Source organism: Hemiscyllium ocellatum, chromosome 15, assembly GCF_020745735.1.
Source record: "Hemiscyllium ocellatum isolate sHemOce1 chromosome 15, sHemOce1.pat.X.cur, whole genome shotgun sequence".
NCBI classification, from domain to species: Eukaryota; Metazoa; Chordata; class Chondrichthyes; order Orectolobiformes; family Hemiscylliidae; genus Hemiscyllium; species Hemiscyllium ocellatum.
In genome coordinates this window covers 55,585,036-55,702,058 of record NC_083415.1, presented here as the reverse complement: position 1 = coordinate 55,702,058, position 117,023 = coordinate 55,585,036, and the positions used below count along the sequence as shown (strand labels likewise).

General features: G+C 43.4%; 1 protein-coding gene across 1 annotated transcript; it reads right to left on the bottom strand.

Moving 5' to 3' along the window:
- Nucleotides 1-28,657: 28,657 nt before the first annotated feature.
- Nucleotides 28,658-98,284, bottom strand: LOC132822989 (glutathione hydrolase 7). Its single transcript, XM_060836495.1, has 15 exons — nt 97,890-98,284; nt 72,497-72,723; nt 71,368-71,519; nt 70,261-70,378; nt 62,838-62,905; nt 57,937-58,010; nt 56,021-56,214; nt 47,661-47,748; nt 46,715-46,842; nt 41,775-41,863; nt 40,579-40,731; nt 37,797-37,914; nt 35,148-35,285; nt 34,001-34,100; nt 28,658-29,974 (listed from the first exon to the last, which is right to left on the bottom strand). The coding sequence occupies exons 1-15, from the start codon at nt 98,059-98,061 to the stop codon at nt 29,811-29,813; spliced, it is 1,983 nt and encodes a 660-aa protein (XP_060692478.1). The 5' UTR covers nt 98,062-98,284; the 3' UTR covers nt 28,658-29,810.
- Nucleotides 98,285-117,023: the final 18,739 nt, after the last annotated feature.

Below are 117,023 nucleotides of genomic sequence, written 5' to 3'. Positions count from 1 at the left end.
ACAGCTCAGCTCAACACTTACCTCTCAGCCCACCTGGGTGCCCCCCACAGTCCTGATGAAGGGCTTATGCCTGAAACGTTGATTCTCCTGCTCATCGGATGCTGCCTGACCTGCTGTGCTTTTCCAGCATCACATTCTCGACTCTGATCTCCAGCATCTGCAGTCCTCACTTTCTCCTGGCACCTTTTATGCAGCTGGGTTGTTAGTAGAATGAGGAATGTAACCTTATTTTTTTAACACTTCTTTTACACTTCTTTGTGTTTATTCACAAAACATGAGCTCCAGAAAAACAGAGAATAAATTTGTGATCTTTCAACCTTATGTACTTTGTTGGCTCAAACGGTCTGTCATTACAGAAGTATCCATATCACCATCCTCTGTAATAGCAATGCCAATTAAGTGGATTTGATTTGCCCCTGCCATCTGCTCTCCTTCCTAATTACCATTGAATGGACTTAAAATCATGAGGTGCATGGATAGGGTAAATAGACAAGCTCGGGTGCTGCCTGAACTGCTGTGCTCTTCCAGCACCACTAATCCAGTAAATAGACAAGGTCTTTTCCCCGGGATAGGTGAGTCCCAAATTAGAGGGTACATGTTTGAGGTGAGAGAGGAAAGATTTAAAAGGGATCTAAGAGGCAACCTTTTCACACAGAGGGTGGTATGTGTGTGGAATGAGCTGCCAGAGGATGTGGTAGAGGCTAGTACAATTTACAACATTTAAAAGGCACCTAGATGGGAATATGAATAGGAAGGGCTTAGAGGGTTATGGGTCAGATGCTGGCAAGTGGGACCAGATTTATTTAGGATATCTAGTCAGTTGGACCCAAGGGTCTGTTAGTATGCTGGGGGTGACTATTCTAGATGGTTGAGGCCAGCAGGTCAAAGCCTCCATGTACTTAGATGACATCGCCGTTTTCTGATCAGATCCACTGTCAGTGCACAGACTCGTGAGCATCTGCGATCAGTTCCAACTGGCCTCAGGTAAATTGAAGCAAGAACGAGACCATATTCTTTGGGAATTGGGTTGACTCATCCTTCATTGCCTTTACCCTCAGGACAGATTACCTGAAGGTGCTGGGAAAATGATTCGAAAGGGCTGGGACCTGCACAAAATCTTGGGAGGAGTGCATTGTCAAAGTGAATCAGAAACTGGTCCCCTTTGGGAGCACCACACTCTCTCCATTGCAGGTAAAAAGCTGGTCATCAGGTGTGATGTGCTTTCTCTGTTGTTGTACGTAGCACAAGTTCTTCTCCAAAACTGTGCTCTTTCAGTCACCTTAGTCGTCTTCCGTTTCATTTGGAAGCCTAAGATGGACCAAATCTGTAGGGATTCCATGACAAAACTCTGGAAAAGTGGGGCAAGAATGTACCCAATGTCGCCCTCCTGACAGCCACCTTTGTGTGTGGCTGCATCGAGCTGTGCATAGACCCTCGATAAATAAACACCAAGTGTCACTATGTACTGAGGTTCTCCAATCCCTGATGTTGCAAAAGATGGGACTGGGCTGGCTGCCATGGAATGCTCCAAGTAGTTAGACCATTCTATATCACCTGTCCTTTGTAAAGAAATTTGCAAAGAGAAACACCTTTGACCACAAGTCCAACAGGAAGTGGTCAGCATATAGTGTCAAAGAATAAAGAAAATTTACAGCCCAGGAACAAGCCCTTCGGCCCTCCAAGCCTGAGCTGATCCAAATCTACTGTGTAAACCCGTCGCCCAATTCCTAAGCATCTGTATCCCTCTGCTCCCCACCTACTCATGCATCTGTGCAGACGCGTCTTAAATGAATTTACCGTGCTTGCCTCTACTACCTCTGCTGACAACGCGTTCCAGGCACCTATCACCCTCTGTGTAAAGTACTTGCCGCGTGTATCCTCCTCAAACTTTTCACCTCTCACCTTGAGAGCGTGACCTCTCGTTATTGAATCCTTCACCCTGGGAAAAAGCTTACTTCTATTTACCCTATCTATACCCTTCATGATTTTGTAGACCTCAATCAAGTCCTCCCTCAATCTCCTTTTTTCTAACGAAAGCAATCCTAACTTACTCAACCACTCTTCATAGCTAGCACATCCCATGCCAGGCAACATCCTCATAAACCTTCTCTGCACTCTCTCCAAAGCATCCACATCCTTTGGGTAACGTGGCGACCAGAACTGTACATACTATTCTAAATGCGGTTGATTCAAAGTCTTGTCTAATTTTAACATGACCTGCCAGCTCTTATACTGAATACCCTATCCAATGATGGCAAGCATACCATATGACTTCTTGACCACTCTATCCACCTGTGCAGAAACCTTCAGGGTACAATGGACCTGCACTCCCAGACCTCTCTGTTCATCAACTTTACCAAGACGCTAGCATTTACTGTATAATTCACTCATGAATTAGACCTCCCAAAATGCATCACCTCACATTTGCCTAGATTGAACTCCATCTGCCACTTCTCCAGTCTATCTATATCCTCCTGTATTCTTGGACAATCCCCTAAGCTTCCTGCTACTCCACCAATTTTGGTGTCATCTGCAAACTTGCTGATCATACCAATAGTGCCCTCTTCCAGATCATTTACGTATATCACCAACAACAGTAGCCCCAGCATTGACCCCTGTGGAACACCACTGGTCATCTTTCTCCATTTCGAGAAACTCCATTCAATTACCACTCTCTGTCTCCTGTAGCTCAACCAGTTCTTTATCCATCTAACTAGAACACCCTGCACACGATTTGACTTCACTTTCTCCATTAGTTCACCATGGGGAACCTTATCAAATGCCTTACTAAAGTCAATGTATATGACATCTACAGCCCTTCCTTCATCTATCAACTTGGTCACTTCCTCAAAGAACTCTATTAAATTAGTAAGGCATGATCTCCCCTACACAAAACCATGTTGCCTATCACTGGTAAGCTCATTCTTTTCTAAATATAAATAGATTTTATCCCTCAGTACCTTCTCCAGCAACTTTGCCACCACTGACGTCAGGCTCACTGGTCCGTAGTTACCTGGAATATCCCTACTGCCCTTGCATAGGGGGACAACGGGTGCAACTCTCCAGTCCTCCAGCCCCTCCCCTGTATTTAAGGATGTTACTAATATATCTGTCAGGGCCCCAGCTATTTCCTCTCTCGCCTCTCTCAGCAACCTGGGATAGATCCCATCCGGTCCTGAGGATTTGTCCGCCTTAATAACCTCTAACCTACCCAACACATCTTCCCTACTTATGTCAATGTGATCCAGAGTAATCAAACTTCTATCTCTAATCTCAACATTCATCATGTCCCACTCCTCAGTGAACACTGATGCAAAGTAATCATTCAGAATCTCACCCATTCTCTCAGGTTCGACACACAGCCTTCCTTCCTTATCCTTTAGTGGACCAATCCTTTCTCTCGTTACCCACTTGCTTCTTAAATAAAAATTAGGGATTCTCCTTAATTCTGCTCACTAAAGCTATTTCATGATCCCTTTTAGACTGCTTGATTCCTCGTTTAAGACTGGTCCTACTCTCCTGATATTCCTCCAGGAGCCCGTTCTGTTCTTAGCTGCCTAGACCGTATGTACGCTTCCCTTTTCCTCATGGCTAGCCGTATAATTTCTCCTGTCACCCACCATTCACGAATCATGCCTTTCCTATCCTTTGCTTTTAAAGGAACATGCCGATCCTGCATTATCTTTAACCTGTCTTTGAAAGCCTCCCACATATCAAATGTGGACTTCCATTCAAATAGATGTTTCCAATCGACATTTCCCAGCTAATTTTGATATAATTGGCCTTTTCCCAGTCTAATACTCTTCCCTTACAGAATCATGGTCCCTGTTCCCAAAGAGATCCCCCACTGTAATTCTACCACCTGGTCTGGCTCATTCCCCAACACCAGGTCCAATATGGTCCCTTCCCTCATTAGACTGTTAACATACTGTTCTAGAAAACTCTCCTGGATGCTTCTTACAAATGCTGACACTAAGTATATCCCAGTCAATGTTGGGAAAATTAAAATCTCCCATCACCACCACCCTGTTGCCTCTACATCTTTCCATAATCAGTTTACCTATTTGTTCTTCTACCTTACGCTCACTGTTGGGAGGTCTGTAATACAGCCCCAACAATGTAACTGCACCCTTCTTATTTCTCAGCTCCACCCATGATGCCTCACTACTCAAGCTCTCCACAGTGTCCTCCTTTAGCACAGCCGTGATATCATCCCTGACTAGAAATGCAACTCCTACCCCACCCCGCCTTTTTTTTAACTTCCCTCCTTGTCCTGTCTGAAGCATCTGTATCCTGGAACATTTAGTTGCCAACCATGCCCTACCTTCAACCAAGTCTCTGTGATCACAATAATGTCATACGCCCAGGCAGCAATCCAAGCCCTAAGTTCATCTGCCTTACCCACTATACTCCTTGCATTAAAGTATATGCACTTCAGGCCACCAGTTCTTTTGCGTTCATCTGCTCTCTGCCTACTCTACCACTTAATAATGCTAATTTCATGATTCTTACAGTCTCCAGTTTCCATCTCGCTGTCTACTTGTCTTTGCTTCTAGTTCCCAGTCTCCTGCCACATTTGTTTAAAACCACCCCAACAGTAATAGCAAAATCCCCGCAAGGACGTTAGTTCTAGTCTGATTCAGGTGTATACTGTCCAATTTGTCATAATCCCACCTTCCCCAAATCTGAACCCCTCCCTCCTACACAATGCCTCAAGCCACATGTTCATCCTGCCTATTCTCTCATTTCTACGCTGGCTAGCACGTGGCACTGGTAGCATCCCGAGATCACCAACTTTGAGGTCCTCTTCTTTAACTTCTCTCCTAGCTCCCTGCAGTCTGCTTTCAGGACCTCATCTTGTTTTTTATTTATATTTTTGCTGCCTATATGCACCAAGACAACTGGCTGTTCGCCCACCCCTTTTAGAATGCTCTGCTGCCAATTAGTGACATCCCTGACCTGAGCACCTGGGAGGCAACATACCATCCGAAAATTTCGTTTTCGGCCACAGAACCACCTATTTACTCCCTTTACATTAGAATCCTCTATGACTATGGCCCTATAAGTCTTTTTCCCGCCCTTCTGAACAGCAGTACCTGCCACAGTGCCATGATCTTGGCGACTACTGCCCTCCCCTGGTGAGCCATCTCCCCCAATAGTGTCCAAAACGGTATACCTGTTTTGGAGGGAGATGACAGCAGGGGATACCTGCACCGCCTTCCTAATCTTTCTCTGTCCTTTGGTCACCCATTCACTGTCTCCCTCAGCAATTCTAACCTGTGGTGTGACCAGTTCACTAAACGTGCTATCCACGACCTCCTCAGCATCGCGGATGCTCCACAGTGAGTCCATCCGCGGCTCCAGAGCCGTCATGCGGTCAAACAAGAGTTGCAGCTGGACACATTTCTTGCAAGTGTAAGTGTCAGGAATGTCAGCCATGTCCCTGAACTCCCACATCAAACAAGAGGCACATTCCACGGGTGTGAGGTCCCCTGCCATTGTAAACAATGCACTTAAATATATGAAAGAAAAGAAAGAGAAAAAAAAATCTTACCTTACAGAGTCTTTTTCTTCTGGTTAGAGGAGGAAGGAATGGGAGGGAGATACTACATGCGTAGTATCTCAGATTTAACCACTGCCCAAATATATACAAAGTCCTTACCTTCTTGGCACCCTCCTGGTCTCCGGGTCACCTCCGCTCTGTCTCTGGCTGCTCCTGGACAGGAAAAACAGGTGTCCTCGAGAACCTGAGGGAAAATGTGAGGGTGGATCCTGCGTGTGGTTCCCTGAGCAGACTGTCAAAGTCATTTGGCAGAATGCCCCATGACCAGAACTTTCCAACAAACACCAAGACACCACTTGGCTGGTGGTGAGAAGGGCACTATCTGTGAGATCCTTCATGTTCGCGTGGTCAATTTGCGCTACTGCATGATGCCCTCGAAATGGATGTAGGAGATGGTTGAGACTGTCACACATCTCTGAAATGTGCCATTGCAAAGGAAGTCTAGAGACAGATGCAGTGGGCTTTTGACGAGGTTCGCCCTGAGCAGCTCCATGACATGGGACTCTGTGCTGTACGGTCCGTTCCCCAGAACGTATACTGCAACAAACATTGACCGTGCCCGAAGGACCATTAACTCGTGAAAGACATTCTTTGGTCTACCTGAAACCTGGTGGTCTTCCAGACCAAGGAGTTAACCCCAACTGAGTGTTCTAGACTGGCACATTCCAAGGTCCAGGACGATGTGCTGAGGGATGCATTAAAGCTTGGAGCAGCTGTCACCAAGGCGCAGTGGGGAAAGACCACTGTCTAAGGTTTTTCTGCTGAAGTTAAATGGGGGTCTGTTCAGTTATTGGACCCTCCTAGCACCTCATGTATACATACAATACTAATATTTATGTGTAAGAGAGGTCTTTGATATTTTTGGCATAGTCGAAGTTCAATGTTTTATTTGTTTGCTTGATGTGCAACTGTGCACAACTGAACTGTTTTTGTGCCAATGTATATATACAAAGATTTTTATGAATAAATTATATTCTTGAAATTAAAAAGTGCACAATTTTAATCATAAGCTCTTAAGAACACAAAAAAATCACTCATTTATCACTTCAAGCAGTTAAACAACTTAAATGTTGACAACTCTGTCCCGTGGTATCCAAGTCATGCAGCCTGTTCGGCAGAACTCAACACATCATGTGAATTTCTTCATTGCTCCATTTTACCCTGGGTTAAAGAATCAGATCAAAACATAATCATGTTATTCATCACACGTCATAACAAATTTCATGACTGAGGCAGATTCAGAATCCCATTGCAACCCCACAAGCTTTGACCATTGTCTTAGATGTCCTTTGGGAATAAGGCTTGGAATAAGAAAAGTTAGAAGTAGAAATTAAATTCCCCCTTGTTCATATTGAAGTGTTTTCATTTTTTAAAGCAAATATTAACAATGTTGACCTTGGAAATAAGGCAGAGCAAGTGATTGAAGTGTAAGCCGGGGAACACTTTGGGACTAGTGATCATAATTCTAATGGTTTTAGAATAGTTACGAAAAAGGATAAGTCTTCCATTAACGTTAAAGTGCTTCATTGGATTAATGCAAGTTTTAACGGTACTAATCAAGAACTTTCAAAAATTAATTAGAGTAGACTGATCATAGATATAGGGATGATTGACAAGTGAGAGACTTTCAAAAGTGTGATAACAGAAGTTCAGTGACATTATGTTACTGTTCCTGTTAGAGTGAAGGGTAAGGCTGGTAAGAGGAGGGAGTAATGAATGAATGAAGATATTGGGGTTCTAGTCAAGAATGAGAAAGAATCCCATATTCGATATAAACAACTGGGAGCAACTAAATCTCTTGAAGAGTGTAGGGGCATTGTTAAGAAGCAAATCAGGAGAGCAACAAGGGAATATGGCAAATAAGATTAAGAATAATTCTACACGGATTTTACAAATACATTAGAGCCAAAGAGCAACTATAGAGAGAATAGGGTCCCTTTAAGATCAACAAGGTTGTCCATGTGTTGAACCTCAGGAGATTGGAGAGATATTAAATGAATATTTCATGGCACCTTTTACTGTGGAGAAAGAAATGGAGGTTAGAGAATTTGGGGAAATAAACATTGATGTTTTGAAAACAGTTCACATTGCAGAAGAGGAAGTTCTGGAGGACTTAGGAAAAATAAAGATGGATAAATCCTCAGGATATTGTGGGAAGTTAAGGAAGAAATTGCGGGACCCCTAGCAGAAATATTTGTATAAACAGAGCTGGAAGGTGACTAGTGTTGTGCTTTTATTTAAGAAAGGCTGTAAGAAGAAGCCTGGGAACCACAGGCCTGATAGCCTGACATTAGTGGTAGGTAAGTTTTAGAGGTGATTCCGAAAAGAAGAATTTATATACACTTGGAGAGTCGGCATGGTTTTGTAGACTAATTTAAAGTAAATTAAAGTTAGATCACATGGAATTCAGGGTGAGCTTGCCATTGGATACAAAATTGGCTTTATGGTAGGAGACAGAGGAGGGTGGTGGCAGGTTGTTTTTTTGGACTGAAGGTCCACAGAACATTGATGTTCCACAGAGATTGGTACTGGGTCCACTTTTGTTTGTCAAAACAATTTGGATAAGAATATAGGTGGCGTGGTTAGTGGGTTTGTGGATAACACCAAAATTGGTGGTACAGTGAACAATGAAGAAGGTTTTCTACTATTACAAAGAGATATTGATCAATTAGGTCATTATGCTAAGGAGTGGCAAATGGAGTTTAATTTGGAAAAATGTGAGGTAAATTTAATGTAGATAAATGGTGATAGGTCGGAGCAGAGGGTGCAGCGGATAGGTGGGCAAGGAGATGAACAGGTAGGGTATCACCATCACCCCCCACCCACCTTCATCTACCTATCGCATTCCCAACTACCTTTTCCCCAGCCCCACTCTCCTCCCGTTTATCTCTCAGCCCCTTGGGCCTCCCCCACATTCCTGATGAAGAGGTAATGCTCAAAACGTTGTCTCTCTTGCTCCTCGGATGCTGCCTAACCGGCTGTGCTTTTCCAGCACCACACTTTTTGACTCTGACCTCCAGCATCTGCAGTCCTCACTTTCTCCTAGGATATTGGTGAGGCCTCTTCTGAAGAATTATGTTCTAGTCACGCTGTTATAGGGAGGATATTAAATTGGAGAGAGTTCAGAAAAGATTCACCAGGATGCTGCTAGGAGTGGAGGTTTTGAGCTATAAAGATAGTCTGGCAAGGTTGGGAGTTGTTTCACTGGGCCGTAGGAAGTTGAGTGGCAACCTTTTTGAGGTTTATAAAATCATGAGGGGCAAGGGTGAGGTGAATAGCAATAATCTTTTCCCTACTCCAAAACTAAGGGGCATATTTTTAGGGTGCAGTTACATTTTAAAGACATTTGGATAAATACATGAATAGAAAAGGTTTGGAAGGATATGAACCAAACGCAGGCAGGTGGAATAGTTTAGTTTGGGAACCTGGTTGGTGTGGACTAGTTGGATGAAAGGACCTGTTTCCTTGCTGTATGACTGAGTCTAAAATCAGTCAACATGGAAGTGGGAATGAAATTAATGTCTCTTCCAAAGAAGGTTAGGAAAGAAAAAAACAGAAAACTGAATTTCTCAAAAAAAGAATAGAGGTACAGTGAGTAAGTTTGCAGCTGACACCAAAATTGGAGGTATAGTGGACAGCAAAGAAAGTTACCTTAGATTACAACGGGATCTTGATCAGAGGGGCCAATGGGTTGAGGAGTGGCAGATGGAGTTTAATTTAGATAAATGTGAAGTGCTGCATTTTGGGAAAGGAAATCTTGGCAGGACTTATACACTTCATGGTAAGATCCTAGGGAGTGTTGATGAACAAAGAGACCTTGGAGTGCAGGTTCATAGCTCCTTGTAAATAGAGCCGAAGGTAGATAGGATAGTGAAGAAGGCATTTGGTATGCTTTCCTTTATTGGTCAGAGTATTGAGTACAGGAGTTGGGAGGTCATGTTGTGGCTATACAGGACATTGGTTAGGCCACTGTTGGAATATTGCATGCAATTCTGATCTCCTTCCTATCAGAAGGATGTTGTGAAACTTGAAAGGGTTCAGAAAAGGTTTAAAAGGATGTTGCCGGAGTTGGAGGATTTGAGCTATAGGAAGAGGTTGAATAGGCTGGGGCTGTTTTACCTGGAGCATCGGAGGCTGAGGGGTGATCTTATGGAGGTTTATAAACTCATGAGGTGCATGAATAGGGTAAATAGACAGAGTATTTTCCTTGGGTGTGGGAGCCCAAAACTAAAGGGCATAGGTTTAGAGTGAGAGGGGAGAGGTATAAAAGAGACCTAAGGGGCAACTTTTTCACGCAGAAGATGGTACGTGTTTGAATTGAATTGAATTTATTGTCGCGTGTACCAAGACGCAGTGAAAAGCTGTGCAGATCACAGAGTTAAGTAGCATAGATAAGTAAATAATAGGTAAACAGCAGCAAAATCAAAACACAGGTACAGGCGAATGTTAAGAGTTTGTGAGTCTATTCAGTATTCGAACAACAGTAGGGTAGAAACTGTTTTGAAACTGGCTGGTGTGTATGTTCAGACTTCTGTACTTTCTCCCCGATGGTAGAGGTTGTAAAAAAACATTGCCAGGGTGGGATGGATCTTTGAGAATGCTGGCAGCCTTTCCTTGACAGCGGGCCTTGTAGATGGATTCTATAAATGGGAGGCTGGCCTTTGTGATTGTCTGGGCTGAGTTCACCACTCTCTGTAGCCGTCTCCGATCTTGAATGGTACAGTTGCCATACCATGTAGTGATACATCCAGACAAAATGCTCTCGATGGCGCACCTATAAAAGTTGGCAAGGGTATTCGCCATCATGCGAAATTTCTTCAGCTGCCTGAGGAAGAAGAGACGTTGCTGGGCCTTTGTAACCAGTGCATCAACATGAAGAGTCGAAGAAAGCTTGTTTTGGGTGACCACTCCCAGGACCTTGGCACTCTCCACTCGTTGCACCTCTGAGCTGTTAATGTGTAGAGGGCATGAGTAACATTCTGCTGAAAGTCAATAATGAGTTCCTTGGTTTTGCTGGCATTGAAAGCTAGGTTGTTCTCAGTGCAGCATTTTTCCAGGTCTTCCACCTCCCGTCTGTAGTCTGTTTTGTCGCCATCTGAAATTCAACCAACTATGATGCTGTCATCAGCAAACTTGTAAATGGCATTAGCCTGGTATTTATGAAAGGGATGTATCATCATCTGCTATCTTACACTGCCTCTTTTTAGAACCCGTAATGTAATTCATAGTCATTGCCATAGTCACCGGGTGTCTGTCTGGGTCTCTAGGTATTGGTCTTTGGCTGTCTTAATGGCTCTGCAAAGATCATACTTAGATTTCTGATATTTAAGTGGGTTGCCTGATCAGAAGGCCTCATGTCTGGGATTTAGCATGTTCTGTATGTCCTGATTCATCCAGGGTTTCCTGTAGGGGAACACCCGGATTGACTTCTTCAGTATGCAGTCCACACACTTGCTGATAAGGTCTGTGACGGTGGAAGCGTACTCGTCCAAGGTACCTGTGGGCTGTTTGAACATGGCCCAATCTGCTGGTTCCAGACAGCACTGGAGTTGATCCACTGCCTCCTCTGACTAGCAGTACACCTGTATCTGCGAGGGGGTCTCCTGCTTGAGCCTTTGTCTGTAAGCTGGGAGAAGAAACACGGCATTGTGGTTGGAGTTTCCGAAATGAGGGCTGGGGATGGAGCAGTAGGCATCTTTCACAGTGATGTAACAGTGGTCTAAAATGTTCGGGCCCCTGGTGCGGCAGGTACTTAGGCAACATCTTCCTTCGATTGGTTTGATTGAAGTCATCAGTTACAATAAACATGCCCTCGGGTTGTTCCATCTCCGGGGTGTTCGTGGTGGAGTACAGCACATCCAGAGCTTCCTCAACCTTTGCTTGTGGTGGTATGTACACAGCAGTTAGTATAGCAGTGGGAAATTCCTGTGGTAGATGGAAGGAGCGGCATTTGATGGTGAGGAATTCAAGGTTTGTGGAGCACTGGCTGCCTAGAATTGCAATGTCCATGTACCACATGTTGTTGATGAAAAAGCAAATCCCTCCATCCTTTGTCTTACCCGAGGACGCTGTATGGTCCATATGATGGATAGAAACACCATCAGCCTGAAGTGCATAGTGGGGAATGGATGGGTTGAGCCAGGTTTCTGTGAAGCAGTGTGTGCAGCAGTCCCACAGTTCACGCTGGAAGCTGAGCCATGATCTGAGTTCGTCCATTTTGTTCTCCAGAGATTATACATTTGCTCGGAGTAAGCTAGGAAGGAGGTGTCTTGAAACTGTGTAGTCTCAGTCTTATTAGCAGGCCAGCACGCTTACCCTGCATCCTTCCAGGTTTCTTACATTTGCGTGGTCCGGTAGTCTGGTGAAGTGGATTGTGACTGCTTCCAGTTAGGTGATCTTTCCTACAACCCTGTGGAGCAGGTAGGCTGCAGTTTACTGTATTCTTGCAGAGGGTCTGCTTAGCAGGTAATTTACTGTGTAGTATTTTACCAGAGGGAGTTTGCTTAGGACCCAGTGGAGAAGTTCCTGATTTCAGTTGCTGCCAATTTGCTGCTCCAGGTCTAGCAATGCTTTGTGCAGAAGTGTTTGGGCTGATCTCCAGGTAAGGAATGTATGGAATGAGCTGCCAGAGGTAATGGTGGAGGCTTGTACAATTGCAACATTTAAAAGGCACCTGATTGGGTATAGAATAGGAAGGGTTTGGAGGGATATGGGCCGGGTGCTGGCAAGTGGGACCATATTAGGGTGGCATAATTGGATGGCATGGACAAGTTGGACCAAAGGGACTGTTTTGGTACTGTAGATCTTTATGACTCTATGAGTCTATACAGTACGTAACTGGTCTTTAATGGCAGCATGCTATTTGATTTTGCTGCTATAGAGGGAGCATTACCCTTATAAAACAATTGGTCCCCAAGTTTATTTTCAAACATTTACTGCTAGCCACAAATATTCTTTTACAAACCGCTTTTGTTTAAACTGTATCAGCATGGTTGGGAAGCAGACAGACTTTCTCTGGAATAGAAACACTCTTGTCCCAAAGCAGTTCCATCCTAAGTGCCTGCAATGAACACAAGCTTCTATTTATATTGTACCTCTTTCATTGTTTTCAGACTCAATGAAATACTTTTGCAGAGTAATCACTGATGTTGGAAACAAGGTCCACAAACTTACCAGTTACTCTTTTTCTGGAACCAGCAAGACTTAACTTTATGCTGGACCAAGTCCATATTGATTCAATTCGCCCATTGTTCTTAACAAGAACAAGAGAAAATTAAGGTCACTGCAACCCCGTTGACCTAAACAAGGGAGCAGAATTGTGCAAGTAGAAGCATAATAAACAGTCTGGAAAAATCACAAGGATATTAGGTTGGTGAAGTATCATGTCAAAAGGAGAATAACAGGTTTTGTTTCCCTTTAACGACAAAAGATTTGAGTTACACAATCATCAGAAAAGACCTTAATTTGTGTACCCAATTTCCATTTCATAGCCGTAAGAAGGCTGCACAAATACTCACGCATCACATTCAATTCAACGTACATGAATTATTCAGCAATCCAATAGCAGAAATACACTCCCATTGGGTGTGCCGGTATTTAAGCATATTGTAAAACATCGGCAATCAATTACACAAGTGTTGAATGCAGAAGATTTTCATTAAGGTGGGTGGAGCTCTTTACCAAGATAAAGTTATTTTCTTTAGGAAAACAAATCAGCTTACCTGCTTATGAGTAATATCAAGGCATTTAGCTTTTCACCTTCACCAGGTATTTGCTGCCCGTATCTTAACATGCACCAAGACTCTCACATTTCAACTCACTACACACTGATTTGATTTAGTTCCTTGGTACTCTAATGGCCTGAGTTTACAGTTTGAAGCTTTATTTTGAAATTTCTCCATGGCTTCTATCCTCTGCATCTCATAATTCCTTCCAGCTCCACTCCCCTCCAAAGTCCCAGTACCTATTCAGATATGGATGTTATGCATCTTTGATTTTTATCACTCTGCCAGTGGTAGTCGTGGCTTTAAATGCCAAAGCCAAGATTTCTAGAATTTCAACCTAAACTTCACAAGCTCCATTCCACTCTGGATAGTTGGACTGAAGAGTCTGTTTCCATGCTGTTCAGCTTTATGATTCAATGACTCTAGTTGAATACCATTTGCTAGATTATTCCTGAGCATGCAAAGAATGCAAATCCCCTATGGAACAGAGTGTACTTAGAGGTATAGAGATATACATCATGAAAACATACCCTTCGGTCCAACGTGTCTATGTCGATCAGATATTCTTAACAATCTAGTCCCATTTGCCAGCATTTGACCCATGTCCCTCTAAACTCTTCCTATTCATATACCCATTCAGATGCCTCTTAAATAGTGTAATTATACCAGCCTCCAAACAATCAGAACTCTTAGAGGCAGATGTTCTTTCCTTTTTGCGTCAGTTTTGATTGTAAATTTTCCTCATAAGTGTGAGACAAAATGCTTCAGCAAAATAGAAGCAAAATCAAATTACAGCAGATGCCATCAATCTAAAATAAGAACAGGAAGTACTGGAGAACCTCAGCAGGTGTGGCAGCATCTTTGAAGAGAGAAACTGTTAGATTTTGAGTCCAATAACTTCTTCATAACCTTGATAAAGTCTGTCTTTTTTCAGTAATACTGCACAATCAAAGTAACTATTTATTCATTCTACAAATGGCTCCCTCACTACATGCACCACCAGCCAGCATTTGTTACCCCTCTTTAATTGCACATGGGAAGGTGATGATGAGTTGCTTTCTGCTGTAATATAGGTACAGTCAGTGCTGTTTGGAAAAGTGTTCCAGGTGTTTGGCCTAGCCCATGGTGATTTATGATAAAGTACCTGGTGGTTTGTTCATTGTGCGTTTACTTTTGTGCTTCCTCCATGTATTTTTATTCCTGTAACTTCAGCCTTCACTCTTGTTTTTCTGTTATCATGTTGCACTTTCCTTTGTGTTTAATGACAAAAGCCTCCCTAATCTCATTGACTAGGACCTCATCTACATCATAAAGTACATTTCTCTCCTTTCAAATTAATTTCCTCACCTCTAAAGATCTAAGAACAAGGCTATCATGACTGGAAGAAAAAGTACCAGTTTCCAGTCTGTTCTCATCATGGAGTAACAGATTTAGTCACAGTTTGAATAAGGAGATTTCTCACTGGTCAAATTAATAATCAACATAAGTTGCCTTTTATATCAGGGACACCCTAAATTTAATTTCCATGATAAAGCTGAGGAAATGCATATTCTCCTTGACAAACATGAAATATAAAGTTTTTTAGGGCCCTGGAAGCTAACGCAGAAAGTTTAGCAGACACAGCTTTCTATTCCAACCACTATCCAAACTGAGGAGGGTTACGTTCAAACACACACACACAATGAGAAACGTGGACCTCATCATCATTCAGAACACAGCTCAAAGCTAAGGCTCCATTCATTCAGAACGGGGAGTGGTCAGAGCTGGAAGTAGGACAATCCACTGAGAATTTTTATTCACTCATGGGACGTGGGCAACACTGGCTTAGCCAGCATGTATTGACCATCCCATTCATATTTGAGAAGGTGGTAGAATGTAAATATGTTTCTAAGTCAGGATGGTCAGCATCTTGTAAGGGAACTTGCATGTTGTTGTGTTCTTACGTACTTGTTGTCTTTGTCCTTCTAGATGGTAGTGATCATGGCTTGGAAGATGCTGACTTAGAGGCTTTGTTGAATTCCTACAGTTCATCTTGTGGACAAACAACCCTGCTGTGACTGAGATCAGTTTGCGATTTTTGAGAAGATTTGTAGCTTAGGTTGCGGTTCTGGATGTAAGTTTGCTCGCTGAGCTGGAAGGTTTGTTTTCAAACGTTTTGTCACCATGCTAGATAACATCATCAGTGAGCCTCTGGTGAAGCACTGGTGTTTTGTTTCACTTCCTATGTATGTGTCTTGGTCACTTAAGGTGGGTGATATCATTTCCTGTTCTTTCCATGTATTACTTGCCATGTATCAGCTCAAAATCTGGCTATTGTCGAGCTCTTGCTGCATTTAGGCATGGACTGCTTCAGTATCTGAGGAATCACGAATGATACTGAACATCAGCATCAGCAAACATCCCCACCTCTTACCTTATGATGGAGGGAAGATTATTGATAAACGTCTCCAATTCCTGAGATGGCAGGACTGACATAAGAGAGACTGGAGTGGTTAGGACTACATTCATGGGAGTTTAGAAGAACAACGGAGCATATAAAATTCTAACAGGACTGGACAGGGTAAATGGAGGACGTTCCCAATGAACAGGGATTCTGGAACTGGGTTCAATGCCTGAGGATACAGAGTAGGACATTCAGGACTGAGAATAGAAATTTCTTCACATAGAGAACGGTGAGCTTGTGGAATTTTCTCCCATAGAAAGTGGTTGAGGCCAAAGCATTGAATGTTTTCAAGAAGGAGTTAGACACAGTTCTTAGAGTGTTGTTGCAAGATGGCAGCAGAGTAAGACACTCCAGCTGGAACTTGTCCACTCTGCTTGCTTCTCTTTTCATTTCTCCTCTTTTTCTTCCTCCTAGCGTGTTTTCTTCTTCTTCTTCACCTTCTTCTTTTCCTCCCTTTGACTCCCCGCCTTCCACAGCAGCCTCCCAGCATTGACATGGCAACCTCCCGGCATTGGCATGGCAATCTCTCGACCTGGTGCAGCATCCTCCTGGTGTGGTGTGTCACTGGCACGGTGTGGAGCCATGACCCAGTGCGGACTGAACTGTAATGCTAGGCATTTTTATTTCTGCAACAAATCTTGTAACAAAAGATGCTGTGCTTAGGTACTTTTGTATTTAAATTGATGTTGTGTTACGACAAGTGGTTAAACACCACCACCCCCCCCCCCCCCAGCCCCCACCACCACTAATTTAAACTAGCAGCACAGAAAAGACATTTAACTTGTGCTGGAACTTGTTAAAACTCGAGAGTCCAAGAACTATCCCAAAAGTCACTACTTACAGTAAAAAAATTTAAGAACTTTTACAACTCCTTTCTCTAACCTTTTCTTTCTCTTCTACGATACTGGTCCAATAAAACTTCCGATTAAGATTTACCAAAAAATTCAAATTTCAAAACCAACTAGCTGTCGAATCTTCTCTTTGTATCTTCCTCTGTAGATTTGCTCTCTATGTTGGTGCCGATGTTTCTCCTCTGTGCAAACCCCTTCTCTAGACAGGTACCTCCCAGAGAGTTCTCACTAGCAGCCTACATTTGTTGGTCTTTTGGCAGTTCTCCTCCAACTGTTAAATTTTTGTTCAGTTTTATACCCCAAAGCATCGGACCATTTCATTGGTGTTAATATCGTCAAAATACTAAATTCAAACTTGATTAGAATTTTGTATTTTGGGGAATAATTTAAATTGATTGGCTGAATTTGATTTTTTTGTTGTCTCCAGGCAACCCAGCTGCTCTAGCTGTTCGACCAAAGGTCACATTGTTACCTTGTTCAGAACAGTTGGTGCTGTGTCAGGTAATTTTGCTGGCTTTTAAGATTGGAGCGACTGGGCTTGTATACACTTGAGTTTGGGAGGATAATGAAGGGTTTATGCCTGAAATGTCGATTCTCCTGCTTCTTGTATGCTGCCTGATCGGCTGTGCTTTTCCAGCACCACACTCTCAACTCTGATCTCCAGCATCTGCAGTCCTCACTTTCTCCATGTTCATGTGACATACCCAATACCTTTTTTTTCCTATCTGGCATCTTTAGTAGATAGTTCAACTGGTTCAACTTTTTCTCAATTTGATAGGGACCACTAAACCTGGCTTTGAAGGGATCTCTTATCACTGGTAACAGTACTAACACGTCATTCCCTAGGGAAAAGTCCGAGTCTCAGAGCTTTTATCTGTCACCTGCTTCATTCTATGATATGCTCTCCTTAGCTGCTGTTTAGCTAACTCACCTACTCTATTTAATCTCTCTATCACCTCTGATACATAATCTAAGTGTGAAATCTCAGACTTTGGTCCCCTTAATTTTTCTTTAATTAATTTCAAAGGGCCTCTCACTTCATGCCAAAATATTAGCTCAAAGGGAGTGAACTGAGTAGATTCATTAGGGGCATCTCTAATGGCAAACAATACGAATGGGATACCTTTATCCCAATCGTTCGGGTAATCCTGACAGTATGCTCTCAACATGGTCTTCAAGGTCTGATGTCACCTTTCTAAAGCTCCCTGGGATTCAGAATGATGCGCACTGGATTTAAAGTGCTGTATAACCTCTTAAAACAGCCTAGCAGTAAAATTTGACCCTTGGTCCGACTGAATCTCTCTGGGTAGTTCATTCTGTGTGAAGAGAGCTACTAACTCCTCTACTACACTTTTTGCCTTGATACTCCGAAATGGAATTGCCTCTGGAAATCTGATAGACACCTCCGTTAAGGTTAACAAGTACTGGTTCCCACTGTTGGTTCTCGGGTGGGAACCTATACAATCAATTATAACCTGCATGAGAGATTCCTCAAATGTGGGAATTGGCAACAAAGGTGCTGGTTATATCACCTCCTGTGGCTTACCTACCATTTGGTATGTATGACACATACAGCAGTGGTTAACCACATCCTTGTGCATTCCTGGCCAATAAAACTGTGTTTGTACCTTAGCCTGAGTATTTCGTACCCTTAGGTGACCTCCTACAGGTATTTCATGTGTTCCCTGTAACTCCTCCTGTCTGTATGCTACCAGCAACACAATCTGGTGCACTTCAGCCCACTTCTCCTCTGCACTAACTTGCTGTGGTCTACACCTTAGGATTCTATCTCAGATAATAACCATCTGGAATATTCTCTGCCTCCTTTTTGGAGTATGCATCTATATATGTATCTTGCATCGTCTTGTCTTGCTGTCCCTTAGCCTTTCAGGAGTAAACACTTCTGTGTGACCCTCTGTCCGTTCAGGTTTTTTCCTGCACCATTACATCAAACAGGGTGTCCACTCCTTCATCTCTCTCTTTAGTTTTCGCTTCGTGCAGTGATTTATGATAATGGGATCTAGTCACTACATAGTCTGTGAAAATACCAGGATATTTCTGTTTTAACTCCTCAGTTTTTTGGTCTTCCTTGGGCTTCTCCACAACAAAGGGTGTCACTCCCATCTTGGATCCTACCAAATCAATCCCAAGACCAAACTGAATTCCTAGAACTGACACTCTGTCAATCACTCCCACTGTTACTTCCCCAATCTTGAGTTGGCACTCTAACCTGATCTTACAGAGGGGAATGCTAAATTTCTGTCCATCTATCCCACAAATTACCACACTCTCGGTAACGGATCAGAAAGAGTGCATATTCGCTCATCCCTTACTAACAGCAACTGGCGAGATCCTGTATCTCTCAAAATTATAACTTTTTGTCCTTCTGTTCTTTCTGAGTAAACTTTACCTACAGAGGCAAATTCTTTGTAGAGATCAGGTACTAACTCCTTACCCAATGCCTGTCTAGACTGTGTACTCCCCTGCAGCTCCTCGGCTCTTCTTAGGGTCTCTTTTAATACCTTCACTAATGCCACAGGCTTAGCTTCTTTTACCACACCTTTCCCACAGTGCCTTTCTTTAATGACCAGCACTGTGACTTTATGTGTCCCACTTTCTGACAGTGAAATTACCTTTACCCAGTGCCCTTCTGAAACCACTGGTACTGTAATTTTCTGTGTCCCACTCTATGACAGTGAAAACACCTGAGGCCTTTCACTTCCTTTCTACCCCCCTTGGGCATCTTTTTTAACGTGTGGTAAACTCTTGCCAGTGTTCTTTACTCTTTGTTTTGCAGTGTAGGATCTCCCCTTCTCCCAACTTCTATTCCTCACAAGACGAAATTCTGGCCAGAAGCTGATCTAATACACCAACATGTATTCATCTGCTAATTCAGCTTCCCTTCTCACTTACTAAACTTTTTGTTCCTCCACATGAATACTTACCATCTCTGGAAGTAAATTTTTAAACTCCTCCACCAGAATAATCTCTCATAGAACCTCAAAGGTATTATCCATTTTAAAGCATGCACCCATCTATCAAAATGCCTATGTTTAATTCTTTCAAACTCAACATTAGTCTGAACCGGTTCCATCTTTGTTTCTGAACTGCTGACTATATGCTTCTAGTACCAATTCATAAGCACTCAAAATAGCCTGTTTCACCTCTTCATAATCTCGAGTAAATTGGTCAAAGAATATTGTCTGCTGTGTAGAAAGCTAGAATCCCAATACAAAAATCCCTCTGATAAAGATCTAAATTGTTTAAATGCAAAACAATAAAGGTATGTAAAAAGCTTTTCTAGAAACTGAAAGTCTTTATTTTAGTACAGAGGTTGTATGTTCTCTATTTTGTATGCATTGCTTGCTTGCAGTTGTTCCCTTGGTTTGTAACACGTAGTAAAGTATAACTTGTAATGTGAGCCTGAAAGAATCTTGGCATTTATCATGAAGCATTGTGGAGCGTGACACCTAGGTATCAAGGCCTCTGCTTAAAAAAAAGTAGTGAAATATTGGCACCTCTTGTTTTTAATTGGCACCTCTTGTTCTTCTATTTAAGAAGTTATGTCTTGGTGGTGATGTTTATGGAAATTGTGCATCTTTAGCCCAATTGCTGTACAAAAACCCAAATGTCAAACCTCGTGTAACTTTGAAACAAAATAGCTTCCTGGTATTGGTCAACTGTCTACTCCAAGTGACTGCAATACTTATATCTACTGTACAGAAATAAAAAATTCTAAATAGCCCCGTGAATTTAAAAAAAACACTCTCAGCTACCTTCACCCCAGCCCCACCCTCCCTCCCATTTATCTCTCCACCCCTGAGGCTCCCAGCCTCATTCCCGATGAAGGGCTTTTGCCCGAAACTTTGATTTTCCTGCTCCTCAGATTCTACCTGACCTGCTGTGCTTTTCCAGCACCACACTCTTGACTCTAATCTCCAATATCTGCAGTACTCACTTTCACCCATCGTGTCTTGACACCTCATCTGACAGCGTGGCAAATACCTCACTAGCTCTACCTATCAGTTTAGTCTGAACTAGCAATACCCATAAATCCTTGGACTATTCCATCTGCCTAGCCAACTTTTCAAATGAAATAAAGAAGGCTTCAACATCTTTCTCATCTAAATGTGGCAGAGTTTTGTCAGATTTGTATATATCACTACCTTCTCTTTTAATCTTCATCCTGTTAGCTTGACTTTGCTGACTAAGTCGCAACTTCTCAAGTTCAAATTTTCTTTTTGCTCAGCTAAGAACCTTCTCTTTTTTCTCTCTCTCCTCTCTCTTTCCCTCTCCCTTTCATCTCTCTCTCTCTCTCTTTCCTCTCTCTCTCTGTGTTTATCTTCTAACTCCATTTTCCTCAATTGTAATTTAAGCTTTTCTACCTCTACTGCATTTGTCTGTTTTGCTGACACACCTAAGTGTTTGGGTAACTCCCTTACAATTTCAGCTTTACTTTTATCCTTGGTTAAACCCAAATCAAACTTGTTTGCTAATTCTAAAAGTGTGGCCTTTTTTCTTTCCTTCTAAACTTTCTTGGCAAAGTTGAGAATCATCTTCAAATCCCAGAACCTCTTTCACAAATTTAAGAGTAATTTCTCTCACTTTTAATTTAATCAACAAGTCACTGAAATTAAACAAATTATCTCACCTACGTTTTATTTAAAGATCTAGGACACTAACCTGCAAGTGTTTAAATCTGCTGGGCTTTTTCATACCCCCAAATCTATTCAAGTCTATCTAAATCAGTTCAAGCCTCGGATGAAAGCCATCAAACTGTGAAGACACAGTGTAAACCCCACTGTCTCCCCCCACCCCGGCTAATTTAAACCAGCAGCACCAAAAAGGGATCTAACCCGTGCTGTAATTTGTTAAAATTCGAGAGGAAAAGAACTATCCCAAAAGTCACAATTTAAAGTACAAAAAATTTTTAAAACTTTATTCTTTATGTGTGGCATAGGATATTAACTATTTACAACACCTTTCTCTAACTTTTCTTTTACTTTCCCTTCTGCAATACTGGTCCAATAAAACCCCCAATTAAAATTTACAAAAAAATTCAAATTTCAAAACCAGCTAGCTGTCGAATCTTCTCTCTGTATCATCCTCTGTAGATTTGCTCTCCAGGTCGGTGTCAATGTTTTTTTCTCTGTGCAAACTCCTTCTCTACACAGGTACCTCTCACAGAGTTCTCACTAGCAGCCTACATTTGTTAGTCTTTTGGCAGTTCTCCTCCAACTGTTCAATTTTTGTTCAGTTTTGTACCCCAAACCATCGGATCGTTTCATTGGTGATAATATTGTCAAAATACTAAATTCAAACTTGATGGAATTTTGTATTTTGGGGCATAATTTAAATGGATTGGCCGAATTTGATTTTATTTTTTGTCTCCAGGCAACCCAGTTACTCTAGCTGTTCGACCAAGTGTTACATTGTTACCTTGTTCAGAACACTTGGGTGCTGTGTCAGGTAGTTCTCCTGGCTTTTAACTCTCGTAAAGGTACAGTACCCTTTACACTTCCATAACGGCTGTAATTAGCAACATATAAACTTTTCACTATACTCATTGAACTGATGTGACAATAAAGGCTATTCTATTCTATTATAGAATTAAAGGGTCAAAGGTGAATGGTTGCTTTTTGGACTGGAAGCCTGCAACCAGCAGTGTGCCACAAGGATTGGTGCTGAGTCCACTGCTTTTTGTCATTTATATAAATGATTTGGATATCAATATAGGAGGTATGGTTCATAACTTTGAAGATGACACCAAAATAGGTGGTGTAGTGGACAGTGAAGATTGCCTCAGAGTACAAAAGGTTCCACTTGATCAGTGGACCAATGGGCCGAGGGTGACAGCGTTTAATTTAGATAAATGCGAGGTAAGACAAATCAGGGCTGGACTTATATACTTAATGGTTTGACCCTGGGGAGTGTTGCCAAACAAAAGAGACCTTTGGGGGGGGGGGGGGGGGGGGAATGCATATTTCCTTGAAAGTGGAGTGCCAGGTAGACAGAGTAGTGAAGAAGGCATTTGGCATGTTTGCCTTTATTGGTCAGAACATTGAGTATAGGAGTTGGGAGCTGTATAGGATATTGGTGAGGCCACCTTTAGAATACTGCGTTCAATTCTGGTCACCTTTCTATAGGATGTTGTTAAACGTGAGAGAGTGCAGAAAATATTTACAAGGATGTTGCCAGAACTGTAGGATTTGGGTTATAGGGACAGGCTGAATAAGCAGGGACTTTTTCCCTGGAATATCGGAGGCTGAGGGGTGACCTTATAATTATTATATTTATAATTACATTAGATTTATAAAATGATGAGGGGTATAGATAGGGTAAATAGACAAGGTCTTTTTCCTAAGGTGAGGGAGCCCAAAACTAGAAGACATAGGATTAAGAAGTGAAAATGTGTTGCTGGATAAGCGCAGCAGGTCAGGCAGCATCCAAGGAACAGGAGATTTGACGTTTCGGGCATAAGCCCTTCTTCAGGAATGAGGAAAGTGTGTCCAGCAGGCTAAGATAAAAGGTAGGGAGGAGGGACTTGGGGGAGGGGTGATGGAGATGCGATAGGTGGAAGGAGGTTTAAGGTAAGATTAAGGTAAGAGGAGAAAGATCTTAAAAGTACCTGAGGGATAATGTTTTCACGCAGAAGGTGGTGCATGAATGGAATGAGTTACCAGAGGAAGTGGTGGAGGCTGGTACAATTACAACACTTAAAAGGCACATGGATGGTACATGAATGGGAAGAGTTTAGAGGGATATGGGCCAAACGCTGGCAAATGGGACCAAGTCAGATTGGGATGTCTGGTCGGTGCAGACAAGTTGGACCGAAGGGTCTGTTTCCGTGCTGTATGACTCTATGTTATGGGGAGAAAGCAGGAACAAGTTACAACGAACTCATTGGATGATCAGTCAGGATCATATTGAATGGCACAGCATGCTGACTAGCCTTGTCGACTTTTCCATGAAGCTGCTGAAGATGGCTGGGCCACTTGTCAGCCCAAACCTGAACACTATGGATGTCTAATCTCAAGGGATAGAGCAATTAAAGCAACAGTTCAGGCTGCATGGAGAAGTGCTCAGGTTTTAAAATGAGACCTAACCTCGAGGTCTTTAGCCTACTATCTGTGATATTTCGCTCTCTTAAAGGTGCTGTTTAAAACCAATATTTTATTGTTTGACCCACCTCAAAATAAAAGCATTTTAATTTTATTGGCATGATAAATCTGCTGAACCCCAATTTCCTCACATGATAAATGAAAATTATTTTATACAATTTCTCCCTCCATCACAGCATTCAGTTCACACATATAAAAAATAGGAACTTTCAAGGCTTAAGTGTGAATTATCAGCAGGGTAAGGATTTTATTTGAGGTGAAAGTTGGCAATTCAATAAATAACATTCTGTTTATAGAATTCTTGGCATTGATTTGGACAGAGGACACTTGACTCAAATCACATCATTAAACAACATTGCATCCTCATTCAGTATTATAGTCTCAAGAACACCTCATAAAAAATTGTTATCCGTACCAAAATATTCATTCATTTTCACACACTGCTCATTGCATTAGTTTCTTTTTTTCAGTCCTTCCATTTATCACCACACTTTTCAAGTTTGTGCAATACAAAGGGTCCAAGGCAAGTGCAACTGCTAAAGAATAAGTAAAACATGTCTTGCAGTAATCAGCCGCAAGTAACTTTACTGGAACAGCAATTACTGCAGTATCTTATGTTAAAATGGCAAGAATGGACATATTGTAGTGTTACACTTGAACTGATCATTCCCTTTGGAAATGCAGTAAGAATAGTAACTGGCCTATGTTACTAAACTATAGAACAGGAGCAGGAGACATTCAGCCCCTTAAGCCTGTTCCAACCTTCAATAAGATCATGGCTGATCTGTTGGTGTTTCAAATTGTATATTTCCATCTATCTCTGATATTCTTTGAATCTCTTGCCCAAGAAGAATCTCTGCCTTACCCCACCTCCAATGCCTTCTCAGGCAGATCCAAAGTTGCATATTCTTTTGAAAGAGAAAAAAAATCTTCTTTTTATCCTAAAAAGGTGATGCTTATTTTAAAATAGCGTTCCCCCTGCCCACAGTTGTGAACTAACCCAGAAAACTAAACATCTTTTCCACACCCTCCTATTGGAGACTATTCAGAATCTCATACACTGCAATCATTTTGCCTTTAATTAATTTAGATCTAGGATCTGACTTCTCATTGACAAATTTTGTTTGATGAAAATAAATGGCATATTTTTGGATGTCGAGTCTTTGGTCATTATTTTGAAATTTAATTTTGTATTATTTTTCCTGAAATGTCTCCTACTCTAGTTCTTCTGCTTTTTTTCTCTCAACCTATTCTCGATGTATCTTTAACAGCTCAGAGGACATATTAGAACAAATAACAAAGAAAATTTACAGCCCAGGAACAGGCCCTTCAGTCCTCCAAGCCTGAGCCGATCCAAATGTACTGTCTAAACCTGTCGGTCAATTCCTAAGCATCTGTATCCCTCTGCTCCACACCTACACATGCCTCTGTCCAGACGCATCTTAAGTGAATCTACCATGCATGCCCCTACCACCTCTGCTGGCAACGCGTTCCAAACGCCCACCACCCTCTGTGTCAAATACTTGCCACGTGTATCCCCCTTAAACTTTCCACCTCTCACCTTGAAAGCTTGACCTCTTGTTATTGAATCCTTCATCCTGGGAAAAAGCTTGTCTCTATCCACCCTGTCTATACCCTTCACGATTTTGTAAACCTCAATCAAGTCCCCCTCAATCTCCTTGTGAAAATAAACCTAACCTACTCAACCTTTCTTCATAACTAGCACCTTCCATACTAGGCAACGTCCTCGTAAACCTTCTCTGCACCCACTCCAAAGCATCCACATCCTTTTGGTAATGTGACACCCAGAACTGTGCACAATATTCTAAATGCGGCCGAACCAATGTCTTGTACAATTTTAACATGACTTGCCAGCTCTTTTACTCAATACCCCATCCAATGAAGGCAAGCATACTATATGCCTATATTAGTTTAGTTTCCATGTTTTAGTTTCCATGTCATATTTTAAAAATTGCAAGAAGTATTTGCCCTATTAAATGCAGCATTTATCATTAAGCTCAACCTTTACTGTCTGCCATTAATTAAATGGCATCAACATTCAATGCTAATGGGAGCAATTAGAGATAAGGAATGAAGTCTCAAATCTGTTCTGGCCACATCAAGGCTCTGACTCTGGGATACTCCTTGACTTACACTCGTCACCCAACAGTGAGACAACTAAACATAGTATTCAACGTGTATACGAATAGACGACTAACTGTCACTGAAGTTCAATCACATCCCATGTCATTAGAACATTCATTAAACTCTATCTCTCAGTGCTTATTGTCTTTGTAATACACAATATGTTTTAAAATTCTGAAAGATTTATGTAGGGTATAGGAGAAAAAAAAGTTCTGTTGGATGAGTAATCAATGACAATGGGCATCAATTTAAATTATCGTTAAGAAATTATGAGGGCAGAAGAAGTTGAGGCAGATTAGATTAGATCTTTGAAGCAAAAACTGCGTCACGCTATAAGCAGTCAAAATTTCGGGACTTTCAGGAGGAAGAAGCAGAGGGGTTAGTTTTTAATTGTTTTAGCAAAAAGCAAGCACAGACACAATGGACCAAATTCCCTCTTTTCAATGAAGCAAATCAATATTGTTCACTATTTTTAGTCAGTCCTGCAATACTACTGGAAACTACTGGTGGTGCCTTCAAAAAATAAAAACTCAGTCTATAGTGTTGTTATTTATACTTAATTTGAAACAAAAAAACCTCCTGTGCAATTTCTGCCTCTTAGATGGAAGGGTGGGGTGGAACATAAATAGTGATTTTTTTTTCAACCCAAACAGCCTGTTTCTGTGGCTGTAGATTCATGTAAGGAAATACACTATACATTGTATATGCAGTGACATGGGTCACAAATGTCCCTGGCTCAGGCCTTGACATTGAACAGGGAAACATTTTGACAGTCTATGATTCCCACTTAAGTGCAATCAAATAAAACAGAGCCAAGGTTCCAACTCTGCACCACTATGCTTCCTTCTGAAAGATTTCTATTTTTGGGCACAGTGGTCACAAAAATGGCCTTGGCTATCTTTGTTCAACAGTGACACGTTTCCTGTTCTCACTGTCTTCTGGGGAAGATCAGAGGTGGGGTTGAGGAAATGGGGTACAGGGAGAAAAGAGAGAATGAAAGAAACTGTCTGAAACCAGAAACCAAGTATTTCTGACATCACAGAATCACTTATGTTATCTGCATTCTACACCCTTAAAATGTCACGTTTAATAAAAAGTGACTCAGGATAATAAAGCAAAGTTCTGGCACTTATATGCCCTTGTGAAATTGATCTTCAAATAATAACAACAATGAAGTGTAATAAACTGGGAGTTAAACCAAGAACTTGCATTTCTAAAGCACCATTCTTGACCTCACCATGCCCCCAAAATGCCTCACAATCAATGGATTACTTTGGAAGCTGAATTACCATTGTAACAGAAAACACAACTGCACAAATTTATACAGAGCAAGCTCTTGTAAACAGCAATGTGAGAAATAGTTAGATCACCTGCATTTACACTGATGTTGATTGATATAGGCTCCCAGGCACACAGGAAAATTTCCCTATTCTTTTGCCAATAATGTTGTGGCATACTAGGTCCCACCCGATGGGACAGATCAGGTTTAATCCTCTGATCCTGAAAGAGGAGCTCAGAAATCAGACGACACCAGGTGAAGTGACAAAGGAGTAGCACTTAGATTTCAAATAAACCTGTTGGACTATAACCTGGTGTCATCTGACTTTGTCCATCCCAGTCCAACAACAGCACCTCCACAGCATCCTGAAAGACAACACACTTCCTCAGTAATGATCCTCACTTAGTGTAAGTTATGAGTTTATGGAAAAGAACACTTCACAGGGGAATTGTCATTTTGGAACAGTTTTAAACATGCCTAAACAACATTAACAGATTTATAGTAGTAGCAGATTAAAACTCAGCTCACGTAGTGAAAATAACCACATATTTTGACCACTTGAAAATAAAAACAGTGGACAGATATGAACTTAATTGGTAGAATCTACTTTCACAATATTCAACTTCAGTGTTCAAAGAGCTTTATACAAATAAATGAAATAATTTTAAAACAAATAAATAAATAAATACCAGCCAGCACAATAATATTTGGCATCTTTCACAGCTGAATTGTTAATATCACAATTGCATCATGGATAGAAAAGGATAGCCCATTAATATGCATCATTAATAATAATTTTGAGTACTGGAGCATACAATTACTGTCTTGTGGCTGATTTTGAGATTCCGCTGGACTAGGAGACGAATGTTATAAATGAAGTCAGATGTGGCTTTTCATTTTCTAGCGATAGCATGAAGAAAATAAGATATATATTTCCAAAAGTGAAACAAAACTTAGAATGAAATCACTGCAATGATTCTTTAAAAAAATACTGAAGACTTTGCTAAAGAAACCTTTTGAAACATATAGTGTCGTTGTTACTTGGGAGAGGGCACAAAAATGTCTAATGTATATTCCATGATGCAATTATGTTTTAGCAGCACTAACCTCTGCAAGTTAACTTTATCAATGAGTGCACATCAGTCAACATTGATACACAACACTGTGAACAAAGTTCCCTTTCTGCCCCCCTTTATTTCAAAAACAGAACACTTAATTTTCTTTTGGTTGTGACTGGGATTCAAAAATCTAATTATGAATTTTCTAGGTAATCAACTGGATAAACACAATTTACAATTCTCAAGGTATTAGCCCCCAAAACATTTGGAAGTAACCAATAGAGGAGAGGAGACTATTGGAAATTAAAACAGAAAATGCTAGAGTAACCTGGCAGGTCAGGCAGTATCTGTGGAGACAGAGCCAGATTTAACATGTCAAAGGGTCTTTAGTTTCAAGACATTAACTCTGTTTCTCTCTCCACAGATGCTGCCAGACTTGCTGAGTTTCTCCATCCGCATTATTTTTCTTTGAGAAGAGGAAGCTATCAGACTTCTAGTATTTTCAAAATCTAATTGTTTTGGGAAATTGGGCTGCTCTGGCCCCTCAATACAGATGAGAATTTAAAAAAAAGATGGTTTGTGGGTGTCACTGACAAAGTCAGCATTTATTACATATCCTTTGTTACCTTTGAGAAGGTAGTGGTGAGCTACCTTCTATCTGTGGTATTCCCACATTGCTGGGAAGGAGAGAGTTATTGTAGTTTTGCTACAATTGAGTAACCCGTGAATTACAAAGGGCAGTTCAGAGTGAACCTCCTTCCTATTGGTAAAGCCAGTCTAGGTAAAAGTGGCTGATTTCCTTCCCTAAACAACGTTAATTTGAGTTTGATTTATTGTTGTCACATGTACCAAGATACAGTGAAAAGTGTTGTTTTGTGTGCTATACCGACAGATTGTACATACAAAGAGCATTAGGATAGTAGAACACAATGCAGAATACAGTGTTACAGCTGCAGAAAAGGTGCAGAGAGATCAGAATTAACATTTGAGAAGTCCGTTCAACATTAGTGTACCAGACAGTCAAGTATTGCCATGTTTTCTTTAATAGTAGTAATTTTATTTAATTGCCCGAATTCAAATTCCCAGCTTCCTATGATGGGATTTGAACTCAGACCTCTGGATCCCTCATCCAGTAGCATCACCATTATGCTTTGTCTAGGATATTGTAGCAAAGTGAGTAGAAGTCTGCATCTTGGAAATAGATGTGACAAAAATATTTATGGTCTTGCAATGGCATAAATTTCTATTATTAGGCAAATCTTTCTAACTTTACGACTGGAAATAAAGAGAAGCAGGAGGGAGGGTCACAGATTAAATTTGCAGCATGCTTTGGTTCCAAGATAAAATGTGCATTGTAAATCATCTTATCTGCTGTCAGTCACAAGAACCTGGACAAACAGTGGAAGTCAGGCCACCTTCAGTTAAAAACATCAATGAGAACCAGACTTGGGGAGGAGTCCACTCTAAGCTCCCCCCCAAAATGCAGCTTCTCTTCCCACCGGGTCCTGACTGTTACATTCTGTGTTTAACCTTCAACTTGCACTCTGCAACTTCACGGTGAACAAAAAGTTAAAAGGGGTAGAAAAAAAAGGAGAAAAAGAAACCATCACTGGCGAAAAATTCTGGCTACAAAATGATAGCTGCAGCTGCGTCACTGCTTCTTGGGTCTTTGGCCCCTGTGATGAAGTCATTTATCCTCCTGGCTACATGGACCAAGGAGTGAATCTCTTCTCTCATCACTGTGTGGCCTCGCTCTGCAAGGAACTCCACTTCCTCCTCTGGAAACTCATCTACAAAGGAATAACGACATTGTCATTACTCGGGATTGTTCTCCTCAGAACAGAGAAGGTTGATAGAGGTGTTCAAAATCATGCAGTATTTTGACACAGTAAATCAGAATAAATGGTCTTTGGTGACAGTAGAACAGACAACTGGGGGAATAAAAACAGCAGGTGCTGCAGAAACCCAAGAGGTCTGGTAGCTTTCAGTTTCAAGTTTGTTCATTCCAAAGAAGAATCATACTGGACTTGAATATGCGAACTCTGTTTTTCTCTCTCCCACTTTCTCCAGACCTACTGTGTTTCTCCAGCACTTGCCGTTTTCATTTCAGATTTCCAGCACCTGCAGTATTTTGCTTCTATATAGTAGCCCGAGCAGACAGATTGAAGACAATTGGCTGAGATTAGCAGAAGGTTAAAGAGCAAGTTGTGATAATCTACAATAAGGCGGCACGGTGGCACAGTGGTTAGCACTGCTGCCTCACAGCAACAGAGGCCTGGGTTCAATTCCCGACTCAGGCGACTGACTGTGTGGAGTTTGCACATACTCCCCGTGTCTGCGTGGGTTTCCTCCGGGTGCTCCGGTTTCCTCCCACACTCCAAAGATGTGCGGGTTAGGTGAATTGGCCATGCTAAATTGCCCGTAGTGTTAGGTAAGGGGTAAATGTAGGGGTATGGGTGGGTTGCGCTTCGGCGGGTCGGTGTGGACTTGTTGGGCCGAAGGGCCTGTTTCCACACTGTAAGTAATCTAATTAAAAAAAAGGGTGGAGATTCCCTCTAAGTCACACACCATCCTGATTTAGAACAATCTGACATTCTTTCACTGTCTCGAAGTCAAAATCCTAGAGCCCCTCCTTCCTAACAGCATTATAGATGTCCCTACTGCTGCAGTTCAAGAAGGAAGCTCACCAACACCTTCTCAAGGACAATTAAGGATGTGCAATAAATGCAGATAGCCTTTTGCACATTCCACAAACAAATTAAAGAAAAAATTCATTGGGAGAGAAAATGGTGGTGGGACTACTCGGAGAATCCTTTCATGGAGTTGGCACTGGCTCAAAGAGGTAAACAATCTTCTGTGCAGGTGGTTCTCCTGTAATGCCGTAGTTGCATTCCAGCAAAACCTCACTTAATAGAAAATCGCTTAAGAGAAATAATGGAGCCTTTTGGAAAAGTGGGGTTGGGGCAGACCAGCAATAAATATCACTCAAACACTCAAAAATCATCCAAAGATCTAACGCAAAATATAGCATAGCCTGAATGAAGGCTGAAATCATACTTACAAAGGAACAAATGTAAATTTAACACAGTACATTTAAAATTGTAAGAAAGCTGCTCTCTGCACAGTACCTCTCACAGAAAGCTGCTTTATCAGCAACTGACAGCGGCACATGTCCAGATTGGCACAGAGACTGGTACAGATGTTGCACACACACGGAATGGCATGGAGACTTCAACACAGACATCGGCGCATGTGCAAATCTAAGTGCACGAATTGCACTATTGTGAACGGAGGTAAGCGTTCTCCAAGATACCATTCCCTAATTCGTCGGTGATGTTACAGCCAAATCACGTTGCCAAAACTTGCATTATCTCAGAACTACCTGTACTGTAAGATTCTATTTGGCTGAGGGGTGACCTTAAAGAGGTTTATAAAATCATGAAGGGCATGGACAGGATGTATAGGCAAGGTCTTTTCCCTGCAGTGGGGGAATCCAGAACTAGAGGGGATAGGTTTAGGATGAGAGGGGAAAAATTTAAAAGGGACCTAAGGGGCAATATTTTCACGCAGAAGGTGGTGCGTGTATGGAATGAGCTGCTAGAGGAAGTGGGGGAGGTTGGTACAATTACAACATTTAAAAGGCATCTGGATGGGTACATGAATAAAAAGGGTTTACAGGGATAAAGGTCAAATGCTGGCAGATGGGATGTGATTAGGTTAGGATACTGTTCGTCATGAACGGGTTGGGCCAAAGGGTCTGTTTCCATGGTGTACACCTCCATGACTCTATGACTCTAAGTCCATCAAAAACATTTAAGATATTACTTGATACATTCCTCACTTGCCCCAGCTGAATCAATGTAATCCCTTTTAAGAAACAGAGCCATCATGACCAGAAATGGCAGCCACAGTTTTTACTCATAGTCAGGGGACGGAGATTTAGGGTAAAAGGTAGAGGGGATTCTTTTCTTTCCACCAAGAGCTTAACAGAGATTTGGAACACACCGTCTGAATGGAGGGTACAGCCAGAAATCCTTATCACTACTTGGATATGATCTTGACGTGCCATAATTTGCAAGGTTACTTAACAAGATCCAGAAAGTGAGATTAGGCTGGATGACTCCTTGTCAGCCGGGCACCAATGTGATGGGCTAAATGGTCACTTTCTGTGCTGTACATTTCTATTTGCCACATTTTGTCACAAATGTTGGACTTTTGAACCATACATTTGGCTGAAGTAACAATGGCAAATCTGGATAAACAGCTCAGCTCAGATACATGCCCATGTGGTTGGGTTGCCTTGGGGAGAGAAAGTCAAAACAGTTTTACCATCTTCATGGCATCTCACGGAAAAGAAAGGTAGGTGCTGCTTCAGGCAAAGATGCTAACACTGTGGGAAAGCAGGGGCAACGGATTTTCTGGTAATGACCAAGCTAGTGGTCATTTCTTTACTCAGCGGGTTGAGTTCATGGAATGCCCTGCCAGTAGCAGTGGTGAACTCTCCCTCTTTATGGTCATTTAAGCGGGCATTGGATAAGCATATGGAGGTTATTGGGCTAGTGTAGGTTAGGTAGACTTTGGTCAGCGCAACATCGAGGGCCGAAGGGCCTGTACTGCGCTGTATTGTTCTATGTTCTATGTTCTATTAGTGAAAGTGATGTTTCTGCACCAAAGAAAGGGAACAGTACAAATTGGGGTTCTTGAACATTTTAAGAAATGGAGGGTTAATGAGGTGTGCCTTGCTAATCGTAATCGTATCTGGGAAAGTTCTGGTGGATGTAAAAGATCCAAAGCATGGGTTTGAAGAATGGCATGGAAATAACTCCACTGAAAGCCGGTATCCTGTCACCAAGTCGCCCTTTGTTTACACGTGCACAGTACATGACACTGACCCAACTAGCTGAGACCCAGCTCCTAGAGTGAACAGAACATCTGACACTACTATTTATCAGCCAGAACTCCCTGATGGAACCAGATTAACACCCCCAACCAGGGAACTCATATTCTATGAGAACCATTTGGCTGACCTCATTTCAGTCGCCACAAATATGGAGTCAGCTATTACGAGGGGGCATAGCTTTAAATTAAGGGGAGGTAGGTATAGGACAAATGTTAGGGGTAGATTCTTTACTCAGCGAGTCATGAGTTCATGGAACACCCTGCCAGTAACAGTGGTGGACTCTCCCTCTTTATGGGCATTTAAACGGGCATAAGATAGGCATATGGAGGATAGTGGGCTAGTATAGGTTAGGTGGGCTTGGGTCGGCGCAACATCGAGGGCCAAAGGGCCTGTACTGCGCTGTATTTTTCTATGTTCTATGTTCTATTAAACATCCCTCCCACTTAGAAGGAAAAAGGGCATAGATACTTAAGAACACCATCACCTGCAGGTTTTTCACCAAAACCCCCGTGCTGACTTGGAACAATATTATGGTTCCCTCACTGTCACTGGGTCAAAATCTTAGAGCTCCCTCCCTAATAGCACTGTGATCTACCTGGACTGCAGCGGTTCAAAATGGTATCACCTTCTCAAGGGCAATTAGGAGTGGGCAATAAGTGCAGGCCTAGCCCAAGTGTTCTGATCAATACTCACATCTCAACTAAATTCAGTATCGAGTCATTGTCATATTGCTGTTTGAGGGACCTCATTGTGTAAATTGGTTGCTAAATTTTCAAACTTACAGCAGTGACTAAGCTTCCAAAGTCCTTGGCAGGTTGTGAAGTGTTTTGGAATGCTTTGAGGTCAGGCAAGGCAAGTCTAACTGGAAGAAATTCATTTATATATTTAGAAACAGTAAAGGGTTTGATTTACTTACTCTCAACCAGTAAAACATTTGGCTGAAGCTGCGGATAGAAACGGCCAAGAGCAAGGCTTTCATTCAGATGTTTGCGAAAGGAGAAAATGTTCAGCAAGACCTGCTCAGACACAAGAAACAAATGATGATGTGTAAGAGGAAGGCTGCAAATAGTGGATTATATTAGTTACATTCCTAAGTCTCCCCTACTGTTTTTAATTCACTGTTCACACAATTATATCCCATTTCACTGAAAGTGAATTGCTGACATTTACTTAGTCCATCTGAATACTGAAACACAAGAACAGGAAAACGTTATTCAGCCCCTCAAGCTGGTCCCACCATTCTTATAGATCATGGGCAACCTGTATGTCAACTCTCAGCTTCACACATGCAGAGAGATTTTTGAGACCTCAGTTTTGAAAGCTCTGATTCCCCTGACATCTATTGCCTGAATTACAGATTTCTCCTGTGCCTTTGTGTGAATAGATGCTTCTTGACATCCCTCCTATATGGAGAAGGTGAGGACTGCAGATGCTGAAGATCAGAGTTGAAAAGTGTGGCACTGGAAAACCACAGTAGGTCAGGCAGCATCTGAGGAGCAGGAGGGTCAACTTTTCGGGCATAAGCCCTTCATCATCCATTCCTGATGAAGGGTTTATGTCCAAAATGTTGATTCCACATGTTCCTCCTTGTTGACAGATCAAGCAAACTCAAGATCATCCAGATTAAATTATAATTGTTATCATTCTTTGTTACACAGAGGAGGTGAGCTATCTTTATTTTTCTATTTTTTTCCTAAGAATTTGTATTTAAGTATATCTTGATCGTGACTGAGGTCTTCAGTAAGATGGTGCTGTAAGTGGCAACTTGTAAACTTTTCACTGTACTCATGTGAGTACATATGACAATAAAGCTAATTCATTCAATGGGATCTGAATCCATGTCCCATTAACCTGAACCTCTGTATTACTAGTTGAGTGACATTACCACTGCACCATGGTCTCCCTCAATGATAGAATTGTGTTCTCTTGATTTCCCACTCGTAGTAAACATTTCTCTCCATTTAGCCTTAAGCAATTTTTAATGCCTTGAGCATCTAATATGAACACCCTTCAATCTTCTGTTGTCCCAATGAGCCAAATAAGAAATAATACCCCTCACTCACCTCAGTGAGGCTGCTCAGAGTGTTTGTCCCACCAGACGCTCCAAGGGAGAGGTATGTCCCACACATCCCTCGTAATGGCCGTACAATTGTGGGTAACAAAAAAGACACAGGCCTTTTGCCAGCTTGAATACTGTTCCTCTGAAACAAAAATAGATGTTTATAAGCATAGGATGAGGAAAGGCTTCTATAGACTAAACACTTCTCTGTTCCTGCACAGATTCAATCCAATCCATTTACAGTTCTGAGGAAAGCTTTTTGGAAAATTCCTCCTCTCCTTATTGACAGCTGAAGCAAACTTCAAACTGTCCATGTTGAACAATAAATATCACACTTCTCTGAGAAGGTGAGCTATCTTCTTGGCAATAACCGAGTGGCTTGCTAGGTTGCTTTTCTTTTGTTCATTTACATGATGTCAGTACCACTGACTGGGCCAGCAATTATTGCCCATCTCGATTTGCCCACGAGAAGGTGGTGCCTTCTTGAACTGCTGCTGTCCATGTGGTGTAGGTGGACTCCTGATGCTGTTAAGGAAGGAGTTCCCAGTGACAGTGAAGAGATGCTGACATCATTCCAAGTCAGGATGGTGTTTTGTTTGGAGGAGCAGGTGATGATGTTCCTGTGTCTGTGCTGCTCTCGTCCTTCAAAGTGATAAAGGTCACAGGTACGGAAAGTACTGTCCAAGAAAACTTGGCAAATTGTGGGAGTTTAAGGATCAATTACAAAGGCAAGCAGTAGGCATGATCTATTTGGATTTCCAGAAGGCCTTTGATAAAGTGCAGCACATGAGGCTGCTAAGTAATGTAAGGGCCTATGGTGTTAGGTCCAAGGTACTGGCATGGATAAAAGATTGGCTGACTGGCAGAAGGCAGAGAGTAGGGATAAAGGAGTCTTTTTCAGGATGCCAGTCAGTGACTAGTGAAGTTCTTCAGGGGTCAGTGTTGGGGACACAACTACTCACATTATACCTAACTGAGGTGAGTGAGGGGTATTATTTCTTATTTGGCTCATTCGGACAACAGAAGATTGAAGGGTGTTCATATTAGATGCTCAAGGCATTAAAAATTGCTTAAGGCTAAATGGAGAGAAACTGTTTACTATGAGTGGGAAATCAAGAGAACACAATTCTGTCATTGAGGGAGACCATGGTGCAGTGGTAATGTCACTCAAGAGAAAGGAACTGAGGGCATTGTGTCACCTGCAAACTTAGCAACAAAGAGATGTGGAGGGACAGATAGTGTTGAGGCAGTGTGGAGAGACTGCAGAAGGACTTGGACAGGCTAAGAGAATAGCTGCAAAAATCTGGAGCACAAAGGGACTTAGGAGTCCGAGTTCAGGATTCTCTTAAAGTTAACATGAAAGTTCATTTGGCTGTTGGAAGGCAATTGCAATGTTAGCATTCATTTCCAGAGGGATAGAATACAAGAGCCTGTTTGTACAATGAAAGGTGCATAAGGCTCTGGTCAGACTGCATTTGAAATATTGAGAGTAGGTTTGGGCCCCATATCTAAGGAAGGAAGGAAGGAAGGATGAGCTGGCCTTGGAGGGGGCTCTAGAGGAGGCTTACAAAAATGATCCTGGGAATGAATAGTTTATCATGGGAGGAGCGGTTGAGGACTTCGGGTCTGTATTTGATGGGGTTTAGAAGGATGGGGTGGGGGGGCGGGGGGCTGGGAATCTGATTGAAACTTACCAAATACGGAGAGGTCTGGATAGAGTGGAGGTGGAGAAGATGTTTCCACTAGTCAGAGAGACAAGGACTCAGGGCACAATCTCAGAGTGAAGGGATGGCCCTTTAGAACTGAGATGAGAAAGAATTTCTTCAGTCAGAGGGTGGTGAATCTTTGGAACTCATTGTTGCAGAAGACTGTGGAGGCCAAGTCATTGAATGTATTTATGACAGAGATAGATAGGTTCTTGATTGGAAAGGGATTCAAGGGGAGAAGGCAAGAGAATAGGGTTGAGAAACACATCAGCCATGATCGAATTGAGCAGAGTCAATGGGCCGAATGAGCTAATTCTGTTCCTATACCTTATGGTCTAATGATCACTGCACTATTGTACTCTAATGTGATTTCAGATCATGGAGAAAATAAACCAGTCAGGAGGAATGGTGAGGGATTGATCTAATAGCATAGTGATTCGAATGGTGGCAGTGTGTTACAGCTATCTCCAGGAGTTCAAGTTGTAGTGGAATGTACACATGTGTGTGCATGTTGGACTCTGGAACTCTGGGCAGTTAATGGTAGATGCTGGAAATCTGAACAGGACATTGGTGGAAACACTCAGTATCTGTGTTTAGACAGAGACAGAGAGAATACAGAGTTAACATTTCAAAACAATGCTTTTTCATCAGAAGTAGCAAGTTAAGAGACGCACTAAGCTTTGAGCAAGGAGTGGATGGGACAAGGGCAGAACGTGAGAGGGTGAAACCCAACAGAATGATAAAAGAGTTGGTCATCCTGTAGGTGATGAGCAAGAACAGAAATAAAGAAAGATGTGCCCAGAGTAGATGAGCTCATGATGGCAAGAAAATAAACTAAAACAAGCTAAGATATAGAAACAAACAGTGCACAAGTTATAGAACCAAGATATCTCGTGGCAATTTTTAAGTGAAGATGGGGAGTTACTTTAGTGAAGAGATTTCCTTACAAGGTTCGCTGTGGAATTGTCTTGTGCTTTGTTCGACCAGGAGAAGTCCAACATCTGGCTGTTCAGAAGAACCCCAGAGGCCGTCATGATTCCACTGCCAAATGGACGGTTCAAGGAGCTGTAGAATAGGTAAAGAAACATTTGTTTTATGTTGATACTCGTGCAGGCCAGGCTTAGTTCCAGTTCAGGCGATGTGTTTCGGGATCCTCACTGAAATATCCTTTGCTTTGCTTATTAATCAACAATAACTTTTAGCTGAACAATGTGAGACTTCTGGAATTGTAACTTTCCCACGTCTGAAAGCACTTGAAAAGCAATTAATGCCGTTGAACAGCAGTAAACAACTGCAAAAAAGCGGCAGAAGAAGATCTCAAAAACAGCAACCAGATTTAAAATTTAGAATAGCTACAGTGTGGAAATAGACCATTTGGCCTAACAAATCCACACTGACCCTCTGAAGAGTAACCCACCCAGACCCATTCCCCTACCCTTTTACTCTACATTTACCCCTGACTAATGTACCTAACCTACACATCCCTGAACACTATGGGCAATTTAGCATGGCCAATTCACCTAACCTGCACATCTTTGTGAGGAAACCAGAGCACCTGGAGAAAACCCACACAGACAGAGGGGGAGAACGAGCAAGCTCCACGCAGACAGTCACATGAGGCTGGAATCGAACCTGGGTCCCTGGTACTGCGAGGCAGCAGTGCTAACCGCTGAGCCACCATGCTACCCCATGGAGGATCATTAATGAGGCCCAATGATTGAAAGAGCCCAAGACTCAAATTTTCTCCGTCAGACGGTATTATAATCTGTGGCCACACTCCTGCACTACAGCGTTAAGGGCTGTCAGTATGAACTTATAAAGTATCACTGAGAAGTAGATAACATTCTGTTGAGCAAAATAGCATTGGGAGGCCATGTGACCTTTGCCTTCCTGCCAACATACATGCAACGCAAGGATCCCGAGTTAATTTCTATGTCTGGACGAAAGATCATAGAGTGGGGGGGGCGTGGTTGATGGTTTTCGGTAGTCACCCCTCCTGCTTTATATCAAGATCACAATTATATGCAGATGTAGAGAAACCCCACTCCAGTTCCCTGACTGACAGCATGTCCATGGCTGGATAGGCCACCACATTCCCACCTGGAGCTGAAATAATAGCAGACAGGCTGGCCAGTCACAGACCGTCAATTAATCATTAACTGTCTACTTTAGTGGTTCAGTTTTGGGGAGGAGGGGCATAGAGCTTGCACATTCCTGTTTGGAATTTCATGGAAGGAGGTGGAAAAGTTCTCCTATGCCACTGTCCAGCCGATTAAGTTCCCTGCCTGCTGCCAAGCCCGCTTTCTCCAGAAGGTTCCGCTCTAGTTGTCAATGACGATATTTCTTCTCAGATAAAGGCAGGAAAAGTATGCTGCTTAAGAGACACTAAGTAGACCATTTCAGTGATTACAAGCCAGTATAGCTTCATGAAGAAGGAGATATTAAATGCAACAAGAGAATACCTACAATCCTAATACTTTACCAATATTCCTTCTCTAACTGCAAATGTGAGTGTGTGTGTGTGTGCAATCACACGAGTGTAAGAGTGGTTATAATCATGTATGTACTCAGTGTCGAATAATAGACATTTTATCTTTCTCTTAAAGTGCATGAGAAATCCTGTCACTTGGCTGCTGCTGACAGTTATAGAATTCCACGGTTACAATGTTTTTGTCTTTAATGAAGTATGTGTTACCAACACCAAGATGGCCGAAAGAAATGGCCACCATCGAATCTTTTTGAAACCAATGCGTACCCAGTGCTGGGATTCAGCACAAACTCTGCACATGTGCATGAGGCACACAAGCAACCCTCGCTCTACTCAGTATTCTTCTCCACTAAGGCTCCAAATCTCCAGCTCCACATCCCTTCCCCCCAACCCCATTTACAGCTGCACTCCCCACTCTGTCTGGCAGTCTCATCACTGCACCTGCATGGGCAACGAGTGTGGGAAAAAATAAGCCATCTTTGATTGTGAAGCCATCTCTATCGTCCCTGTAACTAGTGCTGCACCTCAAGATATTGTGATATTGGTGTGACATGATGGCTCAGTGGCTAGTGTTGCTTCCTCACAGCACCAGGGACCTCAGTTCAATTCCACCCATGTAGAGGTTGTACACTCTCCGTGTTTGCATGGGTTTCTTCTGGGTGCTTCAGTTTCCTCCCACAGTCCAAAGATGTGCAGGTTACGGTGGATTGGCTATACTAAATTGCCCGTACTGCCCAAGGGATGTGTAGGCTACATGGGTTAGTCATGGTAAATGTGGGGTTACGGGATGGGTAGGTCTGGATGGGGTGTCCTTTGGAAGGCTGGTGCAGAATCAATGGGCCGAATAACCTCTTCCTGCACTGTTGGGATTATGCGATAGCAAAGTGAGTAATAAAACTGAATGCATTCCTCTAATCTCCTTTAAGAAATGAAGTCTGCCAATCTTACCTGGTCTGGTCTATATTTGACCCCAGACCTACAGCAATTAGGAATGGGCTACAATTGCTGGCCCAGTCAGTAATATCTTCTGACCATGAGCGAAAATTTTTAAAATGATAACAAGTACAATCAACAATGCTGAAGTTAAAAACGATTCCTTCTAATGACTCGCTAATGGGAAAGACCTCACTCGCAAAGTAGACTACTGCGAATAAATCAGTCACTTAAAAAGGAAGAGCTCAACTTGATCAGATTCCCAAAGGTCCAACAGTGCTTGAATGCAATGAATTATTCATTTTTACCTCACAACAGAAACAATGAAGTCATCAGGTCCAAAGACGTGCACTTGGCTTGCCGAAGGACCAGTCTCCAAGGAGTAGAAGGGCAGGTAGTGAGCAGGAGGGAATGCCGCACTGTCATTAATCAACTGATGCAGAGTTTTAGCTTCTGATTTGCTGGACAGAAGAAAAGAGAAAAGGAAGAGGTTTTCAGCAGGATGGATATGACGGCGAAATGAAATGCACTAAATTTCCTCAAAGGTAATTCTGACCCAGAAATTCTGCTGTAGCTTTAGCAGAAACGGCATGTCAGTTATTCCGCTGTTCTGCAGCTTCTGCATCTCTTCCTACTGAATTTTCATGAAAATCAGGAGAACCCCTCACTGAAGCACAACCCCAAAATGATATTACTGAAAGGATTTTGCACATGGCCCCCGTTTAAAGAATACGAGGCCATTGTCAAATCTCATCATAACACATCACAAATGTTGTGCCAATGTATTATAAAGACACCCTATGCCTTTACAATAATATATACTGTATTCCTGACTGAGATATGTTGCGGCAGCTTTGCCATCTTGCATTCATCAGAACAAATACAAGAAAGCCAAATTTTCAACGGTGACACCAATTTATACTACAGGAGAAAGGATGCTGATTGGTTGCAAACCAATTCTGACTGACCGAGGCATTACTGTGGAGAAAAAATACGAGGAACAAACTTTATAAACTCGCAGGTAATTCAAAAAATGCGCAATTTCTTTTATTTGCAGAAAATCAGACCTTGCATATGAATTCACTTCCTCTTGCAAGTGGAAATGATCCATGTTACAATCTCAATTGGTTATCTTTACAGAGTTATAAGTGTACCTTTGGCGCACTTAGGATTGTTTGGCAAGTGTTGCTCAAATGCAGAATCATATCTAACAGCTGAAATTTGTTTTGAATTTGACAAGTCCAGGCTGTCTGAACTCAGTCTGCATTCTATCAACTACAAACAACTCAAGGAACATGCAATTGGATTTCACTGTTGGGACATTTCGCCAATATACAGAGTGCACTGAAAATCAACCCTTCAGCCAGGTTTCTGAATTTGATACCACATTACTAAGCCACAGTTCTAAATAATAAGATGATTTTGCAAAAAGTAATGGCTGGATGTCTTGAATTGGTTGAAAGTTTTTCTTTGAATAAAGAATAATGAAAATTAAATCTCTTACCTGAGCATCTGCTCGATCAGTTGAGTAACAGTGGAATTAAAGAAAGGGTCACTAAGGCTGCTCGCCAAGGCTAAAGCAATTTTCAGTGACTGAAGATAAAAAGAATAAGGAATTAGCAGGGCACGTGGGGACGGCAAACTATACCTTTATTTTAAGAGGGCGGAGCTCAATGGATCATCAGGAAGCTGGAAGACAAAACACAAATCTGCAGCTCCTCCAACTCCTACCACTTCACCATTACTAACAGCTATCTCTGACACACACCTTCTGGAATATTCTCTTCAAATTTCTCTGCTTTGTCATCTCCTCCATGTTCCATCGGCTTCTTCGCTTCAACAAAGCTCTCAGCACTTCCCAAATCTTTAACTTCCTCCTGAACTGCAGTCCACTTTTTATCTTCTGACCGTTAGAGGATTCAGCAACATTGGCCAGAATTTTCCTAAATATCACCCCTCACTCCCTCCCCAAAGGACCCAGATTAGCCCAGTCTCCTAGCTTGAGGGATACTTTGCAGAGAGGTAAGAGATCTGCTCAGAATCTTACAGGAATGAGGACAAAGACTGCCTGAGGCTCCATATGGAGGAAAGGGTGCATTGATGTGTACATTGCCCTCTCCTCGGCTTGGAAACAGAGGACTGTTAATGTCTCTGAGGAATACTGGATCTATCTCCTCTCTTTGTGGACCATTTGTCCGCTTGTAGGTGACTTCACCCCCTTCAGGTCATCATGATTTGGAGACGCCGGTGTTGGACTGGGGTGTACAAAGTTAAAAATCACACAACGCCAGGTTATAGTCCAACAGGTTTATTTGGAAGCACGAGCTCTTGGAGCGCTGCTCCTTCATCGGACAACCACCTGATAAAGGAGCAGTGCTCTGAAAGCTAGTGCTTCTAAATAAATCTGTTGGACTATAAGCTGGCGTTGTGTGATTTTTAACCTTCAGGTATTGCCTGTGCCAGATTTTCTAATGGCAAGCTGGTTGTTACTCCAGTGTCAATGGGAGTTGTACATGGGAGCACTGTACATGGGAGACCTTGAAGTACAGGTTCATAGCTCCTTGAAAGTGGAGTCGCAGGTAGATGCGATAGTGAAGAAGGCGTTTGGTATGCTTTCCTTTATTTGTCAGAGTATTGAGTACAGGAGTTGAGAGGTCATTTTGCAGCTGTACAGGACATTGGTTAGGCCACTGTTGGAATACTGCGTGCAATTCTGGTCTCCTTCCTATCAGAAGGATGTTGTGAAACTTGAAAAGGTTCAGAAAAGATTTGCAAGGACGCTGATAAGGTTGGAGGATTTGAGCTACAGGGAGAGGTTGAATAGGCTGGGGTTGTTTTCCCTGGAGCATTGGAGGCTGAGGGGTGACCTTATAGAGGTTTATAAAATCATGAGGGGCATGGATAAGATAAATAGGTCTTTTCCCTGGGGTGGGGGAACTCCTGAACTAGAGGGCATAGGTTTAGGCTGAGAAGAGAAAGATATAAAAGAGACCTTTTTCACACAGAGAGTGGTATGTGTGTGGAATGAGCTGCCAGAGAAAGTGATGGAGGCTGGTACAACTGCAACATTTAAAAGGCGTCTGGATGGCTGTATGAACTGGAAGGGTTTAGGGGGATTTTGGCTGAGTGCTGGCAGGTGGGACTAGATTAGGTTGGGATACCTGGTCAGCATGGATGAGTTGGACCAAAGAGTCTGTTTCTGTGCTGTACATCTCTATGACTCGATAACATGAAGTAAAATAGTTACTGAGTAAATGGTGGGCGATTAGTTACATAGTTTAACCTTTAAGTAACAGGCCCCACACTTACTCCAACTCCACCTCTCCGAGACTCCTTACAGTCCCCAAATGCTGACTGGGCACCTGGCCCAGGGATCTAACACCCTACAGACCCAACACCCATACCCCCAAACCCAGAACCCAAACCCCATACCCCCCCCCCTCAACCTGGGACCCAAATGCCAATAGTGTCCCACCCCCCACCTTGATCTGTTACTCTATACCACCCCCAACCTGGGACCCAACACCCCATATCACCCCACCACCCCCAATAGTACCTGTCACCCCTCACCTCCCCAACCCATAGCCCAACTTGGAACCCAACTCAGGATCCAACACACCTCACCACCCAATCTGTAAACAACACCCCAAAATCCCCTGACCCCAGAAACTAACACTCCATACCCTCAATCTAGCAACCATCAGAGACTCCTCCTCTAAGAACTGCTCACCAAACTCCCTGCCAAAGCTCAATCTCACTTCAACATCCCTCTGACAGATCCCCTCCCACTGCAGTCTGATCAGATCCCCTCTCAGGACCCCACCAGACTGGGCACCCAAACTCCCACCTCCTCAGCCTCATCCCCAGGTGTGATCACTCTGGCTATGCTGTCAGAACAGGCCCGACCACCTGGTGCTTGACTCCGACTAACCCTCCTGAAATCCCCGGATCTGAACTCATTCCCCCCCCCACCCCCACCCAACTCCAGCTCTGACTGGACCAACCTGACCCCTCGAGCCCCAATACCCTCATCCAGCCAGACCACACCCTATCTTACTGTCAAACCGACCCAACTTGACCAGAGCCCCCTGGGCCTGACAGAACATGATTGGACACTCACCTTTCCACACAGGACCCCACTCACCCATACCCACCTCTACTGGACATAAATTCCCTCAGAGCCAACACCCATCTTCCCCACCCTACCCCATGCTGGACCCACATTCTCTCACCCATCATGACTTCCCTAAACAATGCATCACTTACCTGTCTGGCTTTCCACCTTGCTACCTTACCTCCTTCCCACAGCAACCTATTAACCTGACACCCTACCCAGTTGGCACCCTAACCCCTCCTCATTTGGCATCCAACACAGCTGACACACTACACCCAGGTGTAAGTGAGGACTGCAGATGCTGGAGATCAGAGTCAAGATTAGAGTGGTGCTGGAAAAGCACAGCAGGTCAGGCAGCATCCGAGGAGCAGGAAATTCAACCTTTCGGGCAGGAACCCTTCGTCAAGAATGTGGTCGTAAACAAAGATTTTCACTGTACTTAGGTGCACGTGACAATAAATCAATCAATGAATCAATTGTGAACACTACACCCCCCCCCAAGCTGATGATGCCATGCCCAGCCGGCATACCACATTCCTGGTATCTGACCTAACTTTCACTGTCACCATCTCGTACCCTCCTCCCAGCGCCCTCAGCTCACATGCACCTTCCCTATTTCCCTCTGACAGTAGCTGTCACAGTGGCCATTGAGATTTTTACATTTCAGAATGCAGCAATTGACTGCTGTGAAAAGGGGAAGTGTGTTGTCTCCCTCTGACAGTCCTGCACTACAATAGAATTATCAGAATGGAAGCACGGTTTGATTGATTCATTGACTGATTTATCGTCACGTGCACCTAAGTTCAGTGAAAATTTTTGCTTATGAGAAGTACAGGCAGATCATAGAAAGGACGTACAGATCATAGAGTGTAAAAAAAATGTAGACAGAGGCATATAGGTAATGTCACACAGGGTGTGTGCTATGCAAGATTAGCGTTATTTGAAGCTTCCAAGGGAGACTGAAATAACTGTACCTCGTCGCCAAGTCACCCTTTATTTACTTGCGCATGGTACACTGTCTATGGCCAGCCAGCTCAGAGTCAGTTCCCTGCACTAAGGAGATTCTAAATCCCCTGTTTAAGTTTTTTTAAAATTAAATTCAATGGCTGGATTCAAACCCAGGTCCCATTATTCTGGGTTTCTGGATTAATAAGCAAGCGATAATTACACTAGGCCAACACCTCCCCATTCCCTGTTTATGGTGGTCAGCCAGGGTGTCCTGATTGGTCTAGGTTAACAACCTCAATCAAGGACCTTGTAGTCAACAAGATCCACCTGGTTCCAATCACTACAGAGACCTTAGCGGAATTTCCTCACAGAAATGCAGAGCTCCCTGCTTTTATTTTAAAAAAGGCCAGGAATGGCCATCTGTGTGTAAAACCTGACCTTTAGTATCTCTGAGCCTAGGCAATTGCACAGCAGTATAAAATAAGCAATTGTCTACATCAAGCCGTTTGACAATTAAAGACAGATAGGTACAGAATCTCTCTGGTGGCCCTCATGCATTCTCTTGTGTGGCCTCTTTACAGCCCCTAAATGAGGGTGATAGTGAATTTAATCATTGGTTGATGAAAATACATTGGAAACTTGGTGATTAAACCTTCACATCATGACTGACTTGAAATCAGTACAGGTGATGGCCTCGTGGTATTATCACTTGACTGATAATCCAGTGACCCAGATAATGTACTGGGGGCCTGGGTTCAAATCCTGCCATTACAGATGGTGGAATTAAGAGTCTACTTATGACTATGATTCTATTGCCAATTGTTGGAAAGCCCACCTGGTTCACTAATGCCCTGGAAGGATGTACAAAGTTAAAAATCACACAACACCAGGTTATAGTCCAACAGGTTCGCGTCGCTCCAAAAGCTATTGTGCTTCCAATTAAACCTGTTGGACTGTAACCTGGTATTGAGTGATTTTTAACTTTGTACACCCTCAGTCCAACACCGGCATCTCCAAATCATGACTGCCCTTGAAGGAAACAGCTATGTTTATTTGGTATGGCCTACATGTGACTCCAGACTCACAGGTTGACTCTTAGACTGCTGCCTGGGCAATAAATGTTGGCCTTGCCAGTGACTCTCATGAATGAATTTTTTTTTTTAAAAATCAATAGAATAAAAGTTTTTTTCCTTGACGTAATCAGCAAACATTTTTAAACGTCCTTTTTAACATTAAATCCTAAGTTTCATTATAATATAATGATAAATCATTTTTGACAGATTAACAGGTCTTCTCTTGCTATGTTAGCATTTCTATAAAACTGTTTAAGAACTCTCAAAGATGATGAACAGCAATCCTCCACTGAACTCTACAGCTCCTACCTCAGTGAGTAAGTGATAGGTTAGATTCCTGGTCGAGTGCGCTGTTATGTTAAACCCTTCCAAAATGTTGAGAGCTGCAATAAGTGCAGGTCCTGCATGTGGGGCTGGAGCAGTGAGCACAAAGTGACCTGTAAAACAGCAGATTGTAAACTGTAGCTTTACAAAAAAAAAGCATGCTGCTTTGATGTAGCACCCTTCATGACCAGCAGACAGATCAAAGTGCTTCAAAGCCAATGAACTATTTTTAAGTGTAGCTACTGTCATAATGTAAACTATAATACATTGCAATAATCAGAAAACACTTGTCAAACAGTTTTTTTAAACAAACTTGAAAGGGGATGATGGTGGCTTAGTGATATTGTTGCTGTATTATTAACTCAGACAGGTAATATTCTGGGAACAAGGATTCAAATTCTGCTGTTCTGATGATAGAATTTGAATTTAATAAAAATCTGGAATTAAGAGTCTAATGATGCCCATGAAACCATTGTTAACTGTCAGGAAAAAAAAACATTTGGTTCACTAATGTTCTTCAAGAAAGAAAATCTGCCATCCTTACTTGGTCTGGCCTACCTGTGACTCCAGACCCACAGCAATATGGCTGACTCTTAATGCCCTCTGGGCAATTAGGGATAGACAATAAATGCTGGCCTAGCTAGTGATGCCCACATTCCCTGAATGAATCAGAAAAGTTATTTTCCTTTCCCATTGGTACTTCTTGCCAATTACCCTAATGAGCTCAAGGTGAAAAGCTTTGACAAAATAGGTTTTCTTATTTTCTTCCAGCAACATCAGAGATGTTGGTGCCAACAGTTAATCCAAGCTAACACTACAGTGCCTTAAGAAATCTGATCCTGCACTTCAAATACAGCGACATGAAATTTCTGAACTTTACTTTCAGATTTAATTTGTCCCTCCCAATTTATTCACAGAGATCCAATCAGACCTTGGTACGATCCTTCAACAGGCTTCTCAACAATCACGCTGTAATTAGCAAAATCCTCCACAGAGAGTACTCCACCTTTACTCTGAACCTGGAGGGAAAGAAAAGGAAATTGAGTCAGTGTTAAGCGCTCCAACATATCCAACTCACTATTATGGACACCCATTCTGTCTATTGTACGTGAACCCTGAAGAAGAAAATTCAGAACTACAGTAAAAAAAAACTGGCATCCAAGTTCATTGGGTAGTAGGCATGGAAAAAGGAATGCTTGCCTTTTAAAGTTAAAAGTAAGAAAGTTTTACTGAAACTATACAAGGCATTGTATAGTCCATAGCTGGAATACAGTGAAGAGTTTGTATCTAGTACTATACTAGTAATAGCAGTCTGGAGAAGGTTCATTAGGCTGTTCCCAGGTATGGACAGATTATCTTATAAGGAGAAGTTGGATAGGTTATAAAATCATAGAGATGTACAGCATGAAAACAGACTCTTTGGTCCAACTCATCCATGCCAACCAGATATCTAAATTAATCTCGTCCCATTTGGCCTATATCCCTTTAAACCCGTCCTATTCATTATTCCATCCAGATGGCTTTTAAATGCTGTAATTGTACCAGCCTCCACCACCTCTTCTTGCAATTCGTTTCATACACTCATCACTCTCTGCATGAAAATGTTGCCCCTTAGGTCCCTTTTAAATCTTGCCCCTCTTCACCTTAAACCTTTGCCCTCTAGTTTGGACTTCCTTAACCTGGTGAAAAGACTTTGGCTATTCACCCTATCCTCATGAATTATGTAAACTTCTATAAAGTCACCTTGGGCCTGTGCTTGTTGGAATATAGAAAAAATGAGAGGAGACCTTATTAAAAAATATAAGGTTCTTAGGGGACTTGGTAGGGTAGATGCAGATAGGTTGTTTCCCTTTGTCCCCTTCTAGAACAAAAGCGCATATTCTCAGAATAAAGGGTCACTCATTTAAGACAGAGATGAGGAAGAATTTCTTCTCTCAGGGGGTAATGAATTTGTAGAATTCTTCACCACACAGGGCTGTTGAGACTGGGTTATGAAGTATATTCAAGGCTATGACAGACAGATTTTTGACCAGTAAAGGAATCAAGGAATATGGGGAAAAGGCAGGATCGAGGAATTGAGGATTTTAAGATCTGACATGATCCCATTGAAAGCAGAGCAGACTCAGTCAGCTGGATGGCCTACTTCTCATCAAATGCAGAGCAGATTCAATGGGCTGAATGGCCAACTTCTGTTCCTATGTGGTAGGGTCTGATGTACTTTATTGAAAAGCGTAATGTTAGCTGCAGAAGTAACACTTTGAAATCAGATGGTCACAGTATTTATCCAATAGCTAGACACAATAGTAACTGATCAATAGTGAATCATTGAGTCTATTATGTTGTTGGTTCTACCCATTGAGTTAGTCCATTAGAACCTATTCCATAGGATCCTACTTCAGTAATATCTCATCAAACCACTTGCCACAGATGGATCTGACCATGACATTGTCAGAAAGAGTGACCGCCACACAGTCCTAGTGCAGCTGAAGTCCTGACTCCATATTGAGGATATCTTCCAACTTGTTCTGTGAACTATCACCATGCTAAATGGGATGAACTTTCAACAAATCTAGTAATTAAAGACAGGGTATACATGCCATCTGCAGCAGTAGAATTGTATTCCAACACAACATGCAACCTCATGACCTGGGTTATCTCCCACTTTAGCATTACCATCAAGCCAGCAGATCAACCCCTGGTTCAATGAATAGCACCAGACATAACAATAATGTGTCAACATGATGAAGTTACAAATCAGGATTAGCTGGGTGCCAAATAGCAAAAGCAGCAAGTGATAGGCACGGCTAGAGAATTCCACAACCAACGGATAATAGCTAAGCTTTCCAATCCTGCTATACCCAATCATGAATGGTGGTGGCCAATCAAACAACTCACTGAAGGAGACAGCGGCTCCATAAATCTCCATCTTCAATGATAGGGGAGCCCATCAGATCAGTACAAAAGGTAAGGATGAAGCATTTGCGATGATATTTAACTATCATTGCCAAGAGGATGATCCATCTCATATCTCCAGAGGTCCCTCATCATCACAGATGTTAGTCTTCAGCTGATTTGATTCACTCCATGTGATAACAAGAAACATTGTGGAGGTACAGGATACAGGATACTGACTTGCAAAATTTGTGGGCCCTGTCAACATCTGGCAACAGTACTTAAGGCCTGTGGTCCACAACTTGCTACACTCCTAGTCAAGTTATTCCAGTTCAGTTACAACATGGGCATTTACCTGACAATGTGGAAAACTGTCCAGGTACATCCTGTGCACAAAATCCATTTTCAGTAGTTTCATCAATTCATCAATTGGATGAACTGAGGATTATTCGAGAAGCTGAAAGGGTGATAGATAGAAGCTACAGGGACATAGTTACACCAGAGAACAGAGGTAGCTGGGTAACAGTTAGAGGTGTGAAGGAGAGGAAGCAGGCAATGCAGGGATCCCCTGTGGTCCTTCCCCTCAACAATATGTATACCACTTTGGATACTGTTGGGGGGGGGGGGGGGTGGCCTAGCAGGGGTAAGCTGCAGTGACCGGGTCTCTGGCACGAGGTCCGGCTCCGAAGCCCAGAAGAGAAAGGGGGAGAGGAGGAGAGCGCTATTTATAGGAGACTCTATAGTTAGAGGGACAGACAGGCGGTTCTGTGGACATGGGCGAGACTTTCGGATGGTTTGTTGCCTCCCGGGTACCATGGTTCGAGACGTCTCAGACAGTGTCTTCAGAATCCTTAAGGGGGAGGGTGTGCAGCCAGAAGTCGTGGTGCACATTGGCACCAACAACATAGGTAGGAAGAGGGGTGGGGAGGTCATTCAGGAGCTCAGGGAGTTAGGCTGGAAGCTAAAAGCTAGGACAGATAGAGTCGTCATCTCTGGGTTGTTGCCGGTGCCACGTGACAGTGAGGCAAGGAATAGGGAGAGGGGGCAGTTGAACACGTGGCTGCAAGGATAGTGTAGGAGGGAGGGCTTTAGGTATTTGGACAATTGGACTGCATTCTGGGGAAGGGGGACCTGTACAAGCAGGACGGGTTGCACCTGAACCAGAAGGGCACCAGTATCCTGGGGAGAGGTAGGTTTGCTAGCACTCTTCGGGGGGTTTTAAACTAATTTGGCAGGGGGATGGGATCCGGATTTGTAGTCCAGCAAGTAGGTTAGCTGTTTTTAAGGATGTCCAAGAATGTAAGGAGGCTGTGGAGAAGGTAGCACTGACATGGAATACTTGCGGACACAGAGATGGACTCAAGTGTGTATACTTCAACGCAAGGAGGATCAGAAATAAGGTGGGTGAACTTAAGGAGTGGACCGGTACTTGGGACTACGATGTTGTGGCCATCACGGAAACGTGGATAGAAGAGGGACAGGAATGGTTGTTGGAGGTTCCTGGTTACAGATGTTTCAGTAAGATTGGGGGGGGTGGGGTAAAAAAGGAGAGGGGGTGGCATTGCTAATTAGAAATAGTATAACGGCTGCAGAAAGGCAGTTCGAGGGGGATCTGCCTTTGGAGGTAGTATGGGCTGAAGCCAGAAATAGGAAAGGAGCAGTCACCTTGTTGGGTGTTTACTATAGGCCCCCAATAGCAGCAGAGATGTGGAGAAACAGATTGGGAAACAGATTTTGGAAAGGTGCAGAAGCCACAGGGTAGTAGTCATGGGCGATTTCAACTTCCCAAATATTGATTGGAAGCTCTTTAGATCAAGTAGATTGGACGGGGCTGTGTTTGTGTAGTGTGTCCAGGAAGCTTTTCTAACTCAGTATATGTGGAACAGTCCATCTTCCGCAACTACACTGGCACCACCCCCACCTTTTCCTCCGCTACATCGATGACTGCATCGGCGCTGCCTCGTGCTCCCACGAGGAGGTTGAACAGTTCATCAACTTTACTAACACCTTCCATCCCGACCTCAAATTCACCTGTACTGTTTCAGACTCCTCCCTCCCCTTCCTAGACCTTTCCATCTCTATCTCGGGCGACCGACTCAACACAGGCATCTACTATAAACCGACTGACTCCCACAGCTACCTGGACTACACCTCCTCCCACCCTGCCCCCTGCAAAAACTCCATTCCATATTCCTAATTCCTTCGTCTCCGCCGCATCTGCTCCCAGGAGGACCAGTTCCAACACCACACAGCCCAGATGGCCTCCTTCTTCAAGGACCGCAGATTCCCCCCAGACGTGATTGACGATGCCCTCCACCGCATCTCCTCCACTTCCCGCTCCTCCGCCCTTGAGCCCCGCTCCTCCAACTGCCACCAAGACAGAACCCCACTGGTTCTCACCTACCACCCCACCAACCTCCGCATACAACGTATCATCCGCTGTCATTTCCGCCACCTCCAAACGGACCCCACCACCAAGGATATATTTCCCTCCCCTCCCCTATCAGCGTTCCGCAAGGACCACTCCCTTTGTGACTCCCTCGTCAGATCCACACCCCCCCACCAACCCAACCTCCACCCCCGGCACCTTCCCCTGCAACCGCAGAAAATGTAAAACTTGCGCCCACACCTCCACACTCACTTCCCTCCAAGGCCCCAAGGGATCCTTCCATATCCGCCACAAGTTCACCTGTACCTCCACACACATCATCTATTGCATCCGCTGCACCCGATGTGGCCTCCTCTATATTGGGGAGACAGGCCGCTTACTTGCGGAACGCTTCAGAGAACACCTCTGGGCCGCCCAGACCAACCAACCCAACCACCCCGTGGCTCAACACTTTAACTCTCCCTCCCACTCCACCGAGGACATGCAGGTCCTTGGACTCCTCCATCGCCAGAACATAACAACACGACGGCTGGAGGAGGAGCACCTCATCTTCCGCCTGGGAACCCTCCAACCACAAGGTATGAATTCAGATTTCTCCAGTTTCCTCATTTCCCCTCTCCCCACCTTGTCTCAGTCGGTTCCCTCAACTCAGCACCGCCCTCCTAACCTGCAATCTCCTTACTGACCTCTCCGCCCCCACCCCACTCCGGCCTATCACCCTCACCTTGACCTCCTTCCACCTATCACATCTCCATCGCCCCTCCCCCAAGTCCCTCCTCCCTACCTTTTATCTTAGCCTGCTTGGCTACTCTCTCTCATTCCTGATGAAGGGCTTATGCTCGAAACGTCGAATTCCCTGTTCCTGAGATGCTGCCTAACCTGCTGTGCTTTAACCAGCAACACATTTTCAGCTCTGATCTCCAGCATCTGCAGACCTCATTTTTTAACTCAGTATGTAGATTGTCCAACCAGAGGGGAGGCCATATTGGATTTGGTGCTTGGTAACAAACCAGGACAAGTGATGGGCTTGTTAGTAGGTGAGCATTTTGGTGATGGTGACCACAATTCTGTGACTTTCACCTTGGTTATGGAGAGAGATAGGTGCGTGCAACAGGGTAGGTTTACAATTGGGGGAAGGGTAAATACAATGCTGCAAGACAGGATCTGAGGAGCATAAATTGGGAGCACAGGCTGTCAGGGAAGGATGTCGTTGAAATGTGGAACTTTTTCAAGGAACAGATATGACGTGTCCTTGATATGTATGTATGTATGTATGTACCTGTCAGGCAGGAAAGAGATGGTCGTGTGAGGGAACCTTGGTTGATGAGGGAGGTTGAATGTCTTCTAAGGAGGAAGGAGGAGGCTTACATAGGTTGAGAAAACAAGGTTCAGACAGAGCGTTGGAGGGATACAGGATAGCCAGGAGGGAGCTGAAGAAAGGGATTAGGAGAGCTAAGAGAGGCCATGAAAAATCTTTAGCGGGTAGGATCAAGGATAACCCCAAGGCCTTTTATGCGTATGTAAGAAACATGAGAATGACGAGAACGAGGGTAGGTCCAATCAAGGACAGTAGTGGGAGACTGTGTATTGAGTCAGAAGAGATAGGAGAGGTCTTGAATGAGTACTTTTCTTCAGTATTTACAAATGAGAGGGACTGTATTGTTGAAGAGGTGAGTATGAAATGGACTGGTAAGCTAGAGGAGATACTTGTTAGGAAGGAAGATGTGTTGGGCATTTTGAAAAACTTGAGGATAGACAAGTCCCCCGGGCCTGACGGGATATATCCTAGGATTATGTGGGAAGCAAGAGAGGAAATTGCAGAACTGTTAGCAATGATCTTTTCGTCTTCACTGTCAACGGGGGTGGTGCCAGGGGACTGGAGAGTGGCGAATGTTGTGCCCCTGTTCAAAAAAAGGGAATAGGGATAACCCCGGGGATTACAGGCCAGTTAGTCTTACTTCGGTGGTAGGCAAAGTAATGGAAAGGGTACTGAGGGATAGGATTTATGAGTATCTGGAAAGACACTGCTTGATTAGGGACCGCCAGCACGGATTTGTGAGGGGTAGGTCTTGCCTTACAAATCTTATTGAATTCTTTGAGGAGGTGACCAAGCATGTGGATGAGGGTAGAGCAATGGATGTAGTGTACATGGATTTTAGTAAGGCATTTGATAAGGTTTCCCATGGTAGGTTTATGCAGAAAGTTAGGAGGCATGGATAGTGGGAAGTTTGGCCAGTTGGATAGAGAACTGGCTAACCAGTCGAAGTCAGAGAGTGGTGGTAGATGGTAAATATTCAGCCTGGAGCCCAGTTACAAGTGGAGTTCCGCAGGGATCAGTTCTGGGTCCTCTGCTGTTTGTAATTTTTATTAATGATTTGGAAGAGGGAGTTGAAGAGTGGGTCAGTAAATTTGCAGATGATACGAAGATTGATGGAGTTGTGGATAGCGAGGAAGGCTGTTGTCAGCTGCAAAGGGACTTAGATATGATGCAGAACTGGCTGAGGAGTGGCAGATGGAGTTCAACCCTGTCAAGTGTGAGGTCCATTTTGGAAGGACAAATAAGAATGTGGAATACAGGGTTAACTGTAGGGTTCTTAGTAAGGTGAAGGAGCAGAGGGATCTTGGGGTCTATGTTCATAGATCTTTGAAAGTTGTCACTCAGGTGGATAGAGCTTGTAAGAAGGCCTATGGTGTATTAGTGTTCATTAGCAGAGGGATTGAATTCAAGAGTCGTGAGATGATGTTGCAGCTGTATAGGACCTTGGTAAGGCCACAGTTGGAGTACTGTGTGCAGTTCTGGTCGCCTCATTTTAGGAAAGATGTGGAAGCTTCGGAGAGGGTGCAGAGGAGATTTACCAGGATGTTATCTGGAATGGAAAATAGGTCGTACAAGGATAGGTTGAGATTGCTAGGCCTTTTCTCATTGGAACAGGAAAGGATGTAACTTGATAGAGGTTTATAAGATGATCAGGGGAATAGATAGAGTAGACAGTCAGAGACTTTTTCCCTGGGTACAACAGAGTGTTACAAGGGGACATAATTTAAGGTGAAGGGTGGAAGGTATAGGGGGGATGTCAGGGGTAGGTTCTTTACCCAGAGAGTGGTGGGGAAATGGAATGCACTGCCTGTGGGAGTGGCAGAGTCAGAATCATTGGTGACCTTTAAGTGGCAATTGGATAGGTACATGGATAGGTGCTTAAGCTAGGACAAATGTTCGGCACATCGTGGAATCAATGAATTCCCACTATCAACATCCTGGGGGTCATCACTGTCCAGAAACTGAACTCAACAGGCCATGTAAATAATTTAGCTATAAGAGCAGGTCAGAGGCTTGGAATCCTGCACTAAGTGACTCACCTCCTGATTCCCTAAAACCTGTCCACTATCATAAGACACAGGTCAGGAGTTTGATGGAATACTCCTTGTTTGCCTGGATGAGTGTTTTTTCAACAAGAAACTTGCCACTTGCCTGGCACATCCATCAACATCCACTCTCTCCATCACCAACACTCAGTACTAGCATTGTGTACCATCTACACGATGCAGTGCAGAAATTCATCAAGCCTCCTTAGATAGCACCTTCAAAATCCAAGACCGCTTCCAACTAGAAGGACAAGGACAGCAGATACATGGGAACACCACCACCTAGAAATTCCTCTCTAAGCCGCTCACCATCCCGACTTGGAAATATACTGCTATTACTTCAGTGTCACTGGGTCATAAACATTAAACACCCTCCTTAATGACACTGTAGGTCTACCTACACTAAATGAACTGTGGTTATTCAAGAAGGCAGCTCATCTCCACCTTTTCTCAGGACGGGCAATAAGTGCTGGCCCAACCTGCGTTTTCCACAGCCCAGAATTGAAAATCAAACATAAATCTGCCATGAAGGCTGACTTACCAATTATTTTACCGAGATTAAACAAAACCAACTTTTAATTTCTACTGTAGCCAATCAAGAGATCCTCGTACTTAGCATTATTGTACTGAAAAGCTTAACTTTTTACCTCAGAAGCCATCTCTTCAGTGACATTTCCACTGTAAAATGCTGAAACACCCCCAAGTCCAACCGCACTGAAAATGGCTGCCAGGTCCAAACGTTTCATGAAAGCTCCTGGATGTAATGGTTGTCCCTGTGGCAGGAATGTTTCACGGAAAGTATCTGACATATTTGAGTCCTTAACCTGATCGATCGCTTTAGCTGGAATAGTTTCAGTCAAAAGAAAAGGTTACGCAATTACATCAGATCACCAAAGGAACTTGATTCACTTCATAACATTCTCAGAGAAGAGAAATTTCACCAGCTAGAGAGATGCGCTTCGCTATTTTAATACCTTACGATGAAATACCTAGTAAACACTAAAATCAAATTGTGATAGCTATCGTGTCATGACCGTACATTTCTATTTGTGCCATCAACTCATCTATCTTGTTACAAATGCTGAATGCATTAAGATAAAAGAGCTTTAAATTTAGACTACTGCCATTATCACTCATTCTAGTTCTAATTTTTGCGGTATTTTGCATATTTTCTATCCCTTCCTGTCACATGTCGACGATCATTTGCCTCATCACTATCTTGCACTTCTGCTCGTTTTGCTGTTTGATTTTTAAATTCTCCTTCAATTGAACCCTTCTCCACTCATGAATATAATGCCCTATCTATGCCCCTGCTCATATGATTCACCAGGACGGAGGTCCCAGCATGGTTCAAATGAAGCTCATCCCAAGCCCTTTCTTTCCTCAGAGCTATGCCATTGCTTCATAAATTGAAACCCATTTATCCCACATCAATCTCTGAGTCACACATTTATATCTAATCTTATTTATCCTAATTTACCTATTTTTATGCGGCTCAGGTAATAATCCTGAGATTAATACCTTTGTGGTTCTACATTTTAAATTTAGACCTGAGCTGCTCATAATTCCTCAGGGGAATCTTTATCCTAATCCCACCTATATCATTGGAATCTACATGGACCACAACAACTGGATCTTCACTCTTCTACTCAAATCTGAGTCAAAGTTCCTCAACACTTGAACAGATGTGGTCACCATGGATTGCACTGGTCTCCAGCATCTCCCACATACTGCAGCTGCTACACATTGCCTGTCCAGCTATGCCTTTTCCATTTAATTTATAATATTTAACATCCAAACTAATTGATGTTAATTTTCTTAAATGCACTCTCCAGTTGCAATAATGTCTTCTAATTTAAAACACTTGGTTAATCAAAAGAGACACCACAGCAATACACTCCAATCACCTATTTTTCTGCCGTGTTGCACTTTGGGCCTGATAGGTAGGAACAGGTTGAAGAGGTTCCCTATCAGTGGTTTTTATCTTCCACCACCCTTCTCACATAGCCTGCTCTTCTATTTAAGAAACTGCTGTCCCCACTCTTTCTCATGCTCTTTATAAAACTGCTGTTCCCCATCCCTCCTAATTTTTATGAAGTTGCTGTTTTCTTCTCTCTCTCACACACACTCTCTGTGAATCTGCTGTCCTACTCTCTCACACTTGTGACATGCTGTGGGAATGAGTGAGTCAGACTAAAAAAGAAGCTCCAGAAAATCAAAAACTCGCCAAATACTAAAAAATACACTTCAAGAAGTCTCCAGACAAGCCCTCAGGAGAAAGAAAAATCTCTAATTTGAGCCCTGATTGGAAATATGCTCAAAACACTTACGTGCTTTTCTGGAGTAATTACATATTGGAAATTCTCTGCCTTCTGCAAACTTTCACAAATGTTGTCACCTTGTATCTATATCTGCTATATCACCTGTAGTGTACAGAGGTAGCTTGGATAGCCAAGATATATTCAAACAATCAAACTCTCTTTCCAATTTGTCTTTTAGGGAGTAGTCACAAACCCCTTGTCCACTGAATTTCATATCTTAGGAAAAGTATTATTGCACCTACCAAGTTCTTGAGTCACATTGAAACCATCTTGTGCAACTTTTGCTGCTGCGGCCATTAACTCAGACCAGGAGATTCTGGAGAAATCAGAAAATAACAAGAAATTCTCATGACACTTTTAAACAGGGTGTGCATGTCCTCATGCTACAAAACTTGTACATTGGTCAATTTTTATTACGGCATATTGTTAAATGAGCATTCCCTATTCAGCTTTCATATGTAAACTATCACAAAATAGCTGCACTCTGCGGAATGAGTTCCTTAAGATTGCCTACTAAATGCATCACTGCCTTTTGTAAATGGAAAGCTTTTGCTGACTAATTATTTTGTTCACCAAGGGTTTAAGGAATATAGAATTAGGTCATAGAACAGCCTTAATCTAATTAAATGATTAACAGGCTCAAGAGGTGAAATGGCCTCCTACTGTTCCTATGATTGTGAATAATGACATGAGCAATTTGATAGCACCAAAAATAACTGCAGATTTTGTTAGGGGATATATCTTAATATTCAAGCATTCAGTTCACCATAATGTTCAGAAATTGCACAAAATTTTGAAAATTAAAATGGAGTTTTAGCTGAAGCAGTTTAATCTGTGACTGCTAATTTAGCATTCGAGTGTTTAGTGTGCGCACACTCATTTTTCTAGTTTGTTTTATTTCCAATGTTCCAAACTTTACACAGTCATGAGGTTGGGTGAGGGGATTGTGCTGGAAGACATTCTTTAGAACATAGAAAGATACAGCGCAGTACAGGCCCTTCGGCCCTCGATGTTGCGCCGACCGAATCCTACCTAACCTACACTAGCCCAATAACTTCCAAATGCCTATCCAATGCCCGCTTAAATGACCATAAAGAAGGAGAGTTCACCACTGCTACTGGCAGGGCATTCCATGAACTCACAACCCGCTGTGTAAAGAATCTACCCCTAACATCTGTCCTATACCTACCACCCCTTAATTTAAAGCTGTGTCCCCTAGTAACACCTGACTCCATTAGCGGTAAAAGGTTCTCAGTGTCGACCCTATCTAAACCCTTAATCATCTTATACACCTCTATCAAATCTCCCCTAAACCTTCTCTTCTCAAATGAGAACAGCCCCAGGTGCCTCAGCCTTTCCTCATAAGATTTTCCTACCATTCCAGGCAACATCCTGGTAAACCTCCTCTGCACTTGTTCCAATGCCTCCACATCCTTCCTATAGTATGGCGACCAAAACTGCACACAATACTCCAGATGAGGCCGCACCAGAGTCTTATACAACTGCAACATGACCTCAGGACTCCGGAACTCAATTCCTCTACCAATAAAGCCCAGTACACCATATGCCTTCCTCACAGCACTATTTACCTGGGTGGCAACTTTCAGAGATCTGTGTACATGGACACCAAGATCCCTCTGCTCATCCACACTACCAAGTAGCCTACCATTAGCCCAGTAATCCATCTTCTTGTTACTCCTACCAAAGTGAATGACTTCACACTTAGCTACATTGAATTCCATTTGCCACATTTCTGCCCAGCTCTGCAACTTATCTATATCCCGCTGTAACCTACCACTTCCTTCCTCACTATCCACAACTCCACCGACTTTTGTGTCATCCGCAAACTTGCTTACCCAGCTTTCAAGCCCTTCCTCTAGATCATTTATAAAGATAACAAAAAGCAATGGTCCCAAAACAGATCCTTGTGGTACACCGCTAGTAACTGCACTCCAAGATGAACATAGTCCATCAACTACTACCCTCTGTCTCCTTCCAGCCAGCCAATTCCTAATCCAAACCTCTAATGTATCCTCAATGCCATACCTCCGTAGTTTTAGCATTAGCCTACCATGGGGAACCTTATCGAACGCCTTACTAAAATCCATATACACAACATCTACTGCTTTACCCTCGTCCACTTCCTTAGTCACCTTCTCAAAGAACTCAATAAGGTTTGTGAGGCACGACCTGCCCTTCACAAAACCATGCTGGCTATCCTTGATCACGTTATTCCTATCCAGATGTTCATAAATCTTATCCCTTACCATTCTCTCTAAGACTTTGCCCACCACTGAAGTCAGACTCACTGGCCTATAGTTACTAGGGCTATCCCTACTCCCTTTCTTGAACAAGGGGACCACATTCGCTATCCTCCAGTCCTCTGGTACTATTCCCGTTGACAATGACGACATAAAAATCCAGGCCAATCGCTCTGCTATCTCCTCCCTAGCTTCCCATAGGATCCTAGGGTAAATGCCATCAGGCCCAGGAGACTTATCTATTTTCATCCTTTCCAATATTCCCAGAACCTCTTCCCTGCATATTTCCAGGCCATCCATTCTAATCATTTGTGACTCCATATTCACATCAGCAACAGTGTCCTGTTCCTGAGTGAATACTGATGAAAAGTATTGATTTAGTGTCTCTCCAATCTCCTGCGCCTCCACACATAACTTCCCACTACTATCCTTGACTGGACCGATACCTACCCTAGTCATCCTTTTATTCCTGACATACCTATAGAAAGCCTTTGGGTTTTCCCTAATCCTACCAGCTAAAGACTTTTCATGTCCCCTTCTCGCTTCTCTTAGCTCTCTCTTTAGATCCTTCCTGGCTACCTTATAACTCTCTATCGCCCCAACTGAACCTTCACGCCTCATTTTTACATATGCTGCCTTCTTCCCTTTCACAAGGGATTCCAATTCCTTACTAAACCACGGCTGCCTCACAAGGCCCTTTACACCATGCCTGACTGGTACATACTTATCGAGGACACGTAGTAGCTGCTCCTTGAACAATCCCCACATCTCATTAGTGTTCTTCTCTTGAAGCATGTTTTTCCAATCCACACATCCTAAGTCATGCCTCACTGCATCATAATTTCCCTGCCTCCAGCTATAACTCTTGCCCTGCGGCGCACACTTATCCCTCTCCATCACTAAAGTAAAAGTCACCGAGTTGTGGTCACTGTCCCCGAAGTGCTCACCTACCTCCAAGTCTAACACCTGGCCTGGTTTATTACCTAGAACCAAATCCAGTATAGCCTCACCTCTTGTTGGCCTGTCTACATATTGTGTCAGGAAACCCTCCTGCACACATTGGACAAACACCGACCCATCTAATGAACTTGAGCAATAGCTCTCCCAGTCAATATCTGGGAAGTTAAAGTCCCCCATAACAACCACCCTGCTACCTTCACTCTTTTCCTGAATCATCCTCGCAATATTATCCTCTACTTCTCTAGGACTATTAGGAGGCCTGTAGAAAACACCTAACAGGGTGACCTCACCTTTCCTATTTCTAACCTCAGCCCAAACTACCTCAGATGGCAAGTCCTCTTCCATCGTCCATTCCACTGCTGTAATACTATCTTTGACAAGTAATGCCACACCTCCCCCTTTTTTACCCCCATGTCTGATCCTACTAAAACATTTAAACCCTGGAACCTGCAACAGCCATTCTTGTCCCTGTTCTACCCACGTCTCTGTAATGGCCACAACATCAGTCCGTTAATCAAATTTCAGTGAATTAACTGATCTCACTGGAATATTTCAGTGGGAGAAGTTGCAACCGTTGTTCCAAAACCAGGTAGAATGGATTCACAAGGGGATTATGGTATTTCAATCTCCAAAATCCTTTGTCAGTTTTGCTGTTTAGCAATGCAACAGTTATATCAGCTGATGCTGAAAAGTCTGCACCTTTAATCTCCCTTTTTTTTTCCAAGGACTGGATTAAGTTATTCGGAGTAGGCAACTTTCAGTTCCTGTTGGGCACAAATCCACAGCATAAACGTGCCTAGAATTTGACACACTGGTCATTTTGAACCAGAAAAGTAGCTGATGTGTGAAACAGGCAAATCACATCATACGGACTGCTGTGTGCCTCCAAGAACGAATTCAAGACAAATGGAACAGAGCAATTGGAAATGCAGACGTGGGCAAGCTTATTGATCCTTCCTTTTCCTTGCTCATGCTTGTTAGGGTGACATAATAGAAAACCTTTCTGAAAAGCAAACTTGGTACAGCTTCTCTTTTTGATTTTTTAGCTAAGTATTCAGGCAATAATTTCAGTTGGTTGGGGTACACATTGAAGGATACAATTCATTCAAACAAAGAAAAAGATTTGAAAAATCAGTGTTGACTTTTGCAAAATAGCCCTGAAAATTGCACCTATATCGTGTGTCATGGCTCTTTTAAGTTTAAAATCATGCCTGAATACGGTCCCCCACCACTCATTTTGGAGTGAGAACCTGAAAATCAACTCCACAAGGTGTTCCTTCAGGCCATCACAAACTCTGGATTCTGTCAGACTCAGCCACTCAAACTGGGATATGGATTTTAAACTCATGCCCATTTTCCACAACCATTTTAAGCTTTGGGCCACCAGTTGCAAAACATGCTCTGAACTTGCCAAAGGAAAAGAAGCTCCTTCAATTATTTTTGTAGAAAAAGAATAATTTCTACAGATTTCCAGATTAGATTCCCTACAGTGTGGAAACAGACCTTTCGGGCCAACAAGTCCATATGACCCTCTGAAGAGTAACCCACCCAGTCCCATTTCCCTCTGACTAATGCACCTAACAATTTAGGTGGGCAATTTAGCATGGCCAATTCACCTGACCTGCACATCTTTGGACTGTGGGAGGAAACTGGAGCACCCAGAGGAAGCCCACCCAGACACGGGGAGACTGTGCAAACTCCACACAGACAGTCACCCAAGGTTAGAATTGAACCTTGGACCCTGGCGCTGTGAGGCAGCAGTGTTAGCCACTGAGCCATCGTGCCACCCTATCACAAGCTGCCAAGATTCAATATTTCAATTGTGTTAAGAAAAATCAAGTATTTTGATCCAATTCAAAAACAAATTGATTTGATCACGGAACAGAAACTTGTATAGCAATGTTCTCAGGTGTAAGGTTTACCTGCCATAGAGTTGATGGGCCTGATGCAGTCCTTGTATCATTCCTGGGACAGCCACCAGGAGGCCAGGCTGCATAGAGAAGGAAAGAAGATATCATCGATACATATATATTATGGAGTTCTCTTAATACAAATCTTCTGTTCAGGCTTCTCTCTGAGATATTCAATTCTCCCCAAATTGTGCACTTTCAATCAAGGACAGAACAGTCACTCCCCTCAGACATCTCCATTGCTGCTAGCGGTAATTCTCGCCAGCATGAAGAGGTGTTAGCATATCATGTGGTGATTTGTTCCATGGTTTCTGCAGGCTGTTCTTGGAAAGAAATTAGAAACTCTCTCCCTCAGGGGCACTGAACGGAAGCTGGAGAAGATGTAACCCAGCCAGGGGGAAAGTTTTGCTAGACCTTCTGAATGGGCGAGAAGTCCTGCAATTAACCAATGTAGCCTGCTCACAGTTCGGAAGTGGTGGTGGCGGTGAAGTGGGTGGGGGGCATTGGGGTGTGGGGGTGGGGGTTGGTGGAGACGGTACCTTCCAATGGTCGAGTTAGCTTCACTGTAAATTTCTGCCCGAGTTGCAGTGGGAAAGCGATATCATTTACACTCAAATTCCAAAATTTCAGATTATTGCTCGAAGCCAAATTATCCAGCACTGTTCATAGGAATATAGGAGTTAGAATTTGAGCGTGCTGTGACATTCAGTAAATCATGGCTGATGCAGTCTTGTCTCAACTCCAATTTCCAGTCTCCCCCCTTAGCCCTTGGCTCTCTTGTCAATCAAAAATCTGATTAACTCTACCTTGAGTAAAAGTGATTAATGACCGTCTGTGAGAAAATATTTCTCCTCATCTTCGCCTTAAATGGGAAACCTCTTATTCTTGACCTAGTTCTAGTCTCCCCCACAAGAGGATATATGCTCCCAGTAGTCACACTCCCAAGACCATCTTGCACGTTTCAACGATCTCACCTCTCATTCTTCTAAACTCCAAAGGGTAAAGGCCCAGTCCAGCTGACCTTTCCTCACAGGATAACTTCCACTTCCCAGGATGAGTCGAGTTAGGCATCATGTTAAGTACTGCACCAAGTGATCTAACATCACACATTCAGGTGATTTTCTGAAGAGTAGGTTTCATTGTTTAAAGACTTTAAAAATAGCAATAAAAGTGACATATTAACAATGTCAGAATAATCAGTTTGAAGGAATGGAAGCATTTAGTTAAAAATCACACAACACGAGGTTATAGTCCAATAGGTTTAATTGGAAGCACACTAGCTTTCAGAGCGACGCTCCTTCATCATCCTTCATTACCTGATGAAGGAGCAGCCCTCCGAAAGCTAGTGTGCTTCCAATTAAACCTGTTGGAATGTAACCTGATGTTGTATGTTTTTTAACTTTGTACACCCCAGTCCAACACCATCATCTCCAAATCATAGAAGCATTTAGTATTTCCTTCTATGCTGTTTCCATTCCCTTATGTGGTCATTGCTTTGTCAAGCATCATTCTTTAACAGGTTAGCTGGTACCTTTCCCCAGACTGATCTTGAATATGAAACAACCAATACATTTTGAGACTGAAAATTCTGCGATGAGTAACTTACCTCCTCACCTCCACAAAACTAAACACAATCTATTGAGTGCAAGTCAGCCTGGATGAGCAGAACTCCGACACTCAATTACTGCAACACCATCCAAGACAAAGCGGCATTTATGGTCAAAACCCTATCCACCACCTTCAATATTCACTCCTTCCACCACCAGGCAGTGGCAGCAGTGTGTACCATCTACAACGTGTACTGCTGCAACTTGCCTATTCTGGAGTACAGTGTCCAATTCTAGTCGTCCCATTATATTATTAAGCTGGAGAGGGTTCAAAACGATTGACCAGGATGACGTCAGGAAATGCAGGGTTTCAGTTATAAGGAGAGGCTGGATAGGCTAGGACTTTTCTCACTAGAGGGTAGGAGGTTGAGAGGTGACCTTATAGAGGCTTAAAAACCCATGAGGGGTATAGATAAGGTGAATGACAGATGTCTTTTCCCTAGGGCTGGGAATTCCTTGGGGGCATATTTTTAAAGTGAGAGGAGAAAGATTTTAAAAAGACACAAGGGGCAACTCGTTTACAGAGGAAGTGGTGGGTACAAGTACAATTATGTTTTAAGGACATTTGGATAAGTGCATGAATAAGAAATGTTTGGAGGGATATTGGCACATGCATAGACAGGTGGGAGTACTTTAGTTTAGGATTATGATCGGCATGGGCTGGTTGGACCGAAGAGTCTGTTTCCATGCTATATGACACTATGATTCTTTTGACAGCATCTAACAGACTTATAACCTCTACCAGCTAGATCATCAGGGACAGTGGATGCCAGGGTCAGGGTCACCAACTGCAAGTTCCCCTCCAAATCACACATCCTTAAATTAGAAGTAGATAGATTCTGCATAAGCAAGGGGTGAAAGATTATCCGGAGTAAGCAGAAATGTGAAGTAATCACATTTGCTGTGATTTCACTGAAAAGCAGGAACAGGCTGAAAGGACTGAGTGGCATACTGCTGCTGCTAATTTATATTTTTGCAAATAGGGAAGACCTTACCAACAGAGCTCACATCCCAGGGACAAACAGAAAATCACTCAGGATTTATTGATTACAAGATAAATCAAGTATGGCTAAAGGGATACAGAAGAAACTTTTTTTATAGAGAGTATTATAGAGAGTAACATTGATACTTAAAAGCTAAGAGTAAAAAGTGAGGTCTGCAGATGCTGGAGATCAGAGCTGAAAATGTGTTGCTGGTTAAAGCACAGCAGGTCAGGCAGCATCCAAGGAACAGGAAATTTGACGTTTCGGGCCAGAACCCTTCCTGATGAAGGGCTCCGGCCCGAAACGTCGAATTTCCTGTTCCTTGGATGCTGCCTGACTTGCTGCGCTTTAACCAGCAACACATTTTCAGCTACTTAAAAGCTAACACTTACAGATTTTTTGATCTTTGCTGAAAGCTGAACTAAAGCTGACTCTATGGGTGCTACCTCATTGAGAAAAAGGGCAAACATACTGGGTAAGACTTCCCCTCCTTAATCAGCATTGAGCAAACAGGGCTGCATCCAGTTCGGTTGTTGAACAGTCTGTTGACACTTTTTGGCAAGTCCCAGACATGAATAGCAGCCACCTGGCTGAGATAATTCAGGGCATCCAGGATTTCTAGAAGTTGGGTTGGAGTAGGGTATGTGGCTGGGATGGATGTGGAGGATATGGGATGGGGAGGCTAGGTATTTATCACTAACTGAATACAGAGTGGCTACAAGCAAACAAGATCACATTATTGGGGTCTGAAAAAGTGAATGCGCTTGAACCTAAACAAGATGAATAATGAACGAGTGTCAAAGAAAGACAGTTTATGAAGATATTATTTTTAGCCCCTTCAGTCATTGCATTATTGTTCCAAAGACACATACTTGAGTCCAATCTTTCAAGAGCCAGCTTGGGTCTTAAGTTAAAACAAGTCATTTAGTCTGCATTTGATGGGGAAAAGGCATTAGAAGCAAGCCCAATTCTGCCTTTGTCCTGTGAGTACAAATAACACTATACAGAGAAGTACACTACCATGTCATGAATGGGCATTGCTCAATTGAATGATCAGTCACAGAAACGCTAACACATTTTATTTTTCTCAGTGACCAACAGGCCAATAAAATGGGTCCAATAATTATCTAGTAGGTACCTCATAAACTGGATGTCAAATATGAGATTTTCCTGCTGTCAACAGCTCTGTGCCATAATCAAGAGCGTTACAAAGTCAGAAAGATCGTTGTTATAAGTTATGTTTGGACTACATTTGGAAGTAAAAGTCATGCAAAAATCCCTGAACGTAATGAACACATTGAAATAACCAAATTAGGGAGAAACACAGTTTATAAATTTGCTAGGATTAAAGGAAAACAAAGCAGAAATTAAATGTTGCAATCAAAATTCCTTTGACCATAAAGATCTCAAGATGATGGGATGAAGGCATTTAACCAATCTCTGATCCTCCATCAAGAAAAATCTTTGAAGTGTCCCACTACAGAGTCCAATTTTATCTTGGATTCTGAAAAGGTCAGCTTCACTTCTCCACCCTGGATTGTTACGGTGCAAGAGGCCCTTCAGCCCATTATGCCTGCACCAGAGTGCACATCTTATATTGGTGAATCTTTGTACAAATATGTTTAATGATATTGGTCCAAGTTGAAGATGAACATTTTAAAAATAATCCTTTCATAAGAGAAAGATCCCATTGAGTAGCACTTCTAATGTATTTCTCTAAATGAAATAAAATGATGGCTAGCGATTTATTTCAAAGATTGCCTTCTCTTGTCACAGACCAGGTCTGTGTGATTACCACCAAAGGGAAACATCTGAAGCTTAGGAGTGGCACACACAGATGTAATGCATCAGACACAGAGTCCACTCGCCACCAAAGATGCAAAAGTTGCAGGATATTGTCGATGAATCAAAAAACATAATTCATCAAACATGGTGATTTTGTGAAGGCTGGTGCACCATGGTGTTACACTCAATATTGAAGTGCAAAATATTTATTAAGACTTTGTACAAACTTAGCAACTTTGGTTTGGCTCATGATTGAAGCCAATTGCAAATGCCATATGAATGCATACAGTTTTAAAACCGTATTATTCGATTTTCTAGCCTTAACATTACTGCCATCTTTTACGATACTTCGTTGTTGTGGTTCTGTTCGCCAAGCTGGAAGTTTTTGTTGCAAATGTTTCGTCCCCTGGCTAGGCGACATCATCAGTGCTCTGGAGCCTCCTGCGAAGCGCTTCTTTGATGTTTCTTCCGGTATTTATAGTGGTCTGTCCTTGCCGCTTCCGGGTGTCAGTTTCAGCTGTCCGCTGTAGTGGTTGGTATATTGGGTCCAGGTCGATTTGTTTGTTGATGGAGTTTGTGGATGAATGCCATGCCTCTAGGAATTCCCTGGCTGTTCTCTGTCTGGCTTGCCCTATGATAGTAGTGTTTTCCCAGTCGAATTCATCTTGCTTGTTGTCTGCGTGTGTGGCTACTAGGGATAGCTGGTCGTGTCGTTTCGTGGCTAGTTGATGCTCATGTATGCGGATTGTTAGCTGTCTTCCTGTTTGTCCTATATAGTGTTTTGTGCAGTCCTTGCATGGTATTTTGTAAACTACATTAGTTTTGCTCATGTTGGGTATCGGGTCCTTTGTTCTAGTGAGTTGTCTGAGCGTGGCTGTTGGCTTGTGTGCCGTTATGAGTCCTAAGGGTCGCAGTAGTCTGGCTGTCAGTTCTGAAACGCTCCTGATGTATGGTAGTGTGGCTAGTCCTTTTGGTTGTGGCATGTCCACGTTCCGTGGTCTGTCTCTTAGGCATCTGTTGATAAAGTTGCGCGGGTATCTGTTTTTGGCGAATACCTTGTATAGGTGTTCCTCTTCCTCTTTTTGCAGTTCTGGTGTACTGCAGTGTATTGTGGCTCTTTTGAATAGTGTCCTGATGCAGCTTCGTTTGTGTGTGTTGGGGTGGTTACTTTCATAGTTTAGGACTTGGTCTGTGTGTGTTGTTTTCCTGTGTACCCTTGTGGTGAATTCTCCGTTCGGTGTTTTCTGTACTATCACATCTAGGAATGGGAGTTGGCTATCTTTTTCTTCGTCTCTCGTGAATCGGATTCCTGTGAGTGTGGCGTTGATGATCCGGTGTGTTTTTTCTATTTCTGTGTTTTTGGTGATTACAAACGTGTGATCGACATATCTGACCCAGAGTTTGGGTTGAATTTGTGGTAAAGCTGTTTGTTCTAACCTTTGCATAACTGCCTCTGCTATGAGTCCCGGGATTGGTGATCCCATGGGTGTTCCGTTGATTTGTTCGTATATCTGATTGTTGAATGTAAAGTGTGTAGTGAGGCACAAGTCCAGTAGTTTAAGTATGCCGTCTTTGTTGATAGGTTCCGCCTCCTGTTTTCTGTTCTGTATGTCCAGTAGGTTGGCTATTGTTTCTCTGGCTAGGGTTTTGTCAATCGAAGTGAACAGTGCCGTCACGTCGAATGAGATCATGGTTTCTTCTTTGTCTATGTGTGTATTCCTGATGACGTCCAAGAATTCCTGTGTTGATTGTATGGAGTGTTTGGATCCGCTGACCAGGTGTTTCAGTTTCTGTTGTAGTTCTTTGGCCAGTTTGTATGCTGGTGTCCCTGATAGTGATACTATGGGTCTGAGTGGGATGTCTGGTTTGTGTACTTTGGGTAGTCCATAGAATCTGGGGGTGTTGTTGCTTTCCGGTTTCATTCTTTGTAGGTCAGCTTTGGTTATCTGTCCATTTTTTTGTAGATTCCTTAGTGTGCACAAAACACTATATAGGCCAAACAGGAAGACAGCTAACAATCCGCATACATGAGCATCAACTAGCCACGAAACGACACGACCAGCTATCCCTAGTAGCCACACACGCAGACAACAAGCAAGATGAATTCGACTGGGAAAACACTACTATCATAGGGCAAGCCAGACAGAGAACAGCCAGGGAATTCCTAAAGGCATGGCATTCATCCACAAACTCCATCAACAAACACATCGACCTGGACCCAATATACCAACCAGTACAGCGGACAGCTGAAACTGACACCCGGAAGCGGCAAGGACAGACCACTATAAATACCGGAAGAAACATCAAAGAAGCGCTTCGCAGGAGGCTCCAGAGCACTGATGATGTCGCCTAGCCAGGGGATGAAACGTTTGCAACAAAAACTTCCAGCTTGGCGAATAGAACCACAACAACGAGCACCTGAGCTACAAATCTTCACACAAACCTTTTACGATACTTCATTTATTGCAATGTCCCAATTCTTCACCTTTCCTTCTGCTGTTGTTTTGAATCAGTTTCAGCATTATTACCAGCACCGTCGTGGCCGTCTGCCCAAGGGCAACTCCTATGTTCAGTTCTCCAATCTTTAGTCTTGTGTGTTTCACTTCTGCAGCTTGTAAAGAGCTTGCACTTATTACCTTCAAGAGGCAACATGACTAGGGCAAAAAAAGGATGTGAAGTGGTTTCCCTTTGCCTTCCCCCGCATTCCTAAACAACCAAAAGTCTACTTCCAGAAGAATCCTCCAGCTGTAAGTACTGCTCTCCCTTAACCCACCAGCACCATTCATTCACTGACTCTGCCCTTGACCAAGGCTTACAACCATGGGTGTAGGTCTCTTGCCTGGGATGGTCCATTAAAAGCCAATGAAGATCACTACAAGGTCTTCAAAAGACCTGTTACCCTATCCTTTCATGTCATGAGCTATCCCTTCATGTGCTATTTACAGTTGTCAAAAGAGTCATAGAGTATATCATGCATATATTCAAGTATAAAGTCGCAAAAGGCTTTATAATTTATGGAACTCTGTCACTCCTCATAAATAAAAAGAAAGAAGTACCGACCTTGTCCTCCCAATTATGCACAAACATGTGTTCCTCAACCTCTGCTGGAGCTGTCTCTCGAAAATCAATGATGAAGCTTTCATTCTTCCTGATATCATGAACTAACATGACACCACCCCTGAAAGAAAGGACAACAAGAAAGGTCACACTGTCAAACAGTGAGCTATATATAAACACACACACAGACATATGTTCTTTATCATTCTTGGCATCCTTTTGTCTACAAAATGTGATGGACATACAGGACGTAATCCTTTTCAGATGGGAGTCTTCGCCTGACATGTCTTTTTCTTGATGGTTGAAGAAGCCAACCTTTGAAAGTCAGAATTTTTCCACAAGCCCCACAGATGAAGCTTCCAGATGTTAATGTAGGTTGCTCTTTTCATTGTCGCTAAGCTGGTCACACCTGCCCACAGGAAACATTGTCATTTCCCTCAGTCATTAGCTAGAGACTCCCTCGTGTGAGAATCGATGTTTAAGGCCTTCACATCATACTTGCAAGCATCCTTTGGGCTGAAGCTTTGGATATCCTACAGGCTGTCTGGCCCCAGCTCCCTCACCTTACAGAAAGCCCTTCTTCCATCTTGCGAACATGCCCCAGATAATGAAGCCACCTCTATTTGGGGAGTGCTAACAAACTTGGGAATTCTACCTTTGACAGGACTGGCATGCTTATGATTTTGTCCAGGCAGGAGATACTCTGATAACGCAGAGGAACATTTTTGAGCTTGTTTGCTTGATAGTCACCCGTTTTTCACAGTCATACAACATGGTGCTGAGAACCCAGTACTTATAAATGATCAACCTGTAGGTCATTGCTATGACGTTTGAAATCTTCCCACAACATGTGTCTTTGTGCTGTGATTGTGACTAACAGTAACGTAGTGTTAATAATTATGAGCCATTTTGGTCCTGTTAGGATCTAGGCTGAGATTTCTTTCACTTAAAAAAAACAACTTTAATTTATATAGCACCTTTATTGTAGAAAACATCCAACTGGTTGGAGAAGGGATATAAGGACAAATGACCCTTTGTAAAATAGTAACGATTTTGTGAACAAACATGAGTACTTTTCATTAGTGATTCCTTAATATCTACAACACCTACCCTCCAATTCCAGAGCTGTGGGGGTGGATTATTCCTAAGCATAATGCGGACACAATAGCTGCATCCACCGAAGAGCCATCGCGATTCAGTATTTCAGTACCAACCGTGGAGCAATGGGCCACATCTGTAACTACTGCACCTTGGTGAAAGATCTACATGGAACAAGAATGAATGTAGAGTCACAGATGCAAAACTTCCCTGGTTTAATGATTGCTGTTCATTAGGTTTCTGCAATATTGCCATCTCTGCTTCAATCCCAGTAGGAATAGAGATTTAAAAATCCTGAAATCATCCTGTCCACAGGGCTTCCAATATTCAGTAAAGACATTGAGATTTGCTCCAGGTAAGACCTGATTTGATTTCCTGAGGTATCGCTAGCTAAGGGATGTTTCTCCTTTCTTAATGCTGTAGAATGTGCCAGCACTGTGGACCAAGCCTGACCTGTTCCTCCATTTATTATAAGTAACTTGCAGTGCTTAAGTAAATGAATAAATAAACAAGGAACTTTGAGATGCATGCATCTCATATGGCAACAGATAAAATGTTTTAGGGATATGAGAGCAGTAAGGACATAGCGAGAGATTAGATTCGAGGAAACAGCAGAGGTTTGCATTGCAGGGAGGACCACATTTCACTTCCTCAGAGTCAGCTCTGCCATGTGGTTGCAGCCTGGCTTCGGAGTCTGAAGGTTATGGCTTGAGTGCCCCTTCAGGACACGTGAGCTGACGACTGATGCTGACACTCTGGTGCAGTATTTAAGGATCGGAGGGGTTGACAAATTACAGAAGACACACTTAACTAAGGGACAGTCGGCACCTTCACGTGGATACAAAAGTGAAAAATAAGAGGATTCTTCCCAGTGTGCTGACCAACATTTAATCCTCAACCAGTAAAATAGACAATTTGCTTATTATCAAATTACAACTCATGGCATTTTTCTATGCGCAATTTGGCTGCCTTGTTTTCAACACTATAATTGTGACCACATTTCAAAAGGACTAAACTAGCTTTAAAGTGTTTAGTCTGGAAAAGTATCAGCGTAATAACAAATGTCTCTCTTTTATTGGCCAAGCAGGGAAAACATTTTAAATGAAGCTTTTCTTAATGCAGTGACTGGTAGATTATGTACCTGTGGGTCTCCAAAGTAGATCTGCATAATCAAGGCCACAGTGACTCCAGTCGCAAATGTTAAGCAGGCAGTGATGATAACAGTCAGACCGTCCTGCCGACAGGCGCAGTCACTGGAGAAAGGGTCCTTGTTGGTTACACGCAGGGGAGACATCTCCTGACTGCCCATCTCAGAGGAAGAGGAGGGCAGGCGTTGCAGGCGAGCTGATTTCAGGAACAGGTCTGGATCTACAAATACAATTATTAAAAGGTTTAATTTTGGTTTGTCACAACTGGTGATTCTTCGATGTCTACAATATGCAGCAGGTATGTCCAAGTGAGGGGGCAGAATTCTGTTCTTGTGCTGGGGGTCTCGCCAGCTGGCTTTGATTCTGGGGGTCTCGCCAGCTGGCTGCTGAGAAACTGGCTTTTATTCTTTTCGGAAAGGTCCCTGGATTACAAGATTATCAGGTAAAGGATAAGTCACTGATGTACGTTCCCCCGCAATCAAAAACATAGGTCTTGTGGTGTAGGTCTTGTCCAATAGGAGTTACTGACCAAGTGTAGATTTGTACTCACAATGCCACCAATGACTGCTGTCAGATGTATAGACCCTTGGAATCCCAGGGTAAGGGAGGGACCTGGGTTAGTGTGTGTGTGTGTGTGTGTGTGTGTGTGTGTGTGTGTGCGCGCGTGTGTGTGTGTGCGTGCATACACATGTCTGGGCATGTGCATGTGGGAGAGAGTGTGTGTGTGTCAGTCACGTGGAAAGGAGGGTAAAGAGGTGGGAAATGAGGATGGAGAGTGGTTATCATTGACCCACCCCTGCCCGTACATGCAATTCCTTGATCAGTCATTTAATGTCTTTGTTCAAATCACACCACCCAGCACACTCACGAAGATTAGAAGCTGGCTGCATGGTTTTAAGCCTGAGGCCTAGCAACAGGGTGGCTTGCAACTGGTTTAACCTTTGCAGTGAAGGAATATAGCCTGTCAATGATTATTAATCGGCCAATTAAGGTGCTCAATTGGCAGTGGGGCAGCAAGGCCAATCATGGTCTGTCCTGTCCACCTTCATTCTGGTGGATCTGACAGTGTTCAAGTACATCATATCCCTGCCCATTTAATTACCCTTTCCACCTCAAAGTTTGTCACCAGCAAGGATGAAAGACTCAGGCCAAGGGCTCCACTGGTCTCAGAGTTCATGCATTGTTTTTCCCTGGGGTGGGGGGAGTCCAGAACTGGAGGGCATAGGTTTAGGGTGAGAGTGGAAAGATTTAAAATGGACCCAAGAGGCAACTTTTTCATGCAGACGGTGGTGTGTGCATGGAATGAACTGCCAGAGGAAGTGGTGGAGGCATTTACAACATTTAAAAGACATCTGGATAGGTATATGAATAGAAAGGGTTTAGATGGATATGGACCAAGAATGGCAAATGGGACTAGATTAATATAGGATATCTGGTTGGCATGGACAAGTTGGACTGAGGAATCTGTTTCCATGCTGTACATCTCTATGATTCTAATTTAATGCTATCGGCACACTTGCCATCCCTCTGTCTCAGCTCTACACCCTGTGCCTGTCCATCCTATTATCAAGATTTGCTATTGGTTCAGAGTAGGTGCAAACACGATGGGCTGAACAGCCTCCTCTATACTGTTACAATTCCGTAATTCTATAAAATGGTAAAATGTGGAACTGCATCCACCATTGCTTCCTTCTTCAATATTCTAATTGTTCTGCACTTCTGGCACCACATGACTGATCAATATTCACAACTCCTCACTTCGTAAATGAGCTGCACTGAGCTTCAGAGCAACAATACAATCGAAAGTCAAAATACAGGTTTTAGGGTTAAATTTAAATATTGAAAAGCAAATAAAACCTGAAACATACATATTACACAGAAGTTCAATCACTACCTAACAGAGAGGTAGGTTAATGGTTCACCGATGGGCCTTCAGAAAGGAGGAAGAACTAGAAGTGAAAAGGCATAAGCACAGAGTGATACTGTCAGGGACAGAAACAAGAGATGTGATTGACGGAACACGAGGCCTAGACAGAGAGAAGGAAAAGTATTAGGCCTGCAGAAGGACAGGGGTACAAGGATGTTTAAGACATGGCACACATGAAGAAGTCAAATCATGCATGCTCTCAAGATCGTGTTGGAACTCAAGTTGATTCTGATTAACTTAACCAGATTGAATGCATTCATTGTAGAATATTTTCTAATCAATCTGTTCAGGGCTAGCATTACACACCTGGGAGCAGGTGGGATGTGAACCTGGGCCTCCCGGCTCAGAAATAGAGACACTACCACTGCACCACAAGAGCTGACTTCTATGTAGAGTACAAAGGTACAAAGTGGAGTTAAAATATTTTACAACAAGTTTCACATTAACTAACCATAAAGAGACGGAGACTTAAGTTCAATTTTAAACAATGACTTACCCTTTGTGAAAAGGAAAATATAGCAGCCCCAGGATACTCAATAAATATAGCAATGCAGGATTTTAGAAACGGAAGCAATTTTAGAGAAGTTCGGTGAATGGATTTGTGATAGTGGGAGGAGGAAGTGAAACCAAAACTTACAAAAATGAAACCCTCAGATTTCATTCTTCAAAGAGTCTCGCAATACACTTATAAATAGCGTCAACAAAGTGAAATGTACCAAAAGGTTCATATTTAGAGTTTCTCGCTTATACAGGACATTCACCCTAGTGCTGCACATGTCAGGTAGGTGCATCCCCAATCCTATTACATAGAGATAGACAGAATCACATGTTCAAATAACAGTTATTACTCGTCAAAGTAATCCTAAACAACTGTTAAAGAAAAGAAAAAAAATTATTTTAATGAGCAGTGACAGTTATTTAAACATCTCTCTCACTCTCACTCTCACTCTCTCCACCTCCTTTCTGAAAGCTTGTTACTTGACCCACTACCTCTGAAAAGCTTACTTCAATCAACTTTTGAAAGTTCTCAACCATTAAAATGTACCTTACTCCAATTAATAATTTTAGTTTTTATAGGAGGCTTACTCTTTTCCCTAACTATAAACCTGCTGTCCTTATCCAGTCTGGCCTACACGTAACTCTGGATCAACAGCTACGTGGTTGAGTCTGAAATGGCCTAGGGGAAAGTGAGGACTGCAGATTCTGGAGATCAAAGTCTAGATTAGAGTGGTGCTGGAAAAGCACAGCGGGTCAGGACCAACCGAGGAGCAGGAAAATCGACATTTCAGGCAAAAGCCCTTCATCAGGAATGAAGCAGGAAGCCTCCAAGGTGGAGAAATAAATCGGAGGGGGGTGGGGCTGCAGAGAAGGTAGCTAGAGTGCGATAGGTGGATGGAGGTGGGGATGGACGTGATAGGTCGGAGAGGAGGGTGGAGCAGATAGGTGGGAAGGAAGATTGGCAAGTAGGACAGGTCAAGAGGATGGTGCTCAGCTGGCAGGTTGGAACTGTGGTAAGGTGGGGGGAAGGGAAATAAGGAAACTGGTGAAGTCCACATTGATGCCCTGGGGTTGAAGTGTTCCGATGTGGAAGATGAGGCATTCTTCCTCCAGGCATCGGGTGGTAGGGAATGGCAGTGGAGGTGGCCCAGGACCTGCATGTCCTCGGCAGAGTGGGAGGGGGAGTTGAAATGTTCGGCCACAGGGCGGTGAGGTTGATTGGTGTGGTATCCCGGAGAGGTTCCCTAAAGCGCTCTGCGAGAAGGCGTTCAGTTTACCCAATGTAAAGGAGACTGCATTGGGAGCAACGAATACAATAAATGACATTGATGGATGTGGATGGCTCCTTTGGGGCCTTGGATGGAGGTGAGGAGAGAAGTGTGGGTGCAGGTTTTGTAATTCCTGCAGTAGCAGGGGAAAATGTCAGGAGGGGAGGGTGGGTTGTTGAGGGGCGTGGACCTGACCTGGTAGTCACATAGGGAATGGTCTTTGCCGAAAGCTGATAGGGGTGGGGAGGGAAATATATCCCTGGTGGTGGGGTCCGTTTGTAGGTGTGGCCTAGCAAGCGGTTCAGGTCAAAGGCAATCAGAGACAAAGAACATCCCATGAATGAAGGCTTTTAAAAAGAACCTTTATTAGAAAAGGGTTTATTTCATGAAGGATTCTCGATGTTTCGGGCATAAACCCTTCATTGGGAATGAAGCTCCACACTTTTCATCAGCTCCACACTCTTCACCTCTGATCTCGAGCATCTGCAGTCCTCACTTCCTCCTTATTTCATGAAGTTTTATTATTGTTTAATACTTGGTAAATTATTAAACAAGTAACCAAATTAATTTGTAATCTTTTATACTCAAAGTAGACTTCTTTGCCCTGGATGTTACACCGATACAGCTTAACATTTTTTGAACATATTTATTGTTGATTCCATTAATATGTAGGTCAGTGCCTTTCGTGTTAAGGCTGGGGTTTAATGCTCTCTACATTAAGTATGGAGGCAGATGATATCGAGGGGTGACTACGTCCCAGTCATCAACACTGAGAAAGATTGACAGATCAAGCAACAGTTAGGAATATAAAGTTCTGACCATCGAATCAGGAGTCTGGTCATTGATGTCACTCTATTATGCAACCCCACTCCCACCCACCTGAAGCTGCAAAATGGAAGTAGTTCCTAGGACCAGGAAATCCTCTCTGGAGGCCCAGGCTGCAAAGAACATGAATTGTTGCAATGACAAGGAGGTGAATAGATTAATTTTAGGGGTTATCAGGGTAGGGGTTACAAGGAGATAGCTCAGAGGGTGGGGTAGGTTCTGAGGAAAACAATAGGAGTTGACTTTCAGCATCCACTAGTGTATCTCTGAACCCAAATAGAGGCCTAAACTCCTTCCTCACACATACCAAGTTCAAGGCCTGGCCTCCACTTTAGTAGGACAGACAAATGGGACAATGGCAAGTTGAAGTCCTTATGTGGCTATTAATTAGCTACTTAAGAGCCTTGAATAGGAGAATTTCAGAGAGGTCAACCATACTATTGAGAGTGAACTTAGTGTTAGTTTTGTGGATCTCAATACAAGGCTTCCCTATTTCACCTTGTCAGCTTTGCAATACGTGATTAATGCAGTCAGTATGTTCTACGGGTTAATTAGTTTAAGAAGGTGATAATTAAATCAGGAGAGGTTTAGTTACACTGGAAGGAATTGGGGTCCTTTCAATTAGAGGAGACAAGCTGAGACAATTCACCGAGGTAAGGGTACAAAGGTCGGACCCTCGGAACAACCATGAGCAAGAACCCTGGGAAACAACACTCAAACAAGAAACCCTCAGTGACTCACTTACAGAACCGATGATCAATTTGGCGAGACACGGGTGATATTGTGAGCAAGTTGTACATATTCTTTGTAACTGGTTTGTTACGTGACTTATTAATAAAACGTATCGTACTTCCTATTGCTGTCCAACATTTGCTGCTGCTACCTTTTTGGCTTCTGACATTGTCAGCCAGGATTCCCACCCAGAATTTCGTATCTGAGGAGGCATAAAGAGGATGGCTTTCTCCCCCGTGACAACCAGCCAGCTATATGCCCTTCCCAGCACACTCCCTGCACCTTCTCAGGAAGAGAAATCCCTGGCAAATTAAACAAGCAGATTATTACAAAATCCTACCTTGTACATTAATTGTTTCCCAGGGAAGGAAATCGCCTATCACAGCCTGGTAATGAATTATGTGTGACTCACGTAGTACTGCTGTGGTGCTGCCCTCTAAAGTGGTGTAGCAAGCCATACCAAACTGTAGTAATTCACGACAAAAATAACCTGTCAAGCATAAGAACTGCAGTGATTCAATGTGATAATAAATGGTTGTACAGGACGTTGGTGAGGCCTCTTCTAGAGTACTGTGTCCAGTTCTGGTCTCCCTGTTACAGGAAGGATATTGCCAAGCTGGAGCGGATTCAGAAAAGATTTACCAGCATATTGCTGGGAATGTGAGGTAGGCTGGACAGGCTGGGACTCTTCTCACTGGAGCTTAGAAGGTTGAAAGGTGACCTTACAGAGGTTTGTAAATTCATGAGGCGTACAGATAAGGTGATTGATAGGTGTCTTTTCCCTTGGGTGGGCGATTTCAAGACCAGGTGCCACATGTTTACAGTGAGAGGAGAAAGATTTAAAAAAGACGTGAGAGGCAATTTTTTTTCCACAGAGAATAATTTGCATACAGAATGAACTTGCAGAGGAAGTGGTGGATGCGGGTTCAGTTACAACATTTAAAAGATATTTGGATAAGTTCATAAACGGAAAGATTTAGAGTGATATGGGCCAAGTGGAGACAGATGGGACTAGTTTAGTTTGGGATTACAATCGGCATGGATTGGTTTGGCCAAAAGTTCTGTTTCTACACAGTATGACTCTATGACAATGAGTGAATAAAACAAACACAATTTTCACTAACTTATTTCCAAAATGTAAAAAAAGTGTGCTGTAGAAACACAGCAGGCCTGACAACATCTGTTGAGAGAAAAATTGAGCCATGTTCAGTGTCCATTTGTCAGAACTAACAATAGCTGGGAAAGGGTGGTGTGTATCCTGATGACAGAGTGGGAAGAAGGAGTTAACACAGCACACAGAGAATGAGCCCAGAAAAAGAGAGAGAAAGCAACAAAGGTTTAGGGAAATAAAGAGAGAGCTGATGATAATCCAAGAGAGAGATAAGTACTTGGTCGATAGATAAGCCTGAGACAGAAATGTTCCAGGGAGCATGCTGGTGGGTTGAACTGCTAGGCAACTGGAAACTCAGGGATGTTTTATGGACAGAACGTAGGTGTTCTGCAAATTGGCCACACGATCTGCGTTTCGTCTCTCCAAAGTAGAGGAGACCACATTGTGAGCAGTGAATAGAGGAGACTAGACTGAGTGAAGTGCAGGTAAATGCTTCAACTGGAATATGTGGATAGTGCCTTGGATGGCGAGGAAGGAGGAGGTAAATGGGCAACTGCTGCATCTTCTGTGATTACAAGGGACTGTAGGGAGGTGTTGGGAGTGGACCCAGAGGGAACAGTCCCTGGGGAAAGCTGACAAGGGAGGTGAAGGAAATATGTGTTTAATGGTGTCATTCCACTGGAGGGTGCTGGAAAGGTAGCCAGGCAGGAGGCTGGGAGAACACACCAAGCCGGGCGGCACGGTGGCACAGTGGTCAGCACTGCTGCCTCACAGCGACTGAGACCCGGGTTCAATTGCCGACTCAGTCGACAGACTGTGTGGAGTTTGCATGTTCTCCCCATGTCTGCGTGGGTTTCCTCCGGGTGCTCCGGTTTCCTCCCACAGTCCAAAGATGTGCAGGTCAGGTGAATTGGCCATGCTAAATTGCCCGTAGTGTTAGGTAAGGGGTAAATGTAGGGGTATGGGTGGGTTGCGCTTCGGCGGGTCAGTGTGGACTTGTTGGGCCGAAGGGCCTGTTTCCATACTGTAAGTAATCTAATCTAATCACCAGGAGGTGGAGAAGTCAACATTTCAGGTGTAAGGATTACACCCTTCCCCACCTCTGATGCCACCTGGTTTGTTGTGTTCTTCCAGCCTCTTGCCTGACTACCTTGGATTCCAGTATCTGCAGCTTTTTGTCTCTAACTGAGATGGTGGAAATGCCAAATTAGGTTGCAGTGCTCCAGCGAGATTCAATACCTAATCTGCCACTTCAGCACCTTCCAGCCTTCAGGGCTCAACACTGAATTTAGATATGGGTTGTTCTCACATAAATTACTAACTGCCTCTCTCCTTCCCAATGCTCCCTCCCCTACCACCGTCATCAATGTAAACACCACCCTTTGCCAGCTATTGCTAGTTCTCACATTGAACCTGCAATGTTAACTCACAGATGTTGCCAGACCAGTTTTGCCAGCACTTTCTGTTTTTCTTTCAGATTTCCAGCATCCGTAGTTATTTATTCCTTCCAAAATCCTTCAGCAATCATAATTATCCTTATAAATTAAAATTATGACCCCTTTCCCAGATTACCTCATCTCTTTTTTTAATAGAATCCCTACAGTGTGGAAACAGGCCATTTGGCCCACTGAGTTCACACCGACCCTCCAAAGAGCATCCCATGCAGGGCCCGATCTATCCCTGTAACCCTGCCTTTCACAGGGCTAATCCACCAAGCCAGTACCACCCCAGACAATGTAGCACAGCCAATCCATCAAACCCTGCACATCTTAGGACTGTGGGAGGAAACCAGAGCACACTACGGCAATCCACGTAGTTACGGGCAGAATTTTAAAACTCCACACAGTCACCTGAGGCTGGAGTTGAATCTGGATCCCTGGCGCTGTAAGGTTGCAACGCTAACCACTGAGTCACTGCGCCACCCTTTCTGATGCTCATTTTAATTCCCTTAAAATGTTTCCTTCAAATCATCAGAACGGTCTACACTTACAAGTATGAATTGATTGTTTCTCTCCTTGGACACTGCCTGCCCTGCAGAGTGTTTTCAGCATTTTCTGATCGTGTTTTTGATCCCCTGAATCTACACACGGCTTCAAAGTTTTGTGAATTTCTTTGGAACATCTAATGGTCCATTCACCAATATTCAGGGCGAATCAACTTAAAATGTAATTAAACACTGCCTGAGGTTGAATATACTGCCTGCAGGCTATCTAAAGTAGCTGCACAACTTGCTATTCAGGATTAGCACATACTGAGGGAGGCATATCATTACAGAGAGAGGTTAACCAAGAACTGAGGGTAGAAACAAAACAAAACTGCAGATGCTGGAATTCAAAGTAGACAGACAGGAAGCTGGAAGAACACAGCAAGCCAGGCAGCATCAGGAGGTGGAGAAGTTGACTTCAGGTGTAATCCTTCTTCAGGACTGGGGGTGGGTGTAAGGGGAGCTGCAGATAAAGGGGTGGCAGGGGTAGGCTAGTGAGGTGGAGATAGGTGAAGACAGGAGGTAAAAACCCTACTGCGAATCCTCTTGCAAGGATGCCTGCCTTGAAGAAGTTTTCCTCCTCTCTCTACAAGAATCTCACGGAGTCCCTCTCCCACTGCAACTCCCAGATCATTTCCTCTGCCCTGAAGCTCTTCAACCATATCGTGAAACAAACTCGGTACCACAGCCACATTTGCTTCTTCAGTGCCTGCCTCCATAACCAACTCATCCCCCACGGACTCCGAACCACCTTTAAACCAGCAGAGTTCGGACCCGAACAGGACAAACAGTACAGATTACAGATTCAAAAACACCAGCAACAGTTCTCTTTCAGGATCCTCCACTCCACGCTTGCAGCAATGCGCCGGCTCCTAACCTCTCTGCAGTCAGCCCTGCCTTAGCTGAGGGCCACACTCTCTCAGAATTGCAAAGGACCCACTCTGTACTACATCCTCAGGAGAATTCACACTCTCAACAAACAGTATTTCAATTCCATCTCAAACATCAAAAACTGTAAGTACAACAAACTTTTATCCACCCACCTCCATAACCAGAGCTCCTCAAACATTCCAGAAGATTTCCCTGGCCATGCGGCTGATGCAGCTCCCACCCTCACGCTGATTGATGATGTCACTTCCGCCCCCTTTATGGCCATTCCCAAAGCCACCTCCGGCCCTCACATCATCGCTGATGCCACACGCTCAGTGACTTCCACCACCCCTACTGCTGTGTCTGCCACCACTTCCGCCCCCACCAGCGCCACTCACCTGCATTCTGCTGACACGCCCCTCACAGACCCCACTGTCACTATCCCCACCCCCCAGAACCCTAAGGGGAACACTACCCCTGCTCATGATTCCACCCCCATTCCCCCCACCATCACACCCACTCTAGGTACTGGCTCCGACCCCACTCCCAGCTCCACACCCACACCAGATCCCAGCTCTGCCGAGTTTTCACCATCCCTCCAGACCTCCCCCTCACTGAGGATGAACGCTCAGTCCTCAGCAAAGGACTCAGCTTCATCCCCCTCCGTCCACGCATCAATGAATTTAATACACGCTGTGACGTCGAACAATTCTTCCGTCGCCTCCGCCTCCGAGCTTACTTTCACAATCAGGATTCCCACCCACCTTCTGAGGATCCCTTCACCCACCTCCAACACACTGCATCCACCTGAACACCCCGTGCTGGCCTATTACCTGCCCTCGACCTCTTCATTTCCAACTGCCGCCGGGACATTAACCGCCTCAACCTGTCTACCCCCTCCCCCACTCTAACCTCTCACGCTCACAACACACAGCCCTCCAATCCCTCTGCTCCAATCCCAACCTCACCATTAAGCCAGCGGATAAAGGGGGTGCAGTGGTAGTCTGGCGCATTGACCTCTACACCATTGAAGCTAAACGCCAACTCGAGGACACCTCTTCCTACTGCCCCCTTGACCATGACCCCACGCACCCCCCCCCCCCATCACCCAACCATCATTTCCCAGACCATACAGAACCTCATCACCTCAGGAGATCTCCCACCCACAGCTTCCAACCTCATAGTCCGGGAACCCCGCACTACCCGGTTCTACCTCCTTCCCAAGATCCACAAGCCTGACCACCCTGGCCGACCCATTGTCTCAGCATGCTCCTGCCCCACTGAACTCATCTCTACCTACCTCGACACTGTCCTATCCCTCCTAGTCCAGGAACTCCCCACATACGTTCGAGACACCACCCACGCCCTCCACCTCCTCCAAGACTTCCGTTTCCCCAGCCCCCAACGCCTCATCTTCTCCATGGATATCCAATCCCTCTACACCTCCATCGCCATGACCAGGGCCTCCAAGCCCTCCGATTTTTCCTCTCCAGACGTCCCCAACAGTACCCTTCCACTGACACTCTCATTCGTTTGGCCGAACTGGTCCTCACCCTTAACAATTTCTCCTTTGAATCCTCCCACTTCTTCCAGACCAAAGGGGTAGCCATGGGCACACGTATGGGCCCCAGCTATGCCTGTCTCTTTGTTGGCTACGTTGAACAGTTGATCTTCCGTAACTACACCGGCACCACTCCCCACCTCTTCCTCCGCTACATTGATGACTGCATTGGCGCCACCTCATGCTCCCACGAGGAGGTTGAGCAATTCATCAACTTAACCAACACATTCCACCCTGACCTTAAATTTACCTGGACCATCTCTGACACCTCCCTCCCCTTCCTGGACCTCTCCATCTCCATTAATGATGATCGACTTGACACTGACATTTTTTACAAACCCACCGACTCCCACAGCTACCTGGATTACACCTCTTCCCACCCTACCTCTTGCAAAAATGCCATCCCGTATTCCGAATTCCTCCGCCTCCGCTGTATCTGCTCCCAGGAGGACCAGTTCCACCATAGAACACACCAGGTGGCCTCCTTCTTTAGAGACCACAATTTCCCTTCCCACATGGTTAAAGATGCACTCCAATGCATCTCATCCACATCCCGCACCTCCACCCTCAGATCACACCCCTCCAACCGTTACATGGACAGAACGCCCGTGGTGCTCACCTTCCACACTACCAACCTTCGCATAAACCAAATCATCCGCTGACATTTCCGCCACCTCCACAAAGACCCCACCACCAGGGATATATTTCCCTCCCCACCCCTTTCCACCTTCTGCAAAGACCGTTCCCTCCGTGACTACCTGGTCAGGTCCATGCCCCCCTACAACCCACCCTCCCATCCTGACACTTTCCCCTGCCACTGCAGGAACTGTAAAACCTGCGCCCACACCTCCTCCCTCACCTCTATCCAAGGCCCTAAAGGAGCCTTCCACATCCATCAAAGTTTTACCTGCACATCCACTAATATCATTTATTGTATCCGTTGCTCCCGATGCAGTCTCCTCTACATTGGGGAGACTGGGCGCCTCCTAGCAGAGCATGTTAGGGAACATCTCCAAGACACCCGCACCAATCAACCACACCGCTCCGTGGCCCAACATTTCAACTCCCCCTCCCGCTCTACCGAGAACATGGAGGTCCTGCGCCTCCTTCACCGCCGCTCCCTCACCACCAGACACCTGGAGGAAGAACGCCTCATCTTCCGCCTCGGAACACTTCAACCCCAGGGCTTCAATGTGGCCTTCAACAGCTTCCTCATTTCCCCTTCCCCCACCTCATCCTAGTTTCAAACGTTCAGCTCAGCACTGTCCCCATGACTTGTCCAGACTTGTCCGACCTGCCTAGCTGCTTTTCCACCTGTCCACTCCACCCTCTCCCCCCTGACCTATTACCTTCATCTCCTCCCCAACTCACCCATTGTACTCTATGCTACTCTCTCCCCACCCCCACCTTCCTCTAGCTTATCTCTCCATGCTTCCAGCTCACTGCCTTTATTCCTGATGAAGGGCTTTTGCCCAAAATGTCGATTTCGCTGCTCGTTGGATGCTGCCTGAACTGCTGTGTTCTTCCAGCACCACTAATCCAGAAATAGGTGAAGACAGGTAGAGTGTATGACCTGGTTGGTCAAGGGGAGGAATGAATCCAGTTGGTGGCAGTGAGCAGTGGAAGGAATGGGGAGGGGCTGGGGAGGGAGTCAGGGGATGGGGAAGGAGTTTATTTGAAATTGGATAACTCAATGTTGAGTCCTTCGGGCTGTAGGGTGCCCAGGTGGAAGATCAGGTGTTGTGCCTCCAATAGGAGCTGAGGTTTGTTTTGGTGTAAGCATGATCTACAAAAGACACAAGTATTCTATATTATTGTAAGAGAAAGTGAGGACTGCAGATGCTGGAGATCAAAGTCAAGAGTGTGGTGCTGGAAAAACACAGCAGGTCAGGCAGAATCTGAGAAGCAGGAGAATCGATGTTTTTGAGCATAAGCCGTTCATCAGGAATTCCTGCTGAAGGGCTTATGCCCGAAAACATTGATTCACCTGCTCCTCGGATGTTGCCTGACCTGTTGTGTTCTTCTATATTATTGTAGCAATAATATAATCTGAAAGTAGGAGATTGTATTACTCTTAATGCAGAGGGATTTGACATGAAAATTTGATTCAATTGTTACCAACTCCATCTCTCCTCCCTTGCTGCCACAAGAAGAGTGAAACCTGACCCCAACACTTCCCCTCCCTCACCTCCATCTAACGCCGCAAAGGATCCTTCCACATCCGACAGAAATTTTGCTGCACATCCAAATATCTCATCTACTGTGTCTGTTGCTCTCAATGTGGTCTCCTCTACATTGGGGAGACAGGATGCCAACTCATGGAACATTTCAGGGAACACCTCTGGAAAAACATGCACCCAACAATCCCACCACCCTGTGACCTACCACTTGAACTCCCCCTCCCACTCCGACAAGGAATTGCAAGTCCTGGTCATCCTCCATTGCCAAATCCAACCAACCCGAGGCCTGGAGGAAGAACGCCTCATCTTCCACCTTGGGACCCTCCAACCACACAGCATCAACATTGATTTCCACACAGCATCAACATTGATTTCACCAGTCTCCTCATTTCTCCTCTCCCCACCTCATCCCAGGTCCAACCCTCCTACTCAGCACCCCCCTTTTGAACTGTCCTACCTGTCCACCTTCCTTCCCACCTACCTGTTCCACCTTCCCCTCCAACCTATCACCATCACTCCCCACCTGCATCTACCTATCACCTTCCCAGCTACCTTTCCCCCAGCCCCATCCTCATCTCCTACTTATCTCTCAGCTGCCCCCACCACATTCCTGGTTAAAGGCTTATTGATTCTCCTGCTCCTCGGATGCTGCCTGTCCTGCTGTGCTTTTCCAGCGCTACACTTTCTAACTCCATCTTTCTCCTTGGCAACGGTTTGAGACTGTGATTTTCCAATCACAAACTTATCAGTAAGAGCCCCTGTTTCTATTCTGCAACATCGCCCACCTCAGTTCACCTCTCTCAAACTCTCACTCATTACTCCCCTCGCTTTATATCTGACTTTTTAAAGTGCAGTCTTAGCTGGTCTCCCACAATCTGGCCCTTGAGATCATCAGAAACACTGCTGACTGTGATTAAATTCAGAGCATCAATAACAGAAGTTGCTGGAAAAGCTCAGCAGGTCTAGCAGTATTTGTGGAGAGAAATCAGAGGTAATGTTTCGGGTCCAGGGCCCCTTCCTCAGAACCGATGGTAGCTAGGAAAATGTTTTTTTTTTTATGCAGAAGAATGGGTGGGGGGAGAGAGTGCAAGGAGTAAATGATAGGTGGGGATAGAGCCCAGAGAGACAGAAGAGCAGCTGGATAGATAGAGAGGATAATGATCAGCCTGGAAAGATGAATAACCTTCTGGACTCAATATCAAGTTCAACAATTTTATGTCTTGACACACCTGGGGTTTTTTCCCGAAACATCAATTCTCCCGCTCCTCGGATGCTGCCAGACCTGCTGTGTTTTTCCAGCACCACTCTAATCTTGACTCTGATCTCCAGCGTCTGCAGTCCTCACTTTCGCCTTCTTCCATGTCCTTATCCTAACCCCAACACACCAGGCCTTGTTATCACAGGGTCTGCTATTGCACTCAAACCATGACTAGCTGCTAATTGTCCCCATTATTAGCTACTCATTTTCCCAGGCTGATTGTTATCCACTTGTTTGTCTGTCCAACTGTTCTCTCTCTTTGGGCTCTATCTCCCCTATCACTTACTCCTCCCCCCATCTTCTGCATAAAAAAACAACTTTTCCAAGCTACCATCAGTAACCTCAGGTAAGATGGCAGGCGCTCCAGCCAGAGGTCCTCTGCATCGCCTGTTCGTTTTATTCTTTCTCTTTATTTTCCTCCCTCCTTTCCTTTCCTATGGTCTTGGACACCTGGTCCCGGCCTTCGGTGCAGGGTTGGTGCTCATCTGCCTGGAACGGGGACTCCAGGTACCCAGAGCGGGGACAGCAGCAGCCCAGAGCAGGAGTGGCCCAGTGCAAGCGTGGTAGTAAACAACAGTCTGATCACATGCAGGCCCCCTACATGGTCTGCTGCTGAGAGCCCTTGGAGAGAGTCTGTGATGTTTGTCTTTGTAATTCTTGTTTTTCTGACCTATGGTTATATAGTGTATGGCTGTAATGTAACATTTTTTCCATTTCTCTATTCTGTATCTAAGGATTGTTTCCTAGATATCTTACTACCTAAGATGATGCTGTAAGTGGCAACTTATAAACTATTCACTGTACACATTTGAGTACATCTGATAATAAAGCTCATTCAATTCAACTCTGAGGAGGGGTCACTGGACCTGAAATGTTACCGCTGATTTCTCTCCACAGATGCTGCCAGACCTGTTGTGCTTTTCCAGCAATTTCTGTTTTTATTTCTGACTTCCAACCTCTTTTGGTTTTTATTAAATTCACAGCATATCCTGTTCAGCCATCATCTCTGTACCCATTCACCTATAAAGTTCCTGGTCCAGAAACGACTTCATCATAAGATTCTCATCCTTGTTTCCAATGCTTTTCCAACTCTGCAGTCTCGTCCAGTTCCTTGACCCTCCTAAATATCAATGCTTCTCTAATTTGGCCTCTTGGGCATCCTGATTTCAATTACTTTACTGATGGCTAAGTACTGGAATATTCTCCTGCTTTCTTCCTTGTAGCCACACCTTAAAACCTACCTCTAGCATAGTATTTGGTGATGCAACCCATTATCTCCTTATATGGCTCAGAACACACTTTGTTTTATAATGTATTCCTGGTGAAACAGCTTGGGACCTTTTGTCAAATTAAAGGCATTACTTACATACAAGTTGTTGTTTTACTGTAATTGGTAATTTCTTTATGAATGAACAAAGCTCTCAGTTACCTTGATAGGATCACAACAGATGTGATCGTAAAACAAAAGAAACTTTATCTGTTCTCAATCCATCCCTGTCCATCTGTTTTCTAAGATCCAATTACCTATTGGTAACAATTAACGTAATCTCAATCGCTTGGTTAGCACAGGCAAATTTGTACTTTTAGGCCACTTCCTAGAAAGGTAAACACAGTCCCAAATTATTGAAGGTACATAGAAAACAAAGATGACCTCACTTGATCCCTCAATTTACCCCTGCCTCCAATATCCTCAGTGCAATTGTGTCACATTCTTTCAATAGTGATCATTTCAGATCAGGCTGCCGCCTCTCCTCACAGTCTTCCAGCTGTCTGACAAACCCCAGCACCCAAACCCTCCAATACTAGCTTTGGTCGGGTAGCTCATCCCCACATGCTCCCTGCTAATTTAAGCTTGTGTCCCCAATATCTGCAGGGTAGTGGAGTTCAAAACTAGAGGGCATAGGTTTAAGGTGAGAGAGGAAATATTTAAAAGGGACCTAAGGGGCAACTTTTTTACGCAGAGGTTGGTGAGTGTATGGCATAAGCTGCCAGAGGAAGTGGTGGAGGTGGGTACAATTACAACATTTAAAAGTTAAAAATCACAACACACCAGGTTATAGTCCAACAGGTGCATTTGGAAGTGCAAGCTCTTGGTGTGCTGATGAAGGAGCTAGAATATTGGTCTTGAAAAATGTCAGTACTTATCAGTCATCCTGCTAAAGATAAAAAATGTCAAAAACTGGTTGTCACGCATGATATTGCACCAAAGTGATAAATCTGTGGGTGTGTGCTCAACTAAATTACATCTCACAAAAAGCTTTGTAGAGAAGATGGTGGAAAAGGCCATTTCTGTATTAGGTTTTCTTAATTGTCTTTTTAAACTAGTGACTTCCTTGCTAGTGGAAGTGTAACTAGTGTTTTTTGAAGGCGTTTATCCTCTTTCCTGTTAACATGCTAAGCTTACTGAGTGCCTGCTCCAAGAATATTGGAAATTGGAATATTGTGTCAGTGGTATGAATAGAGTGGAAAGTATGAGGCTTTTCCCCGAGTGGAGGTTCAAGTTTGGGGGGGTGGGTGAGTGGGAAGGGATGTTTAAAAGAGATGTGCGAGGCCCTTTTTTCATACAAAGGGTGGTGAGTGCCTGGAATGTGGCAAGTGGGGCGAGATTAGTTTAGGATATCTGGTCGGCATGGACGAGTCAGACCAGAGGGTCTGTTTCCCTGCTGTGCAGCTCTATGACTGGCCTGCAGCCAACTGAGTGATAGTTACAGACACAACTCAACAGCGGCAAGAGGATTACGGAGGGTTATTGAGGCTTGAGTAGGAAGCATCTCTCCCCTTCGTTTCTTATGCACGTGAGGACAGATCAGATCAGTTCTCCAGCCATCAGATAGCTATCTGGCTTCTAGCATTCCAGTAAAGCAATGAGAAAAGAAGAAAGGGAGAGAAAACGGGAAAGTATAACAAAGAAGGAAACATGTAGGAAACAAGGAAAAGCAGAAGAGGATCTACAGGAGTCGAGGGAATACAGAAGCAGAAGAAGAAAGTAACAGAATGAGATAAGGGATAAGAAAGCAGTTCATCATATTGAGGTCAACATTTTGAATTCTGTCGTGGCTGATTTTAAATATATCTATTTTTGTGCAGCTTAAAACATAAAGGATCTTCCACATAAGACAGAGATGAGAAGAATGATTTTCCCTCCGAGTTAGTCTGTGAAATCGTCTTTTTCAAGAGAGCAGAAGAACCTTCAACGGCCTCACTGAAGGTTCGTAAGGCCTAGTTAGATAGAGTCATGACTGACAGAAAGCCAAAGAGTGGAACATGGAATTGAGGCCACAATCAGATGGAGCTGGGACCTTATTAAACAGCAGAGCAAACTTAAGGGACCAAATGGCCTGAAAACAAGGAGAAAGACTGGGCTATTCAGCCCATCGAGTCTGCCCCAACATTCAATATGATCATGGCTGATTGAACACCTCAATAACTTTTACCGACACTATCCCCGTAAACCTGCATACCTGTTATTCTCCACTTTAAACATATTTGGAGACTGGGTTTCCACAGACCTCACTGGTAGAGAATTCCAAATTCATAATTCTCTGAGTAAGAACACTTCTCTTCCTCTTGGGAAACATCTTACCCACATCTGCTCTGTCAATCCTTTAAGTATTTTGTAAATTTCAATGCTTATTCCTACTCTGATTTCATACATCTATACGTATCTTTATTTTATCCTCATATGACTAAGTACATATAGTAAGTTCTATAAAATATCTTTCAATGTAATGAACAGTTAACTTTGTGTAGTGTTTTGATTTTTAACTGTGGTCTGTAAGGATGTGGGACAGGGTTCCAAATCTGATATGATTTCAAACACACAGATCGCAAATACACATTTAATAGGATGAAAACAACTGAATGTCTATGCGAATGTAATGTACTGTGATACTTGCAATAAAACACAGAGATGTTAGAAATGGACATTGACACTTTGGATGGATATGATTTAATTGGAGGCATCCCTCTCCAAAACATGGCTGTGTAAAATTATATCCCTTAACTTTTTTCCCTAAAACACTGCTCTCACAAATCTGACTTTTGCACAGTTACATGCTACGTGAACGCACTGACTGGGTTAAAGGCTAGTCTCAGATAAGAAAATGTTTAGTAGCATCATGAGCGACATGGTAGAGACCAGTCCCTGGCATGGGGTGGGGAAAGGAATATCTGAAGATGCAAAGTGGATTTCTCCTCTTGAACATACCTATTGAAGTAGTCAAACTGTCAAGCAGTGAGAGATTTTAATGGAATAAGGAGAAACAAAGGTGTGCATCAGTTGCCAGAGGACACTGGCATCCAAGAAATCATTTGGATAGAAATAGTGTGAAAGAATTCATGGGGGAACAGTAGCAGGTTGGCATTAGGTAATGATGCTCAGTTACAGAGCTGGTGCTAGGGGGCAAGGTGCCAAATGGGCTTCTTCTGTACCGTAAAAAGTCCTATGATTCTGTGACAAGATTTAAGACAAATAGTAAGCATACCTGAGGAAGGATGTAGAGTATCTCAAGTACAACAATTGGCTATAATCTGGAACACACGACCTGAAAGGCTGTTGGAAGCTGATTCATGAGTGATTTTCATAAAGCAGAATAATACACATTTTTATATGACTGGAGAAAATTACAAAGAACAGAATAAAAAAGAGCTGCAGTCGACCACACAGCCAGTTGAGTCGACTCTACCACTTTCACAAGGCAGGGTGGGCTAACACCAAGGAAGGTACTGCTGAGAATGGGATAAAAATCAGCAGATCGACAAGCTGGCTAATGGTGGGCACAAGGTGAATGGGGACAGGCTTCCAAATAAAGCAATCTGTAAAATTAACACAATAACCTCTGTGTTTGATGGATAATCTTCCACTGAGCCTTGTCAAGGGGAGGGGGAAGATTTAAATGTTTCAAATGTGAATGAATTGGTCTGTTCATTGTCAGGCATAGGTGTAATTTGATTAATGAATGCAAACTTATTGGCACATAGACTTTGTTCCTAAAATGGAGGCAAGAGGTTTTAGAAATTTAGAAGCAGATTTTATTTTCACTAATAACAACATACGTTTTTGCTCTCTATGTTTTGAGTTTATATATGTTTGCCGAGGGCACTATTCTTCCTAAACATATCCTGCAAATCAGGAACATTGCACACTGTTCCTGAACTATTGACATAGTTTATGAAAAGCTAAAACCCGAGCATGGAGTTTTGCATCACCCCAACACGATAAACCTCATTCATTTGCCTTTTATTGCTCTGATTTAAGTTTGTTATAATCAATCCTCAGTCCAAGATAATAAATTACAAATTACAAAAATTACAAAATCCTTTTTCTACCGCCACTACCATTCCTTTTGCCTTTTATTCTGTTGATCACTTGATGGTAGGTGTGTGATTTATATGCATTAGAATATCACTTATTTTAGAGTTTGAATTTTGAAGTAGTGGTATGTGAAAGGGTTTAATGATTTAACTTGTATTGCTGTAACCAATGTGATTTATTTAAAAACACAGTATTAGAGAGTGATTTCCAGAGTGTAATGTTGTTTTGTTTGCATTGGGAGAGCTTATAAACAACCAAAGTAAATAGTTATGCAGCAGGCTTTTGGTTAGGAGAATCTTTTTAAAAATATTTTGATTAGGGCAGCACTTTAGCTTGGGGAAAAACCATTTGGCTTTTAACCTGGTAGGTTTTGTGGAAGTCCTGGCTCAAGCTAGATGTGTACAACAGTTACTCATGTTGGAAGAAGATTGGTTTAGAACTGTTAAGTAATTGGTCACCTCAGTACAGTTTAGTTTAAAAATACCAGACTAGACATATTTGGTTAAAGCTCTGAAGGATGATTCGAAGATGAAAACGTCAATGCTCAACTGTATGAATCCTCCTGGAAGAGATTATCAGATTCTCAAAACAGACAATTGAAGTTATGGTTAATTAAGTTCTATTGATGTGAAAGAGAAGGCAGGACTCTCTGGTGTGAGTACTATACAGGAATGCGTCTGGGATTAATGGAATTATATTTTACTAGGTATTTCTAAACCTTTAAACTTTTGTTAAATGTAAACAATTTGATTTAATTTATTTTACCTCCTTTTTTTCTGTATTAAACTTCCATTTTATTGTTAACATGAATCTGTAATATTGTGTGAGAGTGTTTCGGTTAAGAACCACCTGGTTAAAACAATCTGGGATCTAACATGTCCAGTAATAACATCAGATGAAATCATAACAATCTCCAGTCTTCCTCACCCACTAACATCTCCCTGACCTTCCCTTCTGTTCCACTTCCTCCTTCCCATTTTCCTCTCTAACCTAAAATCCAACAACTTTCCAAAAAGCATCATATTGGCCTCATGATGTCTGTTCTCTCTCTCTGCTGCCAGACCAGTAATACTAACACATTTATTTCTGTCTGATTTCTGTCTCAGGAGGTAATGTAATTCCCACAAACAATGCAGCCAGCCATTTTTAACATTCATAAAACCAAATTTCATAATGAAGTACATAGTCAGAGGTTGACAAACTCACTGTGGCCAGAAATTAAATCAAGCAAACAGGCTGCTGGTGGAAACAGATTCCATGGGAAGTTCCAGTCTTGGACAAGTGCTTGAAAAAGACTCATTTGCAAGCAGAAGGAAAGAAATATAGTTCGGGATTAGATTTGACAGTTCTTTCAAAGATTCTAACAGAGGGGAAAATAGGTCTTATTCTGCGCTTCAAAATTCCATGGAGTTCGAAATAACTCTACCAAGGAATCCTGTCACCTAGTCACCCTTTATTCACACATACAGAGTACCTGACACTGACCCAGCTAGCTCACAGCCAGCTCCTACAGTGAGCAGAATCCCAAACACATCTGTTTATATGTGTCAGCCAGGGTTCCCTGATTGGGCCAGGTTAACAGCTCCAATCAGGGAACTCATATTCTATGACTGCATCTGCTGACCTTGTTCCAATCACTATAGAGTCATTGAAAAAAAAAGTGCATAGGTTAGCTGGCTCCTTAATATGTTGCTGAACTTGTAAGAGCAACATTTGCCATTGTTATTTCAGAATATCCACTAACCCATTTGATGGCATTGTGAAAATATATTTCCTGATTACAGGTATAACTAGATTCTTACTCCCACATTCAAAAGCATGGGTAAGAAGACGCCAAACAAATGCCAATTTCACTCTAATACTTCACCTTTGAACATTCAGAAATTGAGCCATCAAACCCTCCCAGATTGTCATGGCAGCAGTAGATGAGACCAAGGAGTTTTTGTGAAGAGTCAATTTTCCCCCAAATCTTGTAGAGTTCTGTTCTGATTATGTTGAATGCTTCCATAAGGTCTACTAAAATAAAGCAAAGGGGTATATTGTTCCCTTCATGTTTCTTGTAACTGGTGTATCAAGAAGACCATGTCCACAATAGGTTTGTTAGCATTGAAAATCCACTGCGCTTCCAAGCCCCTTCGTCTACAATTAGATGCAGTGTTTTATGTACGCCACAAGCAAAGGCCTTCCCTGTGATGCTGAGTAGTGAGATCCCTGGGTTGTTGTTGCAGTCTCATCTGCTCTCTATGTTTTTGTATAAAACCAAAAGAAATAGGAAAAGGAGTAGACCAATCAGCCCCTCAGGTCTGCTCCATTCAATAGGGTAATGGCTGATCCGACATTCCTCATGTTCCTTGATCTCCTTACTGATCAAGAACCTATATAACTCAGCCTTAAATATATATATATAAGGACTCTAGCTCCATGGCTCTCTCTGTCATGGGGTTCCAAAGATTCTCACCCTCTGACGGAAGAAATTCCTCCTCATCTCAGTCTAAAATTGGTGTCCCTTTATTCTCAGACTATGCCCACTGGTCCTAGACTTTCCCATGAGTGGAAACATCCTCTTAGCATTTACCCTGTCAAGCCCTTTAACAATCCCATACATCTCAATGGAATCACCCCTCATTCTTCTAAACTCTGGTCAGCAGAATTCCAGTCTGTTTATCTTTGGCCCATAAGACCATCCCTCCATACTGGGGTTCATCCTAACGAACCAATCCCCTGAATTGCTTCCAATGAAAAAGGTAGTTCCTTAAATAAGGGGGACCAAAACAGCTCACAGTACTCCAGATGTAGTCTCACCATCACTTGTACAATTGCTTTTTGACTTCTGTACTCTCCTACTCCACCCTCTTGAAATAAGGGCCAACAGTCCATTGACCTTCCTGATTACCTGCTGTCCCTGTGTTGTAGCTTTCTGTGCTTCATGCGCAAATCCTCACAAGTCCTTTTGTGTTGCAGCTTTCTGCAGCTTTTCTCAATTTAAATTATACCCTGTTCTTTTGTTCTCCCTTCCAAATTGAACAACTTCACATTTTCCCACAATAGACTCTGCCAACGTTTTGCTCACTTACTTAACCTTTTGACATCTCTCTGGATCCCCTTTGCAACTTGCCTTTCTGCCACTTTGTACAGAATACTTTCACTTTCTTCCTGCAAGTCATTAATATATATTTGTAAATAATTGCAGTGATCCTGTGGAATCCCATTAGCGTGCTGTGCCTGAAATGTAGTCAGAGACAAAAGTTTGCAGATGCTGGAATCCAAAGTAGAATCCAGTATCCTGAAGATGGGTTATATTCGAAACATTGACTTCTCCACCACCTGATGCTGCCTGACTTGCTGTGGCCTTCCAGCCTCTTATATGTCTAATGTGTCAGAAATGTGGACAATATATAGCAGACATCTTAAATCCCAGAAAGTAATTATCACCAGCAATGCCTCTGCAAAATCCTGAAAATGCACTAGTAGAACAGGTGCTCCAAAACCCATGTTCTTTCTGAGTCACCATCCTCACTACAGGCACTGGTTACAGCCAATCAGTTGCACTGGCTGGACCACATTGTCCAATGCCTGATACAACACAAAACAAACCCCCTCCTCCAAGTTTCATCACAATAAGCAGGTGGCAGGATGGCAGAGAACATGCTTAATGACCCCCTCAAAGCCTCCCTTAAAAATACTGTCATGTCTTTCCCATCTCATGAGAATCTCTTGCCCATGATAGCCCACACTGAAAAAGAAGCATCTGCCAACCATCTTGGGCATCTCTGACCAGTAAAGGTGGAGGCCAAACACAAACAGCAAAGAGTGTGCTAAAGCCCAAGCATCCAATTCTCCACCCTCTTCAAATACCACCCACTCCATCTGTGGCAGCATATTTAAATCCAACATTGGACAGTTTAGTGACTGCAGTATACACATCAGAGTGGACGAAAGTCATCCTTGGTCTGAAGGGACTGTCTATTAAGTCATCCACCTAGTGACTGAGCTACAAAGACTCAGGGAGATTCTCTTCCATGCCTGTAACTTGTTTCCTCCCTCCAAGTATCAACATGAACTGTGATCAAGTGAAAAGGCATCACATCTCTGCCCCGATCACACTAATAATACTCATTGGACATGATTGGTAAATTCTTCCACCTTGTGACATGCACCATTCTCGAGAAGAGGCTTACCATTTCCACTGTTGTCTGGGTATAACCCAGCAGAACTGGATCATGAATGCAGCAAACTTCTTACAGGTTTGTTGGCATTTACCAATCGGGGTCAACTTTTTTGGCTTGGGCACATTCGAAGGATGGAGGGTTGGAGTGGGAGGGGTTCAGTACTGTTGTGGTTGTAGAAATTGGGGGTGGAGGGGTTGTGCCAGATCCCTCATTTAAAAGTCTAACTGAAGTTGCTAACCTGAATCCTAAATCTAATTGATCCAGTGACTCTAGAAACCTTCAGTCCCACTTCCCAGCTCATTCCTCCCCACTGCCTGCCCACCCAGGTCAGCTTGATCACCACAGCTGGACATCAACTGGACACCTGCCCTGGCAACACCACAGAAATTCTCCAAGTCACCTTCAAAAGCCAGGCAACTCTAAGAGGGGATTGCGGGACAGAGCTGGTGTTTGTGTGATTGTTTGTGTGTGTTTGTGTGGGGCTCTGTGTGCGTGTGTGTATACAGCTGTATATGTGTGTGTGGGGGGTGGGGCTCTGTGTACATGCATGTATATAGCTGTGTGTGTGTGTGTGTGTGTATTCCTACACCAGATGAGGCTATCATGAAGGACACTCCTTCTCAACCTCTTGGGTTAAAGTACCACCAGTGATCTCTCTCTCTCTCTCTCTCTTCAATGATAGAGCAGCCCCAGACTCCAGTAGGACTATGGCAACTTTAGCTTTGTGTGTGTCTGTGAGATAAAGTAATTCAGATTTATATTTAAAAAAGCAGATTTAAAGTAGAAAGCCAGAACAAATGGTGCCTGGGAAGGTCAGACCTGGGTCTTTGGAGAAGGTCAAAATCACTAGCTAATGGCAGAGGAAAATGACAACTCCCCCTGTAGGTTGGCATGTGCCACTCCAATGAGCAATGACTTGGCAACAGGTACCAAAGACAACAGTCCAGGACAGCACCTGGAAACCTCAAGTGTGGTACCTGGGGCAGAACCAGGTCAGACCCTTAATCCATTAGCACATGTGGGGCAATATTATGACACCTCCTCAACCTGAAATGCACTAATTAGATTCCCTACAGTGTGGAAACAGGCGCTACAGCCCAACCCTCCAAAGAGTAACCAACTCAGACCCATTTCCTTCTGACTAATGCTCCTAAACACTATTGGCAATTAATTTAGCGTGGCCAATTCACCTAACCTGCACATCTTTGGGCTGTGGGAGGAAACCGGAGCACCCGGAGGAAACCCACCTAGACACGGGGAGAATGTGCAAATTCCACACAGACTCATCGGGAGGCTGGAATCGAACCCGAGTCCCTGGTGCTGTGAGGCAGCAGTGCTAACCACTGAGGCACTGCTGCCTGTCTTTGGTGGATTGGAGGGGCCTCCTGAATTCAATGCAAACTGGGAATCAGTGCTTCTTTGTACATTTCATGGAGCCCAGCCCAATGACCACCCCTTCCCCCAAAACAAAACAAAAGGGTTAATTCAGGAGCAGGCGGGGTTCAAAAGCACAACTCAGGTCTTTCCCTGCAGAGTAGATGTCTCCCAGACTCGAACCTGATCTTTTAAAATCTGATATCCATCCTATTCCGACACACCTCAATAAAATGAGGGCATGGTTGTGCGTCTGCATTTTTATACCTGCCAAATACCAACATCTATTTCTCAACAGCTGCCCGGGAGACCGACCTGTGGTGTCCGGGTCACAGAGGGACGAGTCATCGTCTTTGCGGTACCGCAGGACGTTGTCGGTGGAGCCGGTATCGTCCTCGGGCAGCCGGGGGAAGCTGGTGATACTCATGTAGTCTACCGGCGAGTAGGCCCCGAGGTTAGTCTCCTGGCCGGCTTCTTCTTCCGCCATCCCCGGTGTGTTTACCCCGTCTGTCAACTCTCTGCTTCAGCACAGCAGCTGGGAAGGGGCTGGAGGCAGGTCTTGAGACATGCAAAAGCTCCTTCCGTTCCCCCGGCAGCGGTCCGCTGATGCCCTTTAATTCCTCTCTCTCTCTCTCTCTGTGCGTATACTGTATTGTGTCTCTCCGGCTTGTGCGATATTCCTTTCAATTTGTGACTCTTCCCCTGTAAGGAAGCGGGGAACCGCCTGTGCACGTCGCCAGCAGGTTAAAAACAATCAGGAGAAAGAGGATTTCAAATGACCAGGAAAATCAGATGGGTGGAGGAATACAGCGAGAAATGCAAGTGGTTCAGATTAAAACCGTGTGGATTAGATGCCGACACCATACAGCACATAGAAAACATCGATGGGTGCAATTTATGTTTATCTGTATATAAAATGTCTACACGGATTTTTTGCCAAATTTTACTGTAATTAAATGTTACAAATAAAAATGCTTTTTATGTAAATTTACGGTATAATTTTGTGTCTACGTAGCTAATTTTTGTTGCTACAGGGGTCACGATGGTGTTGCGATTGTGTTTAAAAAAAGCAAAATACAGAGGGGGGAGAATCGCTGTGACACTGCACTGCAGAGGGGTGAACTGAATCAAAATCAATAAATCCACAAGATACAAGTGCGGAGCATCGGAAGCTGAGGGGTGACCTTGTAGAGGTTTATAAAATCACAGTTAAAAATCACACAACACCAGGTTGTAGTCCAACAGGTTTAATTGGAAGCACTAGCTTTCGGAGCGACTCTCCTTCTTCAGGTGTTAGATAAAGGAGCAGCGCTCTGAAAGCTAGTGCTTCCAATTAAACCTGTTGGACTATAACCTGGTGTTGTGTGATTTTTAACTTTGTACACCCCAGTCCAACACCGGCATCTCCAAATCATGTATAAAATCATAAGGGGCATGGATAGAGTGAAAAGACAAGGTTTTTTTTCCCCCAGGGTAGTGGAGTCTGAAACTACAGTGCATAGGTTTAAGGTGAGAGGGGTAAGATTTAAAAGAGACCTAAAGAGTGACATTTTCAGGCAGAGGGTGGAATGAGCTGCCGCAGGAAGTGGTGGAGGCTGCTACAATTACAACATTCAATGGAGAATTGGGGCAAATGCTGGCAAATGGGACTTGATTACTTTGGGATATTTGGTTGGCATGGACGAGTTGAACCGAAGGGTATGTTTCTTAGCTGTACAACTCTATCATTCTAAGTCATGCTCACTAATCTGCATAAACTGGAATTTAAAAATAAACAGAAGCAGAATTGTGCTATTGTTACTGCAGTGAAAATGCTTCTCTTAAGCTGATGTCTTTGTTCCCTGTTTCCCTGTCTCAGCTTATTCATTTTCACAATCAAGCAACTTTTAGCTCAAGAACAAAATGCTGTATGATAGAAGGAAATGAAACCGGTGGAACTAAACACATCATAGCATCTGTGGAGAAACAATCAGAAGTAAACTTAATCCCAATCTTAATTATGTTTTCGGCTGAGTTTTGAATAAATTGAAATCTAGCCCAAGGTTTTTTGTGGAAACACATGGATTCTGAAAGGTCATTGACTGTTGCTGTCTCTCCTCCAATGTTGTCAGACCCACTGTGAACACTTTCAGCATCAACTGTCGTTAGTTTCATATTTCCAGCACCTACAGTATTTTGCTTCTGTATATAATTTTCTGTCCACTTTATCCAACTGCTGACACCAACAGCGCGGATGAGTCAAAAATCACACAACACTAGGTTATAGTCCAACAGGAAAATAAAACAGGAAAAGGCCAGTACTTGACTGGGGTGTACAATGTTAAAAATCATACATCACCAGGTTATAGTCCAACAGGTTTAATTGGAAGCACTAGCTTTCGGAGCGACGCTCCTTCATCAGGTGGTTGTGATAAGGAGAAATGCTCTGAAAGCTAGTGCTTCCAATTAAACCTGCTGGACTATACCTGGTCTTGTATGATTTTAAACTTTGTACACCCCAGTCAAGTACTGGCATCTCCAAATCAGCACAGATGAGGGAAGCGTTGTTAGATACACTTCTTTAAAGAGTTTCTGAAATACTTTTCTCTGAAAACATTACCCTGTAGATAGATCATAAAACAGAGATGCAGAAGGGGGCCATTTGGCTCTTCAAGACTGTTCCATCTTTTACTGCGATCATGGCTGATTTGTTAATCCTTAACTTTATTTTCCTGCCTTTTCTGCATAACCATTGATTCTCTTACTCAGTAACAATCTATCTATCTCAGCCTTCAATATACTTAAGGACCCAGCCTCAGCAGCCCTCTACATTAAAGAACTCCATAGATTCACTATCCTCTGAAGTTCAGCTTTAGTATTGATTAATCTATACTCCCATGATTGTGTGGCCAAAAAGGCCAGAAATAATTTTATGATTAGTTTTGTAGCAATGTGAAAATCCAAGCTCATATCTGCAAGTCAGTTTCGCTTTGAAACTCCGCGCTACTACATTTGTTTAAACCTCATCAGCTCCATTGCATTTTCAATGGAAACCTATTTATGCTTAATCTCTTGCCTCAGAATAACTTCCAAACTCTATAAACTGTTAACCCATTTTATAAAAACTGAAAGAAGTGCAGATGCTGGAAATCAGAAACAAAAATAGGAATTGCTGGAAAAGCTCAGCAGGTCTGTCAGCATCTATGGAGAGAAATCAGAGTTAATGTGTTGAGCCCAGCGACCCTTCCTCAGAACTGATGGTAGCTAAGAACTTTTTTAAAATGTTCTTTTATTAGTTTATTTGCAGTTTTATTGGCAGACACTGAAATGTCAGGATCACATAGACATCTACTTTCTATTTCTATTATGTGACTTTCCTTTTTTTTGGTAAAGTTAATTGCTGCATGGATTCAAGTTCCAACCTCTACATCCACCTTCATGTCTACAAAGGTAATAATTGTGAGATCTCTCTTTTGCACTTTGAGGGGCTCTCTCTGTAGCTCATGACCATGTACTGACATACAAATCACTTCAGACTCCCACTTGCATGGCACATTCTATTTACCACTCCATTACCCCATGCTCTCGGCTGTCATCGTGAGCATTTAATCATTGAAACTTGTCAGGAAACTGTTCCTGCAGGTTCACCGATTGTTGCAGCTTTCCATTCATTAGTTGCCCTGGGACAAATTTTACCCATGTTGTACAATGAGTACTCTGGATATGAGTGCTCTGTCATCTGTGACGCTATCATGCAAATTATTGCTAGATCTAATACATTATTTTCCTCAGGATCTTCATTGCAGAAATGGACTTTGTTAAAGTTTATGAAATATTATCCTGTTGCAGTCACTGTCTAGTTTCCAAAATCCATCAAATACTCACCAGAATTGTCAATTTCACTTTAGAATTCCAAGAGAAAATAAACCACTCTTATACAATTGACTAGAACCCATTTTAGCTGAAAAAATGTGTTGCTGGAAAAGTGCAGCAGGTCAGGCAGCATCAAAGGAGCAGGAGAATCGACATTTCGGGCATAAGCCCTTCTTCATGAAAAAAACGTCGATTCTCCTGCTCCTTTGATGCTGCCTGACCTGCTGCGCTTTTCCAGCAACACATTTTTCAGCTCTAATCTCCAGCATCTGCAGTCCTCACTGTCTCCTAGAACCCATTTTAGAAAACACCTTCCCTATGCTGTTAAATTGTATAGAAAGCTGAAAAATAATTATCCAGAACCATATGTTGTAGATTGCCGCACTTAAAATACCAAGTATTTTTTCCTTTCTTTGTAAAGACTGTGTTATTTTGTTTTACTGTTTTTTTTATTGTTGACTGAAATGAGAAAAGAACTGTTTTAAAAACCAAAGATTGCTGCATGTTTTTGAAAGCAAGTTACCTGTCATTCACTCTGAGTATTGTTTACACAGTTGCAGGAGTAGATGAAGGTGGAGCAAAAGGGATTTACAAATTGAAGTTCAGCCAGCAAGAAGTTGCTGATTGGTATATGGACTGGTGACCGGTTATCAATGAGAATAACCATTTCATTAGTTTTCAGGTAGTGAACAGCTCAGGCTGGTAACAGACATGCAGAGCCATCAGATGATCAGCTCAGGGTGATTTTCCTGCACTGTTCTCTGCCATAAACCTGATTTTAAGCCTGAAACAAATCAGTTTATTTTCCCACCAGCAGTTTCTGTAAGCTATGACTTTTAAATGTGAAATAGGGTGAATGGTTCATACAGTAAAAGTATTTATCTGGTGGGGAGAGAAGAGAAATGTTCTTGTAATCGGGGATAATACAGTCAGAGACATAGACACTGTTCTCTGTGACCAGGATCAAGAGTCCTGAATGTTGCGTTGCCTGCCGGGTGCTCAATTCGGGATATCTCATCTGGGCTGCACAGAAACTTGGAGTGGGAGGGTAAAGATTCAGTGGTCATGGTCCATGTAGATACCAATGACATAGATAAAATTAGGGCAGAGGTTGTGCTAAGAGAGTATGAACAGCTAGGACCTAAATTAGAAAGGTAATAATCTCTGGATTACTAACCTGAGTCATGAGCTAATTGGCACATGGGCAATAAGATGAAGCAGATAAACGCATGGCTCAAAGATTGGTGTAGGAGAAATGGGTTTGAATTCATGGGACATTGACACCAGTACTGGAGAAGAAGGGACCTGTTCCAATGGGATGGTCTTCATTTTTTTTATTTCAAAAATATCCTTTATTCATAAAATATTTTGATGATTGGTCATGCGATACATACGTAAACATTCCATTTCTTTGCATACAGAGACAGAGTAATCATTCATTTATACAGATCTGTATGATTACTATCCACATATTTAGCTGGGGGGTCAGCAGAGCCCCCTTACTGCGTTGGCCCCCTGTGTTTAGGCAGGCAGATGTTACACGGTGGTCTTTCCCCACCGCACCTTGGCAGCAGCAGCCCCAAGCGTCAGCGCGTCCCTCAACACGTAGTCCTGGACCTTGAATGTGCCAGTCTGCAACACTCAGTCGGGGTCAACTCCTTCAGCTGGAAGATAAACAGGTTTCAGACTGCCCAGAGAGTGTCCTTCAACGAGTTGATGATCCTCCAGGCGCAGTTGATGTTCGTCTCGGTGTCCATCCCGGCGAACAGACCATAGAGCACAGAGTCCCGCATCATGGCGCTGCTCGGGACAAACCTTGACAAACACCACTGCATTCCTCTCCAGACTTCTTCTGCATAGGCACATTCCAGAAGGAGGTGTGTGACAGTCTCATTCCCCCTTGCAGCCATTTCCAGGGCAGCGGAGGTGCAGGAGAGAGTCCGGGTGTGCATACAGGATCTCACAGGCAAAGCCCTCCTCACCACCAGCCAAGCCATGTCTTGGTGCTTGTTGGAAAGTTCTGGCGATGAGGCATTCTGCCAAATGACTTTGACAGTCTGCTCAGGGAACCGCTCGGTAGAATCCGCCATCTCCTTTTCCTGAAGGGTCCCAAGGACACTACGTGCTGACCACTTCCTGATGGACTTGTGGTCAAAGGTGTTTTTCTTCATTAACTTCTCCACGAAGGACGGTCTTCATCTCTACCCTGCTGGGACCAGAGTCCTAGTGAATCGCATAACTAGGGCTGTAGACAGGGCTTTAAACTAAATGGGGAGGGAGGAGTTCAGTTATAGGGGACATTAGAAAACCGGAATTAAAGGAGGAGGTAAGATTGCAGAATTCGGGAGAGGTTTTTAAAATCTCCAGCACAGACACAAATAGGATAGAGTGAATGGAAAGGGTTAGCAATCAAACTTCAAGCACACTGGACAAACGAATGACAATGAGAAGATTGAATACAGGACTGAAGGCGTTATATCTGAATGCATGCAGTATAAGGAATAAGGTAAATGAGCTTGTAGCACAGATTACAACTGGCAGATATGACATGGTGGGCATCACGGAGATTTGGTTGCAAGAGGATCAAGATTGGGAGCTGAATATTCAAGGATATACACATCCTATCGAAAAGATAGGCAGGTGGGCAGAAGGTGTAGGGTTGCCTTATTTGTAAGAGAGGAAACAAAATCAATAGTAAGAAATGAAGTAGGGTTGGATGGTGTGAAATCTGTGTGTGTAGAATTGAGGAACTGCAAAGTAAGAAAAGCCATAGTTGGAGGTAAAAACCATGGTAAGTACAGGCCTCCGAACAGTAGTCAGGAGCTGGGGCACAAGGTACACCAGGAGATAGAAGAGATTTGTAGGAAAAGGAATGTTACATGGGGGATTTCAATATGCAAGTGATCTGGGAAAATCAGGTTTGTAGTGGATTGCAAGAAAAGGAATTTGTGGAATGTCAACGAGATGGCTTTTTGTTGCAGCTTGTGGTGAAGCCCATTAGGGAACAGGCGATACTGGATTTAGTGTTGTGCAATGAAGCAGACTTGCTAAGGGAGCTTAAAGTGAAGGAGCCCTTAGGAGACAGTGATCACAATATGATTGAATTTACTCTACAATTTGAGAGGGAGAACACAGAACCAGAGGTAATGGTATTACAGCTGAATAAAGGCAACTACAGAGGCCTAGGGAGGAGCTGGGTAGAATTGACTGGGAGAGGAGCCTGGAAGGAAAGACAGTGGAACAGCAATGGCAGGAGTTTCTGGGAGTAATTGAGGAGACACAGCAGAGATTCATCCCGAGGAAAAAGAATCATGGTACAGGGAGGATGGGGCAACCCTGGCTGACTAGGGAAGTCAGGGACAGCATAAAAGCAAAAGAGAAAGCATACAATGTGGCAGAGGGCAGTGGGAAACCATAGGATTGGGAAGCTTACAAGACCAACAGAGGGCAACAAATAAAGAAATAAGGAGGGAGAAAATTAAATATGAGAGTAAGCTAGCCAGTAATATAAAGGAAGACTGTAAGAGTTTCTTTAGATATAGCAAGGGCAAAAAAGAAGCAAAAGTGGATATTGGAATGCTGGAAAATGATGCTGGAGAGATAGTAGTGGGGAACAAGGAAATGGCTGAGGAACTGAATAATTACTTTGTGTCAGTTTTCATGGTGAAAGGCACAAGTAATATCCCAAACATTCAAGAGAGTGAGGAGGCAGAGCTGAGTATGATGGCCATCACCAAGGAGAAGGTGCTAGAGAAACTGAATGGCCTGAAGGTGGATAAATCACCTGGACCAGATGGACAACACCCCAGAGTTCTATGGGAGATAGTTGAAGAGATAGTGAAGGTGTTATTGGTGATCTTTCTGGAAGCGCTAGAATCAGGGAGGGTTCCAGAGGACTGCAAAATCACAAACGTGACACCCCTGTCTAAAAAGGGAGTAAGGCAAAAGATAGAATATTACAGGTCAATTAGCCTAACCTCGGTTATGAGTAAGATCCATTGTGAAGGATGAGATTTCTGAATACTTGGAAATGTATGGTAAAATTTAACTCCCAGTTTAACCTAGGTTCAATTCCAGCCTCAGGTGACAATCTGTGTGGAGTTTGCACGTGTCTGTGTGGGTTTCTTTTGGGCGCTCTGGTTTCCTTCCACAGTCCAACGATATGCAAGTTGGGTAGATTGGCCATGTTAAATTGTCCACAGTGTCCAGGGATGTGTAGGTTAGGTAGATTAGTCAGGAGAAATTTAGGGTAGGAAAATGGATCTGGTTGGGTTATTCTTCGGAGGGTTGGTGAGGACCTGTTGGGTCTAATGGCCTGTTTCCACACTTCAGGGATTCTATGAAAACAGGGCAAAGGCAGCTTGGTTTCATCAAGGGGAGGTCATGCTTGACACATCTGCTAGAAGTCTTTGAGGAAGTAATGAGCAGGCTAGACTAAGAAGAGCCAATGGACGTTATCTACCTGGACTTCATGTTTGCCTTTGATAAGGTGCCATAAAGGAGGCTACTGAGTAAGATAAGGGCCCATGGTGGTGGAGGCATGGTGCTAGCATGGATAGAAGCTTGGCTGTCTGGCAGAAAGCAGAGAGCGTGGATAAAAGGGTCCTTTTCAGGATGACAGCTCGTGATAAGTGGTGTTCCGTAAGGCTCCATGTTGGGATCACAACTTTTCACCTTATACATTAATGATCTAAATGAAGGAACTGAGGGCATTCTGGCTAAGTTTGCAGATGATACAAAGATAGGTAGAGGGACAGGTAGCATTGAGGTGGTGAAGAGGCTGCAGAAGGATTTGGACAATGTAGGAGAGTGGGCAAAGAAGTGGCAAAGGAGTATAATGTGGGAAAGTGTCATGCTCTTTGGTAGGAATAATGGAGGCAAGGAATATTTTCTAAATGGTAAGAAAATTCAGAAGTCTGAAGTGCAAAGAGACTTAGGAGTTCTAGTCCAGGATTCTCTCAAGGTAAACTTACAAGTTGAGTGTGTAGTTAGGAAGGCAAATGCAATGATGACATTTATTTTGAGAGGACTTGAATAGAAAAACAAACATGTATTTCTGAGGCTCCATAAGGCTCTGGTCAGATTACATTTGGATTAATGTGTGCAGTTTTGGATCCCGTATCTCAGGAAGGATGCATTGGCCCTGGATTGTGTTCAGAGAAGATTCACGAAAATGGTCCCAGGAATGAAAAGTTTAACATATGAGGAACATTTGAGGACTCTGGATCTATACTTGATGGAACTTAGAAGGATGAAGGGGCATCTAATTGAAACATACAGAAAAGTGAATGGCCTGGACAGAGTAGATGGTGGGAAGATGTTTCCATTGGCAAGAGAGACTAGGACCTGAGGACACAGCCTTCGAGTAAATAGAAAACCTTTTAGAATGGAGATAAGGAGAAACTTCTTCAGACAGAGAGTGGGGAATCTGTGGAATTCATTGCCACAGATGTCTATGGAGGCCAAGTCACTGAGTAATTTTAAGACTGAGATAGATAAGTTCTTCAGTATCAAGGCGATCAAGGGTTATGGGGAGAAAGCAGGAGAATGAGGTTGAGAAACCTATCAGCTGCAAATGTGTTGCTGGTCAAAGCACAGCAGGCCAGGCAGCATCTCAGGAATAGAGAATTCGACGTTTCGAGCATAAGCCCTTCATCAGGATTCCTGATGAAGGGCTTATGCTCGAAACGTCGAATTCTCTATTCCTGAGATGCTGCCTGGCCTGCTGTGCTTTGACCAGCAACACATTTGCAGCTGTGATCTCCAGCATCTGCAGACCTCATTTTTTACTTTGAGAAACCTATCAGCCATGATTGAATGGCAGAGCAGATTCAACAGGCTGAATGGCCTAATTTCTGCTCCCATGTCTTATGGGTATTCAGAGAAGGAAGACCAAAGAGCAGCATTCTAATCAGCACAAGAATCATCTCAACAACTCTACAAACAGGAACCAGCTTCTCAATCTTTCCCTGCATCCAAAATACCCATTTTTTTTCTTCTTTGTGTATGTATTTAAGTGAGAGAGATTCGGGGAGTTATAAGGGGATTCAAGTTTTAACCAATAGAGTTATATCTCAATGGTTAGTAATTGTTCACTTGTAGCTAGAGTTTAATTATTTGTAATAAATAATAATTTTTGTTCAGTAAAGAAATCAGGTCCATGCTTTAAGTCAACATGGATCTCAGTGAGAGCTAAGTTTGCATATTGCTTATACACTTTAACTTCTGTGCCAACTCTGGGTATGACAGAATTTGATTTTCAGCATGGTCCCAGTGAGGTGTAACAATGTGATGCTGGTTTCTGCTTCAAACGGCCTTTTAGAACTCCAGACCCTTAATGGTCTGGGTGACTGGAATTCTCTTTAACTCCCCTCTAACCCTTCTACCAATTACTTTAAATCTGCTCCTCTTGTTTATCGATCTATCTACTAAAAAGAAATTAGACCTCCGCTCCACTCTATATAGGCACCAAATAATATAATACACCTCAATTAAGTATCTCCTCAGCCACATCTATTATAATCCCAATTCATCAAATAGTCTGTCATGACTAAAATTTTCTACTCACGGCAACATCCTCATATATCTCCTCTGCGTGATCTCTAGTGCCTCTCACATCCTTCCTGTATCCTGTAATGTGTTGAACATAACTGTACACAGTATTCTAGCTGTGGCCTAACTGGTGTTTATTTTATAACGATTTGCATAGCCTCATTACCCTTATATTCTATGTCTGGCTTAATAATTGAAGGGATTCTTTATGCCACATGCGCCACCTTAGATTTATTATAGTATGGAAAGAGATCCTTCAGTCCATCGTGTCTGTGTCTGTCTTCAAATATCCATCTATTTTAAGCCCAATTTCCAACACTTGGCTAGTAGCCAGTGTTCCCTCTAATATTCTTTACAACTGCATGGACCTCTGAGGTGAATACATGGCTACGACATCTGCAACTGATGTGACAATGCTGTTTGTGGGACTTGAAGTGGATGTATATGCACACAGTTTCATAACTTAGGGGGAATGTTATGCTATGGCATTTCAAGTGCTCATCTAAATTCTTCTTAAATAACCAACTTTTTAGGCCATCTTAGGCAGATGAGTTCTATATACCCATAATCCTCTAACTGGAAACATTTTATCCTCATTTCCCATCTAAACCTCCACCTCCTCACCTTAAAACTGTGCCCCTGGTTATTCAACTCTCTACTTAAGGGAAAAACTTCTCCCTATTTAGCCTGCCTCTGTCCCTCATAACTTTGTACACCTCATATAAGTCCCCCTCAGCCTTCTCTGCTCTAAAGAAAATAATCTCAGCCCATTTGATATCTCTTCACTGCTGAACCACTCCAGCTCAAACAACATCCTGGTGAATCTTCTCTGCACCTTCTCTCGTGCAATCATGTCCTCTCTGTAGTCCGGCAACCAGAACTGTATACAGTACTCCAGCTGTGGCCTAACTAACACAACATTCAGCTCCATCATAATTGCCTTGATCTTGTGTTCAATGTCTTGATTAAAGACAAGTGTATTATATACCGACTTAGCATCCTACCTGTCCTGCTACTTTCTATGAAAATGCACATCAGGGCCACTCTGATCATCTGAACTTCCTAGGATGTCAGGGTTCAATGTTTTCCATTGCCTTGTTAATCCTCCCAAAATGCATCACCTCATATGTTTTAGGATTAAGTTCCATTTACCACTTTCAGCCCATCTATATCATTCTGTAGTCTATTTACCACAATACCAATTTTTGAGCCATCTTTGAACTTACTGATCATACTTTGTACCTTCGTGTCTAGGTCATTAATGATCTTAATCATTCACCCTGTATTTAACTCATTGAGAAATACTATGTAAAGAAAGGGACTTATCACTGAGCCACAAAAGCATCAATGAAAATACCCTTCCAAGTCACAATGTTTTGATGCTTTCATGAGATATGAGCATTGCTGGCTAGGTCAGTTTTTATTGCCCATCTCCCAGTTGCCCAGGGGGCACTTAAGAGTCAACCATATTGTTGTGGTTTTGGTCAAGTGAAGGCCAGATGAGGTAAGGATGCCAGTTTCCTTCCCTAAAGAAATTAATGAACCAAATGTTTTATTTCGAACAAGCAACAATGGTTTTGTGGTGATCATTCGACTCTTGATTCCAGACTTTTACCATTGATTCAGATCCAATCCACCGTCCCTTGAAAAAAAGAACCAGAAGTGACACCTTAAGAAACCAAGACCTATAAATAGAGAGGCAGGACATACCACCAGCACATCACTGGAGACTCTCACTGATGGTGTTACCTAGTTACGGTGATGAAACGTCTGAAATCAAACCCTCAAGCTCAGTAAGCTAATTTACATACTCCAGACTTTTATTTGAATTCAATATCCACTATCTGTCATGGCAGAATTCAAACTTGGGTCCCCAGAATATTACCTGGGTCTCTGGATTAAAAGTACCACTTTTCCATCATCTCCCCAATCCTGACTTCAGCCACTGTGCTAATTTTGAATCAATTTCCTCTTGGATAGCATGTATTTTTACTTCTCTCACCCATATGACTTATGGGTCCTTGTCAAAACCAATAATAATGTCCATGCGGACTGGATTAAATACAGTACACTCATCGATACTCCTTATCACCTCCTTAAACATTCAATCAAGGTAATCAGACACAGCCTTTTGCTTACCAGATCTAAGCTGACTGCCTCAGATTAATTTGTACCATTCTAAATAGGTTTATCCAAAACATTAATTTCCTTTTTCATTCCAACATTTACGTTTTTATTCCCACTTCTCAGCATGAACTAAATATTGACCTTTGAAAGTCCACACAACAAAGTGAAAATTTGAAATATCCCATGGTTACTGCTTATCATGCCATGTGGTGAAATGTAAGTTAAAATCAGAAAGTACTGTAGGATCTCAGCAGGTCTGGAAGCATCTTTGGAGAGAGAGAAAGAGAGAGAGAGAGAGAGAGAGAGAGAGACAGCAGAGTTCATTAGAGACATACAGCATGGAAACAGACCCTTTGGTCCAATTCATCCACGCCAACCAGATATCATAACCTAATCTAGTCCCATTTACCAGCACTTGGCCCATATCCGTCTCAACCCTTCCTATTCATATAACCATCCAGATGCCTTTTAGATGTTGGAATTGTACCAGCCTCTACCACTTCCTCTTGCAGCTCATTTCATACATGCACTACCCTGTTAAATTTTTTCCCCTCTCATTCTAAAAGTATGCCCTCTAGTTCTGGATACCCCAACCCATGGAAGAGAGCTTGTCTATTTACGCTATCCATGCCTGTCATGATTTTATAAACTTCTGTAAGTTCACCCCTCAGTGAAGTTCAGTGAAAACAGCTTACTTAACCTCTCCCTGTAACACAAACCCTCCAACCCTGGTAACATCCTTGGAAATCCTTTTGGAACTCTTTCAAGCTTCACAACACCCTTCCTGTAGCAGGGAGGCCAGAACTGCACACAATATTTCAAAAGTGGCCGAACCAAAATCCTGTCTAACTGCTACATGATCTCCTCACTCCGATAGTCAATATTCTTATCAATAAAGGAAAGCATACCAAGCATGCCTCCTGAAGCAGCTCTGTGCTATCTGTTGTTCAGTGCATACCTCTGTGCTGTCTCTTGTGGAGTGCACCTGCCCTGAAGTGGTTCAGTGCTGTCTATTGTGAAGTGCATTCTCCTGTGAAGCAGCTCTATTAGAGACATAAAGCCATAGCGATGTACAGCATGGAAACAGATCCATTGGTGCAAGTCATCCATGCTGAACAGATATCCTAGATTAATCTAGACCCATTTGCCAGCACTTGGTCCATATCCCTCTAAAATCTTCCAATTCACGTACCCATCCACTGCATCTGCTCCCAGGAGGACTAGTTCCAATACCATACAGCCCAGATGGCCTCCTTCTTCAAGGACCGCAGATTCCCCCCAGACGTGATCAACGATGCCCTCTACCGCATCTCCTCCACTTCCCGCTCCTCCGCCCTTGAGCCCCGCCCCTCCAACCGCCACCAGGACAGAACCCCACTGGTTCTCAACTACCACTCCACCAACCTCCATATACAGTGTATCATCCGCCGTCATTTCTGCCACCTCCAAACGGACCCCACCACCAGGGATATATTTCCCTCCCCTCCCCTATCAGCGTTCTGAAAAGACCACTCCCTCCGTGACTCCTTTGTCACCCCCACTAACCCAACCTTCACTCCCGGCACCTTCCCCTGCAACCGTAAGAAATGCAAAACTTGCGCCCACACCTCCTCCCTTACTTCTCTCCAAGGCCCAAGGGATTCTTCCATATCCGCCACAAATTCACCTGCACCTCCACACACATCATCTATTGCATCCACTGCACCCGATGTGGCCTCCTCTATATTGGGGAGACAGGCCGCCTACTTGTGGAACGTTTCAGAGAACACCTCTGGGACACCCAGACCAACCAACCCAACCACCCCGTGGCTCAACACTTCAATTCCCCCTCCCACTCTACCAAGGACATGCAGGTCCTTGGACTCCTCCACCGGCAGACCATAACAACATGATGGTTGAAGGAAGAGCGCCTCATCTTCCGCCTAGGAACCCTCCAACCACAAGGGACGAACTCAGATTTCTCCAGTTTCCTCATTTCCCCTCCCCCCACCTTGTCTCAGTCAAATCCCTTGAACTCAGCACTGCCTTCCTAACCTGCAATCTTCTTCCTGACCTCTCCGTCCCCACCCCACTCCGGCCTATCACCCTCACCTTGACCTCCTTCACCTATGGCATCTCCAACGCCCTTCCCCCAAGTCCCTCCTCCCTACCTTTTATCTTAGCTTGCTGGACACACTTTCCACATTCCTGAAGAAGGGCTTATGCCCGAAATGTCGAATCTCCTGTTCCTTGGATGCTGCCTGACCTGCTGCGCTTTTCCAGCAACACATTTTCAGCTCTGATACTCCAGCATCTGCAGTCCTCACTTTCTCCATGTTCTAATTGTAACAACCTCCACCACTTCCTCTGGCAGCTCATTCCATACACACATCACCTTTTGAGTGAAAAAGTTGCGCCTTAGGTCCCTTTTATATCTTTCCCTCCTTACTCTAAACTTATGCCCTTTAATTCTGGATTCCCGCAACCCAAAGAAAGACCTTGTCTATTTACCCTATCTATGCCCCTTACAATTTTATAAACCTCTATAAGGTCACCCCTCAGCCTTCGATGCTCCAGGGTAAACAGCTCCAGCCTATTCAGCCTCTTCTTATAGCTCAAACCTTCCAACCCTGGCAGCATCCTTGTAAATTTTTTCTGAACCCTTTCAAGTTTCACAAAATCCTTCCCGTGGCAGGGAGACCAGAACTGCACACAATATTCCAAAACTATACCCAATGTCCTGCATAGCCGCAACATAACCTCCCAACTCCTATCCTCAATGAGTCATAGAGTCATAGAGATGTACAACACGGAAACAGAACCTTCAGTCCAACTCGTCCATGCCGATCAGATATCCCAACCTAATCTCGTCTCATTTGCCAGCACCTGGCCCATATCCCTCTAAACCCTTCCTAGTCATATACCCATCCAGACACCTTTGAAATGTTGCAATTGTACCAGCCTCCATCACTTCCTCTGGCAGCTTATTCCATACACGTACCACCCTCGGTGTGAAAAGATTGTTCCTTAGGTCTCTTTTATATCTTTCCCCTCTCATCCTAAACCTATGCCCTCTAGTTCTGGACATCCCCACCCCAAAGTAAAGACTTTGTCTATTTATCCTATCTATGCCGCTCATGATTTTATAAACCTCTATAAGGTCAGCCCTCAGCCTCCGAAGCTCCAGGGAAAACAGCCCTAGTCTATTCAAACCCTCTTATAGCTCAAACCCTCCAGCAACATCCTTGTAAAGATTTCCTTAACCCTTTCAGGTTTCACAACATCCTTTTGCTAGGAAGGAGACCAGATTTGCACACAATATTCCAACAGTGGCCTAACCAATGTCCTGTACAGCCGCAACATGACCTCCCAACTCCTGTACTCAATACTCCGACCAATAAAGGAAAGCATACCAAACGCCTTCTTCACTATCCTATCTACCTGCAACTCTACTTTTCAGGAGCTATGAACCTGCACTCCAAGGTCTCTTTGTTCAGGAACACTCCCTCGATCCTTACCATGAAGTGTATAAGTCCTGCTAAGATTTGCTTTTCCAAAAAGCATACATCTCGCATTTATCTAAATTAAACTCCATCTGCCACTTCTCAGCCCATTGGTCCATCTGATCAAGATCCCATTGTAACCTGAGGTAACCTTCTTCGCTGTCCACTACACCTCCAATTTTGGTGTCATCTGCAAATTTACCAACCACACCTCTTATGCTCACAGCAAGTCATTTATATAAATGACAAAAAGTTGTGAACCCAGCACCAATCCTTGTGCACATCACTGGTCACAGGCCTCCAGTCTAAAAAACAACCCTCCATCACCACTCTCCATCTTCTACCTATGAGCCAATTTGGTTTCCAATTGGCTAGTTCTCCCTATACTCCATGAGATCTAACCAGTCCCCCATGGGGAACCTTGCCGAACGCCTTACTGAAGTCCATATAGATCACGTCTACCACTCTGCCCTCATCAATCCTCTTTGTTACTTCTTCAAAAAACTCAATCAAGTTCATGAGACATGATTTCCCACACACAAAGCCATGCTGACTATCCCTAATCAGCACTTGCTTTTCCAAATACATGTACATCCTGCCTCTCAGGATTCCCTCCAACAACTTACCCACTACTGAGGTCAGGCTCACTGGTCTATGGTTCCCCGGCTTGTCCTTACCACCTTTCTTAAATAGTGGCACCACATTGGTCAACCTCCAGTCTTCTGGCACCTCACCTGTGACTATTGATGATACAAATATCCCAGCAAGGGGCCGAGCAATCACTTCTGGAGCTTCCCACAGAGTGCGAGGGTACACGCGATCAGGTCCTGGGGATTTATCCACTTTTATGAATTTCATGACATCCAGCACTTCATCCACTATAATATGGACAATTTTTCAAGGTGCCAACATCTATTTCCCCTCATTCTATATCTTTCATATCCTTTTCCACAGTAAACACTAATGCAAAATACTCGTTTAGTATCTCCCCCATCTCCTGGGGTTCCACATATGGGCTGCCTTGCTGACCTTTGAGGGGCCCTATTCTCTCCCTCGTTACCCTTCTGTCCTTAATGTAATTGTAAAGATCCTTTGGATTCTCATGTTCCCCTTTTGCCCTCCTGATTTCCCTCTTAAGTATATTCCTGCTGCCTTTGTAGTCTTATAAGGATTCACTCAATCTATCCTGTCTGTACCTGACATCTGCTGCTTTCGATTTCTTAAACAAGTCCTCAATTTCTTCAGAGCTGAAAATGTGTTGCTGGTTAAAGCACAGCAGGTCAGGCAGCATCCAAGGAACAGGAAATTCGAAGTTTCGGGCCAGAGCCCTTCATCAGGAATGACTGATGAAGGGCTCTGGCCCGAAACGTCGAATTTCCTGTTCCTTGGATGCTGCCTGACCTGCTGTGCTTTAACCAGCAACACATTTTCAGCTCTGATCGCCAGCATCTGCAGACCTCACTTTTTACTCAAAGATTTTAACCTACTGCGAATCCTCTTGCAAGGATGCCTTCCATGAAGAAGCTCTCTTCCTCTCTCTACAACTCATTCCTGATGAAGGGCTCTGGCCCGAAACGTCGAATTTCCTGTTCCTTGGATGCTGCCTGACCTGCTGTGCTTTAACTAGCATCACATTTTCACCTCAATTTCTTCAGTCATCCAGCATTCCCTGCACCTACCAGCATTTCCTTTCACCCTAACAGAAAAATACTTTATCTGGATTCTTGTTATTTCATTTCTGAAAGCTTCCCATTTTCCAGCCGTCCCTTTACCTGTGAACATTTGCCTCCAATCAGCTTTTGAAAGTTCTTTCCTAATACCATCAAAATTAGCCTTTTTCCAATTTCGAACTTCAACTTTTAGATCCGGTCTATCCTTTTCCATCACTATTTTAAAACCAATAGAATTATGGTCGCTGGCCCCAAAGTGCTCTCCCACTGACATCTCAGTCACCTGCCCTGCCTTATTTCCCAAGAGTAGGTCAAGATTTGCATCTTCTACAGTAGGTACAGAAAATTTACTTGTACAAACCTAACAAATTCCTCTCCATCTAAACCCTTAACACTTTGGCAGTCCCAGTCTATGTTTGGAAAGTTAAAATCCCCTACCATAACCACCCTATTATTCTTACAGATAACTGAGATCTCCTGACAAATGTGTTTCTCAATTTCCCTGACTATTAAGATGTCTATAATACAATCCCAATTCTGTGATCATCCTTTTCTTATTTCTCAGTTCCACCCAAATAACTTCCCTGGATGTATTTCCAGGTATATCCTCCCTCAGTATAGCTGTAATGCTATCCCTTATCAAAAATGTCACTCCTCCTCTTCCTTTGCCTCCCTTTCTGTCCTTCCTGTAACATTTGTATCCTGAAACATTAAGCTGCCAGTCCTGTTCATCCTTGAGGCACGTTTCTGTAATTGCTATGATATCCCAGTCCCATGTTCCTAACAGTGCCCTGAGTTCACCTGCCTCCCCTGTTAGGCCTCTTGCATTGAAATAAATGCAGTTTAATTTCTCAATCCTACCTTGTTCTCTGCTTTGACCCTGCCTGCCCTGACCGTTTGACTCGTTTCTTTTCTCAGACTGATCTCTTTCCTCACTATCTCCCTGGGTCTCACCCCGACCGTACTAGTTTAAATCCTCCCAAGCAGCTCTCGCAAAGCTCCCTGCCAGTATAATAGTCCCCTTCCAATTCAGGTGCAATCTCTCCTTCTTGAACAGGTCACTTCTACTCCAGAAGAGATTCCAATGATCCAAAAATGTGAATCCCTCTCCCATACACCAGCTCCTCAGCCATGCATTAAACCGCTATATCCTCCTATTCCTTCCCTCACTAGCAGCAGGAGTAATCCAGATACTACTACTCTGAAGGATTTTTAAAAAATTTCCTGCCTAATTTCCTTCCTATATTCTCCCTTCAGAATCTCATCCTTTTCCCTTTCTATGTCATTGGTTCCAATGTGTACAATGACCTCCTGCTGGTCCCTCTCCACCTTGACAACATTCTGCACCCTCTCTGAGACACACTTGATCCTGGCACCAGGGATGCAACACATCATTCTGATTTTTCACTGCTGGCCACAGAACCATGTCTGTCTCTCGGAATAGAGAGTTCCCTAACACAATCGATCTGTTGGAGCCTGACGTTTCCTTCATTGCATTACAGCCAGTCTCAATACCAGAAGTTTGGCTGTTCGTGTTACATTCCCCTGAGAATCCAACTCCCACTACATTTTCCAAAACAGCATACATGTTTGAAATGGGGACAGCCACAGAAGACTCCTGCACTACCTGCCTATCTCTCTTAGCTTTCCTGGAGTTAACCCATCTATGTGACTTTTCTCTCTTCCTATAACTGCCATCCATCACATCCCTTTTAGATTAGATTAGACTTACAGTGTGGAAACAGGCCCTTCGGCCCAACAAGTCC

Excerpts from the sequence above, each read along its gene's own strand:
- LOC132822989 (XM_060836495.1), bottom strand. The coding sequence starts at position 98,061 with ATGGCGGAAGAAGAAGCCGGCCAGGAGACTAACCTCGGGGCCTACTCG. Across the intron at positions 62,906-70,260 it reads TGCATAATTGGGAGGACAAG|CCTGGCCTCCTGGTGGCTGT; the intron begins GTCGGTACTTCT and ends TTCTCTATGCAG. Across the intron at positions 41,864-46,714 it reads CCTATCACTTACTCACTGAG|TCACTGAAAATTGCTTTAGC; the intron begins GTAGGAGCTGTA and ends TTTTATCTTCAG.